This window comes from Mytilus californianus, unplaced genomic scaffold (genome assembly GCF_021869535.1).
Source record: "Mytilus californianus isolate M0D057914Y unplaced genomic scaffold, xbMytCali1.0.p SCAF_5, whole genome shotgun sequence".
Lineage (NCBI taxonomy): Eukaryota > Metazoa > Mollusca > Bivalvia > Mytilida > Mytilidae > Mytilus > Mytilus californianus.
The window spans coordinates 121,196,857-121,341,035 of record NW_026262701.1 but is presented as its reverse complement, the minus strand read 5'-3'; the positions used below and the strand labels follow the sequence as shown (position 1 = coordinate 121,341,035).

General features: G+C 33.3%; 2 protein-coding genes and 2 long non-coding RNA genes across 9 annotated transcripts in view; 3 read left to right on the top strand and 1 right to left on the bottom strand.

Moving 5' to 3' along the window:
• Positions 1-53,109, top strand: part of LOC127700932 (protein capicua homolog) — a 53,767-nt gene extending 658 nt beyond the window's left edge. The window contains exons 2-21 of one of the 3 annotated variants that reach the window (XM_052204662.1): positions 4,120-4,218; positions 5,315-5,437; positions 6,863-9,145; positions 19,440-19,646; positions 21,647-21,852; positions 23,935-24,120; positions 24,813-24,948; positions 28,005-28,192; positions 28,894-29,098; positions 29,686-31,405; positions 31,705-31,820; positions 33,385-33,531; positions 34,287-34,439; positions 36,211-36,473; positions 37,955-38,185; positions 38,545-38,651; positions 42,136-42,284; positions 44,802-45,092; positions 51,601-51,747; positions 52,117-53,109. In XM_052204662.1, coding sequence (XP_052060622.1) covers positions 4,143-4,218; positions 5,315-5,437; positions 6,863-9,145; positions 19,440-19,646; positions 21,647-21,852; positions 23,935-24,120; positions 24,813-24,948; positions 28,005-28,192; positions 28,894-29,098; positions 29,686-31,405; positions 31,705-31,820; positions 33,385-33,531; positions 34,287-34,439; positions 36,211-36,473; positions 37,955-38,185; positions 38,545-38,651; positions 42,136-42,284; positions 44,802-45,092; positions 51,601-51,747; positions 52,117-52,325 — 7,143 coding nt within the window. In that variant the 5' untranslated portion in view covers positions 4,120-4,142 and the 3' untranslated portion in view covers positions 52,326-53,109. Of the gene's footprint in view, positions 1-4,119; positions 4,219-4,611; positions 4,623-5,314; positions 5,438-6,862; positions 9,146-19,439; positions 19,647-21,646; positions 21,853-23,934; positions 24,121-24,812; positions 24,949-28,004; positions 28,193-28,893; positions 29,099-29,685; positions 31,406-31,704; positions 31,821-33,384; positions 33,532-34,286; positions 34,440-36,210; positions 36,474-37,954; positions 38,186-38,544; positions 38,676-42,135; positions 42,285-44,801; positions 45,093-51,600; positions 51,748-52,116 lie in introns of those variants that run through there. The other 2 variants (XM_052204661.1, XM_052204663.1) reach the window with 2 other exon arrangements.
• Positions 53,110-55,073: 1,964 nt separating this feature from the next.
• On the top strand, positions 55,074-60,222 carry LOC127700933 (uncharacterized). The gene is made up of 2 exons (XR_007981778.1): positions 55,074-57,048; positions 57,118-60,222. It is a non-coding gene; the product is annotated as an uncharacterized LOC127700933 (long non-coding RNA).
• A 10,751-nt stretch (positions 60,223-70,973) lies between these two features.
• LOC127702731 (uncharacterized) lies at positions 70,974-73,081 on the bottom strand. Its single transcript, XR_007982559.1, has 3 exons — positions 73,036-73,081; positions 72,362-72,575; positions 70,974-71,898 (listed from the first exon to the last, which is right to left on the bottom strand). It is a non-coding gene; the product is annotated as an uncharacterized LOC127702731 (long non-coding RNA).
• A 12,789-nt stretch (positions 73,082-85,870) lies between these two features.
• LOC127700921 (uncharacterized) lies at positions 85,871-132,556 on the top strand. Of its 4 annotated transcripts, none has more exons than XM_052204650.1 (5): positions 105,702-105,776; positions 110,228-110,277; positions 118,805-118,837; positions 120,240-120,578; positions 128,533-132,556. In XM_052204650.1, the coding sequence occupies exons 4-5, from the start codon at positions 120,482-120,484 to the stop codon at positions 131,745-131,747; spliced, it is 3,312 nt and encodes a 1,103-aa protein (XP_052060610.1). In that variant the 5' UTR covers positions 105,702-105,776; positions 110,228-110,277; positions 118,805-118,837; positions 120,240-120,481; the 3' UTR covers positions 131,748-132,556. The 4 variants fall into 4 exon arrangements, with proteins under 4 accessions (XP_052060608.1, XP_052060607.1, XP_052060610.1 ...); XM_052204646.1 differs by lacking the exon at positions 105,702-105,776 and adding an exon at positions 108,883-109,535; XM_052204648.1 differs by lacking the exons at positions 105,702-105,776; positions 110,228-110,277 and adding an exon at positions 85,871-85,925.
• Positions 132,557-144,179: the final 11,623 nt, after the last annotated feature.

Here is a 144,179-nt window from a genome sequence, read left to right as displayed (position 1 = left end):
AAGTTTGTTGCATTTCCGTCAAAAACTTTGGTTTTTGTGAACATCGTTTGTCTGCTTAGGGGCATCATCACTTCCTTTCCATGTTGAGCGAGCGGTTGAAAAAATTTGATGCTATATTGTTCGAATTATTCGGCAAATTAAATTCTTATAATTTATCATCAGCACTGCTGTCATTATGGAATTGTGATTAAGTACTTACGGAACAAACATTATTTCTAGTTTATCCTGTATACTGACGATCACCAAGACCCTTGATGAACTTGAATAGTGCAGGGATACAGGCGATCCTCTCTATCTGGTAAATGACGTCATAAAGGCGTGCATAATTGACGAACTTTTCCGGTGAAGGACATTACTCGAAAGTGGTCTATTGGTTTTACTGTCCATTAAAGTTAATGTCACTGCATCAGTCCTGAATTTCTCCATAGTGAGTAATGAGGTGAACTTGGATTGAAAAAAGCAGACACCAGTTCTGTCTACTCTGAACCACATTCATGCAGGGTAATGTTTTTCAAAATCTAATTAAATTCACAACCATTTGTTTTCATTATAAATTTATGAACAAGTTGTGGCCTACAATTACTTTGGTGATCCAAACCCATCAATGCCAATACCAAAACTTCAATGTTTTCACTGAGTCTGGTTACAATATTATACATGTACATAAAAGTCCTCACAAAAACAATGTATTAGATTTGGCAGGGAAACCTTTACCTTTTAGTAACCACTCCACTCTGTCCGAAAGACAATGAGTAGAATTTTTTCTTGGCTTCTATGGAAGGGAATGATTTGATATTTGGTCTACAGTTTGATATCTATGAGTTGAAGCCTGTAAGCAATTTTTATAACTGCAGTGTGCACAGCCATTTCCTGTTTGCCAATAGTTTGAAATTTTTCAACATTCATTGTACAAAGTAAATTTTCATCAAACTTTTCTTGACCAGTAAAAGGGAATGATCAGTTATGCTTCAGTATACATGTTCCTCTTTCAATTGCATGCAGTGACGCAGGATCAGACCTGGTATTGGTCTTGTATTATTTGACCGTTTTTATACATTGTAATTAGATTACACCAGTAAGATTTTTCACCATGCATGTTTTGAAGAAATGCTCTTTTAAAGGAGAAAAATTACGGCTTCCACACTATATTCAAGTATTTTGGTATGCATGCCTGTCTGAAATAAGTTTCTGCTTGAATTTTTTTTCACAGACACTTTTCTATTGTAAACAGTGCTCCAATCCTTTCAAATACAAATTTGATTAATCTATATGTAAATGAGAAGTCAAATATGAGAACAGTTGGTGTGTCAGCTGATTGCTGTGGACTGACAATTAACATACCAGCTGTGGACTGACAGTTATCTTTGTTGTCGACTGACAGTTATAACACGGACAATGATCTAATGTGCTTCCAGTTTTACAATACATTTATTAAAGAAACTAAGTTCTCCAAAGCTAAAAACAAGATCTCAGAATATTTCATACAATTATTCAAAATACATTAAAGGTGGGGGGGGGGGGGGGTTTAGAAAGATTAGGATTTGTTTGGAACGGGAACCATACAAATATCTTTATTTGGCCTAAATAAAAATTGTGAAGTTGCAGTGATTCCTATGCTTCCTAAATCATAAGGATAAAAAATGAAAATTCAGGAAGACAAAAGCTGGCTTGAGGAAAATAACAAAAGGTAATGAAATTACATAGAGACCAGAAAGTCACATCAAACTATCTGCATTATCTGTTGATTTTATTATGTTATATATATATATATATATATATATATACACAACGTCACTAGTCTAAATTGAAAACAACATTCAAACCTATTATTGCCTTGGATAAAAACCGCAATTATATATATATATATATATATATATCAAGATCCCCAATTATGACATGTTCATTAACTGTACCACTTTTAAATCACACAACTAAAACCAATACATATACTGCTTGCTTCTCTTGTAGAGCACACCCCTGTAAAAACAAATATTGTCAAGAAGAAAATGGTTCCTTTGCTACTTTTCTTTTGAGCAGTTGACTGAAGAACTAGAACTAAAATTGACAAGGCCTTACATCAAAATAAGATAAATCTTTGTTTAAAAATATATTTGCATTAAAATGTGAAATTGTCTAGAGTAAAATTGAGAATGGAAATGGGGAATGTGTCAAAGAGACAACAACCGGACCAAACAGCAGAAAATACATGTAGCAGACGGCCACCAATGGGTCTTCAACACAGCGAGAAAATCCCGCACCCGGAGGCGGGCTTCAGCTGGCCCCTAAACAAAATGTGTACTTGTTCAATGAAAATGGACGTCACACTAAACTCCCAAACATATAAATGAACTAAAATTAAAAAAACATACAAGACTAACAAAGGCCAGAGACTCCTGACTTGGGACAGGTGCAAAAATACAAATAGGTGCATAAACATGTTTTGTGAGATCTCAAACCTCCCCCTATACCTCTAGCTAATGTAGAATAAACAAACACACAGTAATACGAACAGTAAAACTCAGTTCAAAAGAAGACCGAGTCCGATGACAGAATAGGTAACTTAAGAAACTAAGCAAAAGAACAATGATACATAAATTAACAAGGGACTACTAGCAGTTACTGACATGCCAGCTCCAGACCTCATTAAACTGATTGAAAGATTATGTCTTCATCATATGAAAATCAAGCACAATCCCTACCGTTAGAGGTTTAGTATCATACCATCATAAAATATATGAGAAGAACATAACCCGTATCATGCCAACAACTGGTTTTAGAATAAATGTGTTTATTTCCGATGCAAAGACCCTATGAGTGAATCAATATTAATACCAAAATATGCCATCTTTAATGATCTGATAACAGTATCATAACTATATCCCTTCTGAATATAAGTCTGTTTAAAGGTTTGGTTAGCTTTTGAGGTGAATGTCGACATTTTTGTGCTTTGTATAGAATATTACCATAAAAAAATGGATGTGAAATACCTGAACGTATAAGGTGTCTGCATGTTGATTTATATTTACGAATGATGTCCTTGTACCGATGATAAAATTTAGTAAATGTTTTGACTAGTTTGTGATATATCGCAAACCCTGGTGTAATAATTTTTCAGTAATACAGAGATTTCTTTCGTTAAAATCAAATACGTTGTTACATACACGAGCGAATCGAATAAGTTGAGATATATAAACACCATAAGATGGTGACAAGGGCAAGTCACCATCTAAAAATGGATAATTAACAATAGGAAATGAAAAATCATCTTCTTTATCATAAATTTTGGTATTAAGCTTCCAGTTAAAGATATAGATATCAAGATTCAGGAAAGGGCAGTGTTCATTGTTAGTATTACCTTTATTTAAAGTAAGTTCAGCAGGATATATATCTTTAGTGTACATACTGAAGTAACTGTTATCGTTCAAGGGTGAATTTATTTTGATAGAAGAAGAAAAAAAGGAAGCAATGAAAGGAAAACTGGACTTCATCTCCCAAGATTCCCAATAGGGTGAACCCTGGCTTTTTCAAGTTGACCAACTTTTTGAGAAATTAAGCCCAAAGAGAAATGAAAATTGTATTTGTCCAGACCTTCTTTTATTGTCTGGATCTTTATTTAGTTTATAACATGTATATAATAATGATAAGTTACAAATCAAGTTTATGTTTCTTCCCGGTTGACTGACTTTTAACAAAATAATAACCCTCAGACTAAAATGATGTACATATGTTTTTGTCACACTTATTTTTTGCTAATGCCTGCTGATCAGGATCTGATTTTCTGATACATTTGTGTATACTGTGTAAACTTACTAATTTTCATAACTTTACACAAGTAGAAAAATAATATGAATAAAAATCATTGGGACTATGTAAAACTTGGATCTTCTCTCATTTAAATACATCAAGAAAATTAATTCATGCACATTGGCTAGAAAGAACAAGCACAGAATGAATATCAGCTAAAATAAGTTGGTTTACAATATATAAATGACTCTCAGATCGAGTTTGACCTACCTTTTGGTTATAGAGCTGCAGAGAGGGCAGTTGTCTCATACCAACACATCTTGTTTTGTTAATAAATTGAATCATCAGATGTATAACATCAATTTTTTTTTTCAGGTCAGAATTGAGGTGTCTATACTATGAGCAGAAGAGAGACAAGGACAAAACGTGGACGATCGGGCAGCCCTCAAACAGGTTTCAGGTCTGCCAGTACAGGTACTATTATCACCATTCTGTTTGACAGGAGGGGACACAAGGGTTAGGGTTAGGGTTGGACAGCCTTCGAACAAGTTTCAGGTCTTTCAGTACAGGTTTGTTTAATAATACAATTATCACCATTCTGTTAGGCAGGAGTGGGCACAAGGGGTAAATGATTGGACAGCCCTCAAACAAGTTTCAGGTCTACCAGTACAGGTTTGTTCAATAATACAATTATCACCATTCTGTTAGGCAGGAGTGGGCACAAGGGGTAAATGATTGGACAGCCCTCAAACAAGTTTCAGGTCTACCAGTACAGGTTTGTTCAATAATACAATTATCACCATTCTGTCAGGAAGGAGTAGGCACAGGGGGTAAATGATTGGACAGCCCTCAAACAAGTTTCAGGTCTGCCAGTACAGGTTTGTTCAATAATACAATTATCACCATTCTGTCAGGAAGGAGGGGGCATACAGGGGAAGAAGTATGATTTCATCCATTTTGTGTTTGTTTAATTTTTGTCGGAGTTCAAGAGTTTGTCTTGAATTCAAAGAAAGAGCAAGTTTATGTTTAATTAAAACACTAAACAGCTGTTTTTGTAGATTCATATGTCTTGGATAGAATTTTATTATAAACTTTATACCACTGATTAAAACTTTCTTCCAGTAACTGGAATTACCTGTAGTTTTACAATTAAATAAAAACAATATCAAGTGTTTTGGTAAACTGGTGAACACAAACAAAATCAGGTGTTTGGGTAAACTGGTCACTCCAAACATATCAGGGGTCTGGGTAAACTGGTCACTCCAAACATATCAGGGGTCTGGGTAAACTGGTCACTCCAAACACATCAGGGGTCTGGGTAAACTGGTCACTCCATGTTTTGATTTTGGTCAGGTTTTCAAATTGGTCCACATTAAGTTTAAAGGGTCCAAAATGAAACAGAAAACTATGCTGTGTCAAATACTTAATCACAATCCAAATTCAGAGCTGTATCAAGCTTGAATGTTGTGTTCATATTTGCCCCAACTGTTCAAGGTTCAACCTCTGCGGTCATATCAAGCTGTGCCTTGCGAAGCATTTCCTTTAATAATATGATCTGTTTGTTTTTCAGGAAGAGGAAAGAAAAGGGCTGGCCAGAATCAAGAAGATCTAGCTGAGAAAATAGATGAAGAAGTGAAAGACGCCAGGTCAGATCAGGGAACCAGTGCTGCTGTGGGTAGTGGGGTCCCTAAAGGTAAATTGACAGCTAATATTGAAGGAAGAAGATGTTTAGACTTTCTAATCTGTGTGGTCTTTAGGTAGATATGTAACTGTACCACATCACCTGGCTTTCATATAAACACTGACTAGGTCTTCATAAGAGTATTCTTAATTCCAAATTCCAAATGAAAGAGGATGACCTCTCAAAATTTTCAGGGTCACTCATCAATCAAAAATCCTTGGAACACCATTTTCACACAAAAATCTGAAGGATTAAATTTAACCGAAAATGTCCAAAGTGCTTATATGTATGTTAATCTTTCATATTGTGGCCGGTTGGGCCTAGATGGAAAATGGTCTTTTTCCATGAAAAAGTGTTTAATGGGTAAAATTACACTTCTTTAATAACAAAAATGTTCTCATTAAATATTTATCTTTTCAACAAAGGGTGGTTGTTTTAGTTCTTTTCCATACAAATCTGTCATGGATCTACAGTCAATGACAGTGTTAAATATATTTTGACATTGAGTTAATAATAATGTATTTGATATTAAGGTTTATAACTATAAGATAGTGCGTCCTATGCCATCATGAGGATCTGGGTGGGGTTTACAGAATAGAGAATAATGGGCAAAATGTGCAGAATAAAGTGCTTAGAAAATAAAGAATAGAGAAAAATAGGCCAAAAAATTAAAGAATAGAGAATAATGGGGTGCTAAAATATAAAGAATAGAGAATAACAGACAAAATTGATAAAGAAAACAGAAAAATAGCATAAAAAGTTAAAGAATACAGAAATGAAGGACCCCCCATCTACACCCTCCATCTCGACCTTCATATGAACTTAATTTTTAGGGCTTTTTTTTTGTCTGGTGCCTACATTTTCTTATAACACAGGAGTATCACCTTCAGAAGATATAAGGTCATGAAGGTGTAAGATTGAATATGTCTGTTGACTCCAAGATAAATGATTGATTTTTGGGGCCATTTATATGTCTACCTCAAGCTATGCACATGTATATTTTTTTGCTTGCCATGACCTATATAACATGTATTTATAAATGACATAACAATTCAAGGGCACTAAAGATTTTGTTCCAAGAAGCTCATGCTGTGCTCCCTCTGTCCAATCATAAAATGTTGAAATTTACACACAACAGTTAAGATTTCCATTCATTTGTTTAGATTTCCATTCATTTGTTATGCCTTCATTTAATGGAATGTCTTTACACAGAACAGTTATTATTTCCATTCATTTGTTATGCCCTTCATTTAATGGACACAGAACAGTTAAGATTTCCATTCATTTGGTATTCCCTTCATTTAATGGACACAGAACAGTTAAGATTTCCATTCATTTGGTATTCCCTTCATTTAATGCAATTACTTGCCTAGATGAAGGGGAAGTAAAACGTTCTCTTGAACATGTTGAAATGATTGCTATTTTTTCTTTTTTCAGGGAAAACTGGAAAAAGTGTAAAATCAGTTGAGGAAGGTAAAACTAAGGAAACGGAGGGGTCATTTCAGCAGCCGTTACCACCACCTCCATCACTGCCTCCTCCAAGTCCTAAATCTGAGGTCTTACCAACAATGCAACGGAAGAGCTCAGATGGTTCAAATCACCCTAGTGATACTGGTATGAAAACTCCAACAGAAGAGAAATTAATTGCTATTCCACCAAAGAAAAGAAAGAGTAATGATATGGAAAAAGAAACAATGCCACCCTCTAAACGACCTCTAATTGACTTCAGTGAATGGATAAATCAGAGAGTTCTAGCGAGACGTGATGGAGTTTATCAGCCAGGTGTTATAAGAGATATCAAGAACAATCGTCACATAGGAATATTATTTGACAGTGATAAGAATATAGTGTATTATAATGATGTTGCTGACCAGAGGAACTTCTATGACATCATCAGTGATCATAGTCCTATGGCTATTATGTTAGGTGTAGGTTCACGTGTCTGTGTACGAACTCATCCTGAGGAAAAGGTGTATCATGAAGGTCAGATGGTGGCTAAACGTAGCCATCAAATAGGTTACAGAGTTAGAACTAGAGATAGTAAATATGATGATTGGGTATCCAGGGCAAGTCTAAGACTTCTACAGCCACCATGGTATGAAGATTTAGAAGAAGGAATTCCAGAGCAAGAGACTCCGCCTCCACCACAATTTATATCGACACCCATTTCTGTACAAGTTCCAGTACAACCCCAGCCTCCACACATGGCACATCATTCTGAAATATCTCCGTCCAGTGTACAACGATTTGAACGATCTCCATCTTTGCCTCAAAGTACAAGTAATGAAAGAGGTGATTCATCAGAAGATGAAATGAAAAGTGAAGATTTCTTTGATTCCTCAGGATTAAGTACGCCTAGGTCTGGAAGCGCAACACCTGGGTCAGGGTCAAGGTCACAAGGAAATAGACAGCCACCAAAGAAGCGAGAATCAGCAAGAAGTCGTAGTGCTCAGTCTGGCGAGAGTAGTAGATCCAGTACACCTAGGTCACCCTCTACATCACAGAAATATAAAAAAGGCGATGTAGTTTCTACTCCAAATGGAATTAGAAAAAAATTCAACGGCAAACAGTGGAGAAGACTTTGTTCAAAGGAGGGATGCACAAAAGAATCTCAAAGGCGTGGTTATTGTTCTAGACACTTATCAATGAAAGGACAAAAGAATGGGCGAGGTTATCCAGGTAAAGGAGATGATGGACAGATTGACTGGGAGACCCAGTCTAATAGGGATAGTGAATATGACACATCAGCCACACCTGTACGCTGTGATGAAGCAGAGGCAGCAAATATGTTATTATCTCTGGGAAATTCTCGATCAACAACGCCTGCCTACTCACCCACACCTATGCAGAATCCGCTATCGCCCTTAACAGGAAGTGGACCATCGCCTTCAACAGGAGGAAGAAATTCTGTATCATTCACTCCTATATCTCCACTTCCGAGGTCACATGCACAGGTTTATATGAATTCTCCAACCAGAAGTTGGAGCTCAAAGTCGGGTAGTTCCTCATCAGAGCATGTTTCCCCTATTACTCCGAGGTTTCCTTCAGGGTCTAATGCCTTAGGGATGATGCAGCCTCATTCATTAGAACATTTATATCAGAAAAGTACTAATCTTTCAAAGCAGGATTCATTACGAAGTGAAGATTCTGGTATTGACATTCACACACCCACTGGTCCAGGTTCTCAGAGAAGTCTGCCTTTTAGTGCTTACCCAAGTCCATTACAACAACAACAGAGAATGGCAAGTTTATCTAACATGCCCATGCAAGAGATTCAGAATAGAATCAAATCAACTCAGAGCCACTCGCTCAGTTCAATGCCTTCTCCTAAATCTGTACAGGATAGACAAGCAGAGAAAACATATCATCAGTTACGCAATGTGCCATTCGCTATTAATAACAGTCAGGTGACAAGGGATGTCACCTCAAACAATCATCACATGGTCAATGTTGCTATAACAACTATGGCTACACTTAAAAGTTTGATTAGTGCTAGTCCTATGAGGACACAATCTTCAATTAGCCCAGACCCTAAAACTGTATATGTTAACAATCACAGCCATGCTGGAAAGCCACAGAAGGTTTCCATTATACAGCAACAGTTACAACAGATTACACCGATGTCATCAATGATATCAGCACCTGTCACCTCATTATTACCTGTCATGCCTGTCACCGATGGTCCACAGAAAGTACAACAAATTACAGACATTTCTACAGGTAAGTCCTATTGGTCAACAGAAAGTACAACAAATTACAGACATTTCTACAGGTAAGTTCAAATGTATAACAGAAAGTACAACAAATTATAGATATTTCTACAGGTAAGTTCTAATGTTTCACAGAAAGTACAACAAATTACAGACATTTCTACAGGTAAGTTCTAATGTATCACAGAAAGTACAACAAATTATAGATATTTCTACAGGTAAGTTCTAATGTTTCACAGAAAGTACAACAAATTACAGACATTTCTACAGGTAAGTTCTAATGTATCACAGAACATGCAGAAAGTACTACAAATTGCAGATATGTCTTCAAGTAATTCCTTATAATCCACAGAAAGTACAACAAATATAACAGATATTTCTACAGGTAAGTCCTAATGGTCCACAGAAAGTACAACAAATTACAGACATTTCTACAGGTAAGTTCTAATGTATCACAGAAAGTACAACAAATTACAGGAATTTCTACAGGTAAGTTCTAATGTATTACAGAAAGTACTAAAAATTACAGATATTTCTTCAGGTAAGTCCTTATAATCCACAGAAAGTACAACAAATATAACAGATATTTCTACAGGTAAGTACTAATGGTCCACAGAAAGTAAAACAAATTACAGACATTTCTACAGGTAAGTTCTAATGAATCACAGAAAGTACAACAAGTTACAGACATTTCTACAGGTAAGTTCTAATGTATCACAGAAAGTACAACAAATTACATACATTTCTACAGGTAAGTTCTAATGTATCACGGAACATGCAGAAAGTACTACAAATTACAGATATTTCTACAGGTAAGTCTTAATAGTCCACAGAATGAACTATTGGTTTTCAAAAAGTCTTACATCCAAACCTATTTTAAATTTGTACTTTGTTGAACATCTAAATTCCTTGTTCACCTTTACCCCTGAAATCCATGAAAATTGGTACCCCCTGAATAAATATGTTCCCCCTGAATAATAACGAATCCACAGTAGTTCAACAAGTATATAATCCTCAGACAGTAAAAAGATATAGGTCTACAAGTGAGTAACTGGTCTGTATAATCTTCAGACAGTAAAAAGGTATAGGTCTACAAGTGAGTAACAGGTCTGTATAATCTTCAGACAGTAAAAAGGTATAGGTCTACAAGTGAGTAACTGGTCTATATAATCCTCAGACAGTAAAAAGGTATAGGCCTACAAGTGAGTAACTGATATGTATAATCTTCAGACAGTAAAAAGGTATAGGTCTACAAGTGAGTAACTGGTCTGTATAATCTTCAGACAGTAAAAAGGTATAGGCCTACAAGTGAGTAACTGATATGTATAATCTTCAGACAGTAAAAATGTATAGGTCTACAAGTGAGTAACTGGTCTGTATAATCTTCAGACAGTAAAACAGGTAAGGAAATACAAGTGATCATGAGTAACTGGTATGTATAATCTTCAGACAGTAAAACAGGTAAGGAAGAGGTCTACAAGTGATCACGAGTAACTGGTCTGTATAATCTTCAGACAGTAAAACAGGTAAGGAAGAGGTCTACAAGTGATCATGAGTAACTGGTCTGTATAATCTTCAGACAGTAAAACAGGTAAGGAAGAGGTCTAAAAGTGATCATGAGTAACTGGTCTGTATAATCTTCAGACAGTAAAACAGGTAAGGAAGAGGTCTACAAGTGATCATGAGTAACTGGTCTGTATAATCTTCAGACAGTAAAACAGGTTAGGAAGAGGTCTACAAGTGATCATGAGTAACTGGTCTGTATAATCTTCAGACAGTAAAACAGGTTAGGAAGAGGTCTACAAGTGATCATGAGTAGCTGGTCTGTATAATCTTCAGACAGTAAAACAGGTAAGAAAGTTACTGGTCTAATCTTCAGACAGTAAATAGGTAAAGAATAGGTCTACCAGTGAGTAACTGGTCCTCGTGGTCCCCATAAAAATATAGAAATTTCTACTGATTAAATAATAGCTCATTGGTGTCCATAGAAAAAAGATATTAGGCCAAAAGAAATAATACATGTGTTTCCGCTAACGTGCTGAAAAAAAAAAGGCAATATTTTATTTTACAAACATTTTTTAGCTGGTTACTACTAGGGAATTAGTCTGACTTTAACAGTGCTTGTTCCAAAATGGCATAAAAAGTGTTAGGGTAGGCTCTAAAAATTAGGGTAGGTAGGGTTAGCGTAAACACATGTATAAATTTTTTGGCCTTAGTAATTGAAGAATGATTTCAAATTTTTCTGTGAAATTCTCAAATCACAAGAGCCAGTTCCTCAAATCAATCTTCACTATACCTTTCAGTAATAAAAATGACTACAGGAGAGAAGTACATTTGAAAAAACACACCCAAATACACTTGAATTATTATTACATCTAATTACTGTATAGCATCTATAGATATGACAATTTTAATCTTAGCCATGTAGCTAGGTGATAGATGTATACATGTACATGCACTCAAATGTCAAAATACTACATAGATTCAGGAAAAACCCACTTATTCTATAAATAGTCTATTAATCAGCTGAAGTCAAGAATATTAAATCTTTATCCACAGTTCTGATCAATAACTGCTTTGATTTTATATGATATTTTATAATGCTAATAAGGTATAGTTTGTAATAATCGTAGGATTTTGACATTTTATGTCATTGATATATAACAACAGATGATATATTGTTCATGTTGTAAGATGGCAAAAAACAAGGTTTTTCATTAAAAAGAAACTTAATTAATTCAGTATTTAGTTTTATTGTTTATATGAATGTAATGAATGTAATTGTTTCTCTCAAGTTTGCAATTAATCCTATTGTTTCTGGCCTTTGTGTACTTTGGTTTTTATGCACCTGTTGTGGTGGAGGGGGCATTAAGTTTTACCCTTGTCCATCTGTACGTCCAGAATCGTACATCTGTAGGTCCATACATCCTGAAATTGGTTTCCGTTCTCTAACTTTAGTTTGTGTCTACCAAATGTTATGAAACTTATACACAATGCTTATTACCATAAAACACAGATCGAGTTTGATTTTGGGTGGCGTCTCTTTTACTTTTCTAGAGTTGTGCCCCTTTACAAATGGAAAAAATTGCTGAATTTTTCGTTTCCTTTCTCTAACTTAAGTTTGCCTCAACCAGATGTTATGAAACTTATACCAATGCTTATTACCACAAAACTCAGATCAAGTACATAGTTGAGAAGCGTCACTTATACCGTTCTTGAGTTATGTCGCTTTATAACATTATATGCAAGCGGGGGCATTATCTGTGTCTCATGGACACATTCCCCATTTATTTTTTTCTTGTGGCCTGTGTGTAGAACTTTACATCCATTGTTTGTGGCCAATGTGTGAATAGTTTGTTTCTGGTCTGTGGTTAGTTCTGTTTCTGGCCTATGTGTGAATAGTTTGTTTCTGGTGTGTGGTTAGTTCTGTTTCTGGGCTATGTGTGAATAGTTTGTTTCTGGTGTGTGGTTAGTTCTGTTTCTGGCCTATGTGTGAATTGTTTGTTTCATGTGAGTGGTTAGTTCTGTTACTGGCTTATGTGTGAATTGTTTGTTTCTGGTGAGAGGTTAGTTCTGTTTCTGGCCTATGTGTGAATAGTTTGTTTCTGGTGTGTGGTTAGTTCTGTTTCTGGCCTATGTGTGAATTGTTTGTTTCTGGTGTGTGGTTAGTTCTGTTTCTGGCTTATGTGTGAATTGTTTGTTTCTGGTGTATGGTTAGTTCTGTTTCTGACCTATGTGTGAATTGTTTGTTTCTTGTCTGTGGTTAGTTCTGTTTCTGGCTTATGTGTGAATTGTTTGTTTCTGGTGTGTGGTTAGTTCTGTTTCTGGCTTATGTGTGAATTGTTTGTTTCTGGTGTGTGGTTATTTCTGTTTCTGACCTATGTGTGAATTGTTTGTTTCTGGTGTGTGGTTAGTTCTGTTTCTGGCCTATGTGTGAATTGTTTGTTTCTGGTGTGTGGTTAGTTCTGTTTCTGGCTTATGTGTGAATTGTTTGTTTCTGGTGTGTGGTTAGTTCTGTTTCTGGCTTATGTGTGAATTGTTTGTTTCTGGTCTGTGGTTAGTTCTGTTTCTGGCTTATGTGTGAATTGTTTGTTTCTGGTCTGTGGTTAGTTCTGTTTCTGGCCTATGTGTGAATTGTTTGTTTCTGGTCTGTGGTTAGTTCTGTTTCTGGCCTATGTTTGAATAGTTTGTTTCTGGTTTGTGGTAAGTTCTGTTTCTGGCATATGTGTGAATTGTTTGTTTCTTGTCTGTGGTTATTTCTGTATCTGGCTTATGTTTGAATTGTTTGTTTCTTGTGTGTGGTTATTTCTGTTCCTGGCATATGTGTGAATTGTTTGTTTCTTGTCTGTGGTTAGTTCTGTTTCTGGCCTATGTGTGAATTGTTTGTTTCATGTGCGTGGTTAGTTCTGTTTCTGGCCTATGTGTGAATTGTTTGTTTCTGGTTTGTGGTAAGTTCTGTTTCTGGCCTATGTGTGAATTGTTTGTTTCTGGTGTGTGGTTAGTTCTGTTTCTGGCCTATGTGTGAATTGTTTGTTTCTGGTTTGTGGTAAGTTCTGTTTCTGGCCTATGTGTGAATTGTTTGTTTCTGGTTTGTGGTAAGTTCTGTTTCTAACCTATGTGTGAATTGTTTGTTTCTGGTGTGTGGTTAGTTCTGTTTCTGGCCTATGTGTGAATTGTTTGTTTCATGTGAGTGGTTAGTTCTGTTACTGGTCTATGTTTGAATAGTTTGTTTCTGGTTTGTGGTAAGTTCTGTTTCTGGCCTATGTGTGAATTGTTTGTTTCTGGTGTGTGGTTATAGTTCTGTTTCTGGCCTATGTGTGAATTGTTTATTTCATGTGAGTGGTTAGTTCTGTTACTGGCCTATGTTTGAATAGTTTGTTTCTGGTTTGTGGTAAGTTCTGTTTCTGGCCTATGTGTGAATTATTTGTTTCTGGTGTTTGGTTAGTTCTGTTTCTGGCTTATGTGTGAATAGTTTGTTTCTGGTGTTTGGTTAGTTCTGTTTCTGGCCTATGTATGAATTGTTTGTTTCTGGTGTGTGGTTAGTTCTGTTCCTGGCTTATGTGTGAATAGTTTGTTTCTGGTGTGTGGTTAGTTCTGTTTCTGACCTATGTGTGAATTGGTTGTTTCTGGTTTGTGGTTAGTTCTGTTTCTGGCCTATGTGTGAATTGTTTGTTTCTGGTGTGTGGTTAGTTCTGTTTCTGGCCTATGTGTGAATTGTTTGTTTCTTGTCTGTGGTTAGTTCTGTTTCTGGCCTATGTGTGAATTGTTTGTTTCATGTGAGTGGTTAGTTCTGTTACTGGCCTATGTGTGAATAGTTTGTTTCTTGTGTGTGGTTAGTTCTGTTTCTGGCCTATGTGTGAATTGTTTGTTTCTGGTGTGTGGTTAGTTCTGTTTCTGGCCTATGTGTGAATAGTTTGTTTCTGGTGTGTGGTTAATTCTGTTTCTGGCCTATGTATGAATTGGTTTTTTCTGGTGTGTGGTTAGTTTTGTTTCTGGCCTATGTATGAATTGTTTGTTTCTGGTGTTTGGTTAGTTCTGTTTCTGGCCTATGTGTGAATTGTTTGTTTCTTGTGTTTGGTTAGTTCTGTTTCTGGCCTATGTGTGAATTGTTTGTTTCTGGTGTGTGGTTAGTTCTGTTTCTGGCCTATGTATGAATTGGTTGTTTCTGGTGTGTGGTTAGTTCTGTTTCTGGCCTATGTATGAATTGTTTGTTTCTGGTGTTTGGTTAGTTCTGTTTCTGGCCTATGTGTGAATTGTTTGTTTCTTGTGTTTGTTTAGTTCTGTTTCTGGCCTATGTGTGAATTGTTTGTTTCTGGTGTGTGGTTAGTTCTGTTTCTGGCCTATGTATGAATTGGTTGTTTCTGGTTTGTGGTAAGTTCTGTTTCTGGCTTATGTGTGAATTGTTTGTTTCTAGTGTGTGGTTATTTCTGTTTCTGACCTATGTATGAATTGGTTGTTTCTGGTCTGTGGTTATTTCTGTTTCTGGCGTTTATGTGAATTGTTTGTTTCTGGTGTGTGTAATTATACTGGTTGACGATATATAGGTTGTCATATTAGAATTATCAATGACTGTAAATATTTTTATTGTTGTGAAAGTTGCAGCAGGATACTCAGAAAGGTTTTGCAAAAAATTTTGTTCTAAATTGATATCATTATTTGCATACAGAATTTCATGACATTGCAATAGTTAATCTCACTTTTTTTTGTTAGTTGTATGGTCACCATTGGCAACAATAAATCCACACAAAAATCTCTGACTTATAGTAATAATTTCATTTCTATTTCTATTGTCTTTTGAATTCTAAACCAAAAGTCTTGCAACCTGGTCATTTTTGTCTTTGACCCATTTTACAATAGTTTAAATTGTTGTGTAAGAAAAGTTCCACTGTTATCTGGCTATTTCTATGGTAACTATATGACTCCCTTATCATTTGTTCAATTTGATAAATAGCTTAGGTAGGCCATACACGTCATGCTCATTTTGTAATTTTGTAATTTTGACTGCTTGTTATGTAGTTTTGTGGGATTAATGAACTTTCGGTAATATGTTCTATTTCTGACTTGATTTAATTACCATAATTTGGTAAAACTTTTTAAAAAAGCAATACTAGTAGAATGTGTATTGGGATCAATAAATGTATTAATTTCTTTCCTTTGATCTTTAATCTAATTCTCAGCACAGAGGTTGTTAACGATTATTAATTTTCTTAATTTATTAACTTAAGCTAGAGGTCAAATTACATGAAGAGTAAGTATAACTATATGTACCCCAAAAAAGACATAACAAAAAACCCATATTTATTATAAAAAGGGAAATTCAATATTTTCATGATATCTGAGTATTTTCTGCAATTACTTTTCTGTCAAGTTATCTAACAAAATATTTTAACAACAATGCACTCCCAGCCTTCTTCTTGAATAAATCAGCCTCAAGCTAAAAAATTAGGCACTCTGAATACTGGTGAAGGCAAATTCTTCTGATAACTTACAAAAGATGCAGGGTCAAGCAGGATACATTTAAAACTGAGTTAATGTCAAGTTTAAATGCTCAACTATTATTAACATGTTTATAAAGCTACATTGACATGCAAGATTATTGAGAAAATATAATATAAGGTATTTGTTAAGTATAAAGATAGTCAACTTTTATGAATTTAAGAATTTTCAAGCAAATCTATAAATAAAATGAATGCATATAAATGTTAATGAAGTGAGAATATTGAGCAAGGTGTTAGATTTCATATTCATTGAAAAAACAGTCTTAAAATTGTCCATTATAACCCTCCATTTAAACTTTTAAACACAGAATGATTTTTATTGCATACGATATAAGATGATTTAAAAAAAAGAATGAATATTATAAATGAATTATGGCAGCAAATGGATATTAAACGTACTTTGGTTACAGTAACATCTGTGTCATGACTAAATAATGGGTTCAAATACATTCTAATGTTATGTAATATTTGTTACAACTCATTTCTAACTCACTTGGCAAACTAAGACCCGCTGGATAGATATATTTAATTTAACTTAGGAAAAGAGTCAAACATTCATGGGGAGAAGAGTTCAACTTCAGGTCTCTTGACAGATACATGTATCAGACCTTACTGGGGATAAGAGTCAAACTTGGGTTATCTGGACAAATACCTAACCTACCTGGGGAGAGGAATCAAACTTGGGTTATCTGGACAAATACCTAACCTACCTGGGGAGACGAGTCAAACTTGGGTTATCTGGACAAATACCTAACCCTACCTGGGGAGAGGTGTCAAACTTGGGTTATCTGGACAAATACCTAACCTACCTGGGGAGAGGAGTCAAACTTGGGTTCTCTGGACAAATACCTAACCTACCTGGGGAGAGGTGTCAAACTTGGGTTATCTTGACAAATACCTAACCTACCTGGGGAGAGGAGTCAAACTTGGGTTCTCTGGACAAATACCTAACCTACTTGGGGAGAGGAGTCAAACTTGGGTTATCTGGACAAATACCTAACCTACCTGGGGAGAGGAGTCAAACTTGGGTTATCTGGACAAATACCTATACTACTTGGGGAGAGGAGTCAAACCTGGGTTCTGTGGACAAATACCTAACCTACTTGGGGAAAGGAGTCAATTTGGGGTTTTCTGGACAAATACCTTACCTATTTGGGGAGTGAAGTTAAACTTGGGTTCTCTGGACAAATACCTAACCTACTTGGGGAGAGGGGTCAAACTTGGGTAACTGGACAGATACCTAACCTACATAGGAAGAGGAGTCAAACTTAGGTTCCCTGGACAAATACCTAACCTACTTGGGGAGAGGAGTCAAACTTGGGTTATCTGGACAAATACCTAACCTACTTGGGGAGAGGAGTCAAACCTGGGTTCTCAGGACAAATGCCTAACCTACTTGGGGAGAGGAGTCAATTTTGGGTTTTCTGGACAAATACCTTATCTTCCTGAGGAGTGAAGTTAAACTTGGGTTCTCTGGACAAATACCTAACCTACTTGGGGAGAGGAGTCAAACTTGGGTTCTCTGGACAAATACCTAACCTACCTGGGGAGAGGAGTAAAACTTGGGTTATCTGGACAGATACCTAACCTACCTGGGGAGAGGAGTCAAACTTGGGTTCTCTGGACAAATACCTAACCTACCTGGGAAATGGAGGTAAACTTGGGTTCTCTGGACAGATACCCTACCTACATGAGGAGTGGAGTTAGTTTGGGTTCCCTGGACAGATACCTAACCTACACGAGGAGTGGAGTTAGTTTAGGTTCCCTGGCCAGATACCTAACCTACATGAGGAGTGGAGTTAGTTTGGGTTCCATGGCCAGATACCTAACCTACATGAGGAGTGGAGTAGAGAAGTCAAACTTGGGTTCGCTAAATAGATAACAAACCTTGTAAGTGAGTGGAGTAATACTTGATGTTTCTGGACAGACATCAAACCTAAGTTGGGAGAGGAGTAAAATTGGCTCTCTGGGCAGAAATTTAACATTATTTTGGAAGCGACTGATAGCACACTTTGATGAGTCAGATTTTGGCACTGTTGACATATTTCTGACTTTACTTTGGGAGGGAGTCAAACTTCGGGAGAGGGGAGGTTTTGGGGTCATATTAACATATATCTAACCTTTCTTGAGAGAGGATTCATCCTTGATATCTCTCAACAGATATCAAACCTTAATGGGGAATGGAGTTGAACTAAGATTTTCTGGATAGATATCTAACCTTAATGGTGAGAGGAGTTGAACTAATATTTTTCTGGATAGATATCTAACCTTAATTGGGAGAGGAGTTGATCTAAGGTGTTCTGGATAGATATCTAACCTTAATGGGGAGAGGAGTTGAACTAAGGTGTTCTGGATAGATATCTAACCTTAATGGGGAGAGGAGTTGAACTAGGATTTTTCTGGATAGATATCTAACCTTAATGGGAAGAGGAGTTGAAATTAAGTTTTCTGGATAGATATCTAACATTTAAGGGAGAGGAGTCAAACTTGGTATCTCTTGATAGACATTAAACCTTACTGAGAAGAGGAGTCAAACTTGGTATCTCTTGATAGATATCAGACCTTACTGAGAAGAGGAGTCAAACTTGGTATCTCTTGATAGATATCAGACCTTACTGAGAAGAGGAGTTAAACTTGGTATCTCTTGATAGATATCAGACCTTACTTGAGGACAGTAGTCAGTTTCGAGTCCATTGACAGATATATTTAACATTACTTATAAAATAAAGTCAAACTAAGGTTCTCATTAAAGTTGAGGATTCTTAAAAGACTAATGTAGCTGAAAGAGACTGTTAACCTAGACGATGCCCTTGTGTTTGGACTGGGTTCAAAATCTAGTTTTTAAGTAATTAGATATAAGAAGATGTGGTATGAGTGCCAATGAGACAACTCTCCATCCAAGTCACAATTTGTAAAAGTAAACCATTATAAGTCAAAGTACGGCCTTCAACACAGTGCCTTGGCTCACACCGAACAGCAAGGTCCATTTTTTAACATTTACAAAAGGGTTCTTTAAAAGTCCATATAGTATAGCATTCTCCCATCATATTATGTGGTAAGTGATCAGGCTTTCATTAAACTAATGCTATAGGTCCTCAAGGTCTCTATATATAAAAGTTAAGTGCATAGTTTAAGTTGATTTGATCACCTTCCTGTGACAAGATTTTAAAATATAACAGTTACAGCCATGTTCTTATATTACATGTACATTTTCCATTTTATCTTTGAAATGACAACATCTAATCACTATTTCATTAATTTTCCTCAAACCTTGCTGGACTTATGTATATATGCTATATATTTTAGGGGAAAATACAAATAAACCAGTGCCAGTGTTTCCATGGCATTCACTGGTTCCCTTTCTGACAAATACGGGACCTACCAGTGCAAAAATGGCTCCACCTATGGAACCAGTACATCAGCCAGCAGAGGCCCAGTTGAAAAGACTGTCACCTGCACCATCATCACAGAAGACCAATCAGAATGAACATCACCATAGTATATCTGAAGCAGGTATTAGATGGATGCTCCCTTAAGCAATAATATTAAATTGTTAATTCACAACAAAATTGTAAACCTCTTTGTATAAGATGTTTAGGTGCTGGCTTATAACAACCTGGTAACAATGATGCAATAAAATAAAATTATTTTACAACTAACTATGAACACCTCTATAAATGGGCAAGGGATCAATTGTTGTTGCCTTTGGCATATATATTTCTAAGGAGCAGTTCTTGCCACCCTCAGTGTAAATTTGCAGTTCTTGTAAGGTAAATATAGATTTGGATATGGAGCAGTTCTTGTAAGGTAAATATAAATTTGGCTATGAAGCAGTTCTTGCAAAACTTGAAGTAAATTAAATTAAGAAGATGTTATCGGAAATTTAAGTGTAATTTTGGATAGTGATCAGTTCTTGCAAAGCTTAGTGTAAATTAAAGGAGTATGGCTACAAAGGCATCAATTTGGCCCTTAAAATTGAACTTTGTAATGTCATATGTTAAAATCTATAGATATGAGTAAGCTAATCATAAGTGTAAAACTAGGTAGGGATTTGTTCCTGTCTACATAAGTGAAAAATTTGGTAGGGAGCAGTTCTTGCTAACATAAGTGTAAATTTGGGTGTGAGCAGTTCTTGCCCACATAAGTGTGAATTAGGGTAGAGAGTAGTTATTGACATAATTACACCTTATATAAGAATGCTGGATTTTGATTGGATGGTAGCCAGTGTATTTTTCGCATATTCTAACCTTTTTTTCTCATTTCAAACGAATTTGCATGTTTTTCACCATTGCCAGTGAATTTGCCTCAAATTCCCCTCTAAGCCGTGGTATTTGCCATTTTGGATATTCCTTTTTTCCCTCGCGGGCTTCTTCCCGCCAAAATCATTAGGATATGACGTTACATCAAGACAGCGCTAACGCGTATAAGTACATGTATAATTCCCGCGGTATTATGATAGTCTCTACTTATCCTCAAAATTATGCATAAACATGTTTATGGGTTACAGCTGACTAGTAAAAAAATATTTCCTTTCACCAGTACAGAGAGTTTCAATCAGAATCTATTTGGTGTAATTAAACAGATATATCATTGTTATTGAGGGGTATTTGCGAAAAATACCAGTCTTGGGACCAAATTTCCCTTGCCTAGCGGCTCGGGAAATTTAACAGTCCCTCGACTGGTATTTTTCGCGATTTCCCCTCCATAACATGATATATCTGTTCAAAATTCACTCTAAACGAAATTCCTCATCAAAAATGAATTCTTGAGGTTCTTTGATATGCTGAGTATAAACACGTATTTAGATTTTTGATTTTGGGCCCAGCTTTCAAGTTGGTCCAGAATTAAACTTTTGTTTGTTTTCAAAAAAAAATTGAATCTTTGGGTTCCTAGATATGCTGTATTTAACTGTATATTATGATTTTGAATTTTGGCCCATTTACAAATTGGTCCACATTGAGGTTCAAAGGGTCCAAAATTAAGCATTGTTTTATTTCATCAAAAATTGAAATATTGGGGTTCTTTGATATGTTGAATCTAACTTGTATTTAGAGTTTGGATATTGGACCATAATAGGTAAATGTTCAATTTCTAATTTTTATACGACCGCAAAAAAAATATGACAAATAATAATGATATGGTTTGAATAGGTAAATTAAAATTTTTTAAGTTCTTAGACCACATTCATTCTGTGTCAAATGTTTAATTACAATCCAAATTCAGTGCTGTATCAAGCTTGAATGTTGTGTCCATACTTGCCCCAACTGTTCAGGGTTCGACCTCTGCGGTCGTATCAAGCTTGCTCAGCAGAGCATTTTATTAAGTTCTTATACCACATTAATTCTGTGCCAGAAACCAATAATGTGTCAAATATTTAATCAATCCAAATTCAGAGCTGTATCAAGTTTGAATGTAGTGTCCATACTTGATCCAGCTGTTCAGGGTTCAACCTCTGCGATTGTATCAAGTTTGTGTCCTTCAGAGCATTTTATTTTATTTGGATTACTTTGCAGGTCCAGTTTTAGAAGAAGATGACAATGAAGACTATGATGACGATGTGTTTGATACCAACGAGAAACTTCCTGTACAGTCAGAATCACCACAGGCTGATGTCACAGACAAAGCAACAGGCAAAAAAGATAGTAAAGCAGTAGCTAAAAGAAGGACACAATCTCTCAGTGATTTGAAAAACAAAGATGAACCTAAAAGTCCTAGAAAAGTAAGGAGATTTCTCAATGCTTGTGTGACTACTGTCATGTGATCAAATGAATATGTTTGACTAATAGAACATGATCTTTTAAAATATTTGTATGACTTTTGTCACATGATTTTTTACAAGGATGTGAATATTTTTTATTGCTTTTGTCACATGATCTTAAGCAAGGCTGTGAATACTTTATAAGACTTTTCCCAACATATGAAAATGAGATTTAGTATGATTGCCAATGAGACAACTCTCCACCAGAGAACAAATGACATAGAAGTTAACAAAGTGTTATCACATGAGGATGTCTGTGTGGGTTTTGTTACATCCTGGACCATATAGTATCAAAGTGTTATCGCATGAGGATGTCTGTGTGGGTTTTGTTACATCCTGGACCATATAGTATCAAAGTGTTATCACATGAGGATGTCTGTGTGGGTTTTGTCACATGATTTTTTACAAGGATGTGAATATTTTTTATTGCTTTTGTCACATGATCTTAAGCAAGGCTGTGAATACTTTATAAGACTTTTCCCAACATATGAAAATGAGATTTAGTATGATTGCCAATGAGACAACTCTCCACCAGAGAACAAATGACATAGAAGTTAACAAAGTGTTATCACATGAGGATGTCTGTGTGGGTTTTGTTACATCCTGGACCATATAGTATCAAAGTGTTATCGCATGAGGATGTCTGTGTGGGTTTTGTTACATCCTGGACCATATAGTATCAAAGTGTTATCACATGAGGATGTCTGTGTGGGTTTTGTTACATCCTTGACCATATAGTATCAAAGTGTTATCACATGAGGATGTCTGTGTGGGTTTTGTTACATCCTGGACCATATAGTATCAAAGTGCTATCACATGAGGATGTCTGTGTGGGTTTTGTTACATCCAGGACCATATAGTATCAAAGTGTTATCACATGAGGATGTCTGTGTAGGTTTTGTTACATCCTTGACCATATAGTATCAAAGTGTTATCGCATGAGGATGTCTCTGTGGGTTTTGTTACATCCTGAACCATATAGTATCAAAGTGTTATCACATGAGGATGTCTGTGTGGGTTTTGTTACATCTTGGACCATATAGTATCAAAGTGTTATCACATAAGGATGTCTGTGTGGGTTTTGATACATCCAGGACCATATAGTATCAAAGTGTTGTCACATGAGATGTGGGTTTTGTTACATCCTTGACCATATAGTATCAAAGTGTTATCACATGAGATGTGGGTTTTGTTACATCCAGGACCATATAGTATCAAAGTGTTGTCACATGAGGATGTCTGTGTGGGTTTTGTTACATCCTGGACCATATAGTATCAAAGTGTTATCACATGAGGATGTCTGTGTGGGTTTTGTTACATCCTTGACCATATAGTATCCAAGTGTTATCACATGAGGATGTCTGTGTGGGTTTTGATACATCCTTGACCATATAGTATCAAAGTGTTATCACATGAGATGTGGGTTTTGTTACATCCTTGACCATATAGTATCAAAGTGTTGTCACATGAGATGTGGGTTTTGTTACATCCTGGACCATATAGTATCCAAGTGTTATCACATGAGGATGTCTGTGTGGGTTTTGATACATCCTTGACCATATAGTATCAAAGTGTTATCACATGAGATGTGGGTTTTGTTACATCCTGGACCATATAGTATCCAAGTGTTATCACATGAGGATGTCTGTGTGGGTTTTGTTACATGATCATTCTATATTAATGGAAATTAAGTTCTATTATTTCAAAAAGGTTTGACTGCATGAACTCTTTTTACCATACATTTTTATATGAAATAAGGAGATGTGATATGAATGTCAATGAGACAGAGTTCAAATGATGGGGATGTAGTCCAGTTTCATTAATGTTAGTTCAGTACTACTTTGTAGGTATCTGTTGGTAACTTTAATGTTACACAAATTTACTAAACATACTAAAGGAATGTGTAAATTTTCAGTTCCCAGAAAATACAACTTTTTTTTAATCCATGTAAATTCTGTGAAAAATTAGTTAAAACAGCAGTAATGCAGTATCATATTTGTCTTCATTAAGTAAAACCTGTAAAATCGAAATAATGTTTTATAGACAAAAGACAAAGACCACATCAGAAGACCAATGAATGCCTTTATGATATTTAGCAAGCGTCACCGACATTTAGTACATCAGAGACACCCTAATCAAGACAACAGAACTGTTAGTAAAATTCTGGGAGAGTGGTGGTATGCCTTAGGACCAAAAGAGAAACAGAAATACCATGATCTAGCTTATCAGGTAACAATCCTCCATCAAATTTAGGTTTTGTCCAAAAACCGAAAGAGAGTAAATTTATTGGCAATATAGAAATGATTGTTGGTAGACTACAGAAAAAAAATGGAGATAAAATGAGTATTGCCCTTTTATGTTAATAAATTCTGTTTGAAATCAATTATAGAAGATGAAATTATTGTGTAAGAAAGCATAATTTAAAAATCAGCAAATTTTTCAATTACTTTGAGCATGTGTTGTATATTTTTTTTGCAAGCATTGTTATATAAAGTTTTACTCAGTATTTTGTCTAATTAACTTGTATTTTTCCAACAGTAAGACTGAAAATGTTAAAAGCTTATTCCTTCTATATGCCTTGTGTTATTCCATCGGTAGTAATAGAAAGGGGGAGATTGAGTTTAATAAAAAATACTGTTTTACACACCCCACTCTTTTTTTTTTATTTCCTGTATGTTCCCCCAAAAATATATCAAAAAGTAACAAACAGTTTTTATCTTGTCTCAACTCAGATATTAATTAATTTTACAGTCAGTTCAGTCAAAGTGGCTAATTTCAAAGGTATGCCAGATGTAGGTCTATTTTACAGTTTTATTCTACAAAAAGCCTGCCTTAACCACAGCAAAAAGGGCTTATTTCAAAGGTCTCCAATATATAGTCTCTTGATTAATTTCCTTGTATAATCTTATTACAATCTATAGGTGAAAGAGGCCCACTTCAAAGCCCATCCAGACTGGAAGTGGTGTTCAAGGGAGCGTAAGAAGTCCAGTACCATTGCTGAGAAATTAAAACAGCGTAGTAGTACAAGTCGTATTGATGATGATGTCTTTGAAGAAGGTAGATATCTTCTTATAAATAACATGAACAGTATTGTATGCATCAGTGAGGTTAAAATCGAGTCCAACGATACACAGTATTTTGTAAAATATATTCAGCTTTCAAATTGCCCAAAGTTAAAAAAGTTGTAAATAAATTGAATGCTTTGAAAATTTCTTCAATTTATGTATGCATCTGTTTTACAATTTCTAGTTGAAAGAGGGTTTAATATGGGACATGAACATGTAACAGACTGTTTCATTGCTGTTATACATTCCTTTATTAGCTCACCTGGCCCAAAGGGCCAAGTGAGCTTTTCTCATCACTTGGCGTCCGGCGTCATCCGTCGTCGTTAACTTTTACAAAAATCTTCTCCTCTGAAACTACTTTGCCAAATTAAACCAAACTTGTCCACAATCATCATTGGGGTATCTAGTTTAAAAAATGTGTACGGTGAATGGCCAACCAACCAAGATGGCCACCATGGCTAAAAATAGAACATAGGGGTAAAATGTAGATTTTGGCTTATATCTCTGAAACCAAAGCATTTAGAGCAAATCTGACAAGGGGTAAAATTGTTTATCAGGTCAAGATCTATCTGCCCTGAAATTTCAGATGAATCTGACAACCCGTTGTTGGGTTGCTGCCCCTGAATTGGTAATTTTAAGGAAATTTTGCCGTTTTTGGTTATTATCTTGAATATTGTTATAGATAGAGATAAACTGTAAACAGCAATAATGTTCAGCAAAGTAAGATTTACAAATAAGTCGACATGACCAAAATGGTCAATTGACCCCTTAATTTTTAACCATTTTTCTTAAATTTTTGTAATCTTTTACAAAAATCTTCTCTGATGAAACTACTAAGTCAAATTTAACCAAACTTGTCCAAAATCATCATTAGGGTATCTAGTTTAAAAAATATGTCCGATGACCCCGCCCGCGAACCAAGATGGCCGACATGGCTAAAAAATAGTACATAGGGTAAAATGCAGTTTTTGGCTCATATCTCTGAAACCAAAGCATTTAGAGCAGATCTATCTGCCCTGAAATTTTCAGACCAATCAGGCAACACGTTGTTGGGTTGCTGCCCCTGAATTGGTAATTTTAAGGAAATTTTGCTGTTTTTGGTTATTATCTTGAATAGTATTATAGATAGGGATAAACTGTAAACAGCAATAATGTACAGCAAAGTAAGATCTACAAATAAGTCGACATGACCAAAATTGTCAATTGACCCCTTAAGGAGTTATTGCCCTTTATAGTCAATTTTTTACAATTTTCATAAATTTTGTAAATTTTTGTAAATTTTTACAAAATATTTTCCACTGTAACTACTGGGCCAAGTTCATTATAGATAGAGATAATTGTAAGCAGCAAGAATGTTCAGTAAAGTAAGATCTACAAACACATCACCATCACCAAAACACAATTTTGTCATGAATCCATCTGTGTCCTTTGTTTAATATGCACATATACCAAGGTGAGCGACACAGGCTCTTTAGAGCCTCTAGTTAGAGTATGCTGACTTAATGCTTTAGTTTAACCAAATTCATTAGTTGACATTGATGCATATTTCTGGAGTGACCTGTAGTTAGTACACTAACAACCATCATCAATTCATTTCAGACATTATTTTCACTTAATCAGTTATTAAGTTAGATTTCACTTACAATATCAATTTATTAGTCAGTATATTATTGAGTCCAAAATTCTAAAATTTATGTAATAAAGAAATGAAAAATCTAAATATCAACTAACTGTTGAGCATTATAAAATCTGTATTTTATTAAATTTGCTGTTAAATCTCTTGGAATATTTAAACCAATATCATTATATGGCTGAACATTGAAGGTCTTTCCTGAGTAAAGAAAAGAAAGCACAAAAGGTGACTGGTTGAATGACATGCTCAACAGAGTCATGAGAGTTGGGGTATATAGGAATGCATATTGCTGTCTGTACATCCATCACACTTTTGGTTTCCTTGTGAAAAATAGAGAACCACTTTTTGAAACTGACTGGAATTTTAATGGAATGTTTTGGCCCACTTAACACAGGTTAAGTTTGATATTGTTGTTTTCACTGTTACCATCCCAGAGGTATGGTACTTAAATTTGTTTTAAAAAAATTAAAATTTTGTGGTTTCAGGATAATAAATTGAAAACCTCTTTATGAAATGGATTTCAATTTAATGGAATGCTTTAGACCACTTAACACAAAATAAGTTTGATTTTTTTTTTCATTTTCTTATTTACCTTTCCAGAGTTATTGTCCTTGATTGTTGGAAAAATTCCAAATTTTATGGTTTCTGGATGATTAGTTTGATTTTCTTCATTTTTACTTTTACCATTCCAGAGAGTTGGAAAATTAAAAAAAATTTAGGTTCCAGTTAATACATGGATTAGTCTTTTTTGAAATTGATTGAAATTTTAATTGCACATTTTGGACCACTTAAAAAAATCCTGATCTCTCAGTTCCTGTGGGCAGGGTATCTGTGATCACTTGATTACCTCTCTAGTTTACACACGCAGTGAAACCTGTCTTAACTAGGCTTTAAGGACAGAAACCTCGACCCTTTAAATAATTGATGTAAAATTCCCTTAACAATGTCAATCATTGACCACTTATTTGAATAAAAGAAGCAATAAAGAAATTAAACTAGCAGTCAAAGGAAAAAATCTACTCCAGTGATGGAAGAGATGGGAACAAGAGTTATTGCTGTGTTTTGTTTCACCACTTGTTTGAAAATTTCTGCATCATAATATTACCAAAAATCAAAACCTCAACAGATTTATGTAGATCTTTTTGAAAGGACCTTATATATAAATTGTCCTTGGACATCTGGTAAATGAAAACAAACCAGACTTGCCAGATTATCACACGACTAATTGTGAATCGATAAGGGAAAATTTAAAAAAAAAAAGTTACTAAGAAAAATGTAATTCAAAAATAGCAGCCTGAAAACCTGGAGATTGCAAAGGATAATTTCCACTATTAGCTGTATTGCTTGTGCAGAACTTAAGCTAACCCTAAACAAATTTAAAAGCTTTAACATTTACATATATCCACATTTTGCAGAAGAGACTGTAGAAGGTTTACCTGATGTAGACATGGCAGAGGATGAAGATCTCAATAAAGAATTATCATTGTTTGAAATAAAAAGGGGAAGATCGCAGAGTTTATCAGCAGTGCCACAGGATGGAGATACAAGATCAGCATTCTTTCCTGCTAGTCAGACTGGAGAGGACAGACAGAAATTTGCTGAGGTAAAATAATAAATGGGGGAGATATAAAAACAGTTGTTTGAGTTAATTCATTGTTTCCCCTTAGTCAGACTGGACAGGTCAGACAGAAATTTGCTCAGGGCTATTCCAGAAAAAAATGTATGGGGGGGTTGGAAGGCAGTTTTTGTCAGCACCCACAACCCAGACAATTGTAATGGAGAATCATAGTGCATTATAGTGTGAAAAGTTGCTCTGATACCCATCACCCATGTATTATTAATATATAGTGCCTTCCAACCCCCCCATACATTTTTTTCTGGAATAGCCCTCAGGTAAATAATATAAGATGGAGATCTCTAAATAAATATAATCAGTTGTCAATTAAGCTACTGTATTCTACCTGCCAAGTCAGACAGAGAAACTGGACAGAAATCTGCTATGGTAAATAATTTAAAGGGAAGATCCCAAAGATAGAATTTAGTTCTTTGAGAGGGAAGATCTCAAAATATAGTTTGTATTTCTTGGGTTAATGCATTCATCCTGCCTGCTCAAATGACAGAAGACAGACATAGATTTGCTGATTTGAATATTACAAAGGAGAGACCTCAAAATATAATTTCTAATTCTTAGATTTGGAAACCTCTCACAAACATCCATATTATAGCTGGATCATGTTATAGTTCAGTCTATAGTTTCAGTGTCATAATTGACTCGAGTCAGAAAAATATACTTATCTTTGACAGGCATTGAAAAGACAGTTGTCTCAAACATTTGGGGAACAGGATTACCATCAATCTGAGGATGCCTGTCATCCTCCTCAACCAATGATGCAGCCACAACACCTACCTAGGCCACGCCCACGGTACCAGTCCGTTACCAGACAACAGGATCAAGAGGAACCAGTCAGTGATGATGAAAGAATGGTGATAGATGAATCGAACAAAGAGGGTAATTTCCCTCAATCTTCTACTTTATGGTTAAATATTATATTAAGATACAGTTTAGATAACTGAATTAGATAATCAATGAAGTTTACACAAGTATTACTTTAATGACTGTTGTATGCATAAAATTTGAATTATTTTGAAAAGAAAAGAACCTAACCTGAAATCTTGAGCTTGACTTCTATTAACTGTAGATCTCTTATCAGCCTTGTTCTGATTCTACATTGAATAGTTGCTACTGGACATTTTTTAACAACAATTAATCAAGATGGTTTTATTATATTGTTTACTTGCTGTCTGATTAAAATTGACTAGACCATATTACTTATTTAATCCCATAGAAAAAGTGAATGATGTGGGGTGATTTAGATCAACAAGAATATTTTTGAGTCTCCTGGATATATATTATTATTGAAAAAAATACTTTGTGTTCTTATCTTCCTATCATGATAAATATATTAAAAGAGATTTGGTTGGATTGCCAATGAGACAACCATCCACCAGAGACCATATGATCTGGATAATAAAAACCATAAAAATAAAGAACATTAAATTACTTAACTGAAATGAAAAATTGTATGTTCTTTACAGCTGAAGGCAATGAAAGTGAGAATGAGGCTAGTGACCTAATTTGCAAGGAGCATGTGTCTGATAGTGAAACTGACAGTCAAACAGAAGAAGACAACCTCATTGAAAACAAAGCGTTTCCACAGCAACGATTTTCACCTGTTAAACATATCAATCCCGCAGACATCACATACCGTCCGACTCCTATACGCAAAATACCTGAATCTCCGGTCAAAACACCAACAAGATCAGTGGGTAATGTGGAAGTGGATCAACTAATTCCACGTCCTTCAAGTGTTGGATCTAGTTTTCAACCAACAGGGGCAGTTTTCCGTGCCAAAGTTAAACCCAATCGTAATATGTCTATTGGTAGTATGCAGGAATTAAAGCAAAACTCGCGCATTCAAATTACCCAGCATCCAACTGTCAAAATGGGGCAGATGAAAATTCATAATATAACAATGACAACAAAGCCTAATGAACAAATCTTAATGTCTTCTAATACAGAAACAATACTTGGTGATCAAAATGGGCAGGGAGCAATGATGAGAAAAACATCGCAAAAAATGAGAGGAAAACCTGCTCCCATACATCAGAATGTGTCCATGGGTGTCAACAGTGGTAATATGTTCCCTGTTACCTCCAGTAATATACAAATCGTTAATTCTAACCAGACGTATATAACTAATGCTCATTATGCCATCAGTACAGTAGCCTCTACTTTTTCCACTATGGGTAAACCCATTTCAACTCCTGTACCAATAGCCTCGAAGCCTATTGTGTCAATGCAGCAGGGTGCCATGTTAAAACCTACAACCCTACCTGGGATGAATCTTCAGCAACAGCAAGCTCTATATCAAAATTCACAGAACAATGGTACGATTGTCTTACAGCCTTCCAATCAGCAGTATGGCATGACCATCCTGAACTCTGCAATGCCTAAAACATCGGCTATTCAGACCAGTATGGGAGGAGGTTATATCACAACTTTACGTAACATTGCTCCTCCACAGAACCACCTAGCCCAACAGCCACACACACCTACACATAGTGTAGCTCCACAGACTGTTTTAACAAATGTTGTACTTAAAACAACTCAGCAACAGATGGCAGCACCTCTGACTGTGCAGACATCTCAGTATCAACAACACCAGGCATTTACTCAGGCAAATCTACAGCCAGCACAACTTCAATATATCCTGCCGTCAGTCAGGGTGGCTCCTTCTAGTGGAGGCAAAGTTCAGAATATTTTACAAATGGCTCTGCCAGGGACACCAGTACAGCAAAGTAACATTCAGTTAACCTTTACAGGGAACCAGTCACCACTTCCTCAACATTCACCATCCCCACATTCAGCACAGACTGGTAAATTTCAAATTGCATCAGGAACGACAGGATTGAGATTAGTAGGACAGCAAGGAAAAGTTTATCAACAGGCAAATCTCATGTCTCCAAATCCTAATCTAAATTCACCTATCTTACTGAATACCATGGCCAATAAACAGCAGACAGTTCTCACACAGTTCCCAGCTCTTAATCAAGGTGTTGCTAATGTAATGGCCACGCCCTTGACAACAGTATCCTTAGCTCAGCCAGTAGTCTCTCTTGGGGCTCTTCAACAACAGCAGGCACTACATACACATCAGTCCTTACCGACACATATACAGATACAGCAAGGAACCCAACAACAAATATTCCAGCAGCCAACAACACCACAGAAAATACTGTTAACTTCTACTCCTAAGTAAGTATTCCAGCACCTTGTGTCTTTTACATCTTTTCTGTTTTTTTGTTTTGTTTGTTGGGTTGCATTTTCATTAAGTAACCACACATCTTTCACTAATCTTAAGTACTTCAAATTTGTAGTATACTAAAATCTACTTTTTTTCTGTTTTTTTTCTTTACCATTATTCTTCAAATATTTTTTCACAAAATTGTTTCTTGTAGACCTGTCAAGTCTTAGACTTTCTGTTTCCTTCAAATTTACAAAATGAAATATATTGTAACAAGTTTTTTTTAAAGTCATTGTTATTCTGTTTTCAGGTCACATGATACTGTACAAACAATAAACAATGTAACCATGGTAGCAGGATCCCCATCTCCAGTATCTAAGAGTATTAGTTCTCCTGCATATGCATATGTTGGTTCTATACAACAAGGTGAGTCACATTATACACTACAAACAATAAATAATGTTATAAAAATAAGGATGATATAATTGCCAATGAGACAACAGAGTTCAAATCACATGGATGTTAGCAATTGTAGGTCACCATACTACCTTTGGTAAGAAGGAGCCAAAGAAACATCACTTTCCAAAAAGGGAAAAATTAACCATTGGAATGAAGAATTGCCTCTTTTTTCATAAATTTATGCATATAGCTTCCTGTGTAAAACTAAAATATCCATGGTAATGGGAATCTCTATCGTATCTAAGAGTGTAAGCAGCTTCCTCTGAATCATGTTGGTTAAACCTAATCTTTGGGTCACTGGTCCTAGTCACAGAGATTACTTCATTTGACAAAAATTATCAGCAGACTTTACAGTCTTCAAAACACAAAAAAAACAAAAACTGTACACTACATACAAAAACCGCATTCTAATTTCTACTACAGATCCTTGAAGGTAGCTACTTTACATATCATATGTTATTTATCAGGGTTTTTTAATAATATGTTTTTATTTGTGTTATTATGTGTGAGGTATTGATCAAATTTTTAGCTCACCTGGCTCACCCGTCGTCGTCCGGCATTGTCTGTTAACTTTTACAAAAATCTTCTCCTCTGAAACTACTGGGTCAAATTTAACCAACCAAGATGGCCGCCATGGCTAAAAATAGAACATAGGGGTAAAATGTAGATTTTGGCTTATATCTCTGAAACCAAAGCATTTAGAGCAAATCTGACGGGGTAAAATTGTTTATCAGGTCAAGATCTATCTGCCCTGAAATTTTCAGATGAATCGGAGAACCTGTTGTTGGGTTGCTGTCACTAAATTGGTAATTTTAAGAAAATTTTGCAGTTTTTGGTTATTATTTTGAATATTATTATAGATAGAGATAAACTGTAAACATCATAATGTTCAGCAAAGTAAGATCTACAAATAAGTCAACATGACCAAAATTGTCAATTGACCCCTTAAGGAGTTATTGCCCTTTATAGTCAATTTTTTACAATTTTCATAAATTTTGTAAATTTTTGTAAATTTTTACAAAATATTTTCCACTGTAACTACTGGGCCAAGTTCATTATAGATAGAGATAATTGTAAGCAGCAAGAATGTTCAGTAAAGTAAGATCTACAAACACATCACCATTACCAAAACACAATTTTGTCATGAATCCATCAGTGTCCTTTGCTTAATATGCACATAGACCAAGGTGAGCGACACAGGCTCTTTAGAGCCTCTAGTTTTTATAGGATTCAGCAAGTTTCCTTAAAACCAATAGTAAATAAATGTATTGAGTGGTAAGGGCTATTCCATTAAAATGTATGTGGGAGGGTAGGAAGGAAAGTTTAATTATTGAATGTGGGTCATGGGTCTTTTTTCAGTATGCATCTATTACCATTATGCAAAATTATCTAAAAAATGGTTCTTGGTTGTAGGGATATTTTGAAAGTCACTTCCTACCCTCCCACATACATTTTAATGGAATAGCCCTAACTTAAAAAAATGTATTGCATACTTAGATCTATTACATTTTAAAGATCTTTCCGTTTACAGGTTCACAAGGAGCAGTGCAACAAGTTTTGATACAACCTCAGGCAACAAGATCAACGGCACCAAGTCCAGGGGTTAGCCAACATAATATAGCCCCCAAACCTATGACACAACAAACAGTTCAAAGTCCACCTCAGAGTCAATATCAAGGTATATATATAGAGTAACAAGCTATTCTTGCAAACAATTTTATTATTTCTGAATTTTTTAATCATTGACAATGATTGAGTCAGCAAAATAATCTAAAATTAGCATTATGAGAAATTACAAAACAATTATTAAATTAAGTTTTCCTCACCTTTTAGAACTTTTTCTTCTTATGTCAATTTTACATGATTTTAACTCTTAGCAATACTTATACAAGAATAGATCATGACATATGTAAACAAAAGTAGGATTAATAACCTTACAAGTCCATAGCTGTATTGATGTCCTTGGTGACTTCTTGTAGGTTGTGAGCACATAACTTTAATAAATATATTTATAGAGAGCTGGCTTTGTGGATATTTTTTTTTTAGTAAAACCCTTCATAGATCCACAGAATTATATATAATTCAGTGATTAATAATTTTGCAATACTGTAAAAGTATAAATCGCAAAAACTACACACCAATAATTTTACTTTAGAAAACCAAGAAATTGGAATAGGTAAATAAAAGAATTGCAGTGGTATTCTTTATCTATTTAATTCATTAGAGTGTCACATGATATAGAAGTCATGGGTTAAGCAACACATGTTACTAGGAAAACTTTAAACAACACTTTAAATGAAATATGGTGCATTATATGAAAGTTTTATTTTATCAACATATCTATGATTAAAGGGTTCTAGAGAATATGTTTGAATACTTGTAATTAATACAAATGATAGTTAGGAATCTTTATATTAAATCTTGTTTTTCCAGGGACTTTTAAGTCACCAAATTCAATGACCACTGAGGCCAAAGGTGACATAGGTTACATTTCAGGTGGTAATCAGAAATCTCACAAGATAAAGGCCACCATTGCCACTATACCTGTTGCCACAGAAAGTTTACAAGTGACCACAACCATTCCAGGTTTGTTTTTGTGTGTGTATTAGAGAGTGAAATAAGGTATACGTCTACCATACCTACCTACCTAGTCCTTATTATGCCCAGAGGCACATAGGGCAAGGACTAGATATACATCTACCATACCTACCTACCTAGTCCTTATTATGCCCGGAGGCACATAGGACAAGGACTAGATATACGTCTACCATACCTACCTACCTAGTCCTTATTATGCCCGGAGGCACATAGGGCAAGGACTAGATATACATCTACCATATCAAGCACAAATGACAAAAAATAAGAAATGTAATTGCCACTTAACAGATAACGTGAGGGTACCCAAATTGCACCTATTTTGACAGTTTTTTCACCTACGTTTATTTATAATCCATTCTGGGTTTATTTTGCAGATGTATCCTTATTTACTATATAGTTGCACCAATTTAATTTTGAATCCATATTGAATCATAGAAAAATGGGTTTGAACCGACCTCCAAACGATCCATGATTCTGTAATGAGGAGTACCCAAATTGCATCCATCCTTAAAAATCGTATAACAGATGTTTTGTTTATTTCTTCAAATATTTAGAACAATTTGTCATTAGTCCATGCTTACTATTCATTTTTTAAGAAATGGATGCTTTTAACATATTTTATTTTCTCATTTTTAAAAGATGACTTTTTGTGGACGTTGCATGGCGACGTTTCCATAGATTTTACTTTTCCCAGTGAATACTTCATCTGTTGTATATACTGTGAAAGTGGTGTGCATATCTACATATATCTAGCTATGTTGAAAGACGTGCATAATGTCAAATCATAAAAATACAAATTGTTTAGTCTCTAAAAAAACTTGTAATTAAAGACTACAAATACTGTAAATTCAGAAATTAGGTTTTTATCATTGCGAATAATGAGATTGGTTGAGTATCGCAATATTAAGTACTCACATTCTGATATCTGATACATATATCTGTATGCAAATTTTCCTGAAATCGCAATAATTGATGTCGCATTATTGTCCATTCTTCAAGAATTGCAATGATAAATGCATGCAATGATTTCTAGAGTTACAGTAACTAAAATACATTGATGTGCAAACTCAAGCCTCTCATTAAAAAATTTGGAACATTAATCAGTTTGTGAGTGAAAGATGGGGGGTGGGGGGTTTACATGTTTAGATGTCAATCATTCCTTCAAGATTTTATTTCAACAAAGATTATTACTACAAATATATTTTCATCATCAATATGTAGATAAACATATCAAATTGATAAGAAAGATTTATCTTCAATCTTAGTATAAATGCAACAGGGTTGTTGGGTAGATAATTAAATCATATAAGGGTTATTCACCTTGAGGGTCTGTAAGGCATAACTTCTAACCCTATCCAATGTGCCCTCTTTTTCCAGTGACGGTGTAAAATTTCTATCCTTTATTCCTGGTTAACCATCTTTTCAAGACCTATCAATTTTGTTTATTGTTTTTTCTCATTCTGAATTTGTATGAAGTATTTGCAATTAGTTATTAAGCAAGCAACTATTAATCCTTTCATAAATGTTTAATGAACCTTTTCATGAATTTCAAATAATCCTGAATGTACATTATTTTTAGTACTATATATGTAAAGACAAGACAGTGTACAAAGGGAAATAACTCTTATTTATTTAACAGACATAACAAGTCTTAACTATTATATCTATCTGAATAATACTAGTACATTTATAGTGTATGTTTGAAATGTATAAATCCAATTAAACTGAATAATACACCATGTGTATTATTTGTTTACAGCATCACGGATGAATTCACATGTACAGAGTCCAAGGCTCTCACCTGTCCAGCAGTATGGTAGACCACAGCAGTATGGCATGCAGCATAAACCAACAAGACCTTCACCTCTTGTCCTGACCTCTGAACCTTCAGAGGTCAGAGATCAGAGCTATGATAAAAAAGAAGAGTTAATTCAAAATTCAGATGTAAAGCCACAGAGGGCATGTAAAGGAAAGAAATACAAAGAACTTGTTGAACAAGGTGGCATAAGGAAAGAGAGAAAAGTAAGTTTTAGAAACAAAAAGGTTCTGTAGACTAAGGTTTCTTATGAAGAAAGGAAACCATAAGTCAGAGATGATATAAAGGAAGGAAGTTCTCGGGCACTTTTACAGTGGGTTGCATACAGAGAAAACTGAATGTAGGTCATTGTATCTGATTATTAGGATTTGGCACTCGAGTTTAGTTTCTTCTGTTTTTGGATTCTGTAGATTTCCATGGGACGATAAGATAACATGAAAACATATACATAAAGGTAAAACAATTCATGCAAAGTTGATATCAGAAACAAGATGGCAGGCATATTTTTATGCCCCGCCATAGCGGAGGGGGCATTAATTTTACCCTTGTCCGTCCGTCTGTCCCGAAATTGGTTTCCGTTCTCTAACTTTAGTTTGCCTCAACCAAATGTTATGAAACTTATACACAATGCTTATTACCACAATACACAGATCAAGTTTGAATTTTGGTGGAGTACTTTTACCGTTCTTGAGTTATGCCCCTTTACAAATGGAAAAATTGCTGAATTTTCATTTCCGTTCTCTAATTTAAGTTTGCCTCAATCAAATGTTATGAAACTTATACACAATGCTTATTACCAGGAAACACAGATCAAATATAAATTTCGGTAGCGTCACTTTTACCATTCTAGAGTTATGCCCTTGATAAATGGAAAAATTGCTGAATTTTTCGTTTCCGTTCTCTAACTTTAGTTTGCCTCAACTAAACATTATGAATCTTATACACAATGCTTATTACCACAAAACACAGATCAAGTTTGAATTTTGGTGGTGTCACTTTTACCGTTCTAGAGTTATGCCCCTTTACAATTTCCGTTCTCTAACTTTAATTTGCCTCAACCAAATGTTATGAAACTTATACACAATGCTTATTACCACAAAACTCAGATCAAGTACGAATTTGGGTAGCGTCACTTTTACCGTTCTTGAGTTATTCCCTTTATAACGTTACATGCAAGCCGGGGCATCATCTATGTCCCATGGACACATTCCCCATTTATTAAAAAATAATCTTTAATGATAAAAATTTCAAAGCTTTAAAGATTTGCAATTACATGTTTTTAAAAGCATTTAAAAAGCATTAAAAGGTAAGAAAAATGAAGAATAATGTATTTATCTACAACAGGTACATTTGCAAGCATCTCCATTTCAATTTAAAATCAAATTTCTAGCATTGACAGTTGATTGAATTTATGTCTGGTTTATATTGACCACATAGTTATGTGTATACTGTTTATTTCATGTTGTACTACAGAATTTTCTTACTGATGACTCCATTGATTATAGTAGTGTAAAATGCTGTTGTTAGCTGTGCCTTTAACCTTACCAATTAAACTCAATTCACAACTAAAACATCTGACCCTTAGATGCTCTTGTTAATTATTCCTATTCATAAGGATACACTTACTACATTTAAGGGGTCTACCAAGATATATATGTATTAAATTAGAGATGTTGTTTTTTTCCAGTCATCTAAGGGCAGTACTGATTCGAGTGAGGAGAAATCTCCTACACAGATGAAGCCTCTACAAGATCCTCCTGATCCTGCCTCTCTACTGACAGATCAAACCTCTGAGCCTACAACAACAAGTGAAACAAAGACTGTAACATTTAGTACTTCTCCTAGTATATGTATGCCTGCTCCACTCACAACGACCATGCCAACAGCTGCAGACGGCAAGCCTCCGGAAAGCCCAAGGGTAATTTATAACAGTTTTCCACAAAAAATTGATGGACCATATTTGATATTTGAATTACAGCAGCATTTAATTTACTGTATTTATTTAAATTTATGAATAGATTGTAACATTAGGCCAGTATCAAAAATTCTTCTTAAGTTAGTTTATTATCAAGTGATATCAATGAAGTCAAAGATTCATTTCTAGTGAGCTTTGTATGATTAAAAAGACTTTATAGTAAGGACAAGATTCATTACAGGCCTTATTTGGCTTAATTTTCATTGAAATTAGAAATTTTGATTTTATGTTTATTTTAAAGTTATGAGGTAATTAAAAAGATAACTTGATGTGCATATTACATGTTATAATTTCTATTTCAGAAGACAAAGATCAAGCCACCACCATTACCTGTCAATGTTTTACAGTGTGCCTCATCAATACAGTCCCCAAGCAGTACCAATAGTCCAAGGAGGGTAACATTCAAAAAGTCAGTGCTAGATGGCATGGAAAAGTAAGCTTCCATCGTTGTCTGTATAAACTTTTTGTTGTATTATGTGTTTTTATTTATAAAATAAGATTTTGGGTATATGTTAATGAGACAGCAATCCAACAACACACAGCTAGAGGGCAACATCCAGTCTTCATCATTAGACAAGAGTCTATCAAATATGTCCAACTCTAAATAACTCGTAAGTCTATAAATTAGTTGTGAATAAATCATAGAAACACTCACCTACACCAAATTCTTCATATAATACAAAATAGTAAGATATGACGACAACCATGGATGAGGATGATTGTATAACAATATAAAAAATTAAGAAGATAAGGTATTATTGCCAATGAGACAACTCTCCACCTGAGACTATATGACGTCAATTACTTACTACAGATTATGTTGGAGAAATGTTATCTATTTCTATGGAATACTTCTATTTATATCAATGTTGGAGAAATGGTATCTATTTCTATGAAGTACTTCTATTTACTGTAAACCGGGAAATTATTGCGGTAAGAGTTGAAACACGAAAATAAAACGATCGTGAAAATTTCAAGGAAACTCTATTCATAAGATGAAGGCCATTCATGTACGTATATGTATAGGACCACTGTATAACACCAAGTTTAAATAAGATAGATCTATTCCTTAAATCATAACTTTATTTCTAAATGAAAAGCAATGATAGAAATCCTGACTTTTACTCAAGTTAATCTTTTAAAACCAAGCAAGCGGACAATACGGATATTGTTTTGTAAACAACAATCGCTACAGATATGTAAATGACACCTGTCAATCAGTTTTTAAAATTATTACTTCATTGTATCTGCTACACAGATAAATCAGATTAAAAGTTCGATTAAATAGCATTAATCTTGACAGCATTTAATTCACTCTTAATTAGGTCTTCTTTACTGTTTATTGTGTATGTGTTTTTACAAGCAAACATAATCTCCTTTAACATTAATGAACCGAAAACAAAAGATTTCTGATTGGTTTTATCACTTGATTTACGATACATGTAAAGTAGACTTGCTACATGTTTCTTCCAAATTTTCTTTCAATTTTACCCCTTTAACAATTTTACGGCTATAACTAATATATTTCAATTATACTGACACCTGCCTTTCTCCGAGGGCAATCAGAATACTGGCAGTTTTCGGTAAACTTATAAATTAGTGAGAAAGAAAGAAAATTAAGGAAATAGTAGCAAGTCTACTGGTAAAGCTATTCACTTTCTAAAGCATTTATGAAAATATTTATATAGGCCACTGGGATATCGCGAATTCAAAACTGCGTGAAATTAGATTGTGTTAATAAATCGCGAAAAAAAGACGGCGCGAAAATTTCCCGGTTTTCAGTATATTAATGTTGGAGAAATGTTATCTATTTCTATGGAGTACTATCTATATCAATTGAAAGTAAAACTGTCACAGTACTTTTCATGGTATAATTCATTTTCGCTAGCCAATGGTTACGATCCAGTCCCCTCCTCTCCACCCTTGGCAGATTAAGCCAACATTTGTGATTACAATGCCTCACCATCTTCCGTAGATAAAAGTCACGCCCATTCCAACTACATCATTCTTGACCAATGGTAGCTCTTGAACTCTCTTCTGTGTGGAGGTGTAAAAAAGGTCTAGTGTTTACAAATTTCGTGAAGCAGAAACCATAAACATGCGTTTACATTCCAACATTTTCGCGAGAAATATACACAGGAACTCCAATTAGTTCATTAAAATTGTCACTAAATATCGTCCTATGATTTGGGGGAAAAGACTTGTTGCACAACAGCACGTGGCAATTATTTATTTACATTTTCTACATTTACACGTGATCATCTTAAAGGCGCTTTTTGATTGGATGCAGCCAGCTACAACTGTGACCAATGGGATTCATTACCTCGTGGATCCAATATTCTATCTTTATCCGCCAAGGATGGAGAGGAGAGGACTGGATCGTAACCCTTTGCTAGCGAAGATGGGTATAATTTATTTTGTGAAATTGAACAATGATGTCTTATATTTTTCCAGCCGCTTTCAAAAATAACCTTTTGGTTAGCTTTTCTAATGCTTGAACTGAGGGTCTGGACTGGGGATCTTCATTTCTACATTCTTTAATTTTTAGGGCATTTTTCTCTATTAATATTTTGGTCCATTATTCTTTATTAATTATATTTTAACATCCTATTATTCACTGTTCTTTATTTTTTGTTCATTATTCTCAGTTCATAATATTTTTTTACCAGTTATTCTCTAATATTTATATTTTAACATCCTTTTATTTCCTATTCTGTAGACCCAATCCAGACACATTTATTTCAGTTATGATATGCTAAATGGAGAAATCCTAGGGGAAAATACCAAGTCAAATCATATTTCTTATTGGTTGATTTTTTTTTCACCTGTGACGAAAGTCACAGAAACGAAACATAGGGATTGCTTTTCCTTCGGCGACGGCTCCATCATCAACAATTGTTCAAGTTTTCTGCTTATGTTAGTTTGATAAGAACTACTTGTGATAGATCATTTATATTTAATATAAAGTTACATTACTATCAGTACATATCAGTTTAACGGCTATTTTGAGGCCCTGCCTCCTAAGACATGGTCCAGTGACTTTGAATTAATTAGAAATTTTCAATGTTAATTTTTCTGCTTAAGTTATTTTGATAGGATCTATTTGTGATAGATCAATGATATTTTGTATGAAGTTGCATTACTATCAGTAAATATCAGTTTGACGACTATTTTGAGGCCTGCCCCCTAGGACATGGTCCAGTGACTTTGAATTAATTAGCAATTTTCAATGTTAAGTTTTTCTGCTCAAGTCAGTTTGATAAGAACTACTTGAGATAGATCAATGATATTTTGTATGAAGTTTCATTATTATCAGTACATATCAGTTTGACAACTATTTTAAGGCTCTGCACCCTAGGACATGGTCCAGTGACTTTGAATTAATTAGCAATTTTCAATGTTAAGTTTTTCTGCTTAAGTTAATTTGATAAGAACTCCTTGTCATAGATCAATGATATTTTGTATGAAGTTCCATTACTATCAGTATATATCAGTTTGATGACTATTTTAAGGCCCTGCCCCCTAGGTCATGGTCCAGTGACTTTGAATTAATTAGCAGTTTTTCTGCTTAAGTTAGTTTGATAAGAACTACTTGTCATAGATCAATGATATTTTCTATAAAGTTACATTACTGTCTGTACATATCAGTTTGTTGACCATTTTTAGGCCCTGCCCACTAGATCATGGTCCAGTGACTGAATTAATAAGCAATGTTGCTGTCCTTCAGATTGTCTTTTTCTGAATTTTATGCCAATAGGCAAGACATATCTCTGTGTCAACAGTTTATTGTAGGAAACGATTTTATTTAATGCTGTAAAAATGATTGTAATTAAATAAATGCTAGGAAAATGTTTTCTTAAGCAGAGTTCTAGAAAAATGTCTTTCTTTAACAGAGTGCTAGAAAGAGTTGATTTTGACAGAAGATTTGAACAACTACCACAGTTTGTTCCAGAAAGTACAGATATGTCCTCTCCATTACCGCAGAGTCCCAGGGGTATAATTAGTAACTACAGGAAGAGGGGCAGAAAGGTGTCATCTCTAGGTAGGTCTATATCACCATAAGAGGGACAGAAAGGTGTCATCTCTAGGTAGGTCTCTATCACCACAAGAGGGGCAGAAAGGTGTAATCTCTAGGTAGGTCTATATCACTACAAAGTCCCAGGGGTATCATCAGTAACTACAGGAAGAGGGACAGAAAGGTGTCATCTCTAGGTAGGTTTATATCACTACAAAGTCCCAGGGGTATCATTAGTAACTACAGGAAGAGGGGCAGAAAGGTGTAATCTCTAGGTAGGTCTATATCATCACAAAGTCCCAGGGGTATCATTAGTAACTACAGGAAGAGGGACAGAAAGGTGTCATCTCTAGGTAGGTCTATATCACCATTAGAGGGGCAGAAAGGTGTCATCTCTTGGTAGGTCTATATCACCATAAGAGGGGCAGAAAGGTGTCATCTCTAGGTAGGTCTAAATCACCATAAGAGGGGCAGAAAGGTGTCATAGATATAAGAAGATGTGGTATGAGTGCCAATGAGACAACTCTCCATCCAAGTAAAAATTTATAAAAGTAAAACCATTATATTTCACAGTACGGTCATCTCTAGGTAGGTCTATATCACCATAAGAGGGGCAGAAAGGTGTCATCTCTAGGTAGGTCTATATCACCATAAGAGGGGCAGAAAGGTGTCATCTCTAGGTAGGTCTATATCACCATTAGAGGGGCAGAAAGGTGTCATCTCTAGGCAGGTCTCTTTCATCACAAGAGGGGCAGAAAGGTGTAATCTCTAGGTAGGTCTATATCACTACAAAGTCTCAGGGGTATCATCAGTAACTACAAGAAGAGGGACAGAAAGGTGTCATCTCTAGGTAGGTTTATATCACTACAAAGTCCCAGGGGTATCATTAGTAACTACAGGAAGAGGGGCAGAAAGGTGTAATCTCTAGGTAGGTCTATATCATCACAAAGTCCCAGGGGTATCATTAGTAACTACAGGAAGAGGGACAGAAAGGTGTCATCTCTAGGTAGGTCTATATCACCATTAGAAGGGGCAGAAAGGTGTCATCTCTTGGTAGGTCTATATCACCATAAGAGGGGCAGAAAGGTGTCATCTCTAGGGAGGTCTATATCACCATAAGAGAGACAGAAAGGTGTCATCTCTAGGGAGGTCTATATCACCACAAGAGGGGCAAAAAGGTGTCATCTCTAGGGAGGTCTATATCACCACAAAGGGGCAGAAAGGTGTCATCTCTAGGGAGGTCTATATCACCACAAGAGGGGCAGAAAGGTGTCATCTCTAGGGAGGTCTATATCACCACAAGAGGGGCAGAAAGGTGTCATCTCTAGGTAGGTCTATATCACCACAAGAGGGGCAGAAAGGTGTCATCTCTAGGTAGGTCTATATCACTACAAAGTCCCAGGGGTATCATTAGTAACTACAGGAAGAGGGACAGAAAGGTGTCATCTCTAGGTAGGTCTATATCACCACAAGAGGAACAGAAAGGTGTCATCTCTAGGTAGGTCTATATCACCACAAGAGGGGCAGAAAGGTGTCATCTCTAGGTAGGTCTATATCACCATAAAAGGGACAGAAAGGTGTCATCTCTAGGGAGGTCTATATCACCACAAGAGGGGCAGAAAGGTGTCATCTCTAGGTAGGTCTATATCACCACAAGAGGGGCAGAAAGGTGTCATCTCTAGGTAGGTCTATATCACCATTAGAGGGGCAGAAAGGTGTCATCTCTAGGTAGGTCTATATCACCATAAGAGGGACAGAAAGGTGTCATCTCTAGGTAGGTCTATATCACCACCCAGGGATATAGTTAGTAACAAACAGTAAAAGTCCTACAGTTATAATTAATAGCTACAAAAATGGTCAGAAATGTGTTATCTTGAGGTAGATCTGCATTATCAAAAAGTCTGACATCTGTAATAAGTGAGTTGATTCTTTATAGATCTTCATATCACAAAATCATAAGGCTATAATTAGGCAGAAAGATATCCTCCTGATGTAGATCTACATTATAAAAGTTATGTGGCTACTTTTATATAGTCATCTCTAGATAGGCTTCCATGTCCTGGTGCTATAATTTCCAGATTATATACATTACTATTTATATGTTTGACAGACAGTTGATGCTTGTAACAATATTTAGCAAAGAAAAAAACAAGATTTGGGTTATGATTTGGTTATATTCATTAACAGAAGTACTAAGGGCTTTTCCATAAAAACACATACATAGGACCCAGGGACGGCACTTTGAAATCTCAACTATGGGTTGGTGTCAAATGATTAATAATGCTGTGAAAATTTAAATGTAATTGTAATTCTAAGAGAATTATTGTGAACATCTTTTACATCATAGAAAATGAAATGGATGTACATATATCAAATAAACATGGCATGCCTATAAAGTGCTGACATGAGGAAATGACTATATATTTTGGAGGGGCTGCATTGTTGTATTTAACCTTTCAGAAGTCCTAACAGAGCATGCTCCCAAGTTAGTTCTAACGTATTTATATTATTCAGAAGTATGTATTTTTAATCTATTTATTTTAGCTTCAGGTGAACTGACTCCCAAAGATATAGAATTGTATGAAGGACAATCTCCAAGTTACAAGAAAGTGTCCAGTGAGTCAGAAGGAACACCAATGGGAACTCCATTAGGAACACCTTTAGGAACACCTATGGGAACACCTTTAGGGACACCAATGGGAACACCGTTAGGGACACCTCGCACACCGATGACAGGAACGCCTAGAAGTGCTAGATTTAATGATGATAATATGTTCTTTGGTAAAAGTTTCAACCTGGAAACTTTGGCAGATACTGCAGTTTTGACCAAACCTGGTAAGAACTATTTTGATTAGTCCGTCTGTAACATAGAACATTGACCAAACCTGGTAAGAACTATTTTGATTGGTCTGTCTGTAACATAGAACATTGACCAAACCTGGTAAGAACTATTTTGATTAGTCAGTCTGTAACATAGAACATTGAGCAAACCTGATAAGAACTATTTTGATTGGTCAGTCTGTAACATAGAACATTGACCAAACCTGGTAAGAACTATTTTGATTAGTCCGTCTGTAACATAGAACATTGACCAAACCTGATAAGAACTATTTTGATTGGTCTGTCTGTAACATAGAACATTGACCAAACCTGGTAAGAACTATTTTGATTGGTCAGTCGGTAACATAGAACATTGAGCAAACCTGATAAGAACTATTTTGATTGGTCTGTCTGTAACATAGAACATTGACCAAACCTGGTAAGAACTATTTTGATTGGTCAGTCTGTAACATAGAACATTGAGCAAACCTGATAAGAACTATTTTGATTAGTCTGTCTGTAACATAGAACATTGACCAAACCTGGTAAGAACTATTTTGATTGGTCAGTCTGTAACATAGAACATTGACCAAACCTGATAAGAACTATTTTGATTAGTCTGTCTGTAACATAGAACATTGACCAAACCTGGAAAGAACTATTTTGATTGGTCAGTCTGTAACATAGAACATTGACCAAACCTGATAAGAACTATTTTGATTAGTCCGTCTGTAACATAGAACATTGACCAAACCTGGTAAGAACTATTTTGATTGGTCAGTCTGTAACATAGAACATTGACCAAACCTGGTAAGAACTATTTTGATTGGTCTGTCAGTAAAATAGAACATTGACCAAATCTGGTAAGAACTATTTTGATTAGTCTGTCTGTAACATAGAACATTGACCAAACCTGATAAGAACTATTTTGATTAGTCTGTCTGTAACATAGAACATTGATCAAACCTGGTAGGAACTATTTTGATTAGTCTGTCTGTAACATAGAACATTGATCAAACCTGGTAAGAACTATTTTGATTGGTCTGTCTGTAACATAGAACATTGATCAAACCTGGTAAGAACTATTTTGATTAGTCCGTCTGTAACATAGAACATTGACCAAACCTGGTAAGAACTATTTTGATAAGTCCGTCTGTAACATAGAACATTGATCAAACCTGGTAAGAACTATTTTGATTGGTCCGTCTGTAACATAGAACATTGACCAAACCTGATAAGAACTATTTTGATTAGTCTGTCTGTAACATAGAACATTGATCAAACCTGGTAGGAACTATTTTGATTAGTCTGTCTGTAACATAGAACATTGACCAAACCTGGAAAGAACTATTTTGATTGGTCAGTCTGTAACATAGAACATTGATCAAACCTGATAAGAACTATTTTGATTAGTCTGACTGTAACATAGAACATTGACCAAACCTGGTAAGAACTATTTTGATTGGTCCGTCTGTAACATAGAACATTGACCAAACCTGATAAGAACTATTTTGATTAGTCTGTCTGTAACATAGAACATTGACCAAACCTGATAAGAACTATTTTGATTAGTCTGTCTGTAACATAGAACATTGACCAAACCTGATAAGAACTATTTTGATTAGTCATTTTGTAACATAGAACATTGACCAAACCTGGTAAACTATTTTGATTGGTCTGTCTGTAACATAGAACATTGATCAAACGTAACATAGAACATTGATCAAACCTGGTAAGAACTATTTTGATTGGTCTGTCTGTAACATAGAACATTGACCAAACCTGATAAGAACTATTTTGATTGGTCTGTCTGTAACATAGAACATTGATCAAACCTGGTAAGAACTATTTTGATTAGTCTGTCTGTAACATAGAACATTGATCAAACCGGGTAAGAACTATTTTGATTGGTCTGTCTGTAACATAGAACATTGATCAAACCTGGTAAGAACTATTTTGATTGGTCCGTCTGTAACATAGAACATTGACCAAACCTGATAAGAACTATTTTGATTAGTCTGTCTGTAACATAGAACATTGATCAAACCTGGTAGGAACTATTTTGATTAGTCTGTCTGTAACATAGAACATTGACCAAACCTGGAAAGAACTATTTTGATTGGTCAGTCTGTAACATAGAACATTGATCAAACCTGATAAGAACTATTTTGATTAGTCTGACTGTAACATAGAACATTGACCAAACCTGGTAAGAACTATTTTGATTGGTCCGTCTGTAACATAGAACATTGACCAAACCTGATAAGAACTATTTTGATTAGTCTGTCTGTAACATAGAACATTGACCAAACCTGATAAGAACTATTTTGATTAGTCATTTTGTAACATAGAACATTGACCAAACCTGGTAAACTATTTTGATTGGTCTGTCTGTAACATAGAACATTGATCAAACGTAACATAGAACATTGATCAAACCTGGTAAGAACTATTTTGATTGGTCTGTCTGTAACATAGAACATTGACCAAACCTGATAAGAACTATTTTGATTGGTCTGTCTGTAACATAGAACATTGATCAAACCTGGTAAGAACTATTTTGATTAGTCTGTCTGTAACATAGAACATTGATCAAACCGGGTAAGAACTATTTTGATTGGTCTGTCTGTAACATAGAACATTGATCAAACCGGGTAAGAACTATTTTGATTGGTCTGTCTGTAACATAGAACATTGATCAAACCGGGTAAGAACTATTTTGATTAGTCTGTCTGTAACATAGAACATTGATCAAACCTGATAAGAACTATTTTGATTAGTCTGTCTGTAACATAGAACATTGACCAAACCTGGTAAGAACTATTTTGATTAGTCTGTCTGTAACATAGAACATTGATCAAACCGGGTAAGAACTATTTTGATTGGTCTGTCTGTAACATAGAACATTGATCAAACCTGGTAAGAACTATTTTGATTGGTCTGTATGTAACATAGAACAGGTATAGATTCTTTGCTGTTATAAACAGATACTGCAGTCTTGATCAAACCTGGAAAGAACTATTTTGACTGGTCTGTATGTAACATAGAACTGGTATAGATTCTTTGCTGTTATAAACAGATACAGGGGTTTTGATACAATTAGGAAGAGAGTATAAAAACTAAGGCATTTATTGTAGTCTTGACTTAATATCAGTTGTTTGATTGATTGATATCTGGTAGATTTGAATGATGTCCTTACTGATGCCAGGTAGATATGAGAATGTCCTTACTGATGCCAAGTAGATTTGAGAAAATGTCCTTACTGATGCCAGGTAGATTTGAGAAAATGTTCTTACTGATGCCAGGTAGATTTGAAAAAAAATCCGTACTGATGCCAAGTAAATTTGAGAAAGTCCTTACTGATGCCAGGTAGATTTGAGAAAGTCCTTACTGATGCCAGGTAGATTTGAGAATGTCCTTACTGATGCTAAGTAGATTTGAGAAAGTCCTTACTGATGCCAAGAAGATTTGAGAATGTCCTTAAAAAAACAAGGACTTTTTATTCCAGTGACTGAATGTCTGCTGATATTTTTCTGATTACCTTTTACATTTTTTGAAAAAAAGATTGGATTTTTACTGGCACTTTTTTTTATTACATTGTACCTCTTACAACATGGAACAGATTGGATTAGACCCATAGATGCCAACCATTATGATTTACCCATAATTGCTACGAATTTTGGACCAAAATTGCAGTGTTACGATTAACAGTGTGCTTGTTATGGATTTTAGTTCATTACCCTTTCAGAACAGTTCCCTGGTTAGATATTGTTTTGATCAATGTGATGCCTTATTTTAGGTTATAATTTTGTAACAATAAGCCCTTTCATGATTCAGATTATTAAATTCTTTCGGGTTTCTCTGGACTATAGTAGAAAGCAATCTATTTCTTGTTCGATTCCGAATAATTAATGAACCCGGCAGGTATGATGTCTGATGGAACAATTGAATTTCTGCAATAAGAAAAGAAAACTTGGACAACGAAATTGAAAACTGGAGCATTATGCCTTTTGCAAATATTTTGTGAACAAGACTTCCATTCAGCATGATGGTCGGTTTTCCTCATGTGCTCATCAACTTTGAATCATAGTTGTCATAAATAAAGAAAGGAAGTCTTTTATTTGTCACTGTGTGCCTAGTTGTTAGTATGATTATTATAAAATTTAATAAAAAAAATATTATTACTAAAAAGAGTCATCAATTACGGAAATCTTAATACTTTTTATGCCCCCACTATAGTAGAGGGGGCATTAAGTTTTACTCTTGTCCGTCTGTAAGTCTGTCCTTATGTCCCAAAGTTGGTTTCCGTTCTCTTACTTTAGTTTGCCTCAACCAAATGTTATGAATCTTATATGCAATGCTTATAACCAGAAAACACAGATCAAGTTTGAATTTCAGTGGCTTCACATTTACTGTTATGTCCTTTTATAATGCTATATGCAAGCGGGGGCATAATCAATCTGTGTCCTACGGACACATTCCCCATTCATTTACTGATTGCAACAAAAGAGGGTTGGCATCTATGCATGATGTCTATCAGCAGTTTTACTGATAACTTTTTACAATAACCAACTCTATTATAGAAAAGAGTTAAATGTTTCATCTCGACTGATTTTTACATCGTATGACCATGAGGGCATTCCGGTGTATTGTTGCCACAGACATCACAGACATTTCTACCCACGTGACTTTCGTTTTTGACTGATAACCGAACGCAAAATAACATTCCTTATCGCTTGTTATATATCAATTTCATCAATAAATATTCATGAAAATAATTTTTAAGAACATAAATAAATGATATGAAAATGTTTTGTCGTGAGAAATATATATATCAATAAAAAATCAAGAATACAGAAAATTTGTGTTAACGCATGCAGAAGAATATCTCAAGAACGTTTTGCGAGAAAATATGAATGCCTACTCAAATCCAATCTGTTAGAAAAATCGAATTATTACAGAAGAGTGTCCACCATGCACTTGCACTGCACTATTATTAGAACAGAAGAATAGAATGATATACAAATGGATGAAAATTATATATACATGTATACAAATATTAATATAATATATAACAACAAACCAGTGTATACTGATTTGTATCACTACAATATAATAGTAATTACAATGAGGTTGAATTCCCTGTCATTTATTCATCATCCACGCACTAACTTGTCTCTGAAAAAAATATATCTATGTACCTTAACCTAACTTTCAGGTACAGAGATATGATTTTTTTTTCTGAGACAAGTGCTTGTGACCATCCACAAGAACTTGTGGTCATCCGATGTTCAGTACTTCGGTATTTTGATTATTGTATGTTTTTCAACACACCCTTAGCTCACTGATTCAGATTAAGGGCCAAACAAGGACTTGGAATTTGGATGTTGGTATTGGCCTTTTCTCTGCTAAGCATTTAAAAGTAAGAACGAACATTGGTTATTTAGGAGTTAGAATAATGTGTCAGTAGGCTGACATGTCTTCCTGAAATTGGTTATTGAGGAGTTAGAATACTTTGTCCAGGTAGGGTGACATGTCTTCCTGAAAACTACTATCTCGTGAACTGAGACATTTAAAAATCCAGCTCAGCATGTCTGTCTTGAACAAAACAGGATCCATGTTTATATCACATGTGCATGTTTACTGATAAGCATGTAATACTCGCCACTGGACATTAAACATTGATCAATCCTTTGATTGATGAAATAAGCTTACTTTGTCTATGTCAATCATGTTCGTACTACAACACAGTCGTAATCAGTTTGATTTTCATTTTGACACCACATTACTGTTTATTTATATAATATATATGTGATGGTAAACTGTTTATTTATATGTGTGATGGTAAACTGTTTATTTATATAATATATATGTGATGGTAAACTGTTTATTTATATAATATATATATATGATGGTAAACTGTTTATTTATATAATATATATATGATGGTAAACTGTTTATTTATATAATATATATATGATGGTAAACTGTTTATTTATATAATATATATATATGATGGTAAACTGTTTATTTATATAATATATATATGATGGTAAACTGTTTATTTATATAATATATATATGATGGTAAACTGTTTATTTATATAATATATATATATGATGGTAAACTGTTTATTTATATAATATATATATATGATGGTAAACTGTTTATTTATATAATAGATATGTGATGGTAAACTGTTTTTTTATATAATAGATATGTGATGGTAAACTGTTTTTTTATATAATAGATATGTGATGATAAACTGTTTATTTATATAATATATATGTGATGGTAAACTGTTTATTTATATAATATATATGTGATGGTAAACTGTTTATTTATATAATATATATATATATGATGGTAAACTGTTTATTTATATAATATATATGTGATGGTAAACTGTTTATTTATATAATATATATGTGATGGTAAACTGTTTATTTATATAATATATATATATGATGGTAAACTGTTTATTTATATAATATATATGTGATGGTATATTTATTTGTTACAGATGAGTTTGGTGATGGTAGTTTAGGTTCACCAAGGACACCTAAGACACCAAGTTCTCCAGGACAGTTTTCCTCGTTGAGAAGAATTCTGGATCAGAGAAGACAGCTTGTTATGCAACTGTTTGAGGAATATGGACTGTTTCCCTCAGGTTTGTATCTCTTTCTGTCTAGTAAGGGAGACAACTTGTTATGCAACTGTTTGAGGAATAAGGACTGTTTCCCTCAGGTTTTGTATATCTTTCTGTTGATTAGGGATACAATACTATAATGTAACATAAATGTATGATATAAGATACAAGTTATGTTGATATGAATATTTTAAGAATTGTTTTTTTGTAAGAAAATATAATCACTTGTAAAAGTGACAACACATTCTGCCAAATTCAGAAAAAAAATCTGCCAGTAAACATTTCTACCTTACTGACTAATTACTTTTAAGTACAAGGACAACTTAATCATAATGTAATATAATTATTGTCTTTTGGAATAAGTATTTTAAGGATGTTATTTCTTTATAGCACAAGCAACAGCCTCATTTCAAGCAGAGCATGCAAGTATATTCCCGACCAAAACTTGTCTACAGTTAAAGATACGAGAAGTGAGACAAAAAATGATGGCTCAATCAGCAGCAGTAGAGAGGGCAGCTACAGGGGAGGATTCTAATTCAATAGGAAGTACTGGCAGCAATCAAGGCGGAGATAACTCGGGACAGGGTCAGTCAGAATGATGTTGAGAAAGATAACTCTGGGCAGGCCCAGTCAGAATGATGGCAGCATTTTTGGAGAGAATTCAAAGAGGCAGGTCCTTTTTGGAATGAAATGTATTTTAATTTTAAAATATAATATTTGTTACTTTAGATTTTAGTTGTTGTAAGTTGTGTATAAAGATAAGAACACTTGTAAATATGTACATAGTTGCAGAACAAACAGTATATATATTCTGTCTTGTAAATGAAAAGCAATGATTATTCTTGGGTACTAACTTTATTTAAATATCAGACTTATGTTACAACGTTCACATATAAATCTCAGACTTATGTTACAACGTTCACATATAAATCTCAGACTTATATTACAACGTTCACATATAAATCTCAGACTTATGTTACAACGTTCACATATAAATCTCAGACTTATGTTACAACGTTCACATATAAATCTCAGACTTATGTTACAACGTTCACATATAAATCTCAGACTTATGTTACAACGTTCACATATAAATCTCAGACTTATGTTACAATGTTCACATATAAATCTAAGACTTATGTTACAACGTTCACATATAAATCTAAGACTTATGTTACAATGTTCACATATAAATCTCAGACTATGCTAGAATGGTTGCTGAAATCTTCACGGTTTATGATTATGGAGTTGTATTGAGTTTGAGGTATTCAAGACAAAATGGCTGATATAGTTAATAATGCAATGATTTGAACAAATATTTGGTTGAAAGTAATTTAATGACTAAGTTATTTAGGCTAATAAAACTTAAAGTTTTTATTTGAATTGCTAGATTTATAATCAAGAAGTGAAAAAAAAAGTTGATTTTGAATCAAATTTATTTATCGTATGGATCTTTTCTCTGTACTTATTTGCCTAAGAAATTATTATACCAATCTACAAGAGGTGGGGATAATGTTTTGCAGTCTCATTCATCTGTTTAATAGTCTGTCTGTTTATCTACCACATACCCGACAAAAGTCGTGCAAAGTGAGACCTAGGGATTGCTTTTCTGGCGACGGTGTCAACAACTGTTAAGTTTTCTCCTTAAGTCAGTTTGATAGGATCTACTTGTGATAGATCAATGATATTTTGTATAAAGTTGCATTACTATCAGTATATATCCGTTTGACAACTATTTTGAGGCCGTGCCCCCTACGGCATGGTCCAGTGAATTTGAATTAATAAGCAAATTTTCAATGCTAAGTTTTCTGCTTAAGTTAGTTTGATAGGATTTACTTTTCATAGATCAATGATATTTTGTATGAAGTCCCATTACTATCAGTTTGACGACAATTTTGAGGCCCTGCCCCCTTGGACATGGTCCAGTGACTTTGAATTAATTAGCAATTTTCAATGTTAAGTTTTCTGCTTAAGTTATTTTGATAGGATCTTCTTGTCATAGATCAATGATATTTTGTATGAAGTTGCATTACTATCAGTTCATATCAGTTTGATGACTATTATGAGGCCCTGCCCCCTAGGTTATGGTCCAGTGACTTTGAATTAATTAGCAATTTTCGATGGTAAGTTTTTCTGCTTAAGTTAGTTTGATAAGAACAACTTGTGATTGATCAATGATATTTTGTATAAAGTCACATTTCTATCAGTACATATCAGTTTGACGACTATTTTGAGGCCCTGTCCCCCAGGACATGGTCCAGTGACTTTGAATTAACTAGATATCATTGAGATGGAAGCCATCTCTGTGGGCCCCGCTGTGAATAAAGTGTGGTAAAAAATTTGTATCTTTATCATTGGACATGGGGTTGTCAACTGAAACCGAAGTTTATGACCTTTACCTTTGACCTAGGAAGTTGTACATAAATTATGACACACCCTCTGGTGTTGGTTTATATACATGTCAAGTATAAACTGTGAAATCATAACGGTTCTCAAGATGTAGAGTGGACACGATCTTTACCATAGGACATGGGGTTGTCAACTAAAACCAAAGTTTTTGACCTTGACCTTTGACCTAGGAAGTTGTACATACATTATGACACACCCTCTGGTGTTAGTTAATATACATGTCAAGTATAAACTTTGAAATCATAACGGTTCTCTAGATATAGAGCGGACACAATTTGTTACGGACAGAGGAACGGATGGACAGACTGATCACTATAGGGCGTCCGCCATTTGGCGGGGCCCTAATTAGCAATTTTCAATGACAAGTTTTAATGCTTAAGTTATATTGATAGGAACTACTTACAATAAACAACAATATTTTCTATAAAGTTACATTACTGCCTGTACACCTCAGTCTGTCGACCAGTTTCAGGCCCTGCCCACCAGATCATGGTCCAATGACTGAATTGATAAGCAATGTTGTTGTCCATCAGATTGTCTTTTCTGAATTTAATGCCGATAGGCGAGACATATCTCTGTGTCAACCGCTTATGATTAGGATAGTTTACCATTAAATTCTTGGCACATCAACTTGAAACTTAGTGTAGGCTTGTTCATTTTGATATGACCTTTTTTACATATGCAAATTTAGTGTTTTGACCCAGATATCACATTTCAATAAACATGGAAAAATGATATCCTGAGTTGTCATGGTGTCCTGTAAAATTATACACACATCAAAATAGATTGTTCATGCATTGGATGTTACTTGAAGTTGTTTTTTATTAGAGTTTCACAGCTTTCATGTTTGAATATTATTATTTAGTAAAAGGAAATATAATTAACTTATGGAAGAACAAGTGAAAAATGTCTTAATTAGAAAAAAAATATGAGATTATATTTACGGTATGAAATATTGTATTATATAACTGTTCCATCATGTTGCTTCAAGGACCCTTCATTCAAACTAGGAATTTAATTTGTTTATTCTATGTTGTTATTTACAATGGAATGATTGAGTTATAATGACTTGTAAAAATTGAATTAACTTTATGGAATTTAGTATTATACTGCTAGTTATTGAAGCAGAAACTTAAGTAGACAATTTAACCTGTCTATACAGACCACTTCTACAGTCACCTGTCTATACTGAACAATTGTTTTATTGTTGAACAAGTCTACAGTTCAGGTGGGGTGAAGAGTTGAACCATTTGCATGAAAAATGAAAGATACTTTCAAACTTAGTTTGGTTTAATTGTTTTTAACAAATGTTGAGGGGGGAGGGTGGTAAGTACATAGAAATCTACAGTCTGATAGAAATACTGTCCTTTAAGATTTTTTTGATTAATCTGATTTCAAACTTGTTTTGTGTACATATTTCTGGAGTATGTTGTATAGTGTAAAGAGATATATATATATAACATGTATAAAGTGCTTCTCCTTTTGTTACCAGTGGTATGAAATCTTCTCCCGTTTTTACCCCTGATATTTGTTATTTATAGATGATCTTTGTTTGTTATAATGATAGTTGTTGATACCTTACACTACTGCAAATGACATTGTCATCTTTAAACATAAGTTTAGCAACAGAATTAGATTGATAGCTATACAATATGTATTTTCACAAATATTCTCATGACTTATAAACATGTATTGAAATGTTTATATGGTATATATACCATCCATTATGTTTGTTCTAAAATTGTTACGAATTTTCAGTTAAAGATACAATGTTACGTTCAATAGTCAACTTGTTGCTGACTCCTGTTCATTACTGATGTGGAACAGTTTACATTTTATATTTTGTGATCCTTTTTTAAGGCTTCATTGTGGGTAATTGTCGTGTAGGGATAAGTGCTTGATTGATTCAGATTACTAAATTATTTTTTATTTCTCTTAACTATCTGCAAGAGAAAAGGATCTATCCATTTATTTTTTCTTCCAAAGTAGTTAATGAAAACGTTTTCGGATGTTTGTCATTTAATAAGTCTGTAAGTTTGTATGATTTATTTTAGATAAGTGACAAGGGGACTTTAGATTAGCAAGAAATCCTGGGCTCAGTCTTAGGATTTTAACACTTGACAAAGGTGCTGATTGGCCAGAAATTTGGGTCTACAACCAATGATAAATCTCAACAATCTTCACAAATTACTTGTTATAACTTGTATGACCTTTGTGAACACAAGACCTGGAAAATTCATTACATGTGAAGCCAGATTTTGATATTTTGAATATTTTTGGAAAAATGACAATGAAATGAAAAATTATGCTTAAGCTGCCATTTCCCTTAAATACAAATAGTGGATGTTGTAAGGTGAAAATATAATGTCAGAAATTAATGGTAATTTGTTGTTTGTATTGAAAATAAAATCATGTTGAACAAAAGGTTGTTAAGAAAATACTCAGTTTTATCATCATACTTTACACTTGGTATATTATACTGTTGTTAAACAGGAAATTTTACTTCATGAATTAATGTCAAAGTAAAATAGAAATGAGATGTGTTACAACGTTAGTCATTTGTTTTAGAATGGTTATTTTATTAACATTTTCCTGAAGTCATTTCTCTCTTTGAAAAGAAAATTATCAGACTTTTTTTGAGTGCTATATATTTTGTAAATGTAACCTGGGTCATTCAAAAATTCATGTTCAGTTTGTCTTGTACTTGATGTGAATATAAAGATTCAGGAAACTATAATAATCTAAAGTTTTGTATTTCATGATGGTTTATTGTTGGCAAGCAGAATTAAAAGACCTCTTTTATCTAAAAAATATGATCTCCCTTCTGTTTAGTGCAATATTTTGATTACTCTGTAATACAGAATGGCTTTTTAGTTGTTTGTGTTTTAGATTATCTCCCTTTAGTAAAATGAGGTACCTTCATGATAATGATATATTTTGTTTTCTTTTCTTTTTTATATTATCTCCCTTTAGTAAAATGAGATACCTTCATGATGATGATTTTTTTTTTTATATCAGAATATAATATTAAATATTTTAGATTATCCACTTTCAGTATATCCTCAGAATATGATGTTAAGATGTTTGTTTTAGGATTATCTCCGTTCAGTAAAATGAGATATCTCTTGACAGAATATAATTTTTAATTTGTCTTTTTAGATTATCTTTGTTAAGTTGAAGGTGATACCATATGCGAGGTGTGTGAGGACTTGAATTAATTTTTTGTCTTCAACAAACACATAATGATAGAATATAGTTTCTTCGTTATTTAGTTAAGACACAAAATCAATTTTGATACATATATTAACCCCCAGTTTGTGGCTTTTAAGAACTTTCACTCCGTTAAAAAGTAAAATAACAAAAATACCGAACTCCGAGGAAAATTAAAAACAGAAAGTCCCTTATCAAATGGCAAAATCAAAAGCTCAAACACATCAAATGAATGGAAAACAACTGTCATATTCCTGACTTGGTACAAGCATTTCCTTATGTAGGAAATGGTGGATTAAACCTGGTTTTACAGCTAGCTAAACCTCTCACTTGTATGACAGTTGCATAGATTTCCATTATTTTGACAACAATGTGTGAACAAAACAAACAGACATAATAGGTAAAGATTTCAAAAATTAGGGTACAGCAGTCAACATTGTGTTTTAATCTTAATCACTATAAAAACAAAGAACTATTTCAACAAAGAAAAACAAAAATGGCATATAGACACTTTATAGACATAGTACTACAGCAAAAATGAAAAGACAAGAATACAAAATTGACCATAGCACAATAACACAATGGCGGCTTCATTTGTTATATGCCCATTCAAACTTTGATAATCCTATTTTGAGGATTTTTTATTTACTTGTTGCAATATCGACCAATTTTGTTTGTTGTTATTATACTCTAATAATTTTAAACATAAATTTTTTTCCTAGCATAAATTACAAGGTATAACTGAACTTGAATTTGGTTGACCAAAGAAAATTTAAATGATGTAAATAGTGAATATATGTATCATATGTGTTGTGTACCATTCATAGTGTATATATGTATACATGATATGTGTAATGTACCATTCCTATATAATTTTTGTGAATTTGTTGTAAATATTGTAAATATTTGTTTAAAACACAGATCATCCATGTTTTGAATATACAAATAAATTTTTAAATATAACTGGATAAGATAGGATACAGTAGATTTATTCATGACATAAAATTCTTACATTTACTTGATAAACCAAAGGAACAGTGCTAATATTGCTATTCCTCATCTTAAAGTCCCAATTTGTGTTTATACTATAATGTTCCAACTTTTGAAAGTTTTAATTAAATTTATGTCATAATTCAGCCTACAAAACGATTTTAATTTACAGACTAATCCTGGTAATTAAATCAGTCTGATTGACTGAGCTCTGTAAGATAGTTCACCCAATGATTAATAAATGACAATTTTTATACACCTGTTTAACTCTTGTTTTTGACTTTTTGTCAGATAATTGGAATCCTCTATTTATCCATTTAGTGCAAATAAAAATTTTGCCCGCTAACCCCTACTTTTCTTTTCATAATTTTATAACATATAGTTTAAACAGCCATTTTTGATAATCTTATTAAATCTTTGTTATTTTCTCATAGTTTTTGAAGAAAAGAGGTGTCAATGTTAAATGTATGAAAAATCTAGAGAGAATCATTTCCTGCCAAATTTTCAATGGCTTATATCTCAAAAATAAGGACAGTGACCCTGGTATTTTTCTTGGTTTTTCTAGTCCCATTATTTATATACTATCAATTTATAACAATCATTAAAAAGCTTGTTATTTTGAAACAGAGTAGCAAACATCCTTAAAGACTTAAAAAATCTGACACATTTTCACTTTTCAAAGTTTGGTTGGCAGCATTGCTAATGTATTCCACATACATTTTTTTTAACTTGACAGAAAAGGAATTAAAAAATAGGGACCACAAAAACAACTGAAAGCTGATTGTTAATATTCCTATCAAAATTTGCTATCTTTCTTACCTCTGAAATCTCTTATTTCTGAAATCTTACTGTAGCTGGTAAGATACATGTATGTGTATCTTGCGCATCCAGTATGCATGCACTGGTTCACCAGGATTAAACTTGCATAGAACTTCATCGGTAAACAGAAATATTAATACAACATGATTTTAAATCTTAAAGAGAGTCGAAAAATAACAAAGGGACATTCAAACTCATAAGTCTAAAACAAACTTGACAGCGCCATGGCAAAAAAAAGAAAAAAAGACCAAAAGACAAACAACAGTATAAAAAACACAACATTAAAAAAATAAAGACTGAGCAACATGAACCCCACCAAAAACCAGGGGATGATCTCAGGTGCTGCAGAGGGGTGAGCAGATCCTGCTCCACATGTAAGTGCAAGTACAAACCCTAATTGTAGAATTTTAAGAGTTTTAAGAAAACGATTTTATTACAAAAATATATACAAAGTCAGCTAAGAGGGAAGATTTATGTGACAAAATATGTAACGATCTGCTTGTCAGAATCACTTCACCACCAAGCCCCTCTTTGTCATTTTAAGACATAAGTTCTTTAAATTGGATAACACAAAACATATTTTTCTCCAACATACAACCCTAGAAAAATAAAATAATAGCATAGTCTCGGCCAATAATATTGACCTTAATCCCTTTTCATAGGTATCATTTGCATCATATACATTTATTGACCTTCACTTTTCTGATATAAAAGCTGACAGAATGCTCCTCTCTTCCCATTATTAAAACAGATGAAAAAAATGGTGCTACAATTAGTTATATAAACTACATCCCTTTTTACAGAAAACATCATAATATAAATTTAAAGGCTCTCCTGTCTGATATTATAGCCAACACATTTTTTACAGTTCAAAGGTTTTATGGTGTCAATATTTAAAACATGGATGATCTTATCTGTGTCTGTGATAGAACTCTCCTTCATTAGAGGTACAAAAGTTCATGTGATCTCTCTGGAGATAATATTTGTAGATAAGTAGAATTGTTAAGCTTACATAATACATGTTATATCTTTACTTATTTGTAAAGAATAAAACAACTTAAAAATGTGTTTATTGTTTAGTTTCAAAAAGTAATTGGGCAGCATTTTCAAAACGTAATTGAGAAAGATCTGTGGTATAATCATTTTCAATGCATACAATCTGTATCCTTCTGCAAACAACTCCCCTAAAAACATACTAACAAAAACAAATTGTTGTCATTTGTGAGAACATGCAAGTCCATGTTTTTACCTGTGCCTTTTGATATACAATTGATATTTGAAAATTGTCGTATGTATTACCAGCCTTATGCCCCTGTTTGCTGATAGGGGGCACTATTATCTACATTAATACACATTACTGAGTTCCAAAATAATGTAGGAGTTTAAAAGTATTTATATTTTGGTCCCCTTAGGCCATAAAGCTCTTCACATGCTTTAGGTACTTGTACATTCTTGTCTTTAAAGTGGAAGGTTAGCTCGACTGCAATCTTAATTGACTAGGATTGTCAGTTTTCCTACCGAAGGTCGGTGTTTTTCTCTGGACAAAAAGGCTACCTCCCCCAATAAAAGCTGACTACCACGAGATAGCACAATAGTACTGAAAGTGGCATTAAACACCAATCAATCAATCAATCAACCAATCGATCTTTCAAATACTTGGCTTTGACCATTGCTGTGTAAGGTTAATCCAGAAAAGATCTTCATACACATAAAATTTATAAAGTGTCATCTTTGCCTTTTACTTGTATGACATTCGCATAGAATTCCTTTATATTGACAACAATGTGTGAGCAAAACAAACAGACATAATAGGTAAAAATGTCAAAAATTGGGGTAGCAGTCAATATTGTAATATAATCTTTATCACTATTAAAAAAAAAAACTATTGCAAGAAAGAATAAAAAATGGCATATAGACACTCTATAGAAAAAGTACATAGCAAAGATGAAAGACAAGAATACAAAATTGACTATAGCACAATAACAATGGCGGGATGTATAAGTACCTAGCCACACCAAAAGTATATTTGCCAAAAAGTGGACTAAACAGTAAAGGTTAAAAATGTACAAGGACAAATAATATAAAATGTTTAAGGAGTTGCGTCATTGTCAGAGGTAAATGCTGCTTTGCTGACAACCTGGGGCATTTTAAATGATATTGCGGAATATATATACCAACTACATAAATGTCTGTATCAGCCGAGTAGTAATCACTTCTGTGTTGACATGAATTATTATTGATTATCTTGAGTATAAATTAACTCTTTACAAAACTTTAAATTTTTCGAAATACAAAGGATTTTCTACCCAAGGAATAGATTACCTTAGCTTTTATTTGACAAAACCTTTTATGAAGTGTGGGTCTTCAATGCTCTTCAACTTCGTACTTTATTTGGCCATTTAAACTTCTTTTATTCGAGCGTCACTGACGAGTCTTTTGTAGACGAAACGCGCTGACGTACACAATTTTAATACTGATCTCTATGATGAGTTTATGTAACACCTTGATAGCAAATATTTTGGTCTTCTTGGAGCACCTTTATATAAATAATACATAACTGAGAGGGTGATAGAGTAGATTGTTACCACGAGAAAACATTGTCAACCGAGGCGAAGCCAAGGTTGACAATATTTTTTCGAGGGGTACCAATCTGCTGTATCACTCTCTCAGCTATGTTTTAGTTGATTTATTATAGTGCATGTTCTATCATTATTGCAAGTACTTAGCTATGACGTCATGTACATTACAACGCTACAGTTATTAGGAAAAAAAAAGTGAACGAAGGTTCAATTCACTGTCCTTTAAATTATCGACTTTGATTGGTCTGCACGAGAGGGCGACATTCAAACAATTGTACCCCACTGTGCCATGGGATAGAGTAAATTATCTCCCTCGTATCAGCCAATCAGAACCTGCATTTTAACGTGAAGTATAATAAAAAAAATTATCAAAAAGTTTTGCTTATAATGTCCCAATCATAATGAAACCATAAAAAACCCTAATGGTGATTCATTATCTTCGTTAAAACTACCAAATCTACACAAAATCAGGTAGTTCTGATTTTTCTTTTCGAAATGTATCATTAGTGAATTTAATAACAGTGGCGTACTATATTAAAGGGACATTCAAAACTCGTAAGTCGAAGACAAACAGACATTCCTTTATCAAAAAACGAAAAAGACGAACAAAATTCTACACAACGCAACATAAAAACTAAAGTAACTATTGTTGACAGTGGTATCCTTTTTGAACACAAATTTCACATGCAAATTCTCATTTCCAAGGTAGCCAGTAGGAGATCTATGCAATGATATTGTAGTGATGGTTAGTGAGGGGCGTGGTTTTTTGAAACAAGAGTGAAGAAAAAAATGTGTTTTTTGTAACAAATTCATATATGGACTTGTATTTTTGGTGTTTATGCGATTCCCTCAGTTTTTGTTACCTTGATTGGTCTCTGTTAAATCGTTTTATGAGATTTGAACATAGGTATGCTTCTGTCTCCTTAATTCAATACTGGAGATATCGAATTCGTTTTTAATATATATTCGATATTTGCCAATTTTATATTTGACACGAAATTACCGCCTACAAGAACGGAAGGATGTTTAGATTGCATACGTTATCACATCCTTGGACATTACTATATCGCGCGAATTTCAAGGTTAATAGTTTACAATTTGAGACCCCTTGCAATTTCTGTGAACGATTGAGCTGGTTCTCGCATAAATTGCATTTGGTGATGATATCCGGAGTTGCAAGGTTCCAATATTCCATAGTGATCGGTGGGAAGAACAATTTCGAGATGCCTGTCTTGTCTGGAATTCTGAGACAGTGTTGGCTATGCATGTTTTTTGTAATCGCTGAAGATTTTATATTGGTATTTCGGCAAGATAGTGTATGCTTTTACAAAATCAAATCAGTTAGTTTTATGTTTACCTATCTCTCAAGGATCTTATTTTAGTCTGGTTTAGGATTGAAGTCATACTACCCGGTTCGTTACAGAAGTTAGATGTGACGAAACTTGCTAATTTCTAGTTAGTCCTGTAAATATATTTACTGAGGGTCTAATGCCATGCTTGCACATTCAGGGACCAGTCAAATTAGTCTTAATGTGCTTGTTTACTTGACTCCATATAGGGCACGATGACATGATAATTTCGTTTTAACTATCCAGGTGTCCAATAAGATTTGTTACATGTATCCTCAATGTGATTTCCCAATGTATATTTTTAAAATACTCATGCCCACCGGCAGATATTTTATTAGTTTTAAGAAAGTTAGTTCTGTGTCTTCAATAAATGCTTTAATTATGTGGTCAACATTTGCGAATTAAGTCTTCATGTTTCATTTGACTGCTGTTTAAAACGCATTCCTAAAAATAAGCCCATGTACCGAAAGGGTCCGTATTTTTGTAGCTCAAACAGTATGTGTTGTCTAGTTCAATATAGCTCAAGCAGTCGTCTGCAAATAACACCGTATTATTCGCTATGTGTGAAATATGGATGAAGAACAGGATTGACCCAATGACTGTTAACTGAGGGACTCCTGAAAGTACAGCCGAATTCTAAGTTTTACTCCCATTCACAACTATGCATTGTGTCCTGTTGGACAGGAAGGGGTCGATCCAGTTCATGATGGTTTTTGGTACACTGTATCTGTGGAGTTGCTTTTCAGTTACCGATGGTACTTGACCGATCATTTATGACATTTACAAGTTTAATTACGCAGCCATCACGTTTCCTGAAGGTAATATTCCATATTGTACATTGCTGAATAAGTGTCTCGGCATAAATTAAACTCTGTTTCTGTCACTTTGTTTTCTTTGGTTAATAGATATGGAATTCCTTAAGCTTGTTGGTCAGACTTTTGGTTGTTTATGCATTTCCAAAATATTTTAGAGTTCTTTTTTATATCCCCTATAAGGTTGTTAGCATAGGCATATACAAATAAGAAGATGTGGTATGATTGGCAATGAGACAACTCTCCACAAGAGACAAAATGACATAGAAATTAACAACTATATGTCACCATACCGTCTTCAACAATGAGCAAAACCCATACCAAATAGTCAGCTATAAAATGCCCCGAAATGACAAATGTAAAACATTTCAAACGAGAAAACTGACGGCTTGATTTATGTCCAAAATAATGAACGAAAAACAATTATGATAGACAAATGACAACCACTGAACTACAGACTTCTGATTTAGGACAGGCACATACAGAATGTGGCGGGGTTAAACTAGTTTGAAGGCGCCAACCCTCCCCTAATCTGGGACAGTGGTGTAACAGTACAACACAAGAAAAAACTATCAAAATCAATTGAAAAAGGCTTAACTCATATCGATACAAAGCAGAAATACATCTTACAAAAACACAGACCGGACGTGGCAGGGTACTTATACATACCCACAACAAAAAAACACTAAGTACAGATCTAAGAGTACTCGCATTTGCTGACAGCTAGTTCAAAGCCAATAACAACTAATAAAACAATCATGCATTTAAGACTAAAATATTAATGAGTACACATCCAACATCCAATGGAGCCACAGTTACTTCCTTGTTAACCAATCGCCTAGTTTCCCGTTTTGATTTTATCTACTGCTGTTTGTCTTTTTAAAGTTTGCATGTGTTCTTTTACATGTTCTAATCAGGGTCTAAATATTGTTATTAGTTGATGGTATACGTAGTGACTTTACCTTTTGATGTTTGTATTTGTACGTTCTTCCCAGATGATTCCAAGATTAAGGTTTTAATCATTTTCCAAGTATCCGCTACACGTGAGAACCTGAGATCACCCCGGTTTTTGTTGGGGTTAGTGCTGCTCAGTCTTTGGTTTTCTATGTTGTGTTTTGTATACTCTTTGTCTTTTGGTCTTTTTTTTGTTTTGCCATGGCGTATATATGTTGTGTTGATGACCATCGAATTTGCCATTGATGACATTTGTATTGTCGTCCCTCATTTGACTATAGTCCCTTGGAAAATTGATAGTATGTTTTTTCGATTTCCTCACCGCTGTACCTTTAAGTGTGTCCAAAACTATGTCGGGGTAGCTAAAGGGTTGTTATAATAAGATCTATTATGTTGTTCTGGTTGGAAATATCACCAGCTTCGTTAATTTTATCAATAACCATTGATTGTCCATCGCTATCGCAGAGACAGAAACTAGAGTCTCTGTTACGCAAGAATCTCCAGTTTATTTTGCCGTAATTGAAATCGCCTATAGCATTTATGAATATTTGTTGATTGATATTTCCAAGATTGGTCATTTTGTCCAGTTGGTCTTTCAGTGAGCATACATTATCAGGTAGAATGTCAGGTGGTCTTTTCCAGCACCAATGTAGTGATATTTTCCTTGTTGGTTGATTCTGGACATGGTAGATTTCTTTTTTTAAATAGTGCTAATTCGAGGTAATTTTTAACTATAGCGTCATTGTGCAACCTTCATTTCCACTTCGAAATTCCGTTATTTCGATAGATGTCGTATTCTTCCAATTTTGGTATAAGCTTGTATGACACGATGTTGGAGTCAAATTTAGTTTATTGTAGTGCAACTATATCAGGGTTTTGAGTTGATAAATAAATATGTAACTTTATCTTTTTCCTGTTATACCACTGATGTAACCATTTTGATGTTATTGATGTTGATATACTTCAGGTTCTTACAACTGTTTCTTTCATGTGTTGGTAGTTTGTCACCAGCATGTATTTGGTACGGGTTGCTGCTTTTATTAGATTTTAGATGAGGTGCTTAAAAAAGATGTTAGCAGGTTTGTTGTGTCACATGTAGGACAAATCCAAGTACAGTTGGTGGCTTGTATAACTTTATATTCCTAGTCGTCTGCTACTGTTACACATGAACTGTGGTTCAACATGCAGGTTTTAAATGTTTGGCGTTCAGTGGCTTGATGATTGCTATGTACGTTACATGAGCATATGCCACAGCTGTTTATGACAGGACCAGGTTTTGACTCGATTTCAACTTACAGTAATAAGATTATCCTGATGAGCGTGCGAGATAGTAGATTTTGTTTAAAGAATATATTTCAATATATTAACTAGCATACTTAATAGTACAAAGATAATGGTGTACAGACCTTGGTATCTGTGTTGGTTTGAGGCGAATATAGACCTTTGCTGTTTAGCAACAACTGTGCACTTTCCACATTATAAAACCAGAAAAGTACCAGTTAACATTTTTTTTAGGATGCATATTCGATTTCCTTTAATTTTTCTTGTTTTCTGACCTTAGTAGGATCAAACCCACTTAAACAGTTGGAAACAGTTCCGTTTTTATCCTGACATCACAATAGTGAATCCAGAAAGTGGTAAAATGTATGAAGATCACCTACTATGTACGCGTATGATGTAAATAGTTAGTAAAATAGTCCTATCTTCAAAAAAAAGAACATAAGTACAAAGCAGAACACTATCGCCAAGTATTTCTAACGTACATAGGCTTCACAATCATACAACACATAATTACCATCAATACCACACTCACTCACACAAAAAAAATATCCGATACGATTTTAATTTTAAAATTATAAATTTCCCCAACCTAAGCAGCAATATACCAACTTCACCTACATATGGAATATACATATCCCTACTCATTCGGTATTCAAGGGCTTGCAGGTGCTACTCAGACTTTATAAAATGTCACCAGTGTCTGAACAGTGTTATTGTGTTCTTTTTATTTGTCTTTGTAAATGGTTAACCTTAACTGTTAAGTCCATTTTTTGGTAATATCTTTTTGGCGTGGCTCGGTATTTATATGTCCCGCCATTGTGTTATTGTGCTATGGTCATTTTTTGTATTCTTGTCTTTCAATTTTGCTTATGTACTTTGTCTATTGAGTGTCTATATGCCATTTTGTTTTTGTTTTTTTGTTGACACAGTTGTTTGTTTCTATAGTGATTAAGATTATAACACAATGTTGACTGCTGTACCCCAATTTTTGACATGTTTGCCTATTATGTCTTTTTATTTTGCTCACCCATTATTGTCAATATAATGGGACTGTCATACAAAAGAGGGACGAAAGATACCAGAGGGACAGTCAAACTCATAGATCGAAAACAAACTGACTACGCCATGGCCAAAAATTAGAGGTTTAGCCAGCTATAAAACCAGGTTTAATCCACAATTGTTTTACATTAGAAAAATTCCTGTACCAAGTCAGGAATATGACAGTTGTTTTCCATTCGTTTGATGTGTTTGAGCTTTTGATTTTGTCATTTGATAAGGGACTTTCCTTGAATTTTCCTTGGAGTTCGGTATTTTTTTTTTATTTTACTTTTTATCCAACATCATATGCAGCATCGCTTCCGCATTAATTGTCATGCGAAACATAACTAATGGAGTTTATGGATGACATACAATCTAGAACAAGGAAAGCAAACAACACAGACTGCTTAATAAGGACTCTCCGAAGGCTTTTGATAATGTGAATTTTTCACTTCTAATCCATAAGCTTAGACAATATGGACAAACAAATGGATTGTTAGATTTGTAAGTGGGCAACAGTTAGAAGTGGTTAAAGGAGTAAGCTCAGGCTGCTTTATTGATGTTGAATCAGGTGTACCACAGGGTTCAGTTCATTTCCTCTTCGACAACAATGATATACCAAAGGGAATCAGATCTAGAATAAGAATAGACTGGGAACATCCATGGTTTATGAAGTGCAATGCAGACAAATGAAATATCATGACAATCAACAAGAAAAGTAATCCAATCGTGGAAACTACAATCTACACGGCCATGTACCATCAGCTAAGACTTAAACTGGAATAGACATGTTCATAACATCTGACAAAAAGCTAAAACATATGTACAACTACTGGGAACTGTCAGGGGAGACAACTATGTTAGGAATGCATACAAGTCATTAGACAGCATTATAAAGTGCAAGTGCAATATGTGCAAGCATATCAACAAAAGAGCAAGATAACAATTGAGATGGTACCGCACAGAGGGATTAGGTTTGTCATAAATAGATACTGTAGTACATCATCAGTGAATGTTACGATAAAACCACTAGAGTGGCAACAATAAGAACAGGGAATGTCAACAACAAGGATGTGCATCATGTACAAAACCACAAATGCACCTGTTAGTATAGATGCACCATCTAGGCTTATTACAACAAGCAGAGCACCAAGAAAATCTCATACTGGATGCTATTAAGTTCTCTTATGTGTATGACAGACATATGGAAAATGTCATTCTACTCTAAATTCTGGAATTGAATGCCTTACGGCTTGCCAGACTCATTGCAGACATGTATATACGTCATTATTATTATGGACTTTATGTGCAACACAAAGTGGCAGAATAATAAGACTGTTGATTGTGTCCGCTAAACATTAAAAAGGAGTACCAGCTTTGACCCGCAGTACGACTTCGACATTAATGTGTATGTTTGAAAGATGACACCGAAGAAGAAGTAAAGCAATTATTAAACAATTTCAGAGAAATACAAAAATAACTACAGACTATTCAAAGTGTATAGTCGCTTTTTGGGAAACACCGATTTTCTCAATATACGAAAGGAATAAAATACACTATCACCGAGATCAAAACCAATTTAAAGCTTAGAATGATTTATTTACTAAATGAGATAAAACTCATCAAAGATACCAGACTAACAATTTGGTACGCCAGACTCTAATTTTACGAAGTGGAAGTACATTAATGACCGGAAATGTCAAAACGCCTAATTTTTGTGCCAAAAACGGCTAAGGCAATTCATACCAATAGGTTGGAAAAAATCTTAGCGTTTTGAATATTTCAACATTTTATAAACAGTAAAAAATAAATCTTAGAGAAATATCACCAATATTCACTAATGTAGACAAGAAACACATTAAAACAGTCCTTTATGACCGATCAGGATTCTAATTTCACTTCCAGTCTGTAACATAGTTTATGTAGAATCCCTAGATGAACATCTATAAATCTTGCAAATCACGCCACTCCGACATCTTACACAGAGAAGCCTACATTTTTTATACTGGTAAAACATCTTAATAAAAATATCTGATTTTACATTAACTGAGTATCGAACTAAATTATACGTTGTGGAAAGTTGTCCCAAGATGCATTCCATTTTTTTCTAGAATTGAACTGTTTTTGTCAGCAATGTTAATTATCTCAAATGTAGGGATTTTACACACAATGTTGTCATATAACAGGTTTGGTTGTTCTATTTAGGTCTTTAGGATCTGTTTCAAATATTTTATATTCTAGCATTCCAATACGTTTGGACTAGAATGAACTGTTAATATAAGAATAGGAAGATGTGGTATGAATGCCAATGAATCCAAAAGAGACCAAAAATACAGTAGAAGAAATAAAATATTAATATAATGGAATATGTGGACAGCTCTCTTACAAGCAAAAACCCTAACTGTAAAATATAAGTACGTTACTACAGAAAAGGGGTCACGTGATCACAAAAAATAAACTGCATGATTAGTTTACTATACCACAGTGTCGGTACCGCTGCTTGTGTGTCCCAACGGTTCTTTCCACCCGGAGACATTGCTTTAGTACAATTTCCTCAGACAGTATTGTCCTTATAAGGGTTTGGATGTTCTTTAGATCCTTTCAGATTGTATGCTCTCAAATGTATTTTATTTTGGCTTTTCGGGTCTAGAGCGTACCTGATGAACGTTTTTCCATATAGATACAGATTTCAGTGGACCTTTTATACACCCCCAGTTTTTGGTGGGTGTTGCTCAGTCTTTAGTTTTCTATGTTGTGTTTTGTGTACTGTGTTTATCTGATTGGTCTTTTTCTTCTTTATCGACGTTGTCAGTTTATTTTCGACTTATGAATGTCCCTTTGGTATCTTTCGTCTCTCTTTTATACCGATCTAAACACTGATTTTCGTTTGTCTTATTAGCGTTTATAATAACTACTCATAAAAATGACAACAAAACAACTTAGATTTTTTGCAATGGGAGAAATTCTTGTGAACCAATATATTTGACTGATTTGAATCGATTGATGATTTCTACATGTTATTGTTATTGTACCACTGAACTGAAACATATCAAAATGTATTGGGATTAATTACTATTAAAACGGATGAAGATATGAGCAAATAATGGTCGAAGTGGTGTTTTCTTAAGATAAAGTGACATTAAACAACCAAACATTCAATCTGAGAAATCCAGCTTTGTCAAAACACTTCAACACACGCGCTTTGAGTTTTGGTTTCTTTTTTACTACATATATTATTTCAGCTTTCCCCCAATTATTCAAATATTCTTGCTCATACCAACACAATCTGATAGTAGCAGCAGTATATATATTTGCAACCCGTCAATATGCTCTTATCTTCTACGTAGAGGTGGGACGTATTTTCTATGAGGAGAGGTGGCATATCAGTTTATTTACTCTGATCATCCACGTTGAGAAGTGGTACAAATGTGCCAAACACCTACTAGTATGTATTATTTATCTCCTACATGTACTGGTGGGGCATTCGTGCCTCGTCACGCTTATCTTCCGCATGTAGAGGTGGCGCGCTAGTGGCCCTACTACACATATTTTCTACGTCGAAAGCTGTTACATAGTTTCCCCATCTATATACTCTTCTACTACTATCAGAAATGATGCACTGAGCAAGAACACGTTAAAGTAAAAAAGTGAAGTAATCAAGAAATTATGTAGAAAAATATTTGATATTGAACAATCCCCCATGCGCCTTTAAACCGAACCTGGAAAACAGACAGATGGTGTAAATGTACAAATATTTTCAAAAATCTTTTATTTAACAAAATAGATATTTAAACTAATATCTATTATAAAATATCTATAAAGTTACAACTTAGCCACAGCATACTTTAAAAACGCTAGATGTGCCACGTGATATCATTTCATAAAGTGATAATAGTGGTTACAGGAATATTTATATATATATATATATATATGTAAACCAACTAATTTTCGCGAGCGATTTATTTTCGCGACTTTCGCAAGTAGAAAAATGTCGCGAATATAAATCGTCGCAAATATGTAAAACTTTGATTTTTCCTTATTTATCTACATCAAGTAAATTTGAAAATCGCGAAATGGATTAGAAAGGGCAAAACGCGAAATAAAGTATCCGCGAAAATAAGTTGGTTTAAAGTATATGTTATAGAATCTGGTAACCATTATCTCATTGACTGGTCCTAGTGCGACTCCATCTAGCGTTTTTGGAATGGTCAAATATTCTATCACTTAACAATAATCAATTAAATCTTACATAGAACAATCATACATAAACATTAAACATACAATTTGATTCGGAACTTTATAGTATATTTCATTTCGAATGTATGTCCCCCTTAGATATATCCTTCAATACAAATTAATGAAACTATGTCATATTATTAACTACATAGAAGTCTTTGGTGAGCTCTTAACTCAAACATTTGTTATCATAAACACACAATTATTAAACACTTTTTTCTTCTCAATTTGCGTATAGAAATAAAATTTTGCTATTTTAACAATTTAACCATAGTCTGGAATAAAATGTCTCTCTGTAGACCTCTCCTCTAGACAATAAAACACACCATTCTCTCTCTCTCTCTCTCTCTCTCTCTCTTTCACTCTAGATTTTTCCTCTAGACAATGAAACCAGTTATGGTTCTCACTTAATAAAAATACGATGTTTGGTTGTTCCACCAATTCGTTATGCTTTCTATGTTTGTTGTCGAACACTCGCCATAGCCATAACTGTTTCTGAAGATAAAAAATCAGGACTTCTAATCAAAAAGTTATTTCATCGGAACATGCAATGTAGAATTTGGCGACAGTTTTGAATGGTGTTTTTAAGCAGGTGTCGGATTAATCAACTTTATCATGAAATTGTATTAGAAATGCTTGTACGTTGTCTTCAAAGAAAAGGGAATAGGAACGATATGGTGTATTATGTTAAAGTTTCTTTTTATTTAACAATTGAAAAATGACACAATGATTACTAAGTAACTGGAGGTACTATTTTAAGTAGCAAATGTTAAACAAAATCTAGGACAATTTCCATAAATAATAATCGTAAAGTTGGGTTGCTGTCTTATTACGAGTCTTATTTGTCCCTTTCTTTTCACGTTTAGTATTGTTCTTCATTGTTTATTCACTACTCTCTTTGTATCCTCTAACTATTCAAACTTCGTACCACTAAATAAAACAGTATAGCATAACTAACCTTCAAAACTTAAACCATTGTCGCTGTTAATATCCCCACGTTCAATCATACTCTCTCCTACAAAATCAGCCAGTTCTTGCGGGAATTGTAGTGCCTTCTTATAGAATCGGGAAATCTCTGATGCTTCCAGTCGTTCGTTATGATTACTATCCCCTATACTGAATAAGGTCCAAGCTAAATCGTAGTCACTAACCGGGTCTTTACAAAGAATTGACTAAAATATACAATTAGAACATAAAACAGGGATAATAATAATGGACTTGATCTATTTGGAATGTGATGTATTTCGTTAAGGTATTGTTCTTACGATTAAAAATTCTGATTGCCAATGCAGCTTGTTTGAATTTCTTTCTGTTATTTGAAATATTGTGTCTAGGCCGAATTACCTTCCAATAAAGGGTTTTACGCAACATTATTAAAAGGAAAAATACGTCTTTTCTTGTATTTTCTTACAAATAAAAGACTAAAAACGAAGCCTCTTCCTGAGTTGATTGTTTTGAAATGTATAACACAGGTTCCAGATCTGTGTGATAGCAATTAAAATACTGCTTAAATTTAATAATTGAAACCTGAAACTTAATAAATGTATTTGTAACCCTTTTCTATTTAACATATTTTTCCTTTTCCACCTCTTTCCCATTTCACTTTTTGTTCAGAAAGATGAATAGATTTACCTGAAAGTATATACAGAGAGCTATAACTTGTAAGCAGGTCTTCATTTCAAAGATTGTTGATCTGAAACGAAATCAATAATATTAATTTCAAAAGTACAGCCAAACATGCTATAAAGGTCACCTTAAAAAAGCGGAAACTTGTCTTGTCTTGTCCCGTTGTAGTAATACCTACGCATTTGGAATCTCAATTAAAATGTCACAGCCCTCTCTTATAAGGTCAGTTTTCTGTGGTCCAGATGGTGTCCTTTATACACAAGTTTTAACAGTAGTTAGAATGGAATTTCTCGCATTTAAGATGGTATCCTTTTTTTTTATTTTTTTTAAATTTTTAATGATCCTAAATGTTGTACTTTCCATACAAAGTAATATACTATATTTGTTCTATAATTAATGATAATCGTTCTTAATGACTGCTATACATGTTATTCACCCACAGACTATTCTAGAAATTTGAGGAGTTACGACCCTACCCATGTGTTGATAGCCTAGAGAATTTAGAAAAAAAAAAAAAAAAATAATCTGTATTACCAGAGTTATTTCGATTTAGAAATGTGAACTAAAACGCTGACTTTTATAATGGCGACTTCTTATTGAACATGCATGCCTGATTTTACAATCACAGATATCCCCAACGATTTAAATTGATTGAATAGTTGTACAATATTGAAACAAGTATAATTTATAGCTTATACATAATTAACAACATATGACACCCTGGGTCCTAACATTTAAGTAGATGATGTAAAATAATGATCTTACATCGATGGAATTGTACACAGACGTATGATATGTATGTATTAATATTTGTAAAAGGCACAAGTTTTCATACTTGGGTATAATAAATACTTTTAATTATCGATATGTTGTCGATCTAGTCATTGTGGACTCGGTAAGATGTAAAGGATCTTTTATAAATACGTATTACATTCAAAAATGAAGGTTACAAAGGCCATCTTGAATCTCATATTTATTAATGAGACTATGACACAAGGACCACACACACACACACACACACACACACACACATAAAACCGAGCCAATAATTAGATTCTAGAAATCTTTAGAATAAACTGTGAATTATCATGAAACAAGTCAAATTATTTATGATTAAAATATGATATATATTCATAGAAAGACTAATTCACCAAAATCATCAAAATCAAAAGGGCACTGGCCTTCATAAAGCATGATACCTTTAAAATAATTCTTTAAAACAATATAAAGAGCTGCAGATGAAACAAAAATGCTTGTTAGTTTTTAAAGATACACCAATCTTGTCGGTGTGAAGGTGTAATGAGTCCAAGATGCCTACTGTCATCTAGTAACTTCGATATTTTGACAATGTCATCACTGTGAAAAAAAAAATAAGCTCGGATCTGGAAATAGTATACAAAGTCAATAATTATGTTCCATCTCAGATCAAACTTGAGTCGTCATAATATATGCTCTGAATTGTTGATTTTATAGGTTTAACGTCCCATTACTATGGAAGGACAGACACAAAATTGTCTTTAATTTCCCATTACTATGGAAGGACAGATATGAAAATTGTCTTTAATGTCCCATTACTATGGAAGGACAGATATAAAAATTGTCTTTCATGTCCCATTAGTATGGAAGGACAGATATGAAAATTATCTTTAATGTCCCATTGGTATGGAAGGACAGATATGAAAATTGTCTTTAATGTCACATTAATATGAAAGGACAGATATGAAAATTGTCTTTAATGTCCCATTTTTATGGAAGGACAGATATGAAAATTGTCTTCAATGTCTCATTACTATGGAAGGACAGATATGAAAATTGTATTTAATGTCACATTAATATGGCAGGACAGATATGAAAAGTGTCTTTAATGTCCTATTAATATGAAAAGACAGATCTTAAACTTTGTCAAAATTGAAAAGAAGATTGTCTTCATAGAACCAAACAGTATTTAAAGATTTCGTTAAAATTTGTCCGGGAAACGGGGGGAAAACAGAAAGACGGATAGCGGTTATAACTATAATTCGGTCCTTATTTGATGGATTGAACTGTTCATATCCACGCAAAAACTCAAAGAAAAATAAAAAATCTCCACAAAGACACAAAACCAAAACAGTGGAAAAAATGACGATTCGTATTTCTACTTGTTTTACCGACTATCACGGGTGATGCTAAAAAATAACGGCTACCGTAGCAAACTGTTGATGAATTCAAATATCCGAAAAATATTAGAATAATTAAGTAAAAGTAAATTAGGAAATAAAAACAAACTTTTATTCAGTTTTTTCTCGTTGGTTAAATCATGTAAGTAGAAGTGAGGCGGAAGATACCAAAGGGATATTCAAACTCATGACAACCTACAACGCCATGGAAACAACGAAAAACACTAAATAGAAACCTAAAGAAGTTACTATTGGCCTCTCCTAAAGTTTATCGTAAGTGTGAACAACATGCAACATTATCAAAATATCGAAATTGTCACAGGAATTAGATGTTCCGAAGGCATGTGCATCCCTTTCACACCGTCAAGATTGGTGTTTGACCGAATACTGAAAAGCGTGTTTTTATTTGCATCTGCAGATTTAATTCGAAGGCATCATTTTCGCATGAATTTTAAAACATTTATCAAAGAAGAGTGCTTATCACTAGTGACAAAAAGGTCATACGTCCTTCTATTCCCATGTATCAGTATCACGAACAACTTTACGCCAGGATTCATTATAACTTATGTAGAGTTGTGTAATGTCTGATTATGTAATATATTAAATACAACATGAACATTTTTAAAATCAGAATAACATGGATCCTTAAATATGAGATCAGAGACGGCTGGAATCAATTTGCATAATTTGTTTTTCTTTCTAGTCTTTGCTTTGATTAAAATCATTTTTTTTTTAAATGGTGTCATATCAAAGTCACTTCGGACAAATTACAAATGAACAACTTTCACCCCACTTTTAATCTCTCTGTTTTTTTTTTTGTTTGTTTGTTGTATTTTTTAAAAAATGTTTTCAAACTTTGCTTTCAATATACACCATGTTTATGAATTATCTAGAATGACCAGAGCCAATTGTATGTGTGATAACGGTATAAATTGACTTCACGGCACATACAGATATAGGGTAAATATGGTCACTGTCGCAACAGATCTACAAAGCCTTGTCATCAAAATTCAATGAAAAAAATGTCCTTTTTAGTTTGTCCTTACTTTATTGATTTTTTTTTTGTTTTTTTTTTTTGGGGGGGGGGGGGGGGGTTAAGATTGTACTCACTGAAAGACGAATCATCTTGATTACAATTATCTAAGATGACACGAGTTGATTTGTGTTGATTTCACATTTAATTTGGATATGTTATTTCATTTCTGAATTCTTTTTTTGTCTAAAGTAAACTTCATTGTCATTTTATGAGATTTTTAATGTAAGATAGATTTGCTTAAAAATTGATAAAAATAATAATTATATAAATTAATAAATAAAAAATGAATAAATGTAAAAATAACAAAAAAACTAAGAAATAACTGTAGAAAAAAAAAAAAAAAAAAAACAGAAAAAAAAATGAATTAAAGTTTAAAGTTTGAATTGAATAATCACTAATTACAATAAAATTAACAACTTTATAAACAATACCGTTTGATAAACACTTACAGTAAAGAAATTTTGTTAATCCAACTGCTGATCTTAAAACCAAATTTTCACTGACAGAATGGAAAGTTGGATTATATATGTAGATAATTCTGGGATAGTTCAGATCTTATCAAATACAATAACCTGTCTAAATCTATCATGAAGTAAGTCTTGAGGGAGGCTGCGTTCTGATTCATACTACAGAGTTGTTAATACCTGTCCCAAATGAGTCTTTATACAAATATACCCAGTACATTTCAATTCACTTATCATGTCATGTTTATCGTCTGATACAATTGATTGTGGCTTCAGAAATCGTCACAAAAGTGCTTTAACTGTTCTAGTATTTTAACCTACAATCTTGTGGAAACATGTGGATTAAAATCTGAAATTTTGCAGGGATTAATGTACTGTCCCAACTGATACTTCCTACACATAAAATAAAAGTGATTTTATAGCAATAAATGGGGTCGCGGAAATGTCAGATTTAATGATCAGTCTGGGAACAAAGAAATACATGAAAATATCAAACATTAATTAATCTCTTATTAAATGTTATAGACTGTTTACCAAACAAATCAGATCTACAAAACAAAAGTAAATATGGCTGATACTAAGCAGTTCTAGATAACTCCATATAGGAATTAATCCAACTAAAAAGAAAATTATTGGCCTTTTATGGCGGTTTTGGGCCAATTTAAGTATGTAAAAAAATATCAGCAATACAAGATCTCAGGATGTCAAATTCTGGAACTATCAATTACTCTTTAGGGTTTTAGTGGGTTTTTTTAAGCAATTAAAGCATTTCTTCCCTTTCGATAGTAACATTTTTTTAGAAGTTTTGTAAATATATATCTTTATCGTAAAAAGATATTTATTCAAAAACCGTTACTAAATGATCATGGCGTCCGTAATCAGTATGCTATATTTATTCATTCATTCATATTTTTCATGTCGGGGCCTTTTATAGCCGACTGTACGGTATAGGGTTTCCTCAATGTTGAAGGCCGTACGGTTGCCTAAAATTGCATACATCCTCTTCATTTGAACTTTGGTGGATATTTGTCTCATTGGCAATCATACCACATCTCCTTATTTTTATATCTATTTATAATATAATTTTCATGGTTCCAGTGGTTATATGCATTTTGTTTGGTCTTGAGTCAATGTTTCATAAGTAGCAGAAACAATGAAATTCTACTCAAAATTGTATTACATACTCATGTCTATATTACAACAATTTTGTTTCATTAAACATAACACGGCAACATTCCCTAAATGTGTACCAAAGGAACATCGATTTATTGTTGTTCTCCATCTTAAAGCGTGTTTGTTTCTGAGAAAACGACTGTTGCATCATATAGAATCTATGGAAACGGACAACAGGATGGTTTGTTGAGAATAAAGTTACTTGTTAGACAAAGATAGAAACTTATTAACCTGCTGAAGGACGAAAAAACCACAGGCTATTTTTTTCTTATCAGCTAAGAATGGAATCCAGAAAATAAAAAAATGAAGGTCAATATCATTTCTTATAAATTACTGGCTGTTTTTTAAATTTAATCACAAAATATATTGTATTCTTTTATGGGTTTTTTGAATAAATGCTGTATTTTAGCTGTATTTTTTCTATTGGATTTTGAAGAATAGAATTATTTTAGTTTTGTTTATATTGGGAATAGAATATGTTTCTATTGGGTTTGTAAAAGTGGTTTATAATTAAAAAATGTTTTTTTGTGTTTTTTTTTTTTTTTTTTTTTTTTTGAAATGATAATTAATTGATTAGTCTAAAGCTGTTACAATTACCTTATTGTTACAGCTTTCAAGATCAAGGCACCCTGATATAGATCCAAATTCAATATTTTATTACAATCTCACCACTTGTAATACATAAACATACAGTTCGTATAAAGTATATATATACAATATAAAACAAACAATCTACATAGATAAACGCAAGTGCCATTCTATAAAGAATTATGACAGACTGTAAAATACATTTACATTAAAATTCTAAAATGACATAACATCATATAATATAAGTTCAATCTAAGAATATGGTATTTCGCCTACATAAATATTAAAGTAGGTCTTGGCTGGGAACAGTATATCTAACCAATATATATGTTCCTGGTCTTGGCAATCATTTCATAACACTTGTTATTTTCTAAAAATAAATATACAAATTTGTCACCATCAAATGTATTTTTAAAATATACCTCAATACTTAGTCTAGTATATTAATTAATATCTTAAGAACAGGGTGTCTTAGAAATAACACTTACTTTATGATTGTTAATTAAATTGATTTGAGAATGATTCTTTTTTTTTAATTTCTTCCTCTATTCAAATGATAGAATGCATAAAAGAGCCTGATTTTGAACCATTTTGTTCGATTTTATAAGATTTATTTACTACTGTCCATCCATGATTATGTACATACTGCTTCTACAAATTGATATAGAGATTACCTTTCCCTTTATTTTAATTTTCAGTTGAAATAAGATGTCCGATTTCCTGTTTTAGTAGATGATTTAATTTCTATTTCTTTCTTTCTTTTTTATATTTATTTATTCATTCATTTTTGTTTTCATTTTGCATGTATCTAAGTACTCGAAAAGGTACATGAGGACATTTCCTCTCTCTACTGTACAAGAGGGTGCGGTGCGTCTTATTACTAAAAATTCACCAGTACTGCTATAGCAGGTGCGTTTTATTACTTAAGATTCCCCAGTAATACTATATTTTTATTTGACAAGCCAATGATTTCATCAAACCAATTTGTGTCAATCGTTATTTTCTTCAAATCTCCCACGCCTTCTCTATGGATCATATGACGCATAAATTTGCTAAAGATATGCATATTGTACAGAAGTTTTGATTGACAGATTATTCTATTAAGATTTATTTTTATTTAATAGCTCTACATTTAGTAACCTGCGACTATTTTGCGCCTATGTAAAACGTTTTACGTCGACATTCCAATCTACTTCCGCTAGAAATAACAACTACTTTACCTAAATTTACAAATGTACAACTTCTTTCTTTTTGGGATTAAGAATGAAACAGTTCCTGTACACGAACATGAAAGTACCTTTTGAACTTGAGACGATTATAGCATAGCAAATATCTCTCGAATCTGAAAAATTATACATAATAGTAAATAACAAATAATACATAATGACACATGATAACCAAATTAAATACACATTTACAAAAACTATGCATATTAATCTGAAATAATATTATATCAAAATAAAACTTGTAAATGAAGATCTAATAACATAAAAGTTTTTTTAATAGCAAAAGCTTGCAGCAATTGCGCTTGCAGAAAGGTACAGAATTTATGAAATATTTTTGTCAATTTGATAATATTTTTTAACGACCAAAAACTACTTTCATTGCAATTGTGGTCGTTAACTCTTGTTAAATATACCACTTTGACAACGTTTTCTCAACCAAACAAATTTAAGAATTATACTCATAATTTTGATTTCTCAATTGTCCTTTTTACTAACAAAACTGTATGCAACTAACTATAGGCCTTGCTTGATTAAAGGCATTAATCATAAGGTGTAATAAATATAGTTCTAGAAAGATGATGATGATGATGATGATGATGATGATGACGAGAATTTGTCTGTCTCAAGGCAGAAGCATGTAATTCAGTGGTTGTCCTCGGTTGCTTTCTAGCATATTTGTTTTTCGTTAATTGTTTTGTACACAAATCAGGTCGTTTGTTTTCTCGTTGAATTGTTAAACATTTCTTGATGTCGGCGCCTTTAATAGTAACAACATTTGTGGTACCAATTTTACTGCACCAGATGCATATTTTGGCAATTAATGTCTCTTTAGTGATGCTCGAGACCAAAATAATTCCAAAGCCTTATAAATCATTGAAAACTGGTGAAACCAAAAAGGATGGTTTGATCAGTTATATCTGAATATACGGTATGGGTTTTGCTCATTGTTGAAGGTCTTACGGTGACCTTTAGTTGCATACATCCATATCGTTTGGTGGATAGTTGTCTCATTGGCAATCAAACCACATCTTCTTATTTCTATTTTGTGACCTTCCGGTTTGAAATTCTACAAAGAGATCAAAACTTCTTTATGAGATTTAATTCTAGAAAGATATCAAAACCACCATATTCAAACATTATTTGACAGGATTGAAACATGTAAGACTAAAATCAGTACCAATTTACTTTGTAGTATTTTGCGGACTACTGTCTTTTCATCGTCTTTCGTTTTTCGCCATTTCGTTGTCACTTTCTTTTTTAATTTCCCTTGGAATCTTCCGCCTCTTTCTCATTACATTGTAAATGAAGTATGCAGTATGTTGGCGAGTCAGACCAACCATTTCACAAAGTATGAATGACTAGTGTAGTGACAGCTACCTCTCAGTCGACATTTGAGATATCTTGATGACTCTAACGCAGATTCAAACCGACTTATTAGAAAAAGTACCGTTGAACACAACATAGCTTGATCCAAAGAAGAAAAAAGGACATTCTAGTATTGTGATATAAATTAAGGAGATGTGGTATGATTGCCAATAAGACAACTATCCTCCAGATACAAAATGAAGTACATGTAAGCAACTATAGGTCAACGTACGGCCTTCAACACTGATCAAAACCCTTACTGTATAGCAACCTATAAAAGGCCCCGACATGACAAAATTTATAAACAATTCAAACGAGAAAACCAGCGGCCTGATTTATGTACTAAAAAACAAACGAAAAATAATTATGGTATATAGCAACAAAAACATCCACAAAGTTACAGACTCTTGACTTGGGGGCAGGCACATACAGAATGTGGCGGGTTTGTGTTGTTTCAGATATATGATTTCTTTAGTTGCTATTGTTAAACTAGCTTCCAGTAACAGCGAGTACTCGGTACTTTTTGTTTTTGTGAAACACGAACTTGTGTAACAAAGCCAAATTATAAGTATCAACAAGTATTTTACGTTAGGGGCATACGCTTTGTTTTTGAAAATAGAAATAAGGAGGGTATAGTTCAGATTTAGATTTTTGTTTTCCTTCTTTTTGCATAATTGTGTTTTCCCTCATTGAAAATATTCTAGGTTCTATAAGTCTGAATTACCTGAATCATATTCTTTAATAAGAGTGCACACGTGCATATGTCTCGCCAGCTTTTATTGACCGTGATTAATTTTTTACGTTGAAAGTCTTGAAGATAAAGGTTTTACTATAATGTCACATAAACATTTTTAAAGATCCATGTCAATGAAGTCAAAGCCAGATAAACCCTGTCAGAAAGACATATTCACCATACAATTATTTCATGCACCAAATATAGTTGACATATTGCTTAGAGTATTTAAGAAACAAACTTAACCAGGAGAACTAACCATTGACCAGTGACCAGTCAAAAAGGAGAATGAGGTCATGGTTAGATGAACCCTCACAGACAGTCACCTTACAATCATTACATACACCAAATATAATTGACTTAATACTTATAGTATATCTATCAAAAGATGAACAGTTTAAATATTTACTATGACAACATCCGCTAAATACTGCTAAATATCTATTGCAAGCTTTCAGTAAGAGAAAAAAACTTTTTATATGAAAATTTTCGATACTGAAATTGATTTATTTTGTTCGTCGTACCATTGACATTAATGTTTATAATAAATTATTTTGTTAGTTAGTTAGTTTATATGAGAAGAGGGCCAAACCATTAAAACCAAAAATTGACCAATGAACCTTGAAAATGAGGTCATAGTCAGATGATACCTGCCAGACAGACATGTACACGTACCTTACCGTATCATCAAGGATTTGTATAGTAAGACGGATTGGAATCTCGTGGTTTATCGTTTTCTCTTACGCGGCGAGACTTCGCTACTCGCCACTGCTTCTTGTCACTTACGATATCGGAACAATTATTCGGTAATTTTTTTTGTACACATGTATCGAGTTATTTTCTTATCTTTGTTACGTATAGACATTGTTATGATGGTAAGGGACTTTAATCATTTTTAAATGTAATTATTATTTTGATTCCCGCTCAAGTTACTTTTAATGACAAATCGTAATTAAAATGTTTACTTTTGATGAAAAAGCGTAATTCAATGTGTATGAACAATGTGTTTATTTGTTAACTTCTGTAAATTTTTAATTTCATTCAATTGCCAAAACTATACTATACAAATCCTTGCTATTATTCTATACATCAAATATAATTGACCTATTGTTTATAGTATGTGAGAAGAGGACCAAACCATGAAAACCTAACATTAATCAATGAACCAAGAAAATGAGTTCAAAGTCAGACGATACCTGCCAGACAAACATGTTAATCTTACAAAATGAATCATTTCATACACCAAATATAATCGACCTATTGCTTATAGTAATAAGTAATAATGAAAAACAAACCAAAACGCCAAAAATGAACATTGAACAATGAACAATGATATGAGGTCAAGGTCAGATGATACTTGCGAGACTGACATGTTCACCTTACAATCATTCCATATAGTTGACACAGTGCTTATGGTATCCGTGAATTGGACCTAATCATGTAACTTTAACCTTCACTGATCCATGAAATGAGGTTGAGGTCCGGTGAACCCTGTCTGACGGACATGAAAACCTTGTAAAAAGCCATATACTATATATGGTTATCCTATTACTAAAGTAAGCGAGAAATTCCTATACCAAAAAAAAAAAAGAAATATTTTTTTAAGCAGTCGCTGAACCAAGAAAATGAGGTCGGTCGAGGACAATGGACATATGACATACGGAAACCTCGTAACGTAAGGCATCTATATACAAGTTACGAAGCATCCAAGTCTATTACCCTCTAAAATATAAAGCATTTTACAAACAATTTACGACCAATGCGCTGCCGCATGATAGTAATTCCTATGCCTAAGAAACTGTGATACTTTTGATAGAATTGAACTTAAGGTATTTTTTGGCTTATGTATAAAAAAAAACAAAACAGACCAAAACTAACAAAGGATAATAATAATCAGCAGACCTGTCAAGGTCGATCAATAAGAAAGGTGGGCATTATTCAATCAAACGGAAGATATACACTGCTAAGCGGACGGAGGCCGTGTTTTTGACGAATTTATGCCAAAAAGTTTTATATTTTCCATTCAAAAGGGGCTATAAGCCCTCTTCGCCCCATGATTCCGCCACTGACTTATTTTGGAGTAATTACTAGTAACCATGAATGGTATTTTTTATGCCCCACCTACGATTGTAGACGGGCATTATGTTTTTCGGTTTGTGCGTCCGTTCGTTCGTTCGTTCGTCCGTCCGTCCGTCTGTCCCTCTTCAGGTTAAAGTATTTGGTCAAGGTAGTTTTTGATGAAGTTGAAGTCCAATCAACTTAAAACTTAGTACACATGTTCCCTATGATATGATCTTTCTAATTGTAATGCCAAATTAGAGTTTTGACCCAAATTTCACGGTCCACTGAACATAGAATATAATAGTGCGAGTGGGGCATCCTTGTACTATGGACACATTCTTGTTTAGCGAATTTTGCAGTTTGTAGTTATTATTTTGTAATGTATTATATATAGGCGGAAACTTTAGATAGATCAAATAACCAAAACAATAAGAACTTAAATTAAGTGTAAAATGGGAAAAAATTGTGAATTGAAACAATAGCAGATAGAGAATTTTTGATAAGTAAAAATAACCAGCATATACACTCCTATAAAGAGTTGATTTACATTTTGGCCAAATGGACTTATTTGTAGATCTTCTTGTGATAAACATTTTAACCTTTTTGTATTATAGTTTTTCTCTATCTGTTATAGTTTCTGAAACAAAATAAAAACTATAAATAGGTCACTGTCAACATGACCAAAATCGTCAATGCATCCTTTATAATAGTTATTTCCCTTGAAAAAAGATTGTTTTACATATTTCTTTTTTGTTGCTGCAGGAACTATAACAGATAGAGTGAAACTGTAATGTTAAATTTTCATTAGTACTCTGTTCTTCCCTCAGCGGGTTTCGAACCCCTGCATCTGAGACATATTGGCAACACCGCCTGCACTGTGTCCAGCGCCCTAGGCCACTCGACCAATTAGGCTATATAAAATATAGCTTTCGTTAGTCGAATCGAATAAAGCCTTTCCTCGCCGGCTTTATCTAGGGTTGTAGCACAGTACATGTAATGCCTTTCCTCGCCGGCTTTATCTAGGGTTGTAGCACAGTACATGATATATAGTGACAAGTAGGTGGTATACCTTGCAGATCAGTTGTTTTTTGTCTGTCGTAAAGGATGATAATTTTACTTACCATGAATTCGAAACCATGTGATTTTGTCATCAAGTACAAGTCACTCATTCGTTAACTTATTTAAATTCAATGAATATTTTTGAACACAAGATGTGTGTTTTGACGTAAATGTATCTACGAGACTGGAGGCATATAGTATTAATTATCTTTTATTTAAATGAATGACATAAAAGACAAATCAAGTCATATTAAACAAGAATGTGTCCATAGTACACGGATGTCCCACTCGCACTATCATTTTCTATTTTCAGTGGACCGTGAAATTGAGATCAAAACTCTAATTTGGCATTAAAATTAGAAAGATCATATCATAGGGAACATGTGTACTAAGTTTCAAGTTGATTGGACTTCAACTTCATAAAACATAATGCCCCTCTACTATCGAAGGTGGGGCATAATAATACAGATATATAAGGGCAAACGGACTCTGTGGTCGAACGTGTTATATGGGCATACGGACGCGATGCACTGCTGATCTCACCCTTTTCTGTTCTTGACCTAGTGAACCAGATTTGAAGTTTCAAAGATATCCTAACCAATGCCCTAACTGACAAAATGCATATTACGAATTTTGGAACAAAAACAAATTTTCATCACTTAATACTTGATGAATGTAAAAAGCAAAAATCGATTCCTTATTTTTTAATTACCGCTAGAAAATGTAAATAACTATTTTGTCTCATAAAATTTTTACTTCAAATTTTGAAAAATATCTAGATGTAGTCACTTAAATGATATATATAAGAACATAATCCAAATATCTACTCTTATCAAGGAAATATCACTTTGACCTGACCTCCGTCGACTTTGGTTTTCAGAAATGTTAGGTGATTTCCGTATTCTATTTATAGTTTAAACACTGGGCTTGTCTGGTGCATGATCGTGCATTGACCAATTACAACCTTTTATTTTTGTCAGCAGTTTTCTTGAGGGAAAAAAGGCGGTAATTTACATCAGCATGTACTACACTATTGTAAGTATAATGCGTCTTATTAATAATTTCTCTGATATTGTCAGTTTATATTGTATGTTATATTTAATCAGTTCTAACTGGATTTTAAATATCTTTCGTTATAACTTATTTTCAGAAAATTGCACACAGGCACTTGTCATTAGATAAATATCATGAATATTTTCCACAGGGACTCGTGTCTGTACTATTCCAAAATTAATCTTTACACCGCTCATATGTTTACAAATAAAACGTTCTTCGTCCCTATTTTTCGGGGAATTTCAATTAATATGAATATCAAAAGAAAGTTCAAAAGCGGTAAGACACAGACCCTACATTTTGTATGTGTGTGTGTGTGTGTGTGTGTGTTTGTGTTATTTCGTATCACACAGGAAAAGAAATTTGTATGTTGCACAATGTATTTACTTTTTTTATGAAATGACCTATATTATGACTAAACGTTTATTTGTACTTTCCAAGTGTATTGTGCATAATATTGAGGAAAATTAATATTCTTTAGATTTATTGTTTAAAGGACTACATATCCTTTATATTTCTTTTCAAAATCCTTGTTTTGATATCTCCCCTTTTTACATGCCTTTTTTTTAGCTCACCGGGCCCAATATGAGCTTATGCCATCACTTGGCGTCCGTCGTCGTCGTCGTAAACTATTTCAAGAATCTTTTCCTCTGAAACTACTGGGCCAAATACCTTCAAACTTTAACTGAATGTTCCTTAGGGCATCTTGTTTATAAATTGTATCCGAAGTTTTGATCCATCAACAAACATGGCCGCCATGGCTTAAAATAGAACATAGGGGTCAAATGCAGTTTTTGGCTTATATCTCATAAACTAAAGCATTTAGAGCAAATCTGACAGGAGTAAAAATGTTCAATAGGTCAAGATCTATAAGCCCTGAAATTTTCAGACGAACCAAACAACCCATTGTTGGGTTGCTACCACTAAATTGGTTATTTTAAGGAAATTTTGCAGTTTTTGTTATTATCTTGAATATTTTTGAAGATAAAGATAAAAATGTCATAGTAAGATCTTCAAAAAAGTTTTATATGACCAAAATTGTCAATTGACCCCTTAAGGAGTTATTGCCCTTTAAAGACAATTTTACACAATTTGTTCATCATGTTTGTTAATATTTAAAAATCTTCTCCTCTGAAACTACTGGTCCTAATACTTCTAAACTTTAACTGAATGTTCCTAGGGTAACTGGTTTATATATTTTATCCGAAGTTTTGATCCATTAACAAACATGGCCGCTATGGCTAAAAATAGATCATAGGGGTCAAATGCAGTTTTTGGCTTTTATCTCAAAAACTATAGCAGTTAGAGCAAAAATGACATGGAGTTAATAAGTCAAGATCTATCTGTTATGAAATTTTCAGACCAATTTGACCACCCATTGTAGGGTTACTGTCCGAAATAGTTTTTAATGAAATTTTACTGTTTTTGGTTATTATCTTTAATATTATAATAGATAGAGAGAAAGTGTAAATTGCAAAAATGTTCAGCTAAGTAGGATCTACAAATAAGTCAAATGATCAAAATAGTCAATTGACTCCTTTAGGGGTTATTGCCCTCGAAACGTTTATCTTCTACATTTTTTCGTGCAAGTCTACTACTTTTTCAAAAAACTTCTCTGAAACTGCTCGACCAAATACTTCCAAACTTTAACTGAATGTTCCTTAGGGTATCTAGTTTACAAATTGTTTTGATCCATCAACAAACATGGCCGCCATGGCTAAAAATAGAACTTAGGGGACAAAAGCAGTTTTTGGCTTATATCTCAAAAACTACAGCAGTTAGAGCAAAAGTGAAAGCAAGTTAGAGTGATAGATGGGTCATAATCTATCTGTTATGAAATTTTCAGACAAGTTCGACAACCCATTGTTGGATTACTGTTTGAAATAGTTTATCTTTATCAAATTTTACAGTTTTTGGTTATTTTCTTTAATATTATAATAGATAGAGAGAAAGTATAAATGGCAATAAATATTCAGCTAAGTTAGATCTACAAATAAGTCAACATGATCTAAATAGTCACTTGACCCCTTGAGGAGTTATTGCCCTTAAAACGTTTTTTTTTTACATTTTTTGTGAAAGTCTAATTACTTTTTCAAACATCTTCTTCTCTGAAACTACTTGGCCAAATACTTAGAAACTTTCATTGCAAGTTCCTTAGGGTATTTAGTTTATAGATTGTATTCGGGGATTTGATCCATTCAAAAACATGGCAGCAGTTTCTAAAAATAGAACATAGGGGTCAAATGAAGTTTTTGGCTGTCAACTCAAAAACTAAAGCAGTAAGAGCAAAACTGACATAGGTGAAAGTGTTAAACAGGTTTAGATCTACCTATCAAGTAATCTTCAGACCAATAGGACAACTTATTGTTGGGTTACTGTCCAGAAATACTTAATTTTTAGGAAATTTTACAGTTTTGGGTTATGTATTAAGAAATAAAGTGTAAATGACAAAATTGATCAGCAAATTAAGATCTACAAATAAGTCAAATGCCTGAAACTGAAATTGCAGGTGAGCGATATCAGGCTCTCATGAGCCTCTTGTTTACATACGGAAAACCCGTATTAAGCAATAAAATTATGAATGGAAATGGGGAATGTGTCAAAGAGACAACAACCCGACCAAAGAGCAGAAACTATTCTATATTAATTATAAAAAAAAAGATGTGGTATGATTGCCAATGAGACAACTCTCCACAAGACACCAAATAACACAGAAATTAACAACTATAGGTCACCGTACGGCCTTCAACAATGAGCAAAGCCCATACCGCACAGTCATCTATAAAAGGCCCCAAAATAACAATGTAAAACAATTCAAACGAGAAAACTAACGGCCTAATTTATATACAAAAAATGAACGAAAAACAAATATGTAACACATAAACAAACGACAACCACTGAATTACAGGCCCCCGACTTGGGACAGGCACATTCATACAGAATGTGGCGGGGTTAAACATGTTAGCGGGATCCCCCCCCCCTAACCTGGGACAGTGGTGTAACAGTACAACAAAAGAACGAACTATAAAAATCAGTTGAAAGAGGCTTAACTCATCAGATGGATAAAAATACAAATACTACAAATACAAGTGGACGTGGCCGGGTACTTGTACATCCAAACAACAAAAAGACACTAAGTACAGATCTGAGAGTACTCGCTGTTACTGACAGCTAGTTCAAAGCCACTAACAACTAATAAAAAAAATCATGCATCTAAGACTAAATTATCAATCCGTACACATCCAACATCCAATGGATTTAGTGTAAAGACGTCATAAACAGTCAGAGAAAAACATGACCTTGTGCAATGCCAAGATACAGGTATCGACAGATTGTGGATCCATGAATGTGTATATGTATATAACAATAATATTTAGTTTGCTTTTAATTTACTGATAACAAAATCAATATTAGTACCAATAAAAACAATATTTAATGATCTAATTACAGTGTTGAATTGTTTACCAGGATCATTTCTAAATTTCCGGGCACGGTAAACAATATTGCCGTAAAAATGAGGATGTGCAATCCCGTTTGAAATAAGTTTTCTGCAGGTACAACCAAACTTCAAAACCAAATCTTTATATCTGTGGAAGAATTTAGTAAAGGTTTTAAGTAATTTGTGGTAACGAAATCCCTGGCTTAATAATTTACCAGTAATACATAGATTACGTTCGTTAAAATCAAAAACGTCACAACAGACACGGGCATAGCGAACGAGTTGTGAAATATAAACACCGTAAGATGGTGCCAAAGGCACATCACCATCCAAAAAGGGAAAATTAACAATAGGGAACGAAAAATCGTCCCTTTTGTCGTAAATGTTAGTGTGGAGTTTCCCGTGTAAAACCGAAGTATCTAAATCTAGGAAAGGACAGTTGTTACCGTTTAAATTTGATTTATTTAAAGTAAGTTCCTTTGGGTAAATTTCGGCAGTATATTGAGAAAGTTCTTGATTATTTAACGAAAAAATATCATCAAGATAACGGTAAGTGTTGTTGAATTTATCAATTAAATGCAATTTAGACGGGTCTTTACTGAGTTTGGTCATAAACTGTGATTCATAACAGTACAAAAAACAAGTCTGCTATTAAAGGGGCGCAATTAGTGCCCATAGGAATACCTAAAACCTGTCGATAAACTTTGCTGCCGAAACGTACATAAATATTATCAAGGAGAAAATTAACAGCTTCAATCATCTCATCACACCTCCAGTAAGTATATCTAGCATATTTACCTTTCTCATTAGAGAAGAAGGCTTTAAATGAGACGCAGCAAATATATTTGCATTCAGATTTACCAAACGACCATTTAATTAAATAGTCAAATTTTTGTTTGATAAGATTGTGTGGAAGTGTAGTGTAAAGAGTAGAAAAGTCAAAACTGTCAACAGAATCAAAAGGACCATCAAAAGCACGTAATTTATCTAAAACATCCAAAGAATTTTTTACACTCCAAAAATAGTTAATTCCACTATTTTCATATATTTTATTACAATAGTTTATGATAAGCTCTTTGGTAGTAGTTAAGGAACTTGTTAAAGGCACTGAAAGATTATTTGTAGAACACTTACTAGAGGCCGAGATGAAACGATATTTTACTGGTTTTTTGTGTAGTTTAGGTAACCAATACATAGTAGGGACCTTCAAATGTTCAGAAGAAGCCTTAAGCTGTGATGTGGTTATGATATGTTTGTTAACTATATAACTCTCTGTGGGGCGAAAGGACTTGAATGTAGATGAATTTAAAATTTCATTCGTAAGAACGTCCGTGTAGTATTTACGGCATACAACCACCACATTGTTGGCTGCTTTGTCGGCCGGTACAAACACAAACCGCTTTGAAAGTTCTTGAAGTTTATTTCTTATTCTGGAAATAGGCGTTTTATGTACTCTATTATTTACTTCTAAATTATTTTCAAAATGTGATATTCTATTATCTACCACATTCATACATTTATTTAAATAAGAATCAAGAGATTTTTTATCAGATTTTTCTCGTTTACACCAATTTTTACAAAACGAGGAAAGAGCATCTTTGGTGACCTGACGACACTGTTTCCAATCTATTTTAGATGGAGGACGATATTTTGGTCCTTTTTTCAAAAAGTTTTTAACCTCTCTGTCCTGGACGATATTGAGGTCCCCCGTAGTAACATGGCCATAGGGAACATATCTAAACTTCGACGATTCACAGTTTCAAGTTTCTACATTGACGTCTGATGTTACCGGCGTATAATTAAAAATTAAACTTCTGCTGGGTTTTTTGTATGTGTATGAAATAATAGGTGGTTCTGTGGTATCGAAATAGGGAGGTATGAAGTTTTGAACGGTAGAGTCATTAAATATACTAGATAAGTTGATAAAATCAATACCTCTGCTAATATATTTAATTTTTAGAAAATTACGTTTATGATCTTCAGGTTTGTCGATACGCGGGAACAGCCTATGGTGGCAAAAAGCTGTAATTATACGCGAATATATTCATACAGCGGGCTGAAGAAAGAGATGGTGTCACACTCCTTGAAAATATCATGTAATTTACTAATTGGTATTTGACCCAGTTTACATAATAATTGATGCCTACCATTGTTTTTAAATATAGATAGGAGATTACCAAGTGTATAATTTATACGATGTTTAATTCGTTGATTTCGATTGATACGTTTGCCATGAGATCTATTATTTCGTTGTCTTTTATCCATAATATTCATGATATCAATAGAAGAAGTTGTAGATATGTTCCCTTGTCCAAGTATATTGTCATTTAGACCCAGGGGATAAGCTGTTTGAAGTCGTTTAATCCAAGACAGTTCGATAATTTTACGGGAATCTTCAAATTGTTCATGCGATTGCCCTTTCGAGCGGTTGAAATCTAATAAATTTAATATTGTGGTTGTGTTTACCTAATTGTTGATAAATTATACTTTTGATCATCTTATCACTATGTGAATTCCGCAATAGCTCGGATTTCGCTGTGTTCTATTATTTAAATGTAAAATGCGAGATTTGTTCCGAAATGAATCTATTTCCAATAGAAATGTCCTTTCGTTTAAGTCCTGAAGCGTTGATTTCAAATCAGGTAACCTGTATGAAAATTCGATAAGGAAATGGAAACCTCAATTGACATGTTGCCCTCAATCAAAACATAAACCAGACGGGTTTGTCTATGTAATAAAGCGCATGCGTAGTTTCTTGAACTTATATCTTGTGATACCCTGTGTAGTGCACCGATTAATGGAAACCTCGGCTTATTGATTGCTCTGGGTTCCTCATTCATATTTTGACATCTCAGCCAGTGGCGGATCCAGAACTTTTTATAAGGGGGGGGGGGGGGGGGGCACTGACTGCCATAAGAGGAGCCCCGTTACAGTCATGCTTCAGTAATTCCATATATGATCAACCAATTTTTTCCCACGAAAGTGGGGGGGGGGGGGGGGGGGTGGCGGGCCCCAGGCCCCCCTGGATCCGCCTATGTCAGCTTAAAAGGGACATTTGTAGTGCTTGCTTGTAAATCATGAGTGTAGTAATGTCATAAACATTAAGCATGAAGCTTGTATTCAACACATCAGACTAAATGGAATCTTCCATATTGTCAATCTATCTATGATTTCTACATAACACTTGTTGCGAACTGTTGATCAAATGTTTTCAAAGTCAAACTCATTTACCATCTTTAAATATATCAATAATTATCAGATGTATTAATTTGTTATTATTCCCGTTTTGATAAGTCTAAATAGATTGATTATGTTAATGAGATCTTAATTGATAACCTGCAGCCAGACTATTCCATTTAGAAATTCTGAATACATACACTCCAGTGGCGGATCCAGAAATTTTCATAAGAGGGAGCCCGCTGACTGCTTAAGAGGGGGCCCGCTCCAGTCATGCTTCAGTGATTCCCTATATAATCAACCAAATTTTTCCAACAAAAGGGGGCCCGGGCCCCCTGAAAAACCCTCTAAATCCGCCTCTGCACTCATGGTAATTTAGATTTTATGATTAATCCAAAAATCTATTTCGAGAACCGGAAAAAAAGGATGCTTTAATGTGGCGATAAAGCTGAGTAAACGGAAGGGCATGATACTTAATTTTATTTCAGATCCAGTGTATATAGTTACTTGTTCACAAGAGGACTATAGAAAATAATGTAAAAGGAATTCGTTCTTCAAAATATTATATAAAATGTCAACCATAACTTTTAAAATAGTGAAATAATGCTGGATTGTCTATAATAAATATTGTGTATTAGATATTCATGTCAGACATAATGGTTGAATGTTTTTAGTGCACTGCAATAGGCTGATTATTAACTTGTAATCAGTTTGTGTTTGATTATCCCTTTGGTATCTTTCACATCTCTTATACTTGAAAATATTCTATCAGCTAGTACATGTACTTTTGTTCGTGTTGCTTAGTCTTTAGTTTTCTATGTTTTGTCATCTGTACTATTATTTGTCTGTTTGTCTTTTTTATTTTTGGCCATGGCGTTGTCAGTTTGTTTTCGATCTGTGAGTTTGACTGTCCCTCTGGTATCTTTCGTTTCTCTTTTGTAAACGTTTTTGCTAATAATTTTTAACATCTAAAGAAAAACGTAGATACACAGGGAAAATTCACTCACATGAATTTCACCTGAATTTAAATTCATGTGAATCTTACGTGAAATTCACGTGAATTTCACTTCAAACGAGCGTATACGTGAAACTCACGTGAAATCAGTTCATGTGAGTTTCACGTGAATCTCATATGAAACTCGCGTGAATTTCACTTGAAAATCACATGATTTTTTTTCACGTGAAATTCATGTGAATTTTGAAAATAAAGTTATTCAAATAACATCCAAATTTTCAAATTTATTTACTTTTATGAAAATGCCAATTTTTTTTGCTTACGTTCACGTGAATTTTATTGTGAAAAATTTCATGTGAGATTCATGTGAATCTCATATTCACGTGAAATTCACATTAACAGTTTCACGTGAGTTTCATGTATATGCTCGTTTGAGGTGAATCTCACGTGAAATTTTTCATGTGAATTTCACGCGAGATTCATGTGAAATTCACGTTAGCAAAATTTGCCTGTGTAGTCCTTGTTTTATCAAATTAATATTTGAATATATAAAATATGTAGTCAGCACTTCTGTGTTAACATAAATTATCATTGATATGGTCATAATCATAAATTATTTTTGTTTACAAAACTTTGAATTTTCGAAATACTAAGGATTTTTTTTACCCCAGGAATAGATAACCATAGCTTACTTAATATTTGCCTTGTTTAACTTTTTTTTTATTCTAGAGTCACTAATGAGTTTTTTTGTAGACGAAACGCGAGTCTGGCGTACAGAATTTTAATTCTGGTATCTATCATGAGTATATTTATAACCACTGGGTCGATGCCACTGCTGGTGGAGTTTTCCTCCCCAAAGGTATCGTTAGCATTGTTATGTTGAAATGAATTATCATTGATAATTGTCATAATTATAAATGATTTCTGTTTACAAATCTTTGACTTTTTCGAAATACAAAGATTTTCTACGACAGGAATAGATAACCTTATCTGTATTTTGCAAAAACTTTCAGGATTTTGGGTCCTCAATACTCTACAGCTTCTACTTTTATTTAGTCTTTTATAAATTAACGTTTTTGATTCGAGCGTCACGGATGAGTCTTTAGAAAAAATATTTTCATTTTTCTGTACAAAATTGAATAACAAAAACACATCAAACGAATGGAAAACAACTGTCATATTCCTGACTTTGTACAGGTACTGGTATTGTATCAGTACTCTTACTTGCGTAAGGAAAGAAGATTTCAAAGCTGATTCCCACACTTTTTTTTTCAAATGCTAATATTCCAATTCTTTCCTAAGTCAAGTACGAGTACTGATACAATACAGTAGGATTGACAACTGTCATGATTTACATACAATAACACTCAAAAGTGTGAGTACTATTTGGAATCATCTCACTTTAATGCCCATTTTAATTGACCACAATCTCTGGTATAGCATCTAGTTCAATACATTTTATTACACAACTCAAGAATAACTCAAAACAAAATCCTTGACCTCAACAGCATACTTATAATTAATTTCAATCTCACTGAATAAATTTGTTCTGTAAATTGTGTGTCAAAGATGAATGATTAATCAGATATATGAAATATATTGTTTTCAAAGAAAAGACAAAAAAATTAAATATGAATAAAAATACAAGCAGGATCTATTTTACTTGTAGAATCAGTGTCACAATCATCTAATATTAGTTAACCATTTAGGCTCATTTAAGTTACAATTATCAGTTAATTGCACGAAACAATAAACTAAGTTGCATAGCACTAATCTGAACAATTTCTGGAATAATAATTATATTGCTGTTTAATATCATACGGTATTTATATATGATTTTTTTCTCAACGAAGAATGAACACTAATTTCGATACAAACTAGTATGCAGTTTATGAAAGGTCGTAAAGAGTACATTTACAAACAATTGAAAGGGCTTTCCTGTAAAAGTGATGTTTTTTGTAATGTACTCTTTACGACCTTTCATTTGATATACGACAAGCATACCTTTTGAACCTTTTCACTTTTTATATTTAATGACCCATTCCGCCAAAATTTTCGAGATTGGAAGTATGATATTTGCAATGTAGACCAAATGACCTTTCATTTGCTATGCGACAACACCATTTTCTAGAAAGTTTGATTTTTGCACTTAATAACCCCATCTTACTCATTTTTGGAGGACATGAATTTGATATTTGAAATGTACACATTATGACCTTTCATTTGATATATGACAACCTTACCTTATGAGACATTGTATTTTTTGCACTCAATGACCAAACCCAACGATTTTTCGGGGGACGTCAATTTGATTATTGAAATGTACGCTTTATGGACTTTCATTTGATATGCGACAACCTAACCATCTGAGAAGTTTTAATTTTTTGCACTAAATGACCCCACCCTTCGCACTGGGATGAAAAAGGTTTAAAATTTTCATTTTTGAGTAGAGCTTATTTAGACGTTCAATTTGATATACTAAATGACCCCATTTGGCAAAGTGCCAAAAACAAAGTGCCAAAAATGATGCAATATCAATTGTATAAATAGAACTTATGAAACTTAAAAAGTCAATGTAAAAAATGAAAATTTCAAATTGATTTTTTTAAAAGTTTTTCATTGAAAGTTTTTGGTAATTAGTCAAACATATAACCATGTTAAACTCTTCATTTTCTGAAAATTTCAGGTGGTAAGCTGTTGTAAGCTGATTTTTTTTTAAATTGTGTATAATATTTCAAGGGAAGTAACACCTTATAAGGGTTAATAACATACTAATTGTTTATGTTTATTAACATTGCCATCTGTTCTTGTATATGCTGCCGTTTTCAATTCGATTCTATCTCTAATAGATATAAGAAGATGTGGTATGAGTGCCAATGAGACAACTCTCCATCCAAGTCAAAATTTATAAATACCTTTAAAGAAAAATGAAAATAAAAGAAATTGCTTCAAGGGGATATAACTCTCAAAGGGGATGATGACATCCTACGCAGCCTCATATGGTAATAATCATGATGAGATCTACCTACAGTACAAATAAGGTCATGATATCTTTAAAAACAACGAGGGGGGCCATGTCGAAAAAAAACAATAAAAGGAAACTTCTAAATTCAGAAATCCTTAACAGGGTCATCTGGTAATACTTCATGATGAGGTCTATCGATGGTCCATATTTGGTCTTGATATCCTCAAAAGAAACGGGGGGGGGGGGGGGGGGGGGGGGGGAGGGCATGTCAAAAAAATGTTGGAAGGAAAAAAAAAAATAAAAAAAAAAACATTAGAGAAACAATTAGGTCTAGGAAAGACCTTAAATTATTTATTTAATATTTTGTTGTTGAAAAGGTGCATTTTTAATGCCTCTTTCTGGAAATTATAAAGTCAAACTTCAATAAAAAATATACTATCCCTTCCGTAGAAAATTTCTTTTACCATTTTTGTCAAAATCATTATATTGAAAAAATAAAATGGAAGATTTATAGTCAGTACTTTCTGTAAATGGAATATTTATAGAATTTGCACCAATGTTGAGAAATTTTCCATCTTTGTGCAATAAAACAACTATCTTATAGGATCATAACGAAAATGAAAATAATCTTATAAACCATTCATCTACAGTGTAACATAATTTATTTAATTATTTAATCAATTAATGATTCTTAGATAGAAAATATATACCTATGTATGCACATAGAAATACTCCAAATAGCAAGCACTTACACGCTTGTTTTATAAAATGATAAAAAAAATATTATCTTTCTTGGCTCACCACGATACCCTAAAATATTATTTAAAATTATACATACAACTCTTCCAGGCTTTCATCATTTATTTTTTTTTCAATTTGATTGTCAGAAGTATCTCAGAAGAAGTAAATTTTGGTTTTCCGAATTTCATGAGATAAAAGAGTAAACTGTAAGGAAAATAACTCTGGTAATTTTTTTGTGAAATAATAATGAAAATGACGTTCTACTCTTCAATCCTTGTGTTTTCCGTTTTTTCAAGACTTGTGATTTTAGATTGTCCCTTGGTAGACTTTCTTCCTTTTGTTTAATACAAAGTTAGTCCGAACAACAAATTAAAATTGGTCAAAATTACTTATCCCACTTGTTGATGGATGTCCAAAAATGTCTTGCAGGAGTTGTTTATACAAAGGAAATAAATATTGAAAATGAGATTAGAAAAAAATGGGTGGATAACAGTGCTGACGATGCTTTGATTTTTTTTGCAGTAACATTTTGAAACAATCTAAGATTAAAGGTTTTCAGACATCTTCAATATAGCTTCTCAAACCTTCATGGAATATTTGGTAAATTGTCATGATTAGAACGGTTGCTTATTCATGACTAAAATTCAGTATCCAGAGCAAAATTTTAAAACGAATTTTGTAACGTTACATTTTGCCGTATTTTATTGGAAAGTGAGAGACTACATAGTTTTTGTCTGTAGTTAACATGTAGTTAATCTTAGAGTAAAGTATTTCAGACATATACAAATTGTAGGCATCAATAACTTTGTCAAATTTTCATGGAATACTTTAAGTTCATGATAGATAAAAATAGCATCTGAAAAAAGAAAGATTTATATTTGTAATTTCCTGCAGCTAAACTGATAAATGGATAAAATATTGGCGGTCAATTACTGTTACACTCGGAGTTCTTTCAGACAAAACAAAACGATAAAACAAGCTAGATAATTTAATTCAACATTCAGATATATTGATGATGTCCCTTTCATCAACAATCCAAACGTTTCTGATATGGTTCCATTAATACATCCTCCATCTCAGTACCAGAATCTATGACAAACGAGACGATTTTCATTTTGAAATATCAATTTCCCCCACCTTAGTAGCAATATACCAACTTCACCTGCATATGGCATATACATTTCACAAATCATTCGGTATTCAAGAACTTGTAGCTGCTACTCAGACTTTATAAAACGTCACCAGTGTCTGAGTAGAAAGTTGATGAACCAGGGTTATATCAAAGAAAGTCTTTTTTCTTAAAAAAGTTCATCGGAAGATACTAAGACCTTGTTTATTAATATTCCGTATCAACTTTAATCATTTTAATAACATTTCATAATGTTCTTTTATTTGTCTTTGTAAATTATTAACCTTTACTGTTAATAGTCCATTTGTGGTAATATCCTTTGGCGTGGCTCTGTACTTATACATCCCGCCATTGTGTTATTGTGTTATGGTCATTCTTTGTTTTATTGTCTTTCATTTTTGCTTATGTGTTTTGTCTATATGCAATTTGGTTTTCTTTGTTGACATATTTTTTTTGTTTTTATAAGGATTAAGATTATAACACGATGTTGACTGCTGTGCCCCTTTTTTTGGGCATTTTTACCTATTGTGTCTGTTTGTTTTGTTCATACATTGTCAATATAATGGAATTTTATGAGTCTGCCATACAAGTGAGAGGTTAAGCTAGCTATAAAACCTGGTTTAATCCAACATATTCCACCATTTTCTGCATAAGGAAATGCCTGTACCAAGTCAGGAATATGACAGCTGTTTTCCATTCGTTTGATGTGTTTGAGCTTTTGATTTGCCATTTTACAAGGGACTTTCCGTATTTAATTTTCTTGGAGTTCGGTATTTTTGTTATTTTACTTTTTACACTGACAGCATCAATTGCGGAATGAAAAATAAAAAAATAAAATTCATTAAAGATACCAGGCTTGAAATTTTTTACGCCAATGATGTGTTGTCATCATTGATGCTAGAATCAAAACAGTAAGAAATCCAAATCAAATACGAATTTGAAGAACATAATAAAAACCAGGATTAAATGTAACCATTTATGATTTTTTCTGTATTAACTGCGCTTTTCTTTTGGGACAACTGTCTTAACATTTTCCTTCAAGTTTCACGTATTTGAGTTAAATTGTGTCAACATTTGTCAACGGTCAATTATTCTTTGCATATAATCTATTTAGTACTACCCAATAGCTTTTAAAATAAAAAAAACCAACATTATTTTAAAGAAAAGAAAGAAACACTCATTAGTAAATCGGAAGCATATACCAAAAGGTATATCCATAATGGGTATTTAAAAAAAAAAATAGCAGGCGTATTCGTTTTAAGGTTATGGATAAATCTTATTGACCCCTGCCACATGCCGTCTTTCTGTCTGTATCAAACAAGCTAATTCTCAAAAACATTTCATCCAAAAGCTTTCATACTTGATAGTATTTATTTGTCATCATACTCTCTTGAGCACATACTCTACCGCCATTTGAATTTCTGAATTTTTGGAGGAGTTCTGTGACTTGGACCATTTACCACGTTGCAGTATAGTAACATTTTTTATCATATGACCACTGAAGCCAAAGAAACAACAGATTAAACCGTTTGTTTAGCCTTATGCAATTGTATTTTTGACACCGAGTACGTAGGACTGATAAGAATATTCAGAAGGAAATGTTTTCCAAGATTGAAGTAAATATAAAGCCTTAAAAGAGGGACGAAAGATACCAGAGGGACAGTCAAACTCATGGATCGAAAACAAACTGACAACGTCATGGCCAAAAATAAAAAGACAAACAGACAAATAGTAGTACAGATGACACAACATAGAAAACTAAAGACTAAGCAACACGAACCCCACCAAAAACTTAGACACAATAATTATATTGTTCATTTTAAAAAATACACCGTGCCAAGGAGGTAGGCGATTTTTAAATAGGAAAACTATATTTAGATATTATCAAATAGAGAAAACATGTGTTTGGAAAGAATACTAATATCAATGGAAACTATTGTCTTTTTTCCAGAGCAATCGAGCTTTTTGATTACCTAATTTTGAATGGAAACATACTGCATGTTCACTTCCCTTCTGAAAAAGTTTTTTCATCAAGTAATTTAGAAATTTCTTCTCAGGAAATTGAGAATCACTCCTCCCTCCCTAGGGACTCGTTTACAGAAAAAATGTTTTTAATCATTGTATTTTTATAAAATTTTAATTTGTTTTTCATATTTCAGGTGTATTTGAATGAAATTATCATCGATGGTACTAAGCTATAATTTTTTGTTTACAAGCGATGTTCAGTTTACTATCTATGTCCTTATATCGACTGATAAATCTGTCTAAGATCTGATCAATATAGCCTTGATTGTAGGGTATGTCACTCTGCAGTTTATGTTCTTCAACCGCAGAAAACCTTAAGGGACCTCAAATGTTCCCACAACGATGATTAGTTAAAATGTCATGTTATCCTTCTACACTCCCAACACCTGTTCCCCACGCTGAAAATATAAATTGTCGTCCGTTACAAAATATCCAGGTTCATGTCCAGACTATTCCAACGTCAAATATTTTTGAGTAACTGCCTTCAATTTTTTGGGACTTTTATTTAGCAAAGGACCAGTAAGTTTTGTTCCTTCATTTGCTGATTTTTTTTTATCGTTTGGTTTTCTGATGTCGACGTCTTTTTAAATACACCTTCAATTTATAAGGCCTAATTTCTAAACTGATAGATAAATCAATATTCAATTTTTCACTATCAAAAAGTATATTATAGTATGAACAGACATTGCATAGACCATTTAAAAACGTTTATGTACCGATTATCAGGTTGTCTGCATATTTATATTGCAAAATATCAGCTGCGAGACAAAATATGAAGCTTTTTGCCGAGTGAGTGCAACGAACGAGTTCAAAAAGGCTCCATATTGTGTCGAGCAGCTGATATTTTACAATATCAATATGCAGCAACCAGATAATCGATTTATCGGGTTGTATTTGCGTATTTTGCATGATAGAACCAAGTATATATTTGTTTCACCAGCAAACCTGATGATGAGTTGATATGTTCGGGTCGAACTTATCAACGTCGGTTCATTCATTATGACGTCGGTGATATGTCCATGGTCAAAGTCATTTAGGCCAGGTCAACTTATTTGACGTCACAAAGCCGTGATATGCAATTTTATCACGAGCTGATCAGAGTGATACATACAATGGCACGACGGATTATCATTAAAAGCCATACCTATCAGGTCTGATGGAAAATCCTGAAGTCTAATACCAAATCATGAACATTTATTTTAGTAATAAATCTATAGAGTGTATATCTCCGAAACACAGCTATATATTTGTACACAGCTTTGATACACTTTGAATATGTTTTCTAAACCACACAATTTTAGGTTTTTCAAATTTAAATTCTTTGAATAGCTCGAAAAGAGAAATTGTTTTCTTTCATTTATTAAATTAACAACACATTATATTTAGCATCCAAACATAATGATAAATTTAATACAGTGAATGCAAACATGCAAATGTTTTAATAACTGTGTGTCATACTTATTTATCGTTTATTGTTTGTCATAAATCAGGCTGTTAGTTTTCACATTTTAACTGTTTCACATGTTGGCAATCATACCACATCTATGCATGTAGAAAGATAAGTTATGTTTATTCGGAAGCTCTTGTTATCGGGTTTTTGACTTTGGCCATTCCTTGTGCAGGTGGGTCCTGAGGTGCGATTCGGACGTTTTTACCCTGTTCTTTCCATTTTGTTGACCCTTGAATTTATATTTTACTGAATTTGTACTTTATCGAGAAAGTGTATACTATATATATGCTATATAATATAAACTACACAATGTTTTTCATCCGCATCTTTGTCAAATTACTATCACCTACACCAACATTTTTGTAAGTGTCTTTGTTAGATTTTTTGTATTCTGTTTGATTTTTTAGTTAGATGTGTTGCATGGTATGTCTGTGATGTATGTTGCCACAGTTTTGGCTGCTGGGTCATAATAATTGTCGCATTAACCTATTATGTCTCTTTGAGTTGCTCACCCAATTTTGTCAATATAACGGAACCATTAACAACTGTCATACAAGTGGGAGGTTTAGCTAGCTAAAAAACCAGGTTCAACCGACCATTTTCTTCGGAAAAGCCGATACCAAGTGAGGAATATGACAGTTGTTTTCCACTCGTTCCGTTTGTTTATAATGTTTGATTTTGTCATTTTTATGGACTTCCCCTTTTTTTATTTTACCTTGGAGTTCTGTATTTTTGTAATATTTCAATAACTAAAGCAGTAAGGCGGGAACTTGTTTAGAGTTATAAATAGCAGGTCAATGTCCTTCTATCTTAAACTTTCGCAGTTTTTTCATTTATATACTATTACTTCGTATCAAAACACTATTTTAAACACCAATTGATTGTTGTCTTTCATTCAAAATCTTGATCATGATGAAGAGATCCTTATGTAGATTTTTTAACATCTATATCATGTAAATATATGTTAATAGATTATTATTATCTTTCAGATCAAATTTAAAATGAATCCAGAAAGGAATATTTTGTCTAACACTAAATATAAAGTATTACAAGACTTCAGTGATCGAGTATACATATTTCATAGTCGGTTTTCATTTTTTTTTACAGACATCTATATCTGATAACACTGACAGGCGTGGATTCAGAGCTGCACAATAAAAATATATTTTTTTGCATAAAAAAATCAAAACATTTTTTGATCACCCATCAATATCATTAAGTTTGCACCCTAGCCTTGTCTTATTTTTATACGACCTCAAACAAATTTTTGTGGTCGTATATTGGTATGACGTTGGCGTCGTCGTCGTCGTCGTCGTCGTCGTCGTCCGGCGTCGTCGTCGTCGTCGTCGTCCGAAGACACATTAGTTTTCGCACTCTAACTTTAGTTTAAGAGAATAGATCTCAATGAAATTTTACCATCAGGTTCAATACCACAAACGGAAGGTGGGGAATGATTTTGGGGGTTATGGTACCAACAGTAAAGGAATAATGGGCCACCAAAAAGGGGCCAAAAATAAGCATTTTTGTAACTTCCAGACATAACTTGTGTGTAAGTGTATGGATCTCTCTGACATTGTACCACAAGGTTCCATATCACAAAGGGAATGCTGGGATTGATTTTGGGGGTTATTGTCTTCAAATTTTAGGAATTAGGGGCCAAAAAGGGGCTAAAAACAAGCATTTTTCTAGTTTCATGACAATTACTTGTGTGTAAGTGTATGGATCTCTCTGACATTGTATCACAAGGTTCCATATCACAAAGGGAATGCTGGGATTGATTTTGGGGGTAATTGCCTCCAAATTTTTGGAATTAGGGGCCAAAAAGGGGCAAAAAATCAAGCATTTTTCTAGTTTCATGACAATAACTTGTGTTAGTGTATGGATCTTTATGAGATTGTACTACAAGGTTCCATATCACAAAGGGAAAGCTGGAATTGAGTTTGGGGGTAATTGCCCAAAAAGTTTAGGAATAAGGGGCCAAAAAGGGGAAAAAAATAAGCATTTTTCTAGTTTCCAGACAATAACTTGTGTTCAAGTGTATGGATCTCTCTTAAATTGTACTGCAAGGTACCATACCACAAAGGGAAGGCTGGGATTGATTTTGGGGGTAATTCCTTCAAAATTTAAGGAAAAGGGGGCCATAAAAGGGCAAAAAATCAAGCATTTTTCTAGTTTCATGACAATAACTTGTGTGTAAGTGTATGGATCTTTATGAAATTGTACTGCAAGGTTCCTTATCACAAAGGGAAAGCTGGGTTTGAGTTTGGGGGTAATTGCCGCAAATGTTTAGGAATTTGGGGCAAAAGAGGAGCCAAAAAACAAGCATTTTTCTAGTTTCCAGACAATAACTTGTGTTCAAGTGTATGGATCTCTCTGAAATTGTACTGCAAGGTGCCATACCACAAAGGGAAGGCTGGGATTGAGTTTGGGAGTGATGAATCATAAGGGGGTTAAAAAAAATTGGGGGGGGGATTTTTTTTTCCTTTTTTGTCTTTAAAATTTTCCATTTTAAATTGGTTATTTCGTATTTATATATAAAAGCAAATAATAATGATATGGTTTGAATAGGCAAATTAAAAAATTTTAAGTTCTTAGACCACTTCCATTCTGTGTCAGAAACCTATGATGTGTCAAATATTTAATTACAATCCAAATTCAGTGCTGTATCAAGCTTGAATGTTGTGTCCATACTTGCCCCCAATGTTCAGGGTTCGACCTCTGCAATCGTACCAAGCTGCGCCCCAGCGGAGCATTTTATTCAAATTATTGTGAAATTTATTGTAGGTAAAAATATATTTTATTTCTTTCAGGTATTATTAAGTATGTAAAGATCCATAAAAAAGGTTAGTTTTATAAGAAACTATAATTGTAAGTTACAACAATATTGTTTGTTCTTTGTAAATGAAAGTAGAGTCACCTCACACTATATATATAAATGCAAAAATCATGTACAGAATTATTTTTGAATCATGCACAATTTGTTACATGATTTGATTTGATTTGATTTTTGGTGTTTTAACGCCACATTTAAGCACCGCTTTTGGGCTATTTCGTGGCGGTCAGTTTTTATTGGTGATGGAAGCCGGAGTGCCCGGAGAAAACCACCGACCTTCGATAGGAAAACTGACAATCCTAGTCAATTAAGATTGGAGTCGAGTGCACCCGCACGAGCGGGGTTCGAACTCACAACCTCAGTGTTGACTGGCTAGTGATTACAGTAGTAACTACTTAGACCACTCGGCCACCGAGGCCCTTTTGTTACACGATGAATATTAACTAAATAGCACAAACAAGTGAAGGCGTCACATCGGAAAAAATAAAAGCGCTCAAACATCATTCCTTGCTCCTTCATTTGCCATTTGGGTATCTTTAAACTAAGTTGGATGACTATACATGTAGCATCAGTCAGATTGTGCAAACAAATTGATAGAATGTTGTGTATCTCCGAAAAGAAATTACATTTTTCAAAATAACCTATGAATATACATGAAATATTTTTTTTTTTTTTTTAACACTTGAATAAAGTTTTATTGCACTAAAGCTGTTAACAATGACCTTACCGCTACAGCTTTAACAGTAAGGTACCCCGATATTGTTAATATCTATAAGAACAGGGTTTCATATAGATAAGTAGTATTTTCTTATATTTTATATTAGTAATAGTACAATTAAATACAATGTTCAATAATAATATGACATACTAATCCGAAATTAATTATCTACTGTTTTTTTACAATTTTATACAATGTTCAATAATAATATGATACACTAATCCGAAATAAATTATCTACTGTCATCTCGTTTATCAATTGCATGGTTTAAATGTGTGGAATATCGATTTTCTTGATCGGATGTTTTACCTTGTTTAAAGGTGAGAGCATGCATTTTAATGGATGTTTATTGTGGAATTTGCCGATTTTATATCTTTATCCTTGGATTTCAAACTTATTTGGTGAGTAATTTATTTATTTATATAGTTAAGATATCTGTCTGCATAAGAATATCATAAAAATGTTTTTTTTTTTTTGAAGAAAACAAATTTCTGTTCTTTAGATTAAATTTTGAAACACCCGGACTGCAGTGTATTCTTTGTCTAGATTGTATGATCTAAAGTATTCGTCAAATTCAGATTTAAAGAGAATGAATACATTAGTAGATTTATTTCTTTGGTTTGATACATAGTACGATTTGTAGATTGCAAATCCTATAATTGTCAGAATTATATTGAATCCGATATACTCGCTATCTGTTATTTTGTAGCCTATTACTATATCTTTTAAGTTGATTTTTTTATTAAAGTTCATTTGAGATAAAATTTTATTTATAATTTCCCAAAATTCTTTTAGAAATTTACATTCAATAAAAAAGTGATGATACGTGTCTTTAAGTTGACAAAGTTGACAATAGGGGCTAGATTCGATTTTCCATTTGTAGAGATTTTCTCCATTTGGGAGAATGCAGCTTATCAATTTCCATCTAAACATTTTTAGTTTATTCAGTTTTAAATTTTGGTGTATAAATTTAAACGTATATTTGGTAAAATTGTAATTGATTTCTAGTTCTTTTTTTCATTTATTTATGCCGATGTTTGGAGAAATTTTTTGTCGAACGAGGTATTGATATACCTTTTTGTTGCTTAAATTTTCAAATTCAGTGTTTTCTTTGTTTATATTGATGAAGAATCTGTTAAAATTTACATTTGATTTGATGGATTCTTTCTTGGCTAAAACTTTTAGCCATGAGGTTGGTATTGCTTTTTTGACTATCGAAATTTCTGAAATCCAATTTTTAGTGTTTTGCAGTTTTTTAAATATTTTTTCGTGGGCAATTTTTCCATTGTCGTCAATAATATCATTAAGATAAATGAAATCACTGTGTATCCAATTATGCATAATAAGCGGCTTGTTTTGAAATTTGATAAATTTATTACCCCAGATAACTTGCTTTCTTATCTCGACAAAGTTTTTCAGTTCTTTGTTTTTCGTTTCATGAATTAAAATCCAACTTTTTATTATATCTAAGTAAAAATCTGGAATATCCTTAGTTATATCTAGTTTTTTTAAGGTTTGGTTATTTAAGTTCATTCTAAAAATAAGGAAATTTTCCCCTAATTTGTTTAAAAATAGCTTTGGGATCAATGTCCAATTTTCTTGTTTTGCCTGTAGCAACCTAGAGACCCATCTTATCTTAAGAGAGGAGAAGTAGCTTTTTATGTCGATCATATTTAGCCCTCCCTGGTTGTAATCTGCTACCAATGTATATCTTTTGATTTTATCTTTTTTACCATCCCATATAAAACTAAAGATTTCTCTTTCTAGTTCAAGTATATTTGAGTTACTTAAAACTGTAACGTTCGCTAAAAAAGTAAATTGTGGTATAATGAGGGTTTTAACTATTAGAATTTTACCTAAAATTGTTAAGTTTCTTTTTTTCCACGATGTAATTAGATTTCGACTCTTTTCATATCTAGTATCCCAATTCAATTTTTCACAATCTTTTTTTATTAATGTCGAAATATCCTAGCACTTTGACGGATTTATCCGTGAAATTAATTTCATCTACTTTATCCCTACAATGTTTGAGTTTACCAATCCAGATTCCTTCTGTTTTATTTTTATTTAGTTGTAGTCCGGAAAAAGTTCCAAAAATTTCGATTACATTTAATGCTGTTCGGATTTCTTCTTTCGATTTGAGGAATAGAGTTGTATCATCAGCAACTTGCGTGATTTTCAAGCTATGTGTTTTACTATCAATTTTTAATTCTATGCCTCTTATATTTTTGTTTTGCCTTAGTTGGTTGGCCATTATTTCTACTGACATTACAAAAAGTAGAGAAGAGCACGGGCATCCCTGCCGGATACCTCTAAGGGGTCCAAAAGGGGCAGATATCCACCCGTTATGGAATATAGAGCTATTTATATTTGTATACAAGGTTCTTATCCAATTTATGCAGGGTTTATTAAAACCAAAATATTCTAAAGTATGATACATAAAATTCCATTCTAATGTGTCGAAAGCTTTCGAAAAATCTATGAATAAAATAGCACCTTCTATATTGAACTTATCTGCGTAATCTATTACATCTTGTATTTGGCGTAGATTAAAACCTATGAATCTGTTCTTGATGTATCCTGTTTGATCAGCATTAATGATTAGATTTAGGATTTTTTTTATTCTTAAAGCTAAAGTGTAGGAGAGAATTTTATAATCACTATTTAATAATGATATTGGTCTGTAGTTTGTGAGTTCCAACGGATCATTTTTTTTTATAAATTAGATTCAGTAAACTTTGTCTTTGCGTAAATGGCAGTTGTATATTTTCAAAGCTAAAGTTAAAAATTTTTACAAGTAGAGGTCCAAGAAGTCCCCAAAATTTTTTATAAAAGTTAATGCTTATCCCGTCCATTCCTGGACTTTTATTTAATTTTAGATTATTGACTGCAGTAGTTAATTCTTCTAGCGTTACGTATCCGTCACAAGATTTACTTTCTTCTTCTGATAATTTATAATTGCGTTTTGTTTCAGTAATGTATTTTTGAACATCTATATCCGGTTTTTGTTTAGTGTCGTATAAATTAGCATAAAAATCCCTTTCAAGCTTTAATATTTTATCTTGATCTGTTACTATTTCCCCATTATTGTTTCTCAGTTTAAGTATTGTCTTTTTCGTTTGTTTAGATTTTTCAAGACCTAGGAAATACGCGTTATTTTTTTCTCCTTTTTCTACCCACTCTTGTTTTGATCTTATTTGAGCTCCTTTAGCTTTGTATTCATATTGGTTTTCTAGCTCTTTTTCTAATGTGGATATTTTTTCTTTTATAAAATCATTTTCCTCATTATTTGATTTCTCATATAATATTTTTAGTTGTGATTCTAAATTACGTGTTACATTTTTCCTATTTTTTGCTTTAATTTTACTATACTTAATACTATATTCCTTTATTTCCAATTTGAAGGAGTCCCACAGAAGTCTTGGATCTATTTCATTTTTTTCTATCTTATTACTATGTTTTTGTATTATTTTACTTATATTGCATTCATAATCTTGCTCGTCGAGGATATCGTTATTAATTTTCCAGTAACCCGGGCCTCTAGTTTCAGTTGAGACAGATTGTAATTGTATGGAAACTGCTTGGTGGTCAGTGCTTTTAATAAGAATAGGCCTAATATCACACGACTTAACGTTTAACATGAAATCTTTTTTGACTAGGAACATGTCAATTCGACTAGACTGGACTGGATTTTTACGTCTCCATGTATATTGGATCTTTTGGGGGTTAACGTGTCTCCATATATCTATTAAGTCATTTGATTTTATTAAATTTTTTAGGCTATTGACTGGTTTACTAACTTTTTTACGAGTATTTGAATTTTTCCTATCTACATTTTTAAGGGCATCATTCATGTCTCCTCCTAAAATTATTGTACCTATTGCGTTTTTGTTTATAAAGTCATTTAATTTTTTGTAAAAGCTATTTCGTTCAGATTCTATATTTGGGGCATATATGTTTATAAGAGAATAAATTATATTTTCAAATTCGATATTTATCATGATTATTCGACCTTCTAAATCTTTATGCTCATCTATTAATTTATAGTCTACTTTTTTATTAATCAATATAGCTACCCCTTTGCTTGATGTCGTCCCATGGCTATAATAAAGAGAATGATCTGATTCGATAGTTAGAACGTTTTCTAGAGATGTATTGAAGTGAGTTTCTTGAATAAAAGATATTTTACATTTCTGATTTTTTATCCATTGGTAAAATCTCGATCTCTTTTGTTTATCTCGAAGTCCTTTTACATTAGCTGTACAAATGTGCAGGTTATTTAACATGTTTTAATTAAAAAAAATAAGTAACTTAAAGTTGATTTTTATGTTTATTTTAATTAGTAAGTGTACTTTATGTTGGGTCGCGTTTTTAAAGTACATTTTATTTCACCCACATTTAATCGTCGTTTTATAGCGTGGGAGTTACCTGTGAAAATGATTACGTTTATCAATTTTCTTTTGTGTAATTGGATTGCAACAATATTGTTATAGTCTGTTTCACGAATGAATTTGTCCAATATTGAGATGATAATTTTGAAACATATAATATATGTTCATAGCAATTACTGCATACCTGAAATACAAATCACACAACATATACATAGAACTATTAATAAAATTACAAATTGACACATTTCTTTGCTTTGTGCAAATTAAAACAAATGTATGGTTTTGACTGAGGAAAACTTATATACTGTCTCTAATTTTCTCAGCTAGTAATGTGGTTATATTTTCAAATATTTCGAAATCTAATGAAACGGATCTGTTTGTTTTTGATATTTTGTTTTTCATAACATTTTTACATTGTTTATTTGCTTTTTGCATAATATTTTCCTTTTCTCTATTTTCAGTTACTTTATCGGATTTATGCTGTGAAGATGTACTAAGAATAGTTATTAAGGTGAGTAAATCTTTACTTTTGTTTTGATCTTGTTGAGTACATCTACTATAGATTAAAGTTGTAAACCTAAAGGGTTTTAAATAGAAAAAAGACTGGTTAAATTTTCTAATATAAGTGTTTTTATCTCTGACAATTTTTGTTTTTAGTATTATCAAATATACTTCTGTTAATAGTATCATATACATGAAAATATATGGTATAATGCAATATGTGCAAAATTTCACGTTTCTTTTTTTTTTTATATTTACTCTTGTTACATTTGTTATGGAATCTTTATTCCATTCAATTATCTTTCTATAAATACTAAATACACACAGACATAAATACAAAGAGAGACAAGACATATAAACATACATATTTGTTTTTTGTTTTTTTGTTTTTTTTTTGTTATACATAAAATGTTTCTATAATTTATAGATGGACTGATTGTCTTTTCCCATCTGGTTGATTGGGAGTAGGTGGGGCTCTTTCCTTGGCAGCATTCGTTTTACTGTTTGGGGTTAAAAATTTTGAAATGTCAGATTGTGCAGATGAAGAATCTCTTTTTGTTTCTGTCTGTTTTGATGTCTGTTGTTTAGAAGAATCACTTGAAGTTTTGTTTCCTTCTTTTTTTGCAGACTTTTTTGCCTTCTTTTTTTCTTTTTTTGCATCTGCTGCTGTTATTTCTTTGTTCAATGACATTGAATGTGTCAGATTGTCTTCGTCTTCTCCATCTGTTAGTTCAGGTTGTTCATCAGTATCATCTCTTTTGTTATTTTCTGTAAGAGCTTGAATTTGTTGGCTTTCTTCTGTATTTGTATTTTCATCAGCATTAGCTGTTGTTGTTTCTTGTTGCTCATCTCTTTCTGTTTCAGAATTTTTTCCCATCTTCTTTGCCAAAAAGGTTGGGCAGTCAAACATCTTATGACCATATTCATTGCATAGTCTGCATTTCCATTCATTTGGACAGTTTTTTATATTATGACCTTTCAGTTGACATTTGTTGCACAAGAACATGTCTGTATCTTTCATTTGACCAAAGTGATATATTCTTGCTGTGTATTGACCTATTGTAAGAAACCTTGGGAGTGGTTTGTCAAATTTTTTGCATATGACTACTCTGTCTCCTGTCCAGCAGTTGGTTACCAAGTTATCAACCCTGAGTCTTTCTCTGTTTATAGTGAAAACCTCTATGTTTCTTTTGTCTTAATTCTCTGTCAATTTGACCATCATCTGCTGATAGTGGGATGTTTTTTACCCGTACTTTTGTTGTTATGTAATCATCTTTTTGGTAATATGGGTTCTGGGAATGCAGAGGTACCGACTTGTTTCTTAATGTGATGCCTTCTGTAAGCAACAGCATTCTGTCTACCTCACTGTCTAGGTAGATTCTCCACATTTGTTTTATTCTTTGAATGCCTCTTACAAACTGTGGTTTTATCTTATGTTCAAGTGCTTTGTATATTTCTACGTGTTATCCAAAGTTCTTTAGGCGGAGTTTTGTTGCCAAAGAAGTCTGATTCTTTTATAAAGATAGGTTTTACTCCTTTAAGCTTTGGTTCAGGATCGCTGTAGGCCTGATAATTTACACTATGATGTTTGACAACATTGGAAAAAGATGACGCCGAAGTATTGTCACTACCAACGGACTGAGACTTGTCAATTTCTGATTGTTTACCATCTGAATCTTGCTTGTTGTTTTCATTTTGCTGTTCTGGTATCATGTTTTGGTTGTTAGACATTGTTCTGATAACTTACTCTTCTATAACTAGATACTTTTTATGATTTTTTCGTCAGAGCTATTCACCACTAGACCGTAGTTAAAGGGCGATAATTCTGCATTTATACTTATACATCCCGCCATTTTGTTATTGTGGTATGGTCATCTTTTGTTTTATTGTCTTTCATTTTTACTTATGTGCTTTGTCTATATGCAATTTGGTTTTCTTTGTTGACATATTTGTTTGTTTTTATAAGGATTACACGATGTTGACTGCTGTTTCCCTATTTTTGGCACTTTTACCTATTATGTCTGTTTGTTTTGTTCACACATTGCCAATATAATGGAATTTTATGAGTCTGTCATACAAGTGAGAGGTTTAGCTAGCTATAAAACGAGGTTTAATCCACCATTTTCTACCATTTTCTGCATAAGGAAATGCCTGTACCAAGTCAGGAATATGACAGTTGTTTTCCATTCGTTTGATGTGTTTGAACTTTTGATTTGCCATTTGACAATGGTCTTTCCGTATTCAATTTTCTTGGAGTTCGGTATTTTTGTTATTTTACTTTTTACACTGACAGCAGCAATTGCGGATTGAAAAATAAAAAAAAAAAAAACATTTAAGATACCAGGCTTAAAATTTAGTTCGCCAATGATGTGTTGTCATCAGTGGTGCTAGAAACAAAACAGTAAGAAATCCAAATAAAATACGAATTTGAAGAACATAATAAAAACCAGGATTAAATGTAACCATTCTCTTTTTGGACAACTGTCTTAACATTTTCCTTCTAAGTTTCACGTATTTGAGTTAAATTGTGTCAACATTTGTCAACGGTCAATTCTTCTTTGCATATAATCTTTTTAGTACCACCCAATAGCTATTAAAAAAAACAACATTATTTTAAAGAAAAGAATGAAACACTCATTAGCAAATCGGAAGCATATACCAAATGGTGTATCCATAATGGGTATTAAAAAAAAAATAGCAGGTATATTCGTTTTAAGGTTGTGGATAAATCTTATTGACCCCTGCCACATGCCGTCTTTCTGTCTGTATCAAACAAGCTAATTTTCAAAAACATTTCATCCAAAAGCTTTCATACTTGATAGTATTTATTTGTCATCATACTCTCTTGAGCACATACTCTACCGCCATTTGAATTTCTGAATTTTTGGAGGAGTTCTGTGACTTGGACCATTTCCCGCGTTGCAATATAGTAACATTTTTTATTATATGACCACTGAAGCAAAAGAAAGAACAGATTGACCCATTTGTGCAACCTTATGCAATTGTATATTTGACACCGAGTACGTAAGACTGATAAGAATATTCAGAAGGAATTTTTTTCCAAGATTGAAGTAAATATCGAGCCTTAACTTAGACACAATAATTATATTGTTCACTTTCAAAAATACACCGTACCAAGGAGGTTGGCGATTTTTAAATATGAAAACTATATTTAGATATTATCAAATAGGGAAAACGTGTGTTTGGAAAGAATACTAATATCAATGGAAACATGTTACATGTTCACTTCCCTTCTGAAATAGTTTTTTCATCAAGTAATTTAGAAATTTCTTCTCAGGAAATTGAGAATCACTCCTCCCTCCCCAGGGACTCGTTTGCAGAAAACATGTTTTTAATCATTGTATTTTTATAAAATTTTAATTTGTTTTTCATATTTCAGGTGTATTTGTATAAAATTATCATCGATGGTACTAAGCTATAATTTGTTTGTTTACAAGCGATGTCCAGTTTACTATCTATGTCCTTATATTGACTGATAAATCTGTCTAAGATCTGATCAATATAGCCTTAATTTGAGGAAACGAGCCAGGGTATGTCACTCTACAGTCTATTTTCTTCAACCGCAGAAAACCTTAAGGGACTTCAAATGTTCCCACAACGATGATTAGTTAAAATGTCATGTTATCCTTCTTCACTCCCAACACCTGTTCCCCACGCCAAAAATATAAATTGTCGTCCGTTACAAAATATCCAGGTTTATGTCCAGACTATTCCAACGTCAAATATTTTTGAGTAACTGCCTTCATTTTTTTTGGGAGTTTTATTTAGCAAATGACCAGTAAGTTTCGTTCCTCCATTTGCTGATTTTTTTTTATCGTTTGCCTTTCTGATGTCGACGTCTTTTTAAATACACCTTCAATTTATATGGACTAATTTCTAAACTGATAGATAAATCAATATTCAATTTTTCACTATCAAAAAGTATATAATAGTATGAACAAATATTGCATAGACCATTTAAAAATGTTGAGTTTGGAGGATTTATATTTCAACAGACAGTCGGTATTCCAATGGGTACTAATTGTGCACCCCTACTGGCCGATTTGTTTTTGTACTCGTATGAAGCAGAGTTCATTCAGAACCTTCTAAAAGACAAAAAGAAAAAGCACCTTGCGAAATTCTATCATTTTACTTTCCGATATATTGATGATGTCCTATCATTGAATAACCCATATTTCAGCCAATACTTACATCTCATATATCCCAGTAAACTTGAAATTAAGGATACTACTGATACTAGAAGGACTGCTTCATACCTTGATCTTTCCTCAATATTGACACAGATGGACGACTTCACACGAAAATCTATGATAAACGGGACGATTTCAACATCCCAATTATCAATTTTCCATTTCTTAGCAGTAACATACCATCTGCCCCTTCGTATGGTGTTTACATATCTCAGTTGATACGTTATGCTCGTGCATGTTCACACTATACGGACTTCATATACAGGAGTGTGCTCCTAACGCAGAAACTGCTCCAACAAAGTTATGAGGAGGACAGATTAAAAATGACACTCCGTAAATTTTACGGACACCATCACGAATTGGTCGATCCATACGATGTGTCTTTGTCCAAACTAACTAAGGACATTTTTACCACGTGTTAGATTGTGGTTTGACATTACGTCGTCTGATCTTTTAATTACCGAACGTGACTTATTCCCGATTGTGACTGTTTTGCTATAAGACGTGTCACGGTACCTTTCTATCCAAAATTCATGTATTTAGTTTTGATGTTATATTTGTTATTCTCATCGGATTTTGTCAAATGTCTTATCGTTTGTAGTTGTAAATCTTATTTTTTTCTGTTGTATTCGTGTGTTATGGTAAAGATTATTAATCACCCTGTTCGTTAATTAGATTTTATACGATATATTTGGTTTACAGTTTGATTTAGAAGAAACACCGACATAGCTAGATAATACTATTAATTATCTTATCACTACCACATTTTATATTAATTAGTATTGTAATTTTCATTGTTATTGATAAATGTTATATGAGTATTATAAACCAAATCTTGAATTCTATCCTAATTCTATCCTATTTTGGGGAAATTTCAGAAATTCAAATGTGACGTCACCTTTTTTTAGCGTTGATCTTTTTGGCTAACTCGGCTGTGAATTTTTATGTGCTGGTTTATGTTGTTTTATGTATCCGTTTTTATTCTGTAGTTAGTCACCACTTCGGTGTTATCATGTATATCTATTATATAGTCCTTTTTATAAATTTACTGTTTACAAAAGTATGAATTATTCTAAATACTAAGGGTTTTCTTATCCCAGACATATAACCTTAGCCGTATTTGGCACAATTTTTTGAAACTTTTGGTCCTCAATGCTCTTCAACTTTGTACTGGTTTTAGCTTTCGTACTTTTTTGATCTGAGCGTCACTGGTTAGTCTTGTGTGGACGAAACGCGCGTCTTGCGTATTAAATTTTAAAACTGGTACCTTTTGTTAGCTATTATTCGTACGTTTCTCTGTCCTATATGTTCTCCCATTTATTTGTATTGTAGTCCTGTCATGTAATGTTGTCATTTTAATGTTATATTTAACATTGCCATAAAAGCGGGAGGTTTGGCTAGCCACAAAACCAGGTTCAACCCACCATTTTTTTCTTAAGATGTCCTGTACCAAGTCAGAAAAATGGCCATTGTTATATTATAGTTCGTTTTTGTGTGTGTTACATTTTGATGTTGTCTTTCTGTTGTGTCGTAGTTCTCCTCTTATATTTGATGTGTTTCCCTCAGTTTTAGTTTGTAACCCGGATTTGTTTTTTTCTCAATCGATTTATGAATTTCGAACAGCGGTATACTACTGTTGCCTTTATTTATGTACCGATTATCAGATTGTCTGCATATTTATATTGCAAAATATCAGCTGCGAGTCAAAATATGAAGCTTTTTGTCGAGTGAGCGCAGCGAACGAGTTAAAAAAGGCTCCATATTGTGTCGAGCGTTTTTTGCATGATAGGAACAAGTATTTTCTTTGTTTCACCAGCAAACCGGAAGTTGACTTGATATGTTCGGGTCAAACTTATCAACGTCGGTTTATTCATTATGACGTCGGTGATATGTCATTGATCAAAGTTATTAAGGCCAGGTCATCGTATTTGACGTCACAAAGCCGTGATATGCAATTTTATCAAGAGCTGATCAGAGTGATACAGACAATGGGACGACGGATTATCATTAAAAGCCCTAACTATCAGGTCTGATGGAAAATCTTGAAGTCTAATACCTAATCATGAACATTTATTTTAATAATAAATCTGTAGAGTGTATATCTTCGAAACACAGCTATATATTTGTAGACAGCTTTGATACACTTTGAATATGTTTTCTAAACCACACAATTTTAGGTTTTTCAAATTTAAATTCTTTGAATATCTCGAGAAGAGAAATTATCTTCTTTCATTTGTTAAATTAACAACACATTATATTTAACATCCAAACATAATGATAAATCTAATACAGTGAATAAATACACGCAAGTGTTTTAATAACGGTGTTTGTCATAAATCAGTCTGTTGGTTTTCACATTTCAACTGTTTCACATGTTGTCAATCATACCACATCTATGCATGTAGAAAGATAAGTTATGTTTATTCGGAAGCCATTGCTATCGGGTTTTTGACTTTGACCATTCCTTGTGCAGGAGTGTCCTGAGGTGCGATGCGGACGTTTTTACCCTGTTCTTTCCATTTTGTTGACCCTTGAATTTATATTTAACTGAATTTGTAATTTATCGAGAAAGTGTATACTATATATGGTATGTAATATAATCTACACAATGTTTTTCATCGGCATCTTTGTCAAATTACTATCACCTACACCAACATTTTTGTAAATGTCTTTGTTAGATTTTTGTATTCTGTTTGATTTTTTTAGTTAGATGTGTTATATGTTATGTCTGTGATGTATATTGACAAAGTTTTGGCTGCTGGAGCATAATAATTGTCGCATTAAAATTGAGAATGGAAATGGGGAATTGTCAAAGAGACAACAACCCGACCATAGAACAGACAACAGCAGAAGGTCACCAACAGGTCTTCAATGCAGCGAGAAATTCCCGCACCCGGAGGCGTCCTTCAGCTGGCCCCTAAACAAATATATATACTAGTTCAGTGATAATGAACGCCATACTAAACTCCAAATTGTACACAAGAAACTAAAATTAAAAATAATACAAGACTAACAAAGGCTAGAGGCTCCTGACTTGGGACAGGCGCAAAAATGCGGCGGGGTTAAACATGTTTATGAGATCTCAACCCTCCCCCTATACCTCTAGCCAATGTAGAAAAGTAAACGCATAACAATACGCACATTAAAATTCAGTTCAAGAGAAGTCCGAGTCTGATGTCAGAAGATGTAACCAAAGAAAATAAACAAAATGACAATAATACATAAATAACAACAGACTACTAGCAGTTAACTGACATGCCAGCTCCAGACTTCAATTAAACTGATTGAAAGATTATGTCTTCATCATATGAATATCAGGCACAATCCTTCCCGTTAGGGGTTTAGTATCATACCATCATAACATATATGAGAAGAACATAACCCGTGTCAACCTATTATGTCGTTTTGGGTTGCTCAACCAATTTTGTCAATAAAACGGAACCATTAACCACTGTCATATAAGTGCGCGGTTTAGCTAGCTAAAAAACCAGGTTCAACCGACCATTTTCTTCGGAAAGGACTATACTAAGTGAGGAATTTGATGGTTGTTTTCCACTCGTTCCGTTTGTTTATAATGTTTGATTTTGTCATTTTTATGGACTTCCCCTTTTTTTATTTTACCTTGGAGTTCGGTATTTTTGTAATATTTCAATTTCAAAAGTTATAAATAGCAGGTCAATGTCATTCTATCTTAAACTTTTCGTTTGTATCGCAACAGTTTACCTATTTTGCAGTTTTCTTTATTTATATACTATTACTTCGTATCAAAACACTATTTTAAACATCAATTGATTGTTGTCTTTCATACAAAATCTGGATCATGATGAAGAGATCCTTATGTATATTATTTAACATCCATCATGGAAATATATGTTAATAGATTATTATTATCTTTCAGATCAAATTCAAAATGAATCCAGAAAAGAGCTATCTTGTCTTACACTAAATATAAAGTATTACAAGACTTCAATGATAGAGTATACATATTTCATAGTCAGTTTTCATTATTTTACAGACATTTATATCTGATAACAATGACAGGCGTGGATTCGGAGCTGCACAATAAAAATATATTTTTTTGCATAAAAAAATCAAAAATATTTTCGCCCACCTATCAATATCATAAAGTTTGCACCCTAACCTCAGATTCTGGATGTATTACCTGAACTAGTCAATTTACATCATTTGTATGGTTAAACAAAGTATTCCGTGCTATAATATAAAAAAATAAACGTACCAAAAACACAAACGTGTTTAAATGCCTTGTCTTATTTTTCAAATTAATGTGAAATATATTGTAGGTAAAATATATCTTATTTATTTCAGGTATTATTAAGTATGTAAAGATCCATAAAAAAGGTTAGTTTTATAAGAAACTATAATTGTAAGTTACAACAAGATTTTTTGTTCTTTGTACATGAAAGTAGAGTTACCTCACACTGTATATAAATGCAAAAATTCATGTACAGAATTATTTTTGAATCATGCACAATTTGTTACATGATGAATATTAACTAAATAGCACAAACAAGTGAAGGCGTCACATCGGAAAAAATAAAAGCACTCAAACACCATTCCTTGCTCCTTCAATTGCCATTTGGGTAACTTTAAACTAAGTTGGAATGACTATACATGTAGCTTAGTCAGATTCTGTAAACAAATTGATTGAATGTTGTGTATCTCCGAAAAGAAATTACATTTTTCAAAATAACCCATGAATATACATGAAATATCACTGTAGGTTGCATTTCTGTAAATATTGACAATGCAATTTCCCACAGGAACTCTTTTTACGGCTAAAACTGTACCACTTTTACTATGAAGTTTTGAAAAAAATCATACCCTAGAATGGAAAGTTCATATGCACTACAATTTTTTTCAAAGGTCAAAATATAGGGCTGTGCGGCATATTTTCAACGTTTATATGCCCCGAACTTCTAAGAGGTTAAACTAACACTAAATTATCCCTACCTTGACTGTAGGATTACCACAGATTTCAATATAAACAATATGCATATGTATATTTACTGGTAACATTCCAAAGTTATGTCTCTATTATATGAAACATAGAGATCATAACTGGGAACCAGTATATAAACAAAATTAATTATCTATGAATATTCTATATCTCCCCAAAAGAGGCGTGGTTTGAGAAACAGCTGTATTTACAAAGTGCAACCTGTATGGTTTTTTTTTCACAAAGGAACAATCTCTCAGCTGTGTTTAAGAAATAGAAATTTGGTGATCTTATTATAATGGTTAAGGTCATTGTTGTGATAGTTGAAACACGATAATACCGTTTACTTATATGTGAAGAAAATGTGGTAACATCTTATAAAATCTCGTTTCACATCTCATATTTTGTTGGTATTATTGCACTGGTAATATATCAGCCTTCTTAAAATCTTCAGTGCACTAGTTGGTTTTACTTCAGTAATTATTAGCCTCAATTTAAGTTTTCCTGGCATGAAAGAACTCCAATGTCGAGTAACTTTAACTGTGGTCATTTATAGAATATACAAAATAATGATGATCTGGTCTATTATCTATTCAGTATGATGACAATTGTCATGAACACACTGTTGTCTGGAAAATTGTAAGCTATAAAACACTGTTTCTTCTTCATTAGATTTTCTCCAAGCTGCAGAATGTTTTTGCATCTACATCATATTCCAAATATTGTGTCGGAAGAGTAGTTTGAATTTCAATGAAATATTTTATACTTTTCAGCTAAAATATTTTTAAATTGCCTAAATTTTAGCCTTTCGATTCATTCAAACCTGTGGATTACAAGTAGCTTCATAGTCCAGGATTATCTGCTGAGTTTAACCAAGCAGCTTGATGGGGATTTTGATGTGAATAATGCGTAAGAACAGTTGAACTGAAGATGGCGGCAACTACGGATGTGGTGGAAACTAATGTCACAAGTAGTGAAGATGAATCAGATGAAGTTTCAGAGCTGAAACAGAAGAAAGAGCAGGGGTTAGAAAAAAGAAGGAAAAGATGAGAAAAGACATAGTAAAGGCAAAGAAAGATGGCGATGATTCCAAAAAACAATTGGAAAAGAAAACACCGAAGAAAAGACAGCACAAAGAAACAGGTGATAAAATTAAATTTTTTACTTGTACAATAACATTTATATGATTTAAGAAAATGTTCGACGATAAAAAATTCAAGTGATTGTGATAAATCTGATTATTTAAAGGCTGTTTATAGATAATTCAAGAGCTGCAAATCAAAGATTAAGAAGAAATGTAACTCCTGGAATCATCTTATTCAGATCTTTGGTTTTGCTTGCACATATTTCTTTAAATATACAACACGATTGGAATTTGCAAAAATAAATCTTACGTATCTCAAATATTTTATCATTAACTTTCATAAAATCATATAAAAAGACATTTTTTCCGATAAAAGTAAACTAAATGTCCCGAATAATTTTTCTTTAAATTCGAATTAAGTATAACCTGATTATTGTAATTTCAATTCAGTATTCGAATTTAATTCATTTCATTTACTCGACACATTCTAAAGGTAACTGGGATGTCTTCCTCCATCTTGAAATTTGAAATAGCAGATAACAATCGGTATAGATCTTTAATGAAATGTGCAAATTTCGAGAGTAGTATGTAATTCAGGTGTAAGACTTTTCATGTTGATATAGAAAATTATGTGTTTTGTCATATTTAGGGCTGTATTTTACAAAAAAACAGAATATTTTAGTTTTATTCATTTTTTTCCAACTTTGCCACGTAAGGGTAGATAACTCAGATAAAGTAATTCTTATAAAAGAATGTGTTGTGAATTTACCTATTTTATTATGTAGCAAGAAAAACGACTCCGGTATTATATTTTTGAAAAAAAAAAAACATGACATAAACTTAATTTAGACAAATTATTAAAAAATTCTATGGATTTTAATTTAGACCCCCATCTACCTTAATCAATTAGTAGAATTAATGAGTTTAACAATTGGTAAATTCTAGATTAAAGTTTATGTATCGAAAAACAAACAGTTTGCCAATTGATACCCAAAAAACTCTTTCTACGGCTCTAACCCAGTCACTTTGACTATTCCTGTTATTCTTGGTCTATGGTTTCGTGTCCGCCAGGTGATGGGAAATGTTTGCTGTTCTCGTAATCGAACACACTATTATTATTGACGTAAAACACGAGACAAAAACTGAATAAGTGACATGCTTAAATGATTTACAATAACAAATTGTACACAGTTGATTGATCTATCTTACTTTTATTTAAGAATTTTTTATCAAAGAAAATGGGCTTTCAACAAATTCACCGTTTGTTTATGTTTCCATGTGTTGACGACTTTTAGTTTCAAATTCGTGCATTTTCCCGTAGAATGCTTATATTCTTAGGTCATCGTTCAATGACGTCATTTACACCGTTTGACATCGGTTAACTCATTCATTAAAAAGCAAACAATGTGGGACTAAGATTGGAGCAGCCCAAACAATCCATGACGTTGGCGTATTAATATATTCATATTTTACCACGGGTGTGTACTCAAAGCGTTTGAAGAACGTCATATTAGAATTAATAATATAGCAAGGTAATTAAGAACGGAACACGCATATAAGATTGATAAAAAGTGTACCGCATATAAATTTAAAACATGACAAGGACGCATTCAAAGCTAAGCTATGAACACTTTAAGGACCCCACTAATAAAAAACGGACACGCATGTATGGTAATTCTTGGATGGATATCAACTTGACAGTGCATTTTAGCATCACCGTATTTGTTTTATTTCATATTTTTGATATTTTTGATTACGCATACATTTAAACAGTATTTTGTAATTCCGTTACTAATATTTTTTTTTACCTGAACATCTCCGGTAACATCATTTCCCTATATGGATCGTGATCGCTGGCATATTTTACTCAAACTTCTGAATAATAAATGCTAGTCTTGAAGTATAGATTATATTACCGACGTTGTTTAACATTTAATCAAGTGTTCCTTTATTTGTCTTTGTATATTACTTACCTTTACTATTTATTCAATTTTTGGTAATTACCTTTTGGCGTGTCTCGGTATTTATACATCCCGCCATTGTGTTATTGTGCTATGGTCTTTTTTGTATTCTTGTCTTTCATTTTTGCTTATGTGCTTTGTCTATATGCCGTTTTGTTTTTCTTTGTTGACATAGTTGTTTGTTTTTATAGTGATTAAGATTATAACACAATGTTGACTGTTGTACCCCGAATTTTGACATTTTTACCAATATGTCTGTTTATTTTGTTCACACATTGTTGCCAATATAATGGAATTTTATGTGACTGCCATACAAGCTAGCTATAAAACCATGATTAAACCACCATTTTCTACTTAAGGAAATACATGTACCAAGTCACAATTGTTTTCCATTCGTTTGATGTGTTTGAGCTTTTGATTTTGCCATTTGAAAAGGGACTTTCCGCTTTGAATTTTCTTTGGAGTTCGGTATTTTTGCTATTTTACTTTTTTCTTTTTAGCCGAATTCGTGAAAGAAAGATGCCGGTTTTATAATTTTTAAAGATGTTTTGGTAAATACGTGTTAATATTTATTAGAACGTTTTCAAAGGAGTTTTAGTCGGACTGTTAAATATTCAATTTCTCGATAAGATAAAACGTTGAAATGACACCAAAATACATGTCATTCGTATTTTATATACAAAATGTATATGCTATATTCTCGAAAAAAAAATTTAATTGTATACCTATTTTAGTGAAAACCGTAGATATTACCTCTTTAAATAGCAGGACAAGAAAACAAATCAGCACATCAAGTGCAGATACATGATCGATGTGTCTCTCCTTAAACCCATGGTGCTTTGCAGCCTCTACTGCTGGCTATAAAGTAGGATATTTGTACTGTATTCTCTGTGCTTTATGGAAGTGTATTTATTTAGGAAAAAGATAATACTTGTAATGCTCGATACAAACATTCCTAGAACATACTATATAAGGTTACCCATTTTCTTTAAAATGTCTGACTAGTTTGAAAGTGATCCAATGAGTCTTTTTAGATAAAAGACAATTCCTTATTTATTTTACGTGCAATGAATGCACAGGTGCTGTGCAATGCAATAGACAAAACCTAATCTATCCTCTTTTGACAAGCGAAGAAAAATGTTAATGCTGAAGCCAGTGAACTATTTTTTTTAAATCCTGGCATGCACATTGAAAATTTGACTTCATAAACTACATGTATTACATCTCATCTGGTAAATTTTCAAAACCATTTTTTGGTCATTGGCCTATAAGAATCGGTTCTAGCTTGAACAAAACAACTCAGGCTCCTTGTAGTCTCTATGTGTTTTTGTTACAGGTATCACAAGCGAGCACAAACGTGTTGATTTCTTTCATCATGTAGTCCCATTGCAAGTTAGGCTAAAACAAGTAATGTTCCAAGGTTCATTTTTGTCCTTCCCCATCCAACAGGAATCTAAGGTATGGATCACTATCATTTAAATGGGTTTGAACATCGGTCAACAACTGTTGCCTTTTATTTGTTCCGTCTTCATTTTCTCCTCTCTGAATCCAAATATTGATATTTCGTCAGTTTAAGCAAAGGCTGCCACAAATCAATGATATGAATTGTCTACATTCTGTCTGATGGAGAATTAAAAATAAAATCCATCCCTGTTATGAGTGATGTCGAGTCATTACCTGGTGACAACTGGTCCTTTTTTATAGCTTGTTCAATTACTTCGTTACTATTCCCGTCTCCAATGCGGATTCCAGAACGTGGTGCACTGAACGGATAATTCTGGTTAAGTAGCTGGCTGTTGCATGTTGAATATGTCTCCGGAATAAAAAAACAAGTGAATCATCGCTGCATCTTTATTCTTTCGTCTGTTTTTTCCTGATTAGGGGAAATGCTTCATCAACTTCACAAATAAAACTTCGCCTACTTTCGGTGTGTTCTCTGGCAGTATTCGCAGATTTGACATGTGAAAGATGGAGTCTGAAATATAATGTTGGCACTGACTTATGTTTTCCTATACATATTGAATTGGCCATGCTCCTCCAACCGTCTGGTCAACTGTTCCTGTGGCTCCTTTTTGCTGTGGCCAAGTTAACTAAACGAAAGATAAAAAACATCAATACGCAGCCGTATGTTTCTATGACTAGGCCCCCCTTTGTGACACACACACACACATCGATCATTTTCCTGAGGTAAAAAGAGGCGAAAGATACCATAGGGACACTAAAATTCATATGTCGGAAACAAACTGAAAATGCCATGGCAAAAATGCAGAAACGACGAACAGACAACAACAGTTTACAAAACACATCAAAGAAAAACAAAGACTTAGCAACACTAATCGTATCAAAAGCCTGAGGAAAATTTCTTCCTTGTCATCAAATCAAGATGATATTCTCAGCGTCGATTGCATGATACATAAAAAGATAACATGAATCATCAAATATACTGATGAATCATCAATTATACTGAACAGTACAACATACCTTATTATCACCAACAATCGACTCGACCGACAAAATGGACCTTCATGCTTGTTTGTCCCAACCAAGTCTTGGAAAAAACAACACTGTATTTGCACAGTGAAGTCATTAGATTTTTTCTCTGATCTTTGGGGAATTCCTGACAGGAATCCATATAAAGGTCTTAAACATGATCAGGTTCATATACATGATGGTCTTTCTCCCCATTTTTCTTGCTATGCTGAACCACCCCCGTGCCTGGCCTATCCAGCTCATCCATGGACTATGATGACTGGCTGCATGTGGTCCTGCTATTTCAAATTCTCCTGGACCACGTTGTTCATGTCTTGTTTAAATATGACCCAAGGTTAAATCGTTTTAGTCACGTTAACCAATTTTGTCAATATAACGTTGAATAATAGAATTTGATTTTGTCCGTTTTTATTGACTTCTCCTTTATGAATATGCCTTGATGTTCAGTATTTTTATTATACATTTATTAACAACTATCATTCAAGTTGGAGGTTAAACTAGCTATAAAACAGGTTTCAGCCACATTTTTTCTCCGAAAATTCCTGTACTGAGTCAAGAGTACAGTCGTTTTCCATTTCGTTTTGTTGGTTGATATAGTCGAGCATCCTGAACCATCCCCGTACCTGGCCTATCCAGCTTATCCATGGACTATAATGACTGGCTGCATGTGGTCCTGCTATTTCAAATTCTCCTTGACCACGTTGTTCATGTCTTGTTTAAATATGGCCCAAGGTTAAATCGTTTTAGTCACGTTAACCAATTTTGTCAATATAACGTTGAATAATAGAATTTGATTTTGTCCGTTTTTATTGACTTCTCCTTTATGAATATGCCTTGATGTTCAGTATTTTTATTATACATTTATTAACAACTATCATTCAAGTTGGAGGTTAAACTAGCTATAAAACAGATTTCAGCCACATTTTTTCTCCGAAAATTCCTGTTCTGAGTGAAGAGTACAGTCGTTTTCCATTCGTTTTGTTGGTTGATATAGTCGAGCATCTGATTATGTTGTCAGGTTTTGTGGACTTTGAAATTTTCCTTGGAGGTCGGTATTTTTGTAAATGTTTTTTTCCGTACCTAGCATACACTCCCCTGACCTGAGACAGCTCAGTACAGATGGCGAAATTTTGAATACTTTGCTTGTTTGCATTACGGTCATAAGTACTCAACATCCATAAAATAGTTTTACACATACTCTGAAAAAATATAAATGCAAATATACAAATCTCTAAGTCTCATCAACAATTTGTCCGAATAAACGTGATTTTACACGTTATTTGCGTTTTCGTGTTCAAATGAACATTGTCAATTTGGAAATTTTCGGCCTTTTTAGCTTGAAAAAAACCGGAACGAAACCGGATATTATGGATATATATAAAACAACTATTTTCTAGATTGTTCGCGACTTGTTGAGCAGGATCTGCGTACCCTTCATGAGCACCTGATATCATCCCCGGTTTTTGGTGGGGTTCGTGTTTCTCAGTCTTTAGTTTTCTATGTTGTGTTTTGTATAATGTTGCTTTTTCTTTAGTTTTTTTTCTTAATTTGCCATGGCGTTGTCAATTTATTTTCGACTTATGAATTTGAATGTGCATTTGGTATCTTTCGCCTCTCTTTTAAATAGAAAACCAGCTTGGAGATTGAAAAATTAAGTTAGATTTATCTTTTATTTCACCTTTAACTTTACTTTTTGGTCAAATTCTTTTGAAATTAGTAAGTATTATTAATTACTAGGGTAAAAGTAGTTTACCGATGTTCAAATATCGCAAATCAATTAAGAAGAAGCAAATCGAGATAAAAACCATGTTGAAAATATCCGCTAAAAGAAAATTTAAATGATACGTTATTCTTAGCACCAAGACGGAAACAAATTGATTATCCATAAATCTGATCTATACATTTGAACTTACAACTTAGAGAAGTAATTAAATAAAAAGGGCCAATCATGTGATACAAATTTCATGAAAAAGTACCTAATATTTTGCCATGTGTAGTAGTCTGCGATATCCACATACATCAACAACGTCGCTGGTTCCATATTGTAGTGGTGTCAATCATTTTAATACGTTTCGTGACAATTTAAAGAATATTTATTTAGAGGATAATAGAACAAAAACGTTTAAAAAAGAAGAGATATGGCACATTTCATGTATACACTTTGTATGTATGCCTAAATAAAAAAAGCAATGTGACTGCATTCAACTAGAACTACTTATATCTGATATGAAGGGGGAGTGGAGATTTCAATGCGCCATAAGAAGTAGAAACCTTTTAATATACTCCGAGTGAAAATGAGTAATGTCTCCCAAAATAGACGGCCAGAGACCTTCTTTGTATGGAAATTACACTTTATTAATTTCGTGCTTCCGAAGTTCTTTTTGGATTAAATTTGATCAAGAATGCCCAAACTCAAACATTTGAAAGCCTAGGATGTATACGACCTAATCACGTGAAGAGCGAATGGACCAAAGTGAACAATAAAGGGCAAATTTCATCTAAGTTTTAATTTATCAACGGATAATTCCCGAAAATTTTGTTAAAATTCATGTTAGTACCGAAGCACTTACTATACAATTCATGATACCATCATGAACTAACATTCCATCAGCAGTGTAATCGGCCCAGTGCCAGAAAAGGAAAATAATACTTTTTTATTTATTATTGCATATTATGAATAAAGCACCTAACATTTTGTCACGTTTGGTATAATGCGATAACTCATAACAACAACGTCGTTCAAATTTTACACGGATAGAAACAATCAAGTCCAACAGTTTCTGTTACATTTTATATTTCGTATATTGACATTTTTACCAATATTTCTTGAGTTATATTTACTAATACCATGAATATATTACGAACTGGAGTATATTTAACCCATGGTGTCACTAATTTTATATGATAAGAGCAATTATTTAATAATATCATCAATCAAATGAATAATAATACAAATGACAAAGAAGCAACTTGTCTTTATCTATCAATAAACCTGTTTTCAACAAAATTGTGTATTGGCTATGTTAACAAATTACGGAAACCACATACGGTAATCATTGATGCGAGCTCTTAATTACCAATATTGCAATCGTTATCACACGATGTTCGAGTTTAAAAACATTTGCGATACCAATATGTTGATGTCCTTTTATGGTAAGACTGGTGTCTTCAATGTATTTGACATCTGGACTAACGGTATGTGTATGTGTGGGGGCTCAGTACAACCGTAATGTATCGGTCATAAAACGTTACAAAGTACTCGGAGTACAAAACTTTTGTTCGAAACACAAAATCCAATCAAATGCAAGGGAGTGCCCCCAGGGACGTAGATGAAAGAGAAAACATATCCTGCTATGCATTCATCACCTTTAATGGAATTTTATAAGTCCTTTATAGTAGTTAATGTAAGTGAATGTCACGATAAGGAATAGGTAAATACCACAAATAAATTAATATAAAATTTAGATGTCTTTTATATATTCTTTATCAACATGAGATGAATGTATTTTTTTTTACTTGTTAACTATTTAATATTATTTCGGTCTTTTATTTTTAATTACAGAGTTATTTTCACGACAAACCCGTGTGAACGAGTACTTTAGTGGTTCGCCTAAAAAAAGTCGAAATGAAACTAGTTTAAAAGTTTCCACAGTAAATTATGATCGACATGAGAACACTTGTATTAATGCTGAGGAGGAACGAATATGCAATTCACCTCGTGATGATGAAAGCGAAAAGTCGATAGAGGATGAAGACATTAACTATTCACCTCGTCATGATTTAAGCAAATGTTCGATAGAGATAGACACAGAAGAAGAAGAACAAGAGTTAGATAATGAAAGAGAGGAAGAAGAAACACCAGATATAGAAGAAGTGGCAGACATAGAGGACGAAACAACAACAGGAATAGAAGCCGAAACAACAGAAATAGAAGTAGCAGAAGAAGAAGAAAGAAGAGAAGAAGACGAAAGTGAACAAGAAGAAGGAGAAGAAGATGAAGGAGAAGAGGAATTAGAAAATGAGGAATTTTCAAATTCAGAAGATACTGCGAGTTGCTTCTGGTCTATATACAAACTGGACGAAAAGAGAATTCCGGGTTGTAGTGTTGTCAGTAATTTAGAGCAGTTTCGTGACATTTTAAAGAAATTCTTTTTAAACGACGATGAACTAGAACGAAAAAGTTTAAAAAGGAACAAATATGACACCTTTTCATGTATGCACTTTGTTTGCATTTCGAAGAAAAAAAGTAACATTATTGCTTCCCAAATAGGCCGACAGATCGGTTGTGAAAAGGGAGTAGAATGTCCAGGCGACAGAAGAAGTGGAAATCTTTTAATATACTTTCGCATGAAAATGAGTAGTGTCTCCCAAGATACATGGCCAGAGGCTTTCTTTCTATGTCAGGGTAATGCTTTCAACAAAATAATTCATTTAGCAGACCCAGTTTTGAGGACACAAGCAGCGAAACATTTCATGGATGGGAGTAGAATAAAAGAAATAAAATTTTTAAACATTGCAGGTCCAAATGTTTCTACTAAAATTATATGTAAACACACCACTGATATTCTAACCCACAGAACAACATATATCAATGCTTATATTTCACACATTACCGGATTTATACCCAAGAATTGTAAATTAGACAACCTTGTTCAGGGAAAGGAGGGAAAAGACATTTTAATGACAGTCGGTCTAAATTTTGTGAAAATACATAAAATGCTATCATATGAACAGATAGGTAAAATCAATCAATTATTTTCAGAGATCAAAGATGATCTTGCTGCAGACTTTCCTGCTCACATCATAGATGCGTTGGACTACATACAACGTGTAACAGATAGGGATACCAAATCAGAACTAGAAAGGGATATATTAAAATATGCAACTGACATATTGACAGGAAAAACCAATATGTCTGATTTTTATCTTGGTCATAGATTTACTGAAGATTGGTCCAAGGCATCCGATATTAAATTATATGAAAAATTTGAAAAGGAAAGATCTGCCGAGCTCGGTTGCTGGCCGAGCAGTCCATCATTAGCTGAGGTAGTAAAAAAGCTGAAACTATTGTTTCCCTCTTCTAATTTATTGGAAGAATATATGAAGCAAAACAAAATACAGTTAGATTATTCGCGTCCTGGAGGTGTGGTTAGGGAGCCTATACAAAATTATGTTCATGGATACATTAAACGACGAGAAGGAACTTACTTTAAAGTAGAACAAAAATGGTTTCTTTTTTCATCCAGTCTATATGAAGTCCTTGACAGAAATTTTAGTTTTTTGTCCAATTTATTGCTGGAACAAAAAGATATTAAGAACATTTTTAAGTACCCATGGTATTCCAAAAGAATGGAGATAGTTGCATCTGACCCTATGGTTAGAACAATTCTTGGGGTAAACGAAACAGTTTCAGATGAAAAACTTGAGGAAATATTTGAAATATTAACTGACGATTTTGATTTATTTGATGAAAATGGAAGCGCTCTTTTTACAAAGCCCAGCTGTCTGCTTCCAATGTCATCAAAGCTGTGCAACATGGTCAAACACAAAGATAGCAGTGATAAAAGAAAGCGAATAACAGCTAGCAAATCCAATTCGGTCGGTACTCAGTCAGGCAACAATACAACCAATGATGTGAGACCAGGTCCATCAAATGATTCCCGTCAGTTTGTTGTAACAACGGATACTGCTTCTGATTCAGGCCAGTCTGTTTCGACAGAACCAGTCCCTACAGGAAGAAAGAATGAAACAGATACGGTACGATCAAAGTTATTCAAAATCTATGAAAAGAAATCTAGGGATACAAAAGAATTTTCGACCAAAATTTCTATGCTGACAAAAAATAAAGCTCATTATTTAGTTACAAATGCAGTTGTCACAAATGAGGTACTTAAGAAAATAAAATTCATCGAACCGTCTTTAAAAGACACTGATATATCTAACTTTTTAAAATCAATGTCATATTTGAACGAAAACGAGTTCAACGAATTGTATCTCTTTCCAAATGTACCTGATGGTTACTTTGTCCTTCCTGGGGACCGAATTGAGCCTAATAAGGTTGAACTGTTTGATTTATTGATTCACGACAGAAGAAACAGAGAAAAACGAATTTCGTACTTATTCCAAAACAAGAAAGGTTTAGACTATCATACAAGAGATGCTTGTGCTCAAATACGAAACAGTGCTGAACTGTTGTGGCATGATTTTATGTGCGGCCACAAGCGACATATTGAATTATTTTGGGAAATGGTTGTTGAGTCGACGACAGCAACTTCGGCATATCGCCACTTTGTCAGAGAAAGATTGTTAACCCTTAATAAGCAAGAATTCCTTGAGATGTTCGATGATGATGTGAAATTAGTTTTCGTTTTGGCGTTTGCGCCAACAAATGCAAAACACAACCAGTTCCTTAAATGGGATTTTAAACATATTACTTCTAAAATTCTGAAAGAGTCCGATCCGAAATTTGGTTCAGAAGTACACGCTGCCTTAAAGGAAAAAGACATTTTAAATGAGCTTGGGTATTTGACTGACTCGTTCATTGACATGACCCAGTTAAACTTCCAAAAAGTATGCGGAGATCACCCGGACCTAAAACAACTAGGAACTAAAAAACGTAATGCCTTGCACAGTTTCCTCAAGAAACATGGAACTTGTGATCTTTCAACAATAGCAAAACTAGAACTGCTAACACTTGACAACTGTTTCAACACATTTCAAATTGGAGGAAGCGGTCGACGTTTCAATTTACAGATTTGCCATATAAAATCTTGTTGACTCCTTTGCATGGTTAAAGCATGCACTGTAGCATGGAAACACATTTTCTACTTTTCTACTGTTATTTAAACAAAAATTGTATGTTGAATATTGATATCAAAATAAGAAGATGTGGTTTGATTGACAATGAGACAACTATCCACCAGAGACAAAAAGACGTAGATGTTATCAAGTATAGTTCACCGTACGGCCTTCAACAATAAGCGAAATCTATACCAAATTGTAAGCAACATGACAAAATGTAAAACATTTTAAACAAAAAAATCAACGGCCTGATTTGTAAACAAAACAAAAAACGATAAACAAATATGATATTCAGCAACAAATGACGACAACTGAAATACTTGTCCTGACATGAGACAGGCATAACAGAATGTGGTAGGGTTAACCATGTTTGAGGGCGCCCAAGTCTAAATGATCTTGTCACTATAAATGAAATACAAAGTATAATTTATATATGTAAATTAACTGGAAATTCCGTCAATTAAAACATATTATTGAACTCACTGCCTAAAAACGTAACAAAGGAAACAAAGTTTAATCAAATTAGAAATGTGATAATAAATTAGAAAAGGAAATGCCTGCAAATGTGCCTGTTGTAGATGAAAAAACATTTATAATTGGTTATCTATTTTTGTTTTTATCAAAATATGTACAGAATATAGTTAATGCGTTTATATTTTTATTATGAGACAGCATAAATTGTTTTTATTGTTGATGTATATGTTTTATTGTCGGATAAAAGCCATTGAGAGCTTGTATTTTCTATGTTGTACACAACCTGCTTTCAATAAAATGTATCTTATATATCTAATCTATCTGAAACCAACATCACATCCGCAACTTACCATAGAGCGAGAAACAAGATATATCAAAAATAAAAAGAAAGAAATGCAAAGAAAAAGTCTCGAACATTAAATAGATCAAAGCAACAGTAAGTAAATGACCGATGCTCAAATATCAGTCCTACACCGAGGCTATACATTCACAGACTATATATATGGTAAGATCTGGTTGCCTTATTTGTGTTGCAAAGTATAGAATTCGATATGCGAAAACTTTCGAAAAGATTGTGGCAAATTTTGGAAAACATTAAAAAGAATTGACACAATAGGGTCTAATAAGGACATTTTAGCTGGAAAATTCTTGGATGGTTTTTTTTAAGTGTGTAAATGAAATTTTGTAGATTCACTTGATATGTATATATTTTTGTTTATTCTTTTGTACGCCAATGACATGGTTATTTTTGCGAGTCGTCAGTAAAGCTACAGAAGGCACTGTCTATATTTCTCAAAATATAGCTCTGAGCGTGAAGATAATTAAAACAATGATTGATTTTTTTCAAAGATGAATTTTACTCTAAGTTTCTTTTTAAATTGTACAATCAAATTATTGTGGTTAAGGATTCCTTTCTTTATTTTGGTCTTCTGTTTAGTTCAAATGGAAATTGCTTTCAACCTCGGGAGAAAAATAGCTTTATAAACCCAAAAAGCCCTATTTGTCATCATAAACAACGTGAAGATATAGAGAGAAACTGAACAAAAATTATCAGCAAAATAAGATTTACATGTAAAACAGATGAATGAAATCTTTTGGTTGATATAGTCGAGCGTTTGATTTTGTCAAGTTAAATGGACTTCCCTCTTTTTGTATTTACCTTGTAGCTTGATATTTTTGTTCATACTTTTTCCTTCATTTAATATACAAAAAGACACGTTGAACGAGCCCCTTATACATCAACTTACCTCAAAGGAAGAAGTAATATTGAAATAATATACAGATCTCTTCCCATTATCCCACCAGTGATTTTGATCATGTTGATGTATTTGAGCGGAATGTATAAATACGCAGACACGTCCAGTCGGAATTCGATGCATTATAAAGAAAGAATGCCACGCTTTCTCCGCTTTAAAAACCCTTGCAACAACTCTCTTTTAGCGGTCCGAGAGTCGCCCGTTACAAGAGAAGTTTTCTCCCCTTATACAAAATAACCTATTTTCAGTGGTATTCAAAATTTTCCCAAATGTCTTGGCCTCGAGTTCAGTGAAGAGACATTTATTGTTGAAATGCGCACCTGGTGCAGTGTTACTGTTAACGTTATTAATCCCTCCCGTTATCCCAGTCGACCTGCTAAATATTTGTTCCAAAAGGATGCTGATGCACCGCCCGCATTATTGCCCAGTGGTCAAAGTCGATTATGAGTTACATTTAACATCTGCCTAACAACGTGAAACACTTTGCAAATGTATCTATTGGGAGTTTATGACATTGATAGTATAAATATAAGTTTATGCAAAACATAACTTTTACTGTTAAGGCTGACTATAACCCTGGTTTAGCAGTTTTAAATGTGTCACGGTATGTGCTCTCCATAAAATCATAGTGAACCAGTTCTGAAATGTATATGCCTTAAGCAGATATTTCATAACGTATAAGAAAACGGAAAACTTACTATTTGGAAACTATGATTATAACATTTGTGAACTCAAGTTTTTAATGCTTTTTATTATTTTTTTTTTTTTTTTTAGAAGTCATCAAAATAAATTAGAAGATGCACATTTCCTAAGTGAAATAAAAGATTTTGACCTGGTAATTCTTGGTGAAACATATATAGGTTACAACACTACTATCACCATTCCAGAATATAGTTATTTTCCAGACTGTAGAAATATTTATACAAACGGAAGGTATTTTAGTGGCTTAGCTATTTTAAGAAAAAAATCAGTTAAAGAACATATAAAAATTATGCAGAATACATGCAAAGATTATCAATGACTTTTAGTCGAGAAAGATGTCTTCAACTTATCTTCAGATCTGTATATTTGTGCAGTTTATGTATTCCCTCAAATTCATCATACTCTAAATCTATAAATCATGATATATTTGAATTAATTGAGAAGGATATAATTAGTTATAAAAAAAAGGGGGAGGTGATAATCAGTGGTGATTTTAATGAACGAACTGCCTCTGATTTAGACTGTATTTCAATTGATAGTTCCAAATACCTTCCGTTGTTTGATTCTTATGAATGATGATAATACAAGATGGAGAAAAAGTCACGATGTTATATTAAATGCAAGAGGGAAAGAATTATTTGAACTGTGTATAAGTAATCAGATGCGTATTGCCAATGGCAGGTGCTTTGGTGATTATGTTGGTAGATTTACTTGTTATAAATAATCCATTGGGTCAAAGCACAGTTGATTATCCTATGGCTTCAAAGTCAATTTATTCACAAATATTGTATTTTAAAGTTTCTGATTTTATACCATTTTTATCAGACTGTCATTGTAAAATCTCTTGGGAAATTGTAGCCAAGTTCAGAAATATTTGTCCTAATAAGGTTTATAATATGACTCATGAGTTGCCCGCAAATTGTACCTGGAAAAAGGTTCTAGTGAAAACTTTCAAGAGGCTTTCAATTCACATGAAGTTCAAGAAAAAATCAAACTGTTTCAGAAAAAATCAGAGTTTGACATCAAATGATATTGATGAAGCAGTTAAAGACTTAAATAACATAATTTTGTCAGCTGCAAAACTCTCTTTCAAAACCAAAATATAGAAAAAGAAAAGAAAAAAGTAAACTAGAGGCTCTCAAGAGCCTGTGTCGATCACCTGTATCTACTGTTGTTTTGGTAAATCATGTAAAATAAGGTTAAAATCATAATTAATAGTATTAGATACCCTAATAATGATTGAGGCCAAGTTTGGTTTAATTTGGCCCAGTAGTTAAATTAAAAGCAGGTCATCCCATTGTAGTCTTACAATAGTTACTGAAGACCCCTTATCATTATTTAAATAAGTTTTCAAGTTATGACTATTTGAAATTATTTTTTTTACAATTTTCCCTTAGACTTCTATAGTTAACCCCTATCGGGAAGTCGGGAAAATAAGGGCAATTGATGCAGACACATGGCTACAGAATTTTAAAACCTCATCAGCAGTTGATAACAACTTTGAATCTCGTATGAAAAAGACAAATGATTTCATATGCCAAAAGAAAGATAACTCTATTTTTAATCAATTAGACTATAAGATGAAGGTTACAAGAGCGCAATTATTGGTACCAGTTGTGTTCCGTATTTTATTTCTCGAAGACTACACAAACTAGGAAAAAAGGGTACCAGTTCCTGTTACTAGAAATGCCAGTGTTGCATAACAACCAAAAAAATATATATGGTCATGCGGCAAATATTGACTTAAAATGCAATTGAAAAACATCGTCTATTTTTTTCGCTTAATGAAAAAGGCATATTTTTAATGGCTCCGATGTGCAGAAATGGAAGATATTTTCTATACTTTGTAAAATGTGAATTTGATTTTCTGGATTTTTTAAATCTAATTGATAAGCTTTCGATTAAAAGTAATTCCAATCCTGTATCATCAAATCAGAAGCCGTGCAAGATTCTATTCTGAGTACCATCTGAGTAAAATGTAAACAAATAATTGCGCTCTTGTAACCTAAAACCAGAGAGATATCAACTGCAATGTCCTTACTTAAACTGGGTAAAGCAAAACGATTAGATTTATTGCGAACCCAATGAAAGTTTTCCACAGAGTCATCTCCTCTTGGTCAAAGTATTTAAACTTTTCACCTGTCCAATTGAATAAATACAATAGCTATTGCTCTCTGTGTAGTTTATTCACTGGGACCTTTAAATTTCTTCTAAGAGAAATCTATCACTCATTGATTAATTTATCTGAACGAAAAATTCAACTCTCAATGATAAAAATACATGTACCAATACTAAATAAGGACACACAAAACTACATGTATATGTGATGTTGATTTATTCAATATCTAATAATTTAGTAGGCTACTAAAATGTATTAGGGTAAGTTGTCTGCATTGGCAATTTGCAATATTAGCCATAATAAACTGATCTACTTTATTTGCAATATTCACCAATTATTACTAAATTGTCTACAGCTTCTCATCATTTTGTTCCAATCTTTTGTTTTTCAATTTGTTCAATAACACTGATTATAAACAGAAAAATTTAAGTTTTTGACATTAAATTTTGCTATTTTCCTATGGAAATTTGTGACTTTCAAATTATTTTTTTTTGTGTTGGACCAAAAAAACTTTGAAAGTGACAATGCTGATATTTACTCTTATTATCCATTTAGACTGTCCTACATTTATTCTATATGTTACATCACAATCAAGCTTAGAGGTTTGTGAAAAAATGTCAAAATAAATAAACCAAGTCCTTTCAGACATTAATTTAAAGAAATCAAATAATAGCATATTTATTATAAATGAAATAAATGCTGATACTTTAAAGTCAGGAAGTGCAAATAAAATCCTGTAAAAACGGAATTATTTGAAACTGGAATAATTTTGAATTCTAGAAAATAGATAAGAAATGCTTGATGAAAACTAACCTAATTAAGGATGCTAAGCCATGCATGCTTGGCTAAGGGGGTTAGTTAGTTCATACTGAAGTATTAGTGAAAGTAAAATGAACCTCAGCCAAGTGCGCATGGCTAACCCTATTTATTTAGTTGGGTTAGTTTGCATAATAAATTTCAAAGTAATTTTCCAGAATTCAAAATTATTCCAGATTCAAATAAGTCCTTGTTTAAATTAAAGTAGTTTGTTTTTAATCAAATTAAAGATATATTTCTTCAAATATTTTCCTTTTCTAAATTGAGGTAATGTTGAGTAATGTATCCAATGCAAAATTTTCACTTTGTATGAATCTTGAATGTTTGATTAAAAAGAACTGCATAATAAATGAACATACTCAACAATAACCAGGCGAGATAATTTTAATGAATATATCCACAGTGTTTAAAAACGTTCTCAGATTTTTCTAGAGTTATTCCATCTATAACTGCATCACATATTGCAGCTCTTGTATGGTCAAAAGTGAAATCACTATTTGATCTTAATATTTGCTTTATTATGTGAAAGCAATATTCACAAGTATTAAGTTGAGGGTGGTAAGGGGGTTGATATTTCAAGGTAATTCCAGCTGGTCAAAGTAGATGAGGTAAGTTAGTGTTTACTATACGTGAATGATGAAAAGCACAATTGTCCATAATAATTGTGTCTCCATGCAGGTACAAAAATGGGTTGTTGTCCGTTGGCTAGTTTATCATTATTGATATCAATAGCCTCAGCAAAAAAAATAATAAGTTCCAAACTATTAGATGGTCCATCAATAACATTGAAATAGTCCACAGATTAATTGTATAGTTTGCATTTGAATCATATCTTTGTAATTCAAATGCTCTAGAACCTTTTACTGAAGTTCCTTAATTTCTATTCCCAGATGTTTTATTACACCACATTCATCCAAAAAATGTAAGGTACTTGGATTTTTGTTGCTTATAAATTCAACAAAGTTATCAAATTGCAACTGGATATCATCTTTTTGAGTTCCAACAGGTAAAGTCTCCATTTTTTTATATGAGTATCCAAGTTCATGTACACAAGAATGTGAAAGATATTTGGCAGATGGAACATTCTGCTGATGGCAAACACCATTTACAACTATTTTTTTTCCTTATTTCAGAATAAGTTATAGTTGGTTTTGTATGTTTAAAAAATTCCACACATGTTAACACTTCTTCTGTCATGATATTCCTTTTAGGCTGCTTTACTTTATTGTCATTTTCAACACCACAAATATATTTACTAATAGTTTTTAGACATTTACCAGTCTGCTTGGAAATAGCAGAAAAAGTTAATCCAGATTGATGCATTCTTTTAATTTTAGTTATATCGAATTGGGGTATTTTTTCCCCATATATGGCCTCTCTTGTTTTTCTTAAAAAATCCATTCTTAAAATTCATGCAACTAGCATGGATTTTAACTGATTATGTTTAGTAGATTAAGATGATGGTATTGTCCACCTGTTCTAGTGCTTGTTCCATTTTACAGGTGAAGATAGGTAAAAAGATTTACCTTCATAAGAATCTATACATACACATACAATGAAAATACCCCCATCTTAAGTTTGATTCTTCCAGTTCATTTTTTAAATATCCAGTATAAACAAAAAATTGGCATTAGTAAGTTTGTTCTCATGCAAAGTAAGACCCTTGTTTGGCAATAATGAGTTTCGAAATGACATCTGAAGACTTTTTCTTACAACTTGGTCCAGATTATAAGAAGTACTCTGCCACATTTAATGAACATGGATTTACAGGTGTTGAAACTATGTTCCCACATGAAAGTATGCCACTAGGTCATAGGAGAAAAATTGAAGCTGAAGTAAAAAAATTTAAAACTGCCACCAGCACAAAACCCTGTGATAACTACAGTAATAACAAAGAACCATGCAGAAGAGATGAAGAAAAAAGGAAGTCTATCAAAGATTCAAGAGAAACAGGCCGATAAACTGAAGGAATTAAATGACAAGTTAGGGAAAGCTCTTGCAGCTCAGAAAAAAAATGACAAGTTTGTCCCCTTACCTGAACCTGAAAGACCTTATAAAAACCAGACATGTTCAATTTGTCATGTTCAAGGTCATAAATCGGATGGAAATAAGGACAGATCCCATTGTAACAAAGAACCATGTACTTCATGGGAGTATTGTGGTAGGAGAGACAAACACAAACCAGAGGTGAACAGAAAGAAAAAGGAGACAGAAGGAAATCAGAGATTTGAACCGTGACAATACAGAAGTCAAAAGTGAAAAAAAAACAAAACAAATGGATACATTTGCAGAGAGGTCGCAGTCCTCATTTATGCATTTAATGAAACCCAGATTGAAAGCAATTAATCCTATGAAATATTCATTGTGCACCAATCTACTGATGAGAGATTTGATAACCCTTAAGGAGTTCTACAACTGCAAGATCCCACAACATGACCCAAAACATGATAATGTGGAACTCCCTAAAGCTCTTGGAATTCTCAGCACACTGAAAAGAAAGTCGTCATTCAACATTTTTGATGATAACAATAATGCCACATATGAATCTAATGCTAAAACCAGTTGTGCAAGTCCAAAAAAAAAAACAAAAACAACTGCTATAACACGTCCAGTTACAACTTGCACCATAACCCGTCCAGTTTCATCTGATCAAGCAATGTCCAAACAGTCAAGTTATCAACCAAATTATATGTACCCATTTATGCCATATGGATATCCACAAATGTATTACTACAATCCTTATTATTATAATCAATATCCTCAATAGCCTCAACAGCATCAACAGCCTCCAATGCCAACTTTACCACCACCAACCAATCCACCACTACCAAAAGGATCACAACCTATGTAACTTGTATTTGTTTTATACAAAGTTTGACTGTTTTTCAACAGAAGTTTGATGTAAAACATTTTTAGTGATAATTTCTAAGTGGAGATAACTCTATGTCATTTTTTTAAACTTGTGCTTGTTAGCTGGCGACAAAAGAAAACATATTCATTAGTTTGAAAGGATGAAATCATTGGGTTCGCAATAATATCAAATGAAATGCTGAAGTCTGGTTTGTCACAACTTTTGCCTTGTTTATTGGTCTCTTTAATTTATGTTTTTCAAACGGTGTTTACCCAGATACATGGGCTGAGGGTTATATTACTCCTATTTTAAACAAAATGATGACTCTAATGATCCAAATAACTACAGAGGTATAACTATTACCAGTAATTTAGGCGAAGTTTTCAATAGCATATTAAATAATAGATTTGATAATTTTCTCAGTGATAACAATTTAATACATCCAACACAAATTGGTTTTACAAGAAAAGGCAGGACAAGTGACCACTGCTTTGTTGTTAAAAGTCTTATTGATAAATATTGTAATTCTAAGGAAGGAAGACTTTATGCCTGTTTTATAGATTTTCATAAGGCATTTGATAGTGTTATTCATCATGGAATGAAGCTTAAATTGTTACAAATAAATTTAGGAAACAAATTTTATAATATTATAGATAGTATGTATAATAAGAGTAAAGCATGTGTAAAAGAAAACGATATTCAGTTACCAGCTCCTTTCCAGTAAAAATAGGGGTTCGTCAAGGGGATAATTTAAGTCCAACTCTGTTTAAAATTTCTATTAATGATCTCCCATCATATTTACACACATGCTTCGACTCTGTGGAACTTAAATGTAAATATTTAGATTGCTTAATGTATGCGGATGGTGTTGTGATTTTTCAACTTCTGCAGAAGGTTTGCAAAGGAAACTAAAAATTTTAGAAAAATATTGCTCTGATTGTCTTAAGTTTAATCTGAAAAAGACAAAAATAATTATTTTTAATAAAGCCGGAAGACTCTTGCGGCAACATTTTTTATTTAATAATTCTACTATAGAATGTGTGTCCAGTTATAAATATTTAGGTATACATTTTTCAGCTTCAGGAAGTTTTTCATTGACTAAAAATGAGCTTTATAAAAAAGCACTGAAAGGATATTACAAATTAAGAAAAGATTTTTTAAGTATAAAACCAGGAAAAGACTCTAGTTTACATGTTTTTGACCATACAATCAAGCCTATACTTTTAGATGCTTCAGGAATTTTGGGTTCATTTAATGCTAATAATCAGGAAATTCGCTCTTCTAATCCAGGGGTACTTAATCTGGACTTTTGTTATAAAAATTTACCATGTGAACAATTACATGTCAAGTTTTGCAAAGTATTAGGTGTGCATAGAAAAAGTGTTAACTTTGCCTCACTATCAGAGCTTGGAAGGTTTCCATTACATTATAACATTGTTAAATCTATGTTGAAATATTGCTACCGTTTACAGAATTTGTCAGAATTTCCATTATTATATGATTCTTTTGGAAACTCTAAAGATTTGCATACTCAAGGTAAAACAACTTGGTACTCCTCAATAACTAAATTATTTAAAATTTTAGATTTTAAAGAAGACGTTCTGTCTTCTAGTAAAAGAAAATTTGGTTTCATTTTAAACAAAGCTTTACACAAAAAATACATAAGTGATTGGGAAAATAATAGTGAAACACTTAAAGCTGGAAAATTAGATACTTACTTATCTGTAAAAAGAAATTTTGGTTCACAGAACTATCTTAGTGTGATTAAAAACTTTCATTTAAGAAAAGCATTTTGCAGATAAAGAATATCATCACACATATTATTTATAGAAACTGGAAGATATAAAAATATATCAAGAGAAAATAGAATTTGTTGTAAATGTGGAAAAAATGAGGTAGAAAATGAATTACATGTCTTAATTAAATGTGACAAATACCACATTGAGAGAAAAGAAATGTTTACCTTTATATCTAGTAAAGTGAAAAATTTTAGCCAGTTAAATGAGGAGGAAAAGTTCTTTTTTTATATTAAATAACGAGGACAAGGATATTTTATATTTTGTGAGTAAATTTTTATATGATCATTTGCCTTAAACTCTATCTTAATCTTATCTAAGATATGTATATGTATTAATGTATGTAAATGTTATTGACCTTCCTATTAACTTTATCAACATATACGAGATATAGTTAAATAATATGTATTTCTTTTTTTTTTTTGCGAGTCTCATTAAATGCTATCAATCAAGTAATTCTTTCCGTCAGTATTGTTCTTTTGTATTTGTTTAATATGTGTAATCTTATAAACTCATGTTGCCCCTTGTGGGCCCTTTAATTTGGAATAAAGTATATTCTATTCTATTCTATTCTGTACAAACTGATCAGGAAAAGAGAGACGAAGGATATCAAAGGGATATTCAAACTCATAAGTCGAAAACAAACTGTAAAAACTGACCAAAAGAAAAACGTTTACACAACAAAACATAGAAAGCTAATGAAAGAGCAAAATGAATCCCAACAAAAACCGGTTGTGATATCAGGTGCTCCGGAGGGGAAATATATCCACATGTGGCATTCGTCGTGTTGCTCATGTAAGTATATGAGGTGAAATAACAGTAACGATGTTACTAATCTGAATATTAAACTTAATTCTGTCATTACTGAAGATGGGGTTGGCAAAGCAATTAAGTCATGGAAAAATTACAAATCAAGTGGTACATATTTGCAGTTTGAAAATTCTTGTCAGAAATTGATTTCTAAATATGTAAAACTGTTTAACATAGTTTTTAAATCTGGCAAAATACCTGACATGTAGTTAGATTGTATTATATATGTCCAATTTATAAGGGCAAAGAGCATATGACCAGCACTATATTAACAGAAGCAAAACTATTCTGAGTTGTTATGGTAAATTTTTAACAGCTATTCTGAAGGGGGCCTCGGTCGCCGAGTGGTCTAAGGAAAGGCCCCCCAAAAATAGTTCATCTTCTATGCAACTAGTCTGTCAACACGGAGGTTGTAAGTCCGAATTCCGCATGAGGCAGGTGCGGTCGACTCCAATCTTAATTGACTAGAATTACTAGTCTCCTTGCCGAAGGTCGGTGCTTCTCTCCAGGCACTCCAGCTTCCTCCACCAAAAAAAAAACCAAAAAAACCGGCCACCACGATAAAGTCAATTGTGCTGAAAGTTGCCTTTAAACACCAACGATCAATCAATCAACTGTTCTAAAAGACAGACTTAAATGTTACTTAGAAAATATGAATGTTCTTTGTGAAGAACAGACGACAGGTTTTAGGAAAAAAGATGATACTTATGATCACGATTTTAATCTGAAATGCTAATATGAAGAGATGTGGTATGATTGCAAATTACACAACTATCCACCAAAGTTCAAATGCAGTGGATGTAAGCATTTATAGGCATCGTCACCACTGTATCCCCAGGAAACAGGGGACAAATTCAGGTAGCAATATACAGTTAGCATTTGAAGCTGAAATTGGGTCTCTAAGTGCAGGAACATGGACATGCATTTTGCGATGGATATTGCCATTTTAACATTGATACGTTCACGACTGTATCCACAGGAAACACGGGATATGTTCATCACTGTATCCCAAGGAATCGCGGGACAAGTTCACCACTGTATTCTCAGGAAACGCGGGAAAAGTTCACGGCATTCCCATAAACGTAGGATAAGTCAAACACTGTCTAGCTAAATGAAACGTGGGACAAGATCAACACTAACTAACGGTGGAAAAGTTAAGCACTGTATCCCCCAGTAGACGCGGGACACCTTCACTACTGTATCTCCAGGAGATACAGGACACGTTCATTACTGCATCTCCAAAAACAGGGCACATTCGCCACTTCATCCGGCCTTCAACAATGAGCAAAACTAATACCGCATAGTCAGCTATATAAGTCCACGAAATGACAAATGAAAAGCAATTCAAACGAGAAAACCAACGGCCTGATTTATGTACAAAACAATGAATAAAAAACCAATACAGCAACAAACGACAACCATTGAAGACCACTTTCGAGTTCGTTGCATTTCCGTCAAAACTTTGGTTTTAGTGAACATCATTCGTGCGTTTAGGGGCATCGTCACTTCCTTCCCATGTTGAGCGAGAGGTTGAAAAAATATGATGCTATATTGCACGAATTATTCGGCAAATTAAATTCTTAT

Excerpts from the sequence above, each read along its gene's own strand:
- LOC127700921 (XM_052204648.1), top strand. The coding sequence starts at position 120,482 with ATGAGAAAAGACATAGTAAAGGCAAAGAAAGATGGCGATGATTCCAAA. Across the intron at positions 120,579-128,532 it reads AAGACAGCACAAAGAAACAG|AGTTATTTTCACGACAAACC; the intron begins GTGATAAAATTA and ends TTTTAATTACAG.